Source organism: Phoxinus phoxinus (genome assembly GCF_949152265.1).
Source record: "Phoxinus phoxinus genome assembly, chromosome: 15".
NCBI classification, from domain to species: Eukaryota; Metazoa; Chordata; class Actinopteri; order Cypriniformes; family Leuciscidae; genus Phoxinus; species Phoxinus phoxinus.
The window spans coordinates 26,665,322-26,809,500 of NC_136890.1; the positions used below are offsets into that span (position 1 = coordinate 26,665,322).

Below are 144,179 nucleotides of genomic sequence, written 5' to 3' on the forward strand. Positions count from 1 at the left end.
AAAGGGACATAAAATACCTCAGAGAATGTAATTTACTGCTATTTTCCAAAACATTTTAACTCAAGTAATTGTTTCACTTAAAGGTATTGCTTTCAGTTTTACAGTTTGTTTCTCTCAAGAAACATGTAGAAAAAAATTAACATTTATGATGTTGCCGTATGATCCCATGTCCTGAAATGTGTGTTTGCCCAGAATACAGATTTTTAGATGAATTATAGAATGAAACCTTTATTATGATATCTGTAACCCTAATACACATACAGACACACAACATCAGAATATAACCGCGCTCTACTGCCAGCCACAACTAATTCAGACTCATATCAGCTGTGCTGCACAGCTTGAAGCAACAAACCATCCGGGTCTGAGAATCCCTGGTCCAGAAAGCCTCTGTTTAGCAATGGAGCGTCGACACGTGTTCCAGTATGGTTTCCGATCACGTGGTTTGGAAGGACTCTTTCACTGCTCGCGACAGAGACTTTAGCATTCTGGGGGTAGTAGGGTGTGTCTGTCCCCCCCGACAGGGGCCTGGTGATGGAGAGTGGCTGGCCAGATGCTGTTTCATGCTAGATTAGCCCTCCTGTGGTCAATTTGCTTTCCTAATGTCAGCTCCCCTCCGCTGTCGCCTAGCAACCGCTGCTGCAGCCAAGAGGCCCAGCCATGCATGCAGAATTCCACCTGCCATTTGTAAAGGAGCGCGTGTGTGTATGTGTGCATGCATGTAAAACGGGCCGCTGTGCATGCTTGAACTGGATCTAAATGCTTCCCAGACTCGGGTATACTGAAGTAACCATACAAAAGAGTAAAGAAAAATCTCTTATGAGGAATTTTTAATGCTTGCTCCTTATTCCAACTCTCCTCCCGACATAAAAAAGCAACAGGAAGTCACATGCCCCTTGTTTTAACACACTTCTTCCTGCACTTCTTCTTAGGCGTGTGCTGCTCCCTCTATCTCCATTTGTCTTACGAAGACGAGTGAGGTGTGATGATATATTGGCTGCTGGAATTTGCACGTATGTGTCTGTATATACGCAGGAAATAGCGAGCGAGCGAATGGATCTTGATTACATTTGCAAGGCATGAGCTGAAGTGAAGGTCTGAATGAGATGCTCGGCGCTCAGCGTTAACGGCACAGGAGCCTGATGCTTCTCTGAATGCAAGAGAAGCGTTTTCTTTTGTGAGTAACAGCAGCCACGTCAATACCAGCTCAGCCCTCCAGCTGTACAGAGCTCTGAATGATTCGACATCGGGACGATGTCGATCCAAAGGAAATTATTTCTGTGTTACGCCTCAGTCTCAGAAATGTGTTCGTGAATACTCCAGATGTTTTCAGCACCACGCTTGTGTAGTTGACTGCTGATGAAACTTTGTACCCTGCAATATTAAGAGAATGTGTTTTTGTGCTGATACTCTGTCAGTGATTCTCAGTTGCTATTTGGTGGTGTGTTGGCGACCCAAACTGACATAAAATAGTTTCACTTAATAAAGGGGTGGTTGATTATGATTTCACTTTTTTAACTTTAGTTAGTGTGTAATGTTGCTGTTCGAGCAAATAATATCTGCAAAGTTACGACGCTCAAAGTTCAAAGCGAAGGGAGATATTTTCTTTTAAATAAATTGCTTTTTAAGCACTACAACAAACGGCTGGTAGGGACGACATTCCTCCAAGGTTAGTGACATTACCAACCCTAAAATTTACACATACCCCGCTCCCGGAACACGATTTATAGATTATCATGACAGAAAATATGATCATATAACACCAATTTTATCATCTCTACACTGGTTACCTATTAAGTTCCGTATCAATTACAAAGTATTGCTACTGACCTATAAAGCCCTAAATGGTTTAGCTCCTGTGTATTTAAGAGATCTTCTATCGCCATATATTCCATCGCGCTCTTTAAGATCGCTAAATTCGAGGCTTCTGGTCGTACCTAGGATATCTAAGTCCACTAAAGGAGGGAGGGCGTTTTCACATCTAGCTCCTAAACTCTGGAATAGCCTTCCTGATACTGTCCGAGGCTCAGACTCGCTCTCCCAGTTTAAAACTAGATTAAAGACGCATCTCTTTAGCCAAGCATTCACATGATGCATCTCATACCTTTTATACTACAGTTAAATCAGATCAAATGCATTCATATTAAGAACAGCAGCTACGCTAATTATTTCCCATCTGCCTTTTTTGTTGTTATCTCGGGACGCCTGTCCCGAGATAACTCAAATAGAGTTTGTCAGCTCCAGTTATGTATCCAGCCTCTCATGGAGACTTCAGATGCCCCAACGCCTGTGATGAGACGACTCGACGCCTGTAAAGAGACGACCCAACGCCGGCGATATGTTATGCCCTAAATTTCATGATTAACTAACTGTATTTTTGTATGTATATTTTTGAAATGCATTTTCTGTAAAGCTGCTTTGAAACAATGTGTATTGTGAAAAGCGCTATACAAATAAACTTGAATTGAATTGAATTGAATATGCTATTCAATGACTAGGAGATAACTACACATACATACATTTATCAACTAACCATTCAGAAATGTTGTCTACATGTTGTTACTTCTTTTTGAGTCCCTCCATATTTGCTAAAAGTTATTAAAATTTTAAGTGCATGTCTGTGTGAGGAGGTAATCGAAGCTCCGCCCTCCTTGCTGGGAGCAGCAGCTCATTTGCATTTAAAGGGACAGACACAAAAACGGTGCGTTTTTGCTTACCCTCAAAAAGTGACAATTTTAACATGCTATATAAAAATATCTGTGGGGTATTTTGAGCTAAAAATTCACATACACACTCTGGGGACTTCAGAGATTTATTTTACATCTTGTGAAAAGGGCATTATACCACCCCTTTAAAGTAACAAAAATGTATTTTTAAATCAATTAATTAACATTGTTATAAACTGCAGAGGCCCATGATATAGGTTGTGTAGGACATTTTGGTTTCTAAATATGTTTAGATGGGCTCGTCAGTCAGTATTTTATGGCACAAAACACGTATTTAGTGTAGTTTGGGTCATAGTTCATGATTTGAAGATGAAGGCAGTTCAAGTTTATTTTAAGTATACTTTATGTAGTATTATGTAGTAAGTATTCTAATAGCAATGTACTAGTAGTATAATTGTAAGTGTACAATTCTACTACTTTTTGTATATAAAAGTATACTTTTAAGTATTCTTCAAGTCTAACAGTAGTAAACTGAGTAAAAAACAGAAATGGTGAAATGTTACTACATTTTAAAATAACTGTTTTATATTTTAATATATTTTAAAATGTAATTTATTCCTTAGATGGTAAAGCTGAATTTTCAGCAGCCATTAATTCAGTCTTTAGTGTTACATGATCCTTTTAAATTTATCTAGTTTGATATTGGAATTTTAATTGTACATGCTTGTTTCTTTTTCCTTTTTTTTACATTTAGATGATCTTTGCTGTCATCAACAGTAACATTCCCTTTAAGTTGTTAAATGTAAACTTTAGCAAATCTCAGAATTAATAGAACTTTATTAGAAGTGTAAAGACATGGGATATACTAAAAAAATAGCTAGACCTGTTTATTTTGTATGAATAATTGTATTTATTATTTGCATCTACCATTGTTTTCCCCCCTTGCTGACCCTATCAGAACAGACGTGTGACCCATTTGTAGGTCACGACCCTCTAGTTGAGAACCACTGCTCTATGCCGGCGTCCTATGAACTATCCTCTTGTTCAGCAATGCATGTAGTGTTCTTAATCCAGCACCCATATCAAGATTCCGGGCAGTGCTACAGGAGGGGGTCAAGATTTGAACTCTCTCCTCAGCCGCTCGTTCAATTTGATTATAATTGACCGGCAGGCTGAGAGGCAGTGAGATAGAGAGAGAGCTGGTGTGCAAAGCTAACGAGAGCTGATTGTAAATACAGCAGCCGGATAGCCACGTGTGTGCCCGGCCCTCTTCAGCCCGACTCGGGTAGAGTGTTTTAAAAGCACTGGAGCATGGGCCCACTCGCCTATGTAGCGGGAGCCGAGAGCTTATGATGGGGCTGACCGGAGGTTTCCATCTGCTCTCATTCTCTTTTTTTCAGAAGCACGAGTGGCTTGTTCACACCAATGTTCTGGCCTGATCTCTTAAAAATGGCCACCACTTCATCAACCGCCCACCTCTGCTATTAAATACATCCGAATATATCCTGACACCACTTCGGTGCTCACAGGGCACTGAATGCAGAGAAATCTGTACAAGGTGTTTATAGAAGTCTCAGAGCCTTTACTAGTGACTATATTCTGAAGCTTCTTACACTATTTGAAGGATCTCATATGATTGTATCATGGTTTTAATATTTAATTAACGTTTTCTTCAAGCAGAAGGAAGCTGGATGAAATATTTTTTTCACAATCGGACTTGTGATGCATCCTGAAATCATAATCACATCATGTTTGTTCATTTAGTCAGGGGAGAACTGGTCCCCTGATTGAGCCTGGTTTCTTTTATAGATTTTGTCTCCTGATGGAAGTTTGGGTTTATTGCTAAGGTCACCTCTGGCTTGTTTAGTTGGGGACACTTAATATTCATACCGAACCGAATTAACACTGAACTGACTGCAGCTGAACAATTACACTGTTGTCTTTTTAGAGCTTGTTTTCATAATTGTCCTGTTTATCACCCTAAAGGGACCAGACGATATCCCAGCCGAAGTTTGGAAACTAATGGGACAGCAGGGTGCTGACTGAGAGTCTGGCATCACTCTTCAATTGGATGATTGTAGAAAACAAACCACCCCGAGCCTGGACGACCAGTGTCACTGTGCCAATCTGAAAGGGAAAGCGCAATGTGATCGAATGTACCAACTACAGACCCATCAGTCTCCTGTGCCATACAATGAAGAACTTTGAAAGGATTCTCGACGGGCACCTCCAAAGCATCGCCAACACCACCGCAAATCAATGCGGTTTTGCCAAGGGATGCGGAACGATCAATGCTATCCATGGCTGCCGGCTACTCGTGGAGAAACATCGAGATAAAAGCAAGAAAAACCACATGGCATTCCTGGACTTGGAGAAGGCGTTTGACAGAGTCCCGCATGAAATGATCTGGCGTCCCCTTCGATCGCACCAGATCCCTGAGGCCTACGTCCGATGAACCCAACTCCTCCACCTGGATACTACCAGCGTAGTCTGCTGCCCTGCGGGAATCTCGCCAGCTTTCAGCATTAGCATTGGAGTTACCAAAGATCGGCCCTCTTGCCCCTTCTATTCATCCTTTGCATGGATACGGCAATGGCAGACATCCAATCGCCACACCCGTGGACGCTCCTGTACACTAACAACGTTCTACTCACCAACGAAGAGCACCAGACCCTCAATGACCAAGTGCAACAGTGGAAAGATCGGCTGAACGAGAACGGACTGCAGCTCAATCTCACGAAGGCCGAGTATATGGAATGCGGCCCACAAACCATAGGCACCACCATCGTAGACGATCAAGACCTGAAAAAAGTGGACTGCTTCAAATACCTAGTGTCCACTCTCTTCGGCAGATGGTGACCGCTTCCCAGACTCGCATGCGCATGTCAACGACCCCTGGTTAAAATGGCGCCAAGTCACGAGGGTCCTATGCGATCGGAGATTGCCCATCCATCTCAAGGTGAAGATCTACAAGTGTTAGTGTCTTGTTCGGTTTGTATGTATGGTGTTATCGTCTATATGTTTGAGAAATAGCCTAAACTTGTTCTCTGGAACTTAATTTACCTACGGGTACAAATAAAAGCAACCAACCAACAAAACCGCTGTGTGACCAGTCGCACTCTGTGGACCGAGTGTTGGCCTGCATCCACCAAACACCAGCATGCCCCCCACAGTATGGAGATGCGTATCCTCCGATGGACGCTTGGGCTGACCCGACTGGACCAGGTCATGAATGAGGACGTGCAGAAGGTACTGGGAGAAGATGAGGGGAGCACGTCTCTGTTGGTATGGACATGTCGTTCGCAGCGTAGAAGAATCAGTTGCCAGACAGGCATTGCTGCGTAACCCCGATAGACAGTGGCCACGTGGTCCACTGAAGAAGAGATGGATGGACCGGATCAAAGAAGATATGAAACAAGTCAACGCTGTACAAATCAAAAAGTGCTATGCAAATAAAAATCAACTAATAACTAATTCAGAACCTTATTGCAAAAGGCTACGAATACGGTGGTCGGGATTGTATATTTTTGTAAAGGCTGATGCTACTTTACACCAAAAACACTAACACTAAAAACATTCACTACCAATTGCACTGAAACTATTCAGAGTCTGAATATGTCCAGGAAAATATATGGATGATTGTAGTACAATATTTCATACTCGCATCAAGAAGATTGTTTTGTTTTTAAATCTGTCCTGCGCCTGACCAGCTTTAATAAAGCACACCTGAAGAACAACTTAACTGTAATGGTGCTAGATGTGTGTATGCATGTTTGCATGTGTCTGATTGGAGGTGAGCGGGAGGTGTGCTGATGTTGACCCAGAAGTGAAGTGATGCGTAGAGGACAGACAGCAGTGACAGCAGGAGAGAACAGGTTCTTCAAAAGGTGAGACAAGCTGCTGGTCCCAGCTGACCCATCCCTTCTTTGCATATGTGTGTATTTTAATAACTATGTATTATTGTGCTATGTATATGTGTTATATGTATTATTATTATTATTAAAATATTTTTCTTAAAAAAGATACATAGGCACAATAATCTAAAAAATGATTTCAAACATTTAAGCAAAAAACACGTTTTTTTTTTTAGGTAATGAGAAACATAAATGCATCTACTCACTATTTTTATTCTAAAATGTTGTAAAGTAGTCATAATACATTTTAAATGTAAAATGTATTGTTACTATTAAAATATACTTTTTTGTAAATAAATAAATGTAAAGGCACAATTTATTTGTCAGCAAAACTTATTTCAAACATTTAGGCAAAAGGCTTTATAACAAAATGTTAAGATCATGAGAAACAAAACAGTCAAGTGTGTTTAAACCTTCACAAATGTGGTATATGTGTGTATATATGCATACTATGTGTCTTTATTCATTGTCATTGGCAAATTAAAGTTATTTATGTGACTGACACCCGACTGATTTAGAACTCTGCAAGCTTGGCTGCTGATTAGTTCCCCTCAGGCCTGCCACAGCAGTGTCAGGATACAGGAGTGTGTGTGTGTGTGTGTACCTGTAGGCTCCTCTGATATTTACAGCAGGGTCCGTTCTTTATTTAATCATTGCCTCTGGGTTTCTCTTGGATGTTTTGCCTGGAGCAACTAGACAGCTGATGCCATATTTGGTCCTTACCAACAGGTCTCCACTTCCTGGTACTCTCCACTGAGACAGAGGATTCAGGGCCGGACTAGCAGTGTTGACAGGTGTGAAACCCAGGTACAAGAGGAGCAGGGCTGTGTGTGTGCATGTGTGCGTGCAAATGTGTATGTTCCTGCTTGCTCACAAACACATATCTCATCTTACCTTCAATCCTGCACATTTGCGGACATAAAGGAATAAATATCCTTGTTTGGATGAAAAAAAAACCTGATATCACGATAGAGTACGGAAGATATATTTTCTCTTTCATCCGTCTATAAAATCCCAAGGCTTTTAGAGAAATAAGTGGGTATTACTCTGGAGATAGTTTGGATATTGCACAGAGTAGGACAAAAGATCAGGATATGAGAGTTCTGTATCTCCAGCTTTACACTACAGGCCACATTTACAGCCTAAGCCGAATACAAGCACATTCAAATTTCAAGCTTTGTTAAGCTTTATCTTCAGGACAATCTTTATAAATGAATGTGCTCTTAAGCACCGGCTTCATCAACAATTTGGAGACTTTCACCAACATCTCTTGTTCACTTTGACCTGTAAAGATTCAGCCCGTTTAAACACAAATGTGAAAAGAGTTTAGGACAATCTACAGTATGTCTGGGTTTTAAAATTCCCGATTAATTTTAAATGAGTGGTTTTCTATTTTGATATATTTTAAAATGCAATTTATTCCTGTGATGGTAAAGCTACATTTTCAGAATCATTACTCCAGTCTTCAGCGTCACATGATCCTTCAGAAATCATTCTAATATACTGATTTGGTGACCAAAAACATTTCTTACAATCATGATACTTTTTCCCCCAGAGAAGTTTGAAATATTACAGACATTTATAATGCTACAAAAGATTTGTGTCACTTTTGATCAATTTAATGCATCCTTGGTGAATAAAAATATTAATTTCTTTGAAAAAACAACAAAAACTTACTAACCCCAAACTTTTGAATGGTAGTGTAATTTTGAAATGTAGTAGCCTATATAGTTTTGTTTAAAAAAAAACAATATTATTATCATTATTACTACTTTATTATTATTTAAATTTTTTATACATTAACATTAAGCCTCTGATGGTTACTGCAAAGATGAACTTGTGCCTCGATTAGACTTGTTTATTAAATAATATTGTCACTTTTTATTTGATTTTTACACAATATTTTCATTTTTTTCACATTAATCACAAATATTGCTGTATAAAAGTGCCTAAACTTCAGATATTCATTTACTCCTGTGGGCACTGGGCAGTACTATAAACAGGACGGCTTAAGAGTCGCACCTATTAGTAGTTGTCAGTCCCAAACTCTGTCTGCGTGAACATTGCCACAGAACCTCCATTACGTGGAGGAAAGTTTGATGTTGAACGACTCAGAACTAGCAGGTGTGTGCCATTGGCTGAGAACCAGCTGGGTCCATGAACTCTGCTGACTGGCTGTGTGTGAATGATTTAGGAACAGGCTATCTGTCTTGCCCCAGTATGCGGTGCATGCATACGTGTGTGTGTGTGTTTGGAATACAGAGTGAGAATTCATGGGCCTCTGAATGGAGGTTTGGCTCAGAGACTTCACTGTTGTATGTGACAGATGGTGGAAAACAGCAAGTGCTGAGGAGAGATATTCAAATCTGATCTTGGAGAATGTGAAGAGGGTTTCTGGCCAGAGCAAAGCCTCTTGCAGAGAGAGAGATTAAGAGCGGAAGGGGAAAAACTGAGGTGAGATCAGACAGAGGGTGAAGGCTTGATCAGATTTGACGAGAAACCAAAATTGCTTTTTTTTTGCAAAGAAAGTGTTTGTTTCTTTGTATCCATTCAGGATGTTCTGAAAGTAGGAATTCATTCTTTTGTCTTCTATTTTCACCATAATAATTTGTCAAGCTGTTTTCATGGTTAGTGGTATCTTTACATTAAAACACTACCAAAAAACAAATGTAAATGTGGTAAAATAAGTGGCGTAACTGTTTTAAAAAGTGTGTGTGGTGTTGGGGGAGTTGCTAATAGAATGCTACGTCAGATTTGTACAATAACAATTGCAGAAAAAAATAACATTACGATGATAGTTTCATTCTACATCTACTATATATTGTTAGTCACTAGATTCTTCACGTCAGTAAATCTAATACATAGATCTGCTATACATATTTGTGTGCGCTAATGGTCTGGTGGAAGAAGTTTTGTTGAAGGGTTAGTTCACCCAAAATTTTTAATTCTGTCATTAATTACTTACATTAATACCCTCATGTCGTTCCAAGACCATAAGACTTCCGTTCATCTTCAGAACACAAATGAAGATCTTTTGGATGAAATCTGAGGACTTTCTGTCCCTCCATTGACAGCTACGCAACTGACACTTTGACACTTCAAAAAGTTCATATAGAGATCGTAAACCGAATCCATGTGAATTTGGTGGGTTTAGTGCAAATTTTCTGAAGAGACATGATCGCTTTATATGATGAACAGATTGAATTTAGGCTTTTATATTCACATATATTCATCATATTCATATTCATTATATTCATCAACTCACACATCAGTTGTGGTAAACGGAAGCTCAAGCACGTTCGCTTGACGTGCGAGAACCAATGAGGTTCATTCTCATGTTACGCAGCGCGTTTGAGCTTCCGCAAGAAACAATGCGGTTTGCTGTGAATAAAAGACAAAAGTGATCAGGTCTTTTCAGAAAATTTGGACTAAACCGCTCAATTCATATGTAATAGTAGTTGCCTTTCGCCACTTATAACAGCGGCAACAAACACTCAGCGTGATTTCAAAAGCAACACATTCCAGCGCCAGAACATGTCCTATTTAACAAACGAATGAAATTAATACACTGCTTGTAAACTGGAGATACCAGTACATTTCATTTGTATTAGGTACATCAGTACCGTAAAATATTTCAAAAAGTGGTGGGAACAATATCGACCCTGGCAAAAAGTGGTGGGAACATGTCCCTCCCGCAAATTACACCTATGCGTAAAACTATTATTTTAAACCTTCATTCTGACCCTCTATCTGAAATGATAATTTTTGAAGGGGCGCCTCCTTTAAGGCTTGTCACTAAACATCCACTGTTATGATTGGCTAACGTCATTGCATAGGAAACAGTATCAACGCCACTCACTAATGCACGTGTGTTAATAAAGTGTTTTGATAACATTATCCATATTAAACTTTCATTTACAGACAAAGCATTATGAAATCGTTTACTTACGATTTGCGATGTAGCTGCTGTTAGATCAAATACTGCTGACTGCTTCATCCGTCAACAAATGTTTCTTTGCAAACTCTCCATTGTTTACAAAACAATCTGCTGTCAAATTCTCTGAACAAACATATAATCCTCCGACAGCATCCAGGACGCCATTAAAAATAAACCATCCACTTGTTCCTGATGCTGCTGAAATCTGTACAGAGACTCAAACAAGCTGCTTATACAGGACGCTTCAAAGCAAACGTTCCTTTATGCTTCTATTTACTATTCCACTTGTCCTCCTGTCAGCAGACTCAAGCTCGTGGAGTAAAGTGAACGGGCATCTAGATACTGTATCTAGTGTAGTCAGGGTCAGTGATTCTTCAAATAGAACTGTTCTATTTGCTTTTGACGGGACACTTGCTTCCAGTGGGCGGGGCCTGTGGTGCGATGATATAAAACTATTCGTCTACTATTAAAATTACGTTTTTTTTAGTTTTTTTTTTAGAGAAAGAGTCATAATGGAGAGTGAAAGAGTACAAAGTTTATAAAACCGAGAACAAATGTTTTGTGTGTGTGTTTGAGAGAGAAAGATAGATAAGTATAGGCTAAGTTTGGTGATGGTGGGCCACCTGGTCGGAGGCTGAAGAATGGAGCGAGTGGAGCAGACCTATGCCGTCTGTCTCCTAATAAACAGGCAGCAGATCCTGGGCCCCGGCCAGAGGGGAGTCCTGCCACCCAAACTGCCATCTCTCCCTCACCCCAGAGCCTAGCAGGGAGGCCAACGGCCACACGCCGGCTGACAGAAAGACAGAGAGAGCAAAGCCAGCGGGCCATATGTGTCTGGTTGTGAGAGGAACTCAAACCACAGACTGTCCAACACAGAAATGCAGCAGCTGCCCAGCTCTTCCTCATGGCAGAATTAATGGAGTGCTCAGCACTTGAGAGGGGTGAGAAAGTCACAACTAAACGGTAAGTTGCCTTTGTGATGGATATGTGTAAAAGGTATTTTTCTTTCATTGAATGTACTGTACATTGTAGTTCAATTAACTTTTTTATTATAGTAAATTAATCGGACTATTTAATCACATAATATTTGTCTCTTTTGATATATTCAGCTGTGCAATGGCAGCTCTCTTTTCTGCTAATTCCAAAGTCTATAATGATTGTTGCACATTTTATGCCTTGTTTTTTTTACACAGATATATTATATGGTGTATTTTGTATTTTGTCTCATGCTGGAGAAAATAAATAAATAAATAAAACTAAGAAAAGTTTATATAAAAATATATAAAGTTTAAAAAAAAAACTACAAAGTATGAGCAATAAAGTCGCAGCTGTGGTATTTTAAGATGTTAAGTTGCAATTTACTTTTTAATTTATTTTATTCTGAGGAAATGGCAAATAAATATTGTGTGAAATGTTTATTTAATTTGTGCCCACTCTGTGCTATATTATATTATACATTTGTAATAAAAAATATATGAAGCAAATACATTTATACACCAAAATATCCAAGCAAGTGGCATTTATTTAAAATATATATACATCGCACAAGCACGCTTTTTCCGAAGGAATAGTGGGAACTGCATCATTTGTTTGCAAATGCCACTTAATTTGATATTTTTTGTTAAAAAAAAGTGTCCAAAATATATTAGTATTATATTAGTACCTTTCTACAATCTTTATATATTTGGCACTGACTGATGTATGAAGGACACCTGCTCTACAAGTGTGTTCAATTTAAGAGAGATCTGTGTAGCTGTTGAATGCATTCATGTTCTGTTTCATGGTGAATGACGCGACTCCTCGTCTTTAAGCAAATGTATGTCAGATTGTGAGAGAGTTTGCATTGCATAACATGCAAATTTGTCACATATGGCATCAAGCCAGATGTTTGTGGAAAATGTCACTCAAACGCGGATGTGTGCATTACTCGTCTGCCATAGCAGATACCTCACAAGGTAAGGAAGTTATCGGCCCCATCAGTTACATTCAGTATCAGGTGCCTCAGATCTCCAGCCTTTGTTTGGAGACTGTGGGTAGTAGAGGAATTTTTAAAGAGGAGGCCGGATGACTCATGATGCCGATTCTCTTCTTTCATGGGGCTTTTGCCTCATTAAATCCTTAACGGTGTGAAGAGAATTGGAACGACCGGATGGCTTTATCACACCCTCGCCTCGTCCCTTTCGCCCTTCAGCTCAGCATCAAGCCCTGCCCACCCCAAGGACATAGACCACCATTAAGCCCTGCCCACCCCAACGCCACAAGCCACAAACCGAGCCCAACCATCCATATGGTGAGTAAGAGCACCCACATCCATACTAATGGACTTTAATGAATCCTGCGCCACATTTTAACATAATAAATGCCCCAGCAGGCAAGCTACTTAAAAAGTGTTGTTTGTTGAATCTGGCTGTACTTTTTGTTTCAAGGGTGATGATTGATATAAATATGTTTGCATACTTTTAGTTAAGCCGTGTGTCCACCAAAGCGTTTTTTCACGCGGCTGGCTTTATTTTTCTATTGTTGTCAATGGGAACGCCGCGTTTTTAGAACGCCAGGAGCGTAACGAGGCGCTGAGCGAGTATTTAACGCTCAAGTGCTGAGCGCTCGGCGTTTTTTACAGGTCGCCGAGAGTTGAAGAATGTTCAACTTTAGGTAAAACGCAGCGCTCATCACTGTCACTTTTTAGCCAACCGTCCAATCACAGTGGAGGAGGGGCGGGACTAATACCACACGGACCAACGGATATTCTGTATCATAGCAACGATGCGTCTCAACTGAAAAAAAAACTGCGCTGCCAAAACGCTCTCAAGCGCCCGCAGCTCGGCGTTTTCAGCAGAGCGCCTAGCGTTTTCAGGTGGCTAAAAACGCTTTGGTGGACACACGGCCTTAGTAAACAAACGTCAAGCCTCCACGCCATTAGGCGTCAGTACAAAGTCCAAAATCGATAGGACGAAGAACCACATGAAGAAAACTTGAGTGCATCTTTAAGTGTTCTTCCACGTTGGTTCAAACATCTGTTTGCTTATCTGTCGATAAGGACTTTAAAACCTTTATACTTGACATCTTTAACTTTCCAACTTTGTGAAGCCATCATCCAAAGTTTTCTAGTTAAAAATGACATTTGCATTGCAATCAATTTCTTTGGTTTTCAGTTCATTTTAATGCGGAGTTCGAATTGTAATACTGCATATTTTCTGCTACCTGAATTCAAATTAAATTCCTTGGTTTCTGTTATTTTCTGCTTTTTTGGACATTTTATTTTGTCCTTATAGAGTTATACTGTGTTGTTAGTTTGTATTGAGTTTGTCATTATATTATTTTGCTTGTTCTGTTTAGATATACTTTCAGATGTACTTTGAAATCATGTCTTGAGCATGAGCTGAAAGAATTATATAACACTATTTATTATTATCTTCTTAATACCAGGACACAGGAGAAAACAGCTTTTTCGAGAAGACTAATGGCTGGAGTCTTCCTCTCACGTGAGTGCACATCTTTTTAATAAATCGTTCTTATAATTATATAATAAAATGTCATATCATCATGTGCATGGTTTTTGAAGCAGAGATGCTTGTAGTATTTGAAAGAGAGAAAGCTAATTCTCCAGGAAGGACATAGGGGGCGCTGTGCTCTCATGTCTCACTACATCACATCTGTCTGTTTTGTTTTACTGCCTGCGAGAGGATATGCTTAATGTAATAACCTACTGGAAGTTTCCGTGCCTCTTTCTGAATTTCAACTTTTGTGCGAGTAATAACGCTGGCATTCACGCTCATTGCGATAACTGATCAAGCTCTTATCAAAAAGCTGCAGCTCAAGTGACATTTGGTGCCTTCAGGTTCTTGAGAAAATGAAACTTCCTGCGTTCATTTCAAATATTACGGCAGCAAGTCGGTATTTGTTAAATCACCTTGTGTTACGTGAGGAGCTAACCTCTTTTCTTTTCTTTTTTTAACATGACATGGCAGCACACAGCTTTCAACACCTTATTTTATTGTCCCAACATTCAAAAGTACAAATAATTCAAACACAACAGTTTTATGAAAAAGAAAAAAACATTTACAGCAAGTATTTTTTTCCATATTTTGTTTCCAGTTTCAGAAATGACCTAAACTAGCAAGGATAACATGAAGTCATTCATCGCAGTAATTTGATTCATAATAAGAATAAGGATAATGAGAATAATATTAATCATAGTAACAATAATCAATAATCGATAGATAAGTAATAACATAAGTAGGAGAGACCAGCTTGGTCCGGTGAACTTTTTTTTTTCTTTTTTTTCATCTTTTTTTGTCTTTAAAGATTTATAGATTTTTCAGATAGTAAACAAACACATTTCAGGAGAAAATGAATTATGACAAGAGCCTTGTTCCTCACTTTGCCTTCCCTCCTACACTACTGGCTGATGGGTTCCTATTGGCAGGCTGCCACTATAAGGCGCTACAGGGGGAGAGACACTGCGATATGTGCACGCACTATAGAGGCACGGCCCCGCGTTTCCAACACCCCCGCAAACTCTCACGCGTCCTAGACGCTCTCCCGTGCAGTCATCCACGCTCAGACACGCGGAGGGTGGTGGCATTAACCAAAAGAGGAGGACGTAATGCAGGAAATTTGTTCGTACATCAGAACAACATTCTACTGGGGTCGTTGCATAATTCAAACTCCCAGCCGTAGCGGGGTTTGAGAAGGGCCGTGCCGCCGCCCCCTTAGAGACGGAGCAGAGGAGGATGGATGGCATTAAAGGTGGAGGAATGTAAGACTGCTCATGAACGTGACTTTGTTTTTTTGTTCTCCAGCATTCACACCGGTCTTAACAAGAGCCGAGCTCTCCATTCAGGAAGTTTACCTCTCAAAATAGACTATATCTTAGAAAATATATAACAGGTGTCATCTATCAAATATTATCTGCTATAGCTATTTTTGTTCAACCAGTACAATCAGAGTCAATGCTTTTTTTGTTTTTTTGTTTTTTGTTTTTTTGGAGTATCAATGTGGTTTAAATGAAGGTTACAGTTCAGATGAGTCGATGAATCATACTAAAACAATGGACACATATCACTCAATCAAATTAGGGCAGCAAAGCCTGACATGAACATTGTCGAGATCCATGAGAAACTACATTTCAGACCCACATTTTGCATAAAGTTTAATCACAAAGCAACGGTAGTGTGTGGAGGGAGGGCGGGAAGTGGCTTTTAAAACTACACAAACTTATCACAGGTTATATTGAACCAGAACAACTGTTATAACATTCTATTAAGACTAAACTTTATTGAAAAAGATTTAAAGATTTATGTTTAACAAGACAAGAAAAAAGCAATAGCAAATTGAACTATCGGCTAGGTTATGCATAGCGAGTAACTGTTTCTATTAATAAGGGAAGAGCCTCACCAACCCTCTTGAAATTTTTTTCGTTTTTGACTTTTAAATTTTTTATATTGTAATTTTGATATATTGGTACAAAGCACAAACGTACTAAAATTTCTCAGTGCACAGGACTAATGGAAGAGCGTCTCCCCTAGTCGTTTGTTCCCTTTAGCTCAGAAAGACCCCCCCCCCCCTCCCTGTACCAGAATCACGCAAAAACACAGACAACATAAGAAAGGAACAAGTAAATAAATAAATAATCGAGATAAATAAATAATTTAATCAATGAGACAATCAATCAATCGATCAATAAATAAATACAGATTTTTCTCAAGAAGCTTTTTGTTCGATTTCTTTTGCTGCGGCGGTAAATCAAATAAATCGATCCAATTTTTCAGTACTTTTTTTGCGTTTTTTTCTTTATCTTCACAAGCGACATGACAACATATTAAACAGGATTCCTCACAAGTTTTTCTAAGTAACTGAACCATCACTTCATAAAGTTTTCATATGAAAAAAGACAATCCCAAACGAAAAACAGTGACAACTCAGATAGATATAGATATTGGAACAGAAAATGTTGACTATATATCATCTATTTGTACACAACAAAGAAAGACACAGTCGTAATAGATCCTTTGAGGAAACGAATACTAGACTAACAGAACTAGCTAATTATCGCTGAATTTCGACAAACGCTGTACACTCAGCAAATAACCTAGAAGGAAGCAAGCCAAAGGAACGACGTCGTCAAGGCCCGAATTTGTTTATCTGGGGTTTCTCCAGACCATACGCCGGCCAACAACGACAAATTCGAAAGAATAAACGCCAACGAAAGAAGAAAAACAGCAGCTTAATATAATGCCAACATCGAAGTTTTCTTTTTTTTCTCTCTAAACAACACGAAGAACAACAAAGTTGGATATTTAAGATATGTGAACCATGTAATATAGCACCTACTGTTGATCGCTAAAGGAAGTACATCTCGAATGCGATATCACGAAATCATAGCGAATTAAACATAACCATGTATATGTCGTCCGAATGGAGAAAGAAGTGTGTGTATCTTTATTACTTATATCCCAAAGACGGATGGTCTAAAGTAAATGAGTGGACGATGGGTGGCCTTGCTTTGGGCTCTTGACTGTGAAGATGTGGTCGGCCTGGGAAGACCCCTCTCCCTCTCCTATTGGGTATCGCTGTTGAATAATTACTGCTATGAAAAATTACCTGCCTGAATTTGCATCCCTTGATAAATTCTTCCATCTACAAAATTCTTCCATCGCCAATCCGGTTCTCCCCGAAAAACAAACAACCTTGGATCCTAAAAAGTACCACGGCAGAACGAACAAGACAAGGTGGCACCTGACCCCTCCCCCCGTCCCTAATTAGCCAGTCAAAATATTTTTCTCTTTTTTCAAATCCAGATTCTTGTAAAAATTCTTCAATAATTATTTTAATCATTATTTATAAAAATAGATCTTCTTTCTCTTTATTTTTTCATTTTTTCTAAACGCATTTTCAAGCAAAGAGACTTTCTCTTTGGCAACAGTGTGTGTGTAGTTTTTTTTTTTGACGCAACGTGTCATCAGGAGCGCTAGCCCATCCCTTCCCTCGCCCCTTCCCCCTGAATCCCCTGTGAGGACAGACGTGTGTTTTGTTTGCAGTACAAAACCAAAACTATGCTAGAAACATCTTCTGCATTAGAGAAAAGGGATGGCCTCATCCCTGTCAATTCATTGGGGTTCTCTAACAATTTACACCAAAACAAATGAATGAATGATCACCGATTTTTTTTCTTCTTCTTTTTTTAAAAAGAGCCCCCTCCCGTTCTCTTACCAGGGAGGTGTTTTTCTAACGACAGTGGATCCGGATTTAAAAAAGAAAGAAAAAATCCTGAATCGACACCAAGAGAGTTCGATCTAAAGAAGGACATTTTCTTCTTCAAAATAAGGGCGGTCTGGTTTTGCTACTGTTTACAGAGAAAAAAAAAAGAAAAAAGTAAAGACAACCACGAGAACTCAAAAAGATATACAACAGAATCCCTGTACCACTTCCAGGGTCTCCAAATAATGAATATTCTCAATTTGTCATTTTGTAATACTTAGGCAACATTGGCTTATAGGTCCAAAGTTATATTATAAGCCATATCCAGTTCTTTTTTTGTGGGTTTGTTGGTTGGGTGTGTTCCTGTTTTGAGTAGCTGAGTGGGCAGAGGTGGGTTTTTAGTATTAGAGGAGCTGTAAGGAGCTACACAAGTGATGAGAGGGGAGTTCAGGACTTGTGGGTCTTGTTGGTCTTGAAAGACACTTGCAAGACACGGTCACCCAACCGATACCCATTCAGACTGGCGATGGCCATGGCCGCTTCGTCGTAGTTTGTCATGGTGACGAAACCGAACCCCTTGCACTTGTTGGTGTTGAAGTCGCGGATCACCTTGACGTTGTTGACGGCACCGAACGGTCCGAAGAGCTGCCACAGGACGCTCTCGTCCGAGTCCGGGGACAGGTTGTAGACGAAGATGCACCAGCCCGTTCCTGTGTGACCGGGGATATTCATCCCTACTAGACTGGTCATGCTATCGATGGTGATGGGGGAGAACCTGCAGGACAAGAGATAGAGAGTGAGGAAGATGCGTAAGTCACGCTGCCACTAGCCAAACTTCAAACTGATTCTTCAAGGGTTACGCTAGCAATTTTAGTGCCACATATTTTCAATCTATCACTTTGGAGTCTAAATATCGGCTCCTCTTTTTTTTTTTTTAGGCGGAAGGCAACCAGAGAGGTTTTTGAATGCAGACTGAATAGGCTGCGCTCCGGTGCCGGCTGCGGGGGGGGGGCACGCAAAAGTGTCACGCGCACGGGCTCCAGGATGCAGAGCTATTCCTGCGCGGATCTATTGGGGAACTAAATTACAGGAACTCTGCACATTAATACCTTCGAAATTCATCAGAGATTTCACATGCAACCGAGTAAATCTGCTCTCATTCTCCTTGTAATCTTTCCATTCTTCCTTTTTTTTCCCCTCCCGCATGATACAGAGATTTGAATGCTCAGTTGATTTCACTTAATTGCCTTTCCGCTTTAAGGAAATTTCCACTTTAAATAAAAGGTAAATTGGATAAAAGGTTCATTTTGTGTGCCACCTCTCAAGGAATGACTATAGGCATTATTGGGTGTGCTTTAATTGAGATTTCCGCTTTGCTGCCGCCGCTGCCGTCGTCTTCGAATCCGAAAGGTTTGGGGAGGGGGATAGGAAGCTGCCAGCGAGCAGAAAATGGAAGCGGTGCTTTTCAGCCAGCTAGCACGGGGGAACAGAGTGTATTCCACCCACACCCTCTGCCGCTCCGCAGTGTGTGACTGTGATCGATAGCACTGCACGGACTACAGGGCCGGCCAATTCCCTGCTTCTTGTTCTGCCAAGAATTACTCAGACGTTTCATCTGCGTTTTAGCCTGTTCGTCCTGGCAGAGTCAATACATCTGTCTCCCTCTTTCGCTTTTGTGTCCTGTCGCTTGCGTCTCATTATGTTAATGAAGAGTATAATGGTAAGTCGGCTCACTTTGCACCGTGTGACAAGCAACCATCTCATGACTTCAATTACGCTGGTATTTCTGTGTAAATAATGAATCCGGTGCCATTATTCATCGAATGTAGCTTCATGGTAATTTGGATGCCAGTCATCTGCGGGCAAGCGGGTGAGGGTCGGACTAGCGTATTGCTGACACAAAGGTGTCTGGTGACTACTAGGGCAGGGCCGAGCGCTGTCTGTTGGTCGAACTAAGGCGAACAGTTGGATGAGGAGTTGCATAGCAACAAGCGACTGACCTAGAGCCATCCCACCCTTCCAAGCTGCCCACCTTCACCTAGTGATGCTCACTTCTTCAGACTGGGCTTTGTTCGTTAATTACCTTCTACAGCAAGCTATGTGAGCACGACGCCTCCCCTAAATTTTCCCTCTCTCTCTCGAGGCAGACGGGCTTATTTGACAGCTGATCGCACCGAGTGTAAATAAAAAGGAATCTTTCGTCTCGACATTTGTTTTGAAAGATGCGGTTGCCTCTTTTGCATATCCTGTTTTATTGTTGTACTTCCTGTTACTTGTCAGATTATTTTTTTTAAAGCATGTTTTCTTTTTTAAAACAATCGTTAGAATGATTCATTCTGATCAGCCAGCGCTGAAACACAACAGTCTTTTCTAGAAAGAGAAGAAATCTAGTAAATACGGAGCCTTTAGTCTTTACAGAGAGCTATCTTTTTAAAAGAAAGAAAGAAAGAAACTTGCACAATGCACAACCTTTCATGCTACTCCCTCCATCTTAGCCTTAAGTCTTTGGTGTTCGAGGGACATCAAAGTGTTTCAATAGATACTAAAATATGCAACAAAATGTCATAAGCACTAAAACATGTTCAAAAGAAGCCTTTTCACTACATCCACAGCAGCACAAAGCAAAAAGAACATGAGCAAACCCAACTGATCAGAGGCTCCTAAACCTGCAGTGAAACACTACATTTCCTGCAGGGATCCAGGTGAGCTGTCACCCCCTCCGTCTCGCTCTGGACCAGCTCAATCCAACAATTAAAACAAAGAAGTAAGACGAGAAATATAAGAGCCTTCTATCTCTCATTAGACTTAATGCATTGGGAATATACATAATTTTGTCCAATTGTTGGCAGTGTGTAACCCTGAGCTGGACGGAGGTACGGCTTCAGCCCCTGAATCCTGTGGGAGCCACGCCTCAAAACAGGAGCTACACACAATAAAACACAAAATACCAAAACGGAACTCATAAAAAATTCATGATCAAACACTACAAATTATAAAAGATACTTACACTTACTTTTAAGGGCTACTGACTGGTAGATTGAAATCAAAAATAAAAAAGGAGGTAAAGCAAAAGAACTAAAGGGAAAGGAAAAACCTTGAACTGAACTGAATGCATGTGATTTTCAAAAAGAAGGGAAAAAACAGGATAGAAATCATACTGTCAACATGGACATCTGGCATTCGGTGAAGTTTTAATTACCTCTTAACGCCATAGGCCATATTAAGCAAATTGTCCAGCCTGTAAAGAGAAGGAGGGTTCTGGGGTTAATGCCAGGCAGATGGTTGACTCACTCAGTGGAACTAATGCTACATCCCTGCCTCACTGAAGGAAGACGCCCATCTAGCGATGGGCCATTACACTGTGCTGCCCCATCAGGCATCTCACAGAGTCAATCATACATCCAAAGAGCAGCAGACTTGCAGCAGCACTAATGCTAACAGGAGGCCACTTGAATGCCCACCCATTTAGGAGTGCTGTTTAGTTTAACAGTGCTGCAGTCACTATATTAGTACTGAAATATTAGTCACTACATCATTTATTTGTATTGTATACTGCATCATAACGTATACAAAATGTCATAGGTTGACTTGCATGCACTACTTAAGAACAATGAAGATTTTTTTTTTTAACAATGTGGGGAGGGGGGCTGAATTATAATAAATGATTTTTAATGTACTGCCACTTATTTGTGTGTGTGTATATTTTGTAATATAATATAGGAATGATATGAACTTAATGCTTTGGGTATATATTAAATGTTTTGTTTTTCTTGGCAGCAAATAATCCGGAGCTGGACTGAGGTACAGCTTCAGCCCCTGAATCTGGTGGAAGCTACACCTCAAAAACAGGAGCGTAAATTTATTCAGGTAAAGTGGGCCATATATTATTGTTTTTCATTTCACTCTCACTTACTCACTCACACTCACTCACTCACTCACTCACTCACTCACTCACTCACTCACTCACTCACTCACTCACTCACTCATTCACTCACTCTCGTTGGGTTTTCATGTTTTATGGGGACACACATTTTCCAAAAAACATCACTTTGTATGATTTATAAGCTGTTTTCCTCATTAGGACTAAAACAATGTGGGATGGGGGTTGAATTATAATGATAATATTTGTTCTAATTATATATTATATTTAGTTATATATTACAACTAAACATAATTGTAATATAGAAATTTGTACTTTTCTAAATATGTTTAAATGACTTTTATCATTGGAAAAAATTTCTATATTTTGATTCTATATTGCAATGCTGTAATATATTTTTATAGTGACATTTAAAGAATGATTTAGAGGAATATGAGCAAATTGAAAGCAAAACTCAAAAGAGAAATTAATCAATCATACAAACATATATTAAAAATGATATATTAAAAATGAATCTTAGTGTCAAAACACGTGCAGATAATATGCTAGTGTTATGGATGAAATTGGTCTGGGGCCATCTTTCAGCGATCTGAATACTTTAATATAAAATGACATTTCAATGAAGTTGGAGGCAGGATGTAATGCCGCATTAACTGGGAGTGCCCTTTTTTTCCTCTTGCTGTCACTTTCTTTTGCGGTCTCTCTATTAGCCCCAGTGACCCACCGGGCCGGTATATTACGTTTTCCTTCCCCGTCAGTCATTCTCATTTTGGGCTCCTGTCTGTTTGGCTACTCTGCGACCTCCGTCCCTCACTCGGCTCGGCCCCGTCTCATTTCCTATTAAAGCTGTAGCAAGATGGCTGGCAAGGCTAATTACTGCTTTCTCACATTTCAAACTGAAGTTCTCCAGACAAACACACACGTACACATGCTCCCCCTCCTTTCCCCGTGGTGGGTCAACAGTTGGTGACTCTGCCTTCTGTGAACTTGGAGAAAAAAAACGCAGCCAAACTAAAGGGAGGACATTCAGTGTATCGAGTCATTAAGATGCCAATTAGCCAATTAGGGAGGCAGGTTGCTTTGTGGGTAAATGAGTTAATTGGAGAGAGAGGGCTCTGAGGTGCAAGAGCAGGCGATGTGTTAGATATATGCAGGAGTGTCTCAACCCTGCTCGGTCCGTCCTACAGCTTTTCACACTTCCTCTCCAAACACACACACAACACAATGAAGCCTTTGTAAGGCCGACTAATACATGCAAATGGGACTCATCCTTTTCAGATCTCTTCAATAATAAGTGCTTGTGATGTATAAAGAATTCATTTCTGATTTCTGTCATCAGTATTGCTGTGTAGTGCTAATTGCTTGATGAGTGCTGTTTGTCTAAACAAAGGATCTCTTGCTTTATAGCAAACATCACACTGACAGTTCATGCCTCTAGAGGAGATAGATTGTAACTCATACAAAGTATTTTATATTTGTGATAAAATTGAATTTTTTGAATATTTCTCATGAGCTTTGCAGCTTAACTTCATCTTCCATTCATATCATTGTGAACATGCGTGAACGTAAAAGTTTGGTATTTAACTTTTTGGTGAACTCTGACCTGCAAATTTGTATAGTGAAAATGTGTTTGACCAAAATAAGCTATAAACGTCTCAAATTAAAAACGTACTATAAATAACACCACAGGCACAGTTTAACTGTAAAAACGGAGTTGTGAAAAATATGATACACCAGTGTTTTGCCAGATGAGAAGTTTATCATTTTACTTTTTTAATTAATTGTATAACTGTATCATATATCTCTTTTAATTTCTTTTATAACCGTTATAATTTTCCTTGCTTTTATTATGTGATTATTTTAATTCCTTTCTGTAAAGCACTTTGAATTGCCATAGTGTATGAAATGTGCTATATAAATAAACTTGCCTTGCCTTACTATAAAAAATACTAATGTATGCCAAGCTGGTTTGAATTTTTTGTAAAAAAATTGTTTAGATAATTTTACATTTCAAATGTATTATGTATTCTATTATTTTATTGATTTACTCTAGTTTGGGGTCAGTACAATTTTATGTTTAGAAAGAAGTCTCTTATGCTCACCATGGTTCAGTTTGTTTGATCACAAACACATACAAACAGTAATATGGTAAAATAGTATTACAATTAAAATAACTAAGTTTGGATGTTAAGTCTAGTGTGATGCACCTATAAACAGTGGTTGCAAAACACATGTTGTAGATTGCATTGAAAAAACTAGTTTATGTAACCATACTATAGCTTACTACCTAGATATGTGTCAATCTGCATCTATTTTTGGAAAAAAAATATATTTTTGTCCCAAAAACACAAGTAGTGTTTTGCATATGCAAACTTTTAAGTTTCAGTAAGCTAAATGGCTAAAGCTAACACTATTGATACTACATTCAATGTCAGCTTGATTGTGAGTTAATATGCGCTGCTTTTAAGCAGTAAACTTTCACTGCAAGATGGCCTCATCTGTTTTGGCAGGCTTCACCAGCTCGAAGCTCATAAGACGTGACTCATAGTTAATGTGAATTAGCCTCTGAGGAAAGGAGATCTTAAGCAAAGACCTAGCAAGTCAACGGCTGGATCAAAAGGTGTTGTTATTGTTGCCTGTGACTAACTATATGTGTAGTGAGGAGGTACGGCAGAGAAAATTTACTTCACATCGCCTTTAAAAAGGTTGAGAAGCGCTGCCCAAAGCTGTAAAGGTGTTAGCTGCCAGAGTGAAGTTATTGCTGGCCTGCTGAACTGAAATGAAAGGAACAGATGTGAAATGAAAGAAGGGGAGGGATGGCATGGCAGATGAGAAAAAGAAATCAGAGGGACATTGTGAACGACAGAACCCCACTGTCTCTTATCAGTCCTTTGCTTCTGTTTCTTTTCTGAATTTCATTTTGTTTCTGCAGATTTTTTGGAGCAGCTATTCCTCGGTGGTGACGTGACACATACAACTTCAGCTCTACAGGTAACAGTTTTATAATCCAGACACCTATTTTGCTTTTCTGTTCCACCAATTTTGAAAGAAAGTTACGAAAGATACAGATTGTTATTGCAGGCTGACTGTATTTACCTGAACCTCTGCGCTTGGTGGTGGAGGGGTCCTGGGTAGCGCCGGTTGGGGGATTGGTACAGCTGCGACAGTAACGCCTGGCTGGTCTTCTGGCTGGGGTTGTTGGCAAACTTCACCGTAATGGGCTCGGCGGCACCTGAAGGCTTCTGTCCATTCAGACCCTTGATGGCTTCCTCCGCTTCTATCCTCTTATCAAAGCGAATAAAGCCCACACCCCGCGAGCCACCTGTGGGGCCAGCACACCAGAAACAACACACCATACGTTTACTGGCTTTATCCGGCCTGCAACAGCAACATAAATCTAGATTTTGTTTCATAAAAAAAAAAGGATGTACATTTATAACACTATCTTGTTACAGTACATTATAAACTACAGAAAACTAGTTAATGCTGCTGTGACAGTGTTTATAATACAATGGCAGAAGGTGTGATGGCAAATCTGACTCTCTCTCTCTCTCTCTCTCTCTCTCTCTCTCTCTCTCTCTCTCTCTTCTCTTTTGGAAAGTTCTAAAAAAGTCATCGTTTTCTTTTGCTTCTGGAACAAATAGCAATGCAAAAAGAAAAAAAAAATAGTTAGTTCCGTTAATCACAATAGAAGTCGTCAATTCCGCTTCTGAGAACCCCGGAAATGTGACGTACACAAATGCACACACTTTCTGACTCGCACACCTTAGTTCAGAATGATTCGTTTCTATATTTAGAGACTGTCATTTGTCGACGGCGAATCATTTTCAGAGATACGCAGCCTGTGTGACGGATCCCATTGCTGGTGTCACATTATGCAAATGAGGCGAGATGGAACAGGGTGATTCTATTGGCCGGCCAGCATTCCAGTGCTGTCAGGCAGACGTGTAATTTGTTTTCTTTTCTTCATGAGAGGATGACGATATTGTGTGGAGAGGCTGTCGCCCGCTGGTGTGGAAATTGAGCGTGTGTGTGCGACGGCCTCACGCTGTGTGGTTTGCGCCAGCTGACGGCCACACGCCGCCTCATGGTATGCGGCTTGTCCGCGACATTTCCATGGTTTCCAAGGCGATGGTTTTGACCGCTACCTGAAAGTAACATTTAAAAGAGCCTGGCTTACTGGGAGGTCTTTTGTTGGGTTGGTTTTTAATGAGACGATCCTTCTGCTCTGGGGAGGTGCGTGTGGAGACGACTTGCCAAGAGGGCAATTTGCATAATACAATGAACACGTATTTGTGTGTGTCTGCGCTCTGCTTTCTATATTGTCAGTTCGTTCTCCTCTCACTCTCTCAGCTGTCACCCGCTAGTATTGATGTTTTCTGTTGGGCTGCCTGATTGTCTATTCAAATCAGTGTCTTTTGATACGTTCCATTCTGCAAACAAATATTTGCACACAATCTTTTCAATGCAGTGAGCTTTCATTCAGACTGCGGCTGCATTACTCTCTTTCCCTCGCAGCATGAGTCATTCCTGACAGCTTTTCACTTTTCCCTCTCCCTTCCAAAAACCTACTCTCTTTAATTAGACCGTCAGAAGTAAAGGCTTGAGGAAGGAAAAGCATGCATTATTCCAGAGAGTTTAGGATGCACGGTTAGCTTCGTGCTCACCGTGGAGTGATGTTGAGGTCAAAGCAGAATCCTTCGAAAGTGGAGCAGACAGAGGAAACTGGGAATGACACCTCCTCTCTCTGTTCCTCTCACTGTCTAGAAGATATTTGACATGCAACAGCTCAAGTATCTAAAAATACAAGAGATTACACATTCCGTTTCATGAAATTTTGATCCAAAACTAGACGACTTTTTGTTTCTGTCTGTCAGTTTAATTGTGCAGGAATGAACGGATGGATCTGACATAAACTATATGCTATCCGTGCTTTTGCTTGTTTAGATTGTACACAAACACCGTCTGAGACCGAAAGTGGGAAGAGGCAGGCATCAACACATCCTGTCTATACTATAATGCCTTAAATGCTTTTGAAGGCAGCAGAGATTTATCTTTCACATATCTCACAACGCGCGGTTTGACGGTTGGTGGAATAAATAAAAACGACAGTGATTTTTATTTTATTTTATAAATGCAATTTAGTTTTTTCAGCATATGCCTACTTTTCTTCCTAGAAATAAGTATTGTGGTCACTAGCTTTAAAGCTTTAAAAATTTGTTTTAGCTTATTAGATGTGATGTTATGGTGACTTGGTGAAATCGTCATGCACGAATCACTGCCTGTCATTGCCATACACAAAACCAGAGGTTAAAGGTCAAGCCCTTCCAGACCTATTATATGGCTATATTTGAAAAATAATTCAAGCATACTACTTTATTTCTGGAGTATATACAATGCACAGTATGTCAATTTTCTGTATGCTTGGAATACCCTAATGATTTATCAAAATATGCAGTACAGTGCATGGAGTACTGTATCCCACAATGCAATGGTGTCTTGACTTCCATTGCATCACGATGAATTATCCAGAAGTAATTAAAGAAAATATAATTTCTATACAAAATTTGAATAAGACATTTAAAGTAACTATATCATTTCCATGCTGGACACCAATCACACACAATGTAATGAGGTTATGCAACCACAAAGTAGCATGTTGGAATGTTTATCATTAAATGACAAACACCTGCTATCTTGGCCAGGTCTCTCTTGAAAAAGAGATTCTATATCTCAATGAGACTAATCTGGTTAAATAAAAGTTAAAAAAATAAAATAAAACCATGCCTACTATTTCATTATAGTAATTCATTATATTTAATAAATTAACTTTTATGGGCAAGCACCCTATTCATCCACCACGAATACTTATTTTCCAAGAAGACAGTACATTACACATTTTGAATTTATTTCAGTTGCAATTCATGCAATTCTTCCTGTTACTCCAATTAAAATTTCTGTCTGATGTGGCACATTCAATTTAAATTCCAACTCATTCATTGAAAGGGAGCCAATTCTTAAATTCAGTATTTTGCACAACTCTGCGCAACATTATGAATGATGGGACTGATGGCTATTAAACGGCAAATTAATGTTGTAAATGTAATGTTGTCCCTTTGTCCTCTGTAAGTCTGTTTTGTATCATACCTTAAAAAACAGTGCAGGGCCGTAGGGCAGGTAATCTGCAGTATGATTCAATCCAGAGGGTTTCAGCACTGTGCTCTAACACAACTATAATGAAATCGTGATGGGATCTCGGTTTCCTCGGGTAGAAATAGTGCTGACCAATGTCATTCAGGCTGCAAACAGCTGACGATCTATCAGATGCCTGCAGAATCGCTAAAATTGCGGGTCGAGAAAATAAAATAGCAATTTAACAGTTAAAAAATGCAAATGGGAGCCTTAATGTTGTCTGTGCTTAACTTTTTTTCTCTTTTTCTTTCGCTTCTCTGACATTACCATAATGAGCCTGCAGCCGTTTCTATAACAGGCTGCCTAAACAAAGCGAGCGGCCGGGCTAAAACCGGAGACACTGGCACTGCTAGCTCCTTTTTAGCGCTTATCATGAACCGAACAGAGTTACAGCTACAATGTGCCGGTTAACAGCACTATTCTACCCAGTAATCAGTCCTACCTTACGTAACTTTCTACCTGTACTTATCTCAGCTCAGCACACATGAAGCCGGCTGAGTTTAATAATAACCGTGACACACAGAGCGAGCGCACAAGAAACAGTGGCAGGAGACCGCTATAGCCGGCCTGACAAAGCGCTTTCCACTGCACGCCCACTGTTCTGGTCCTCGACACTTACTGCGATACAGGAGAGAGAGAGAGAGAGAGAGAGAGAGAGAGAGAGAGTCCTCTGGGGAAAAAGAGAAAGCTCAGAAAAGCTTGGCTGTTAATGAAAGCCTTCTCTCCTCTGTCTGAACATAAGCACCTCTCCGTTGTCTCTCATTCTTTCACTTTTAAGTGGTTGTGCCAACTATATGGAACATTTATTAAACTAGTGCGCTAAATATATTATGAGGGAAAAAAAGCGTACACCTCTTGCCGTAGCCTCTGCCTAATCAGAGAAAGGAGAGCAGCATCCTCGTTTTATGTAACTTTTAGTTGCTGCCGCTACAGATGGTGTTTGAAAAGGCTCAGTAAAGGAAGTCTTTGAAGACTCTCTCAGCACTTTGCCTGTTTCTGCCGGCTCACGGCTATAAATCCATCTGTTTGTCCTTGTGTAATTAGAGGCCAAGGCAGCGGTGTCATGGCATGCTTTGCGATGTCTGGTGGAGCATCTCAATTCATTGTATACATCACAGATCCTTTGTGTTCTACAGGCCTTGATTTGGAAAGTGGTCGTGCAACGCCGGCTCAAATGCACATGGACGTCGTGCTTCTAACCGTTCCTTACATCATGCTATTGCTAATGGTATTCAAGTCATGGGAAAATATCAATGAGCGTGAAAAGAAAAGGAGACGGAAGAGGAGAAAGCGTAGCATTTTAAAAGTGGGATTTCCACAAGTAGCTCAGTCAAGGCAGTCGTTTTTCACTTAAGAGGCGCAGCTTGTAGGAGCCGCCGTTTTGGATCAATTGTATTTGCTCACATTGATGGGACATGTATTGACTGCTAGGCAAGGCTCTGCGGAGCCCCTCTGAATATTTGACTATTGATCAAAAATCCAAACCTATCATACTTCACTTAGGTTACATGCTACTCATGGCATGGATTCAGTCAAATGCTCAGAAGCTTTTTCAAATCCTTGTAATTTAGTCACGTTTTACCAATAAACTGAAAACAAACAGACACACCCTAGGGAACAAGTTATATAAACAAGACATGCGGGTAGAGGACTTCCACAGCAATACATTATCCTCTCTGTGAGGGCGAACAGAGAAAATGCTTCCCTAATTGTTACCAATAAACTTTTGACAAGGATGTATGATGTATTATTATTTCAGAAAGGCAAAGCCACTGTTAGTTTACCATGCCATATGTGTTTGTTTTTATTAATGACTTTCAGTGTTATTTCACGATATTGTATTTTTCTTGATACTGAGAGGAATATGACAGAATTAGATTTGCCTTAAAAAGCATGTGGCAGATGTTGACTTGCTTTTTGAAAATGTGTGTGCATGAACAATGTTTATTATATATATATATATAAAGCGCAAGTAGGCATAACAGTAACAACTCTTGGTTTATTTCAAGTCGGACAAGACAAAAAGTAAAGCGTTTGTCATAATTGAGCCATTAATTCAATAACTGGCATGACTTAATTTAGTTTTAGAGTAGTTTTAGCCTACGCTGTGATTCATTTTTGATGCATTTAAAATAATTGTCTCATAAGATTTATTCATTCGCCATGCTGTAAATGCGTGGTTTGACAAGAAACGTGTTTAGAGAACCATTTTTTTATATTTCACTAGTATGAAATCAATATTTTGCAATTCTGTGTGGTGATGCTAATGTGGGGCAGTGCTGCTGTTGTATGCACCACTAATGGCTTGCATTGATGTTTCAATGATTGTACTTTTAGATTCTGTCCGAAAAACGGTGGCCCAAGTAACCGGTGAGTTAATCTGAATTGTCAACATTCATGTGAGATTTAATGAAACTATTAACTGCTTTTGAGTAACAATCCCTTTTTGACTTCAACACTTATTGACAAATGCAGAATCCCTATTTGGCTTTCAAGGCTTTTCAGAAGGATTTTAATATTTGCTAATGTCTCTTTATGGCAGCCCTCCGATCAGTAGCTTCAAAAAAAAAAAAAAAAAAATCCTTGTTTCTTAATCACTAGCAACTCCAGTTTAATTAATCATTAAGCTCCCTCATGCGGACCCTTTTCTCCCGGGGAGCCTTCATAGGGCACGAGGAAGGATCTGTGTCAAGGGAGGAAGGCCTCTGTGTGTGTGTGTGTGCGCGCATGTGGCCATGCAGCATTCCTCAGCAGTTCTTCCGAAAGGGTTCTGCACCACTAGAACGTGGAGTACATTTTCCTGTGGCTTATGCGATATTGTTTGCATGGAAAGTGCCGATATGAATTATGCAGTTGGAAAAATATTGAATGTGTAAGAAATTCAGCTCCATGACCATTTATATCCAAGTTGATTTATTCATGATGCTGGAGGAAGGATAGGCCAAGGAGATGGCTGGATGCTTTAAAATACACTCATCAGTCATTCCATGTCATTCGATCATTCTTAAGATTAGGATGCTTGGTCATGATCAAATGCAAACAACCAACCAACCAACCTGCACATAAATGTACACAGAAGACGGCTACATAATTGAGTTTTTTGGTGTAGTTTCAGTAAGTACATGTTAAGTGCATTTACATGCACTTTAGAAGTTCTATTTCAGTCGGACTGAAGCAAAAAGTCTGATTTTTAAATGTCATGTTAATGCTAAAATTGCACTAGTCTATTTTTTGTGTGAATTCAGACTAGATAATGGCACCTTAGTCTGGTTTATTCTAGCATGGCCTTATATAATATAGAGCCAACAAATTACTCAAAGTAATGCAGAATTCCTTATATTTTGGCTTTATTTGTACTGAATGCATTCAAGAGGCTTCAAAAATAAAATCTTATAGTAGATTGTGGGATTGTTTTATGTGATTTCAAGAGGTTTTTTGTTTGTTTGTTTGTTTGCATGCTACAGGGTGAGAGAAAAGCGGTCCCACTGATACCTGTGACCTGGTCGACGAGAATGCGGGAGGTGATTATCCGTCCATACTGAGAGAAAAGCTGTTCCAGCTCCTTCTGGGTCATGGTTTTGGGCAGCCCACTCACGTACAGATTGGCGTCACGGATAGAAGCCGAGCTGGGCCGTGCATACGACACCTGTAAGACAAAAAACACTTTAAGAATTCATGGCAGTTATGGAACTATATTGGTTTATGCGGTCATTTGAACTCCACTTCCATATATGCTTGTTGAACATTTAATTTCACTTTTACTTTTGGAGGATATCTGTTTAGCCAACAATTTATAGCCAACATCTTGCATTGGCAATATGCAGCATTCAGATGCCAGAGGTCATCTGTGCACCTGCTCTGTCTCACACTGTGTTGGTGGTCTGGATTCTTCCATTGACCTGGAGCAGCTAGAGACTTCAGAAAGATAATGCCCCAAAATCCTCCACTTAAGAACAAAGGAGAATCCTTTCGACTTATAATATTTTGAAAAGGAACAACTTGCTGCAAGGGATTCTCTAGGATCCATACTAATTCACAGATAAGGGATATACACATAACATCCAAGGAGCTTTGCAAATGTCTCAAAGGAGGAATGAAAATGAAAATTCAATATTAATGTGCACCACCTCTAACCACGCCGTTTCTGAAGAGAAACAATGTACCCAAGAAATACACTCAAAGTGCAATGGTTGAAGTTCATGAACCCTTTAAACTACAGGCATAATTGTGGTCTATTTTGAAAGAAGTTTTGATGGAGTTTGCTGTCCAAAACTCAGTCATAAATAAGAACTAAAAGAAATATAGAATATTTTTTACAGCCTAAAAATATTCATATCTCTCTCTCTCTCTCTCTCTCTCTCTCTCTCTCTCTCTCACAAATTAATTCATGTTTATACAACTTGAAAAAAAAGTGAATATATATAGAAACACTTGCATTAATAAATGCAGTTGGTATCATGAAAAAAACATTTACAGCATTACCTATGTTAATGTATACTGTAGGACCTTATTGTAAAGTGTTACCAAATCTAGAAACACAATGGTGTCATAACCACATGTGACCATGTTATATTTCTGAGGATAGCTCTTAACCTTTCAAAAAGACTGAAATAACAAGTTACCAATATCAACAGTAAATCAAAAATATTCAAGCATAGATTTAATTAAACATAATTGGACAGTTTCAGTTTCTTCTCTACAGTTGTAGATTGTTTTAGAATAAGGTTCATAACCTCACTTAGAGCATACAGCAGTGAATGATAAAGGCTAATTTGTTTTCAGAAAACACACATGATGGAAGAGCTTGTGTGTGTGTGTGTGTGTGTGTGGGAGAGAGAGAGAGAGAGAGAGAGAGAGAGAAGGCTGGCTGTCATCTGTGCTGAATAACACTTTGGAACCTTCTGTTTGTGCCTGGAGTGAGAGCCAATCCATCTATAGCTCTCTCTCACCCTCGCATTCCTCACACGCTCTAATATCAGCGCGCTGCGCTTACTAGCACCTTGGACAGCGCTCTTTCCTCCATACTCTCTCCATCTATCGCTCACACACTCACACGGCACATTCTCACCTCTCTCGACTTGTCAAACTCGGCAGCACCTTGGACAGAGTCTGTCACACTCTAAAACACACAGTGCTTGTTTTCAACTTCACATCTCAGTCTCTCTTTATTCTGACTCACATAATACAGTTTTCACCCATTGCACTCTCTCAATCAAATCAAGGCGTTGGCAAATGTAATATACCATAACGCCACTGAGCTTTGCACAAATGTACAGGGATAGTTAGATTTTTTTTAAAGCAATCCTTGTGGAAAAAAACTTCAGTGTTGTGGCTCATCCTGGATTATCTTGAATGATAATTATTTCTAAAAGGATAGTTCTCCCTAAAATTATTTACTCACAGAATATCATAGTAAAACTTTCATAGTTTCATATTTGCTTTCATACAAATATAATTTATTATTATTGAAGTGATTCAATGAAAAGATCCAAGAATTTGTACCTCAAGATTTTCAGCACATAATTATTTAAATGTCAGTTTGTTCATGACACAAAGCTGTCATATGTCTTTAGAAGACTTTAAATATCGTGTGATTTATTCTGTTGCTAAATTGCTTAGTTTTCAAATACATGTATTTCATGCATGGATATCTTCCTAAATTTGAAATGAGAATCATTTATAATAATAAAAAAAATAACAAAAGAGATGCTTCAAGGTCTCTCAGCAGTTTTCCTCCACAATATAACTCTTATAAATTAACGTTTGAAAGCAACAAAATCCATAAAGCCATAAATATTAGTATTTTAATTTGACTAGTATTTTATAATTTTATTAAATACTCTTTTTTTATTTTGCAGTACAACAGTAGTGTTGCAATTGTAATTTATTTATTTATTGATTCAATTTGTATAATATAAATAATAATAAAATTATTATTATAAAATATTATTTTGAATAACAACTATTCTTATGGAGAAAAAAAGCTTTTCTTTTCCCCTTCCTCCTTAGCTGATTGCATGTCTAAGTCAATACATATGTCATATGGATTATTTTATGATACTTTTTTAAAGCGTCATTTAAACTGTATTGGAACAAGTAGTTCTTTCTTCAAAATGTCTCCTTTTGTGTTCCACTGAAGAAAGTCATAAGGGTTGAATCGACATGCGGGTGAGAAAATGATGACAAAATGTTCATGTTTAGATGAACAAATCTATTAACAGACTGAATTTTCTTGTTGATTTTTTGTCTGTCTTCGCTCTTTCCCGCTACAGTTCAGTTTTAATCCAAGATAGGGAGATGTTTCTATCTCCCTGCCCTTTTAATGCTCACGTCAATTTAATCTGTTCCCATTAATGGTTGAAGCAGCCTTTCCATCTCATATTTTCATTAGTTCTGACATTTGGGCAGCAGAGCCATCACAGGCTGTTACACTGCTACAAATGCTGAGCTAAACATGCTAAACACTCCGCTGTAATCTCCTCAAATCCACTTAAAAGGAGAAGGCAAAAGCCATGGAACCCTGGCAGGCTCTTCCCTCTCCTCCCTTCCCTTCTTTTTTTTTCCTCTCCTCTTTTCTTTTTGTTTTTTTTCTTGCCCTGTCAAGCAGCTCCAGATGTCAGATCTATCAACGCCCTGTCTGCTGTGAGAAGTGTGTGTGTGTGTGTGTGTATATACACGTATCTCACAGCACAAGGCTACGCTCTTCTCGCCCTCAGTGGGATTTCTCCCATCACACCTCGACAGGAAGGCAAAGCCGGAGTTTTGCTGAGAAACGGAGAAGTGTCATGGAGAAGTGTGTGTGTGCAACAAAATGATGAGGGTGTGGAAGTTGTGACTGGATTGAAACTCTCATTCTTTTTTTCTTTTTTAGCCAGTAAAACGCAGCTCGGTTGATCTGTTTTCATGGACTTTCTGCATTAGCTGATGTGCTCGAGCGACAGCATGTCCCTGAACCTGACACCGGCATCTTGCCAAAGAATATATACTCATCGTAAACCACCACAGACATCTTTTCTCACTTCCTTTTTCTCGTCTAAAAAGCCTCTTGTAAACATATACATCATCAGCTTATTTCAGCAGGAGGGCCCTCATAAACTGCGTTTTTTTTGCTCCACTGAAAAGAGCAAAGAACTGCACTTCAGATAATTACCCTCTCCTTCTTTTTCCCCCTTTTTCTCGCTCATCCACTCTTAGACACAGCTGTCTTTTGCTATTAGATGGTCTGTCTTCATCCCGGCTCGATGGGGGGTGGGGTTACGATGGAGGCTTTATGAGAAGGATGACCTTGGAACACACTTATTAGAAGTTATGAGATAGAGGATTTCACCTCTCTCTCTCTCGTCGTATTACAGCAGGAGAGCATCATTTTGAGAGGGCTGGTGCTGGTCTGAATAAAAGGTTTCATGGAGTGCAGAGAGAAAGGAGACCAAGCGGGGAGTGCCGAGAGCGTGAGAGGTGTGTAAAAGAGAGATCACAAGGAAGAGATAAAGACATCGGCTTCTCTGACCCACGCTGAGATGGACGGATGGATGAAGAGATAGTAAATATGGAGATAAAAAGATCTCGATGATTAACAAAGAACACAGATTGGAGTGATGAAGTGATAAGCAATCTTCCATGTAAATCACAGTTTTGTCTTTACCAGCTGTGACCACAAGAAACAACAGCATATTTTGACGGTTGCTTGGTTTCTATTTCTGTAGCATTACTCAGGGCGCAAAGACTTTTAGCCCAGTCAACCGAACATAGTCAGCTGATATAAAAAGATGTATGTGTTGCGTTAAAAGCACATAATTTCTGATAATTTGCAATAGTTTCTGTTTTATAGAGGTAAAAAAAAGGCAGATCTATCCATTGACATAGTAAATTACCAGAGCGGATAGTCAGAATGTGCTTATTCAGAGGCGAACATTGACAGTAATAAGTAGGTGGAGAAATCAGAGAATGTGCGCTGCTAAATATTCATGCATCAAACCTACTGAAGTAAATTTATATTTGACTTTGTGTATTCTGCTCGGTTTGAGAATTAAGTTGTTGCATAAAATTTGACACGTTCATTTGTGCTCATGAACTGAGCGGAAAAAACTCTGAATGTCACACAAATTACAGTGATTTTAGGAGAGCACTTTTTTGTGGAGGAACATGTAATCAACAACTATTGACAGTTTTACATTTTCAAATGAATATGTGGTTTATATTCACTATCTTGATCTTTGTATCTTGATGTAAAATTGGTGACATTTCAGTTTTGACATTTCAAAGATGAAACTTTAAACTGGCTTGATATTGTGTCTCATATCAAGTCAGTGTGGATCATCAGTATTAGCTAATTAATATTCATGAGCTCAGCCTTCTTGTGAAGCTCCCTCTCCCTAAACTCACTTTGGTAGCACTTGGTTGCGCCGTCTAGTGCGAAATTGGTCCAAAATTCTTCTCCACATAGGCTTTCATTGTGGACAGACAAATTGTTTGTCACTTTGCACATCTTTGGTTGTGTCAATTCCAGTATTCAAGTTTGTGTGTGAGCGCAGGCAAAAAAAAAATCAATCATGCATGAGATGCACGTGTGAACAGCACAGTGCACAGTAGCCTGCCTTTTGTTTGTGTATGTAGGCAGGGATAGTCACGGAAGACAACTCTTGCTTCATTACCCATAAAGTCTGCTTTTGTTAGAGTGTGTATGTGGCTGGAGGTGGAAATCCATCATGTTTAGAAGAAGTATTCTCAGCAACATCATTCCTGCAGGTTATGAGCCTGGTTTCTTCTCTCTCCCTTCTGTCACCTGATAGAGATTTTGTTCCTTGCCACTGTCGCCTTTGGATTTTGGCTTGCTTAGTTGGGGACACTTAATATTCAACAATATTATTGATCTGCCTGCATTGACACCAATATATGAGAACTGAACTGAGCTGGACGATGACATTACTGTTTTCTCGATAGCGGCTATATATATAAATGGACTAAATTAATAACTTTTTTACAACAAAAATTAACCATTACTGAACTTACTTAAACTGGATTATGACGCTATTTTCTTCTAGATCGGTTGTACAGCAGAACTTTACCATTTATCAGTTATATATATCATATTATATTCATATATATATAAAATATATAATATATATATATATAGTTTAAATTTATTTAATATTTAAAAAGCTACATTTGAATACTAATGCTTTTATAAAATGGTGGCTACATCAATTTCACAAGTTGTGAAACTTCAACAGCAATTATACTGAAGTCTCACAATCCTCATTTCCTAATGTAGGATTTAACATATAGGGTTAAGTTCACATAAAATGTTGGTTTAGTTTGAGTCATCGATGAATGACAGCTATTATGCCCTGCAATTCAGTGAGTCAGATGTTAATTCAGTAACTGCTGTGGTGGATTGAGTAAATTATTCTTTTGAATGATTCAAACTGATAACTTGGGAGGTTTTGACTGATTCACAGTACAAAGAAGCCATGAACTGAAGCAATTTAATTTCGTTGTTGTTGTGTTTTTCTCTTAAAGGGGTGTGGGAGTTGAAAGGACCAGCTCAAGAGAGTCACTCTGTCATAGCCCTAGGATGGCAGTGAAAAAGGCCAGTAAGTGCAGTGTTTTAACTGTGTTTATGTATGTGTGTAGCGCTGCCTCCTTGGAAGTGTGTTTTGTCACTGAGAGAAGTGCCGCGTGGCAGGAAGCTGTGATGATCAGCAAATACACACAGAGTGAGTCATTCTGTCTCTGATGGATTCTTAGCTGATGCTGAAACCAGTACTAGAAACACTGCCGGCCAACACATACACATGCTGCCACTCTGGAAAACGCCCATGTTTGTGAGCAGTGTGCTGTGCTCTTTCAAAAACAGCCCTGACAAGTCTTTTCTTTCTCCTCTCTCTTTTACTTTCTTTCTCTCGCTCCCACACGCAAATGCACAAACACACACACACGTTATTTTGCTGTTATGTTAAGAGGTACTGAGCCTCGCAGACTGAGCCGTGTTTTCATAAGCAGGCGAAATCCAATCTGATTAGATTAGGGCGGATGTAAGTGAGAGGTCTGGGATTATAGGCCAGATGAAAACACACACACACACAGCCAGATTATGCCGTAAGCAGCCGTCAGGAATTGACTGTTAAAACCAGCTGCTGCTTCTAAATTAAGCACTGTTGAGGAAAATGGAAACCATCAGATTGTGGTGAATCTATTTCGTTCCATAATTTAATTTAATGATAGAACAGAAATGAGTAGAATAGAAAAGAATAGATCAAATCAGTCCAGGGCAGAATAGAACATGACAAATCATAAGAGAATAAAATAAAATTGAATAGAATAGAATATCAGAACAGAACAGAAACCATAGTAAAAATCTGACAACATCATAGAATTTGACAAAAAGGAATGGAATACAACAGAACACTGATATAACATAACAAAAAATCAAACGAATACAAAAAGACAGATCAGATCTAAATTGAATTAAATTTGACAAATCAGAAGACAATAAAACAGAATTTGAATGGAACATATCAGAACAACAAAGAACAAAACATAAAATAAAATAATAAAATATTGAGATAGAACAGAATTGAATGATGTGTTTTTCTACGGTGGAAACCAGACATATTTTAGATGTCTATTTAGCATGTCCACATTATTCTATTATACATGCTATTTCCCTCTTTTTGTGAGACTTCATGATTTGACATTTGGAGATTCATTTACATATCAATTACACTATTTTCCCCTTTTCTTCCTTCAGTTGCTTTCCTGTTTCCTTCTGCATCTTAATGAGTCAGATTTGCCCTCCTCTCTCTTTGTGCTGCCGTGCCTCAGCCCAGCACGAGGCAGTGTACGCCACATGTTCTAATCACTGCAGCTCCACTGGCACAAACGGTGACAGGAAACATTCAACGCATTGACTGGCGCAGACGTGAGAAATGGTGACTGGGAGAGCGCTTCCACCTAAATGAGATGTAGCTCTGTTACCGTCTCAGTTATCTGTTACGTTTAAATAGGTTCAATCCCAGGTGCGGGTGACCTGTTAACTGGAGAGGTACTGAGAGAAGCTTGTCAACGCTGTGCCCTTGAGCGAGTGGCACTGGTCACCGCTCCTGCAATTAGCGTAATGTGGGTTGCTTTGGCAAAAAAGTGTTCGGTAAACAACAGGCAGGCAGTAGCCTCACAACATGAACCCGTTCGCTGACCCCATCACTGAGATCTACACATTCATGTATGTATACAGAAATGCCGCAATACAGCTGTTTATATTTTTTACATTAATTATACCAAAATAATGTGGTGATAAATCATGATAATTCATTAATTTTAGCCTATAGTTTCATTAATTAATAGTATGCTCTATATAAGCAATTCGTTCACTCATAAAATATTCAAATTAAATAATAATTAAAAAATATATGTTTTTGAAGTCATTAAGGCTGCATTTATTTGATCAAAAAGCTATAATATTTTGAAATATTATCACAATTAAAACTTTTTTTTCTATTTTAATATATTTAAAAATGTAATTTATTTCTGTGATAGCAAAGCTGATTTATGCTTTTTTTTAAATTAAATAATCATCATCATAGTGTTACTTGATTTTAAACAGGCACCTTTTTTTAAAAATCCCTGACATGTGTGAGACTGGACTTTATGGTAGTGTAGTCACGTACCTTAATCGTTTTGGTCTGAAGTCTGAGTCCATTTAACGTGTTGATGGCTTTCTCTGCATCTTTTGGGTCAATGTAGTTGACGAAACCATAGCCAAGACTCTGCCCTGTAGTGAAGGAAAGAGAAGGAAAAGAAAATACTTACTTTAGCTTAAAACATGTCATTACGTTTAAAAAGACATTAAATTGTGAAAGCATTTCTTTGAACAACCCTTCCTTTGAAAGCCAATCACTTGTCCTTAGTTACAAACCCTAAAAAATTATTTAAAACCACTTAAAAGCATTCATCACAAAAGCTATGCATACATTATGCATAGACGACATTAACAGTTAATGATATATGTAGCATTAGCCTGACTAGCAGTAACTAGCTTGAGCTTGTTTAGAAAGTGCACATTAAGTGAAAGCTTCCGCTGGAAACCTCTGACAGAGTCTTTGGTGGAATTATTTTGATTTAACCTCTTCTAACCGTCGTCTGCTCCTCTGAAGGCGAGGCACACATCAGCTGCTATTTGACTTAAATAGAAACCCTGCAGCTAAAGGCCTGTGTGGTACTGCTTTTTTCCTCCCTTTTCCTTTCCGTTCTTCAAAGATCTCGCCACACAAGTGCAGTGGAACTCGAGAACAGCGCTGCACTTATCCTCATTAATGGAAACAGACAGCGCTAAGTCCACAGTGTACACACAAAGTGAATCATAAATGCGTAAGAGTGTTACACCCTGCGCCAAACAAACATAAGCTAAAGCGCGCCAGATACCGTGGGGGGTGAGCGGAGAACTTCTTGCTGCCCTCGCTTCAAACAGCATGCCTCTATCTCTTTCTCTCTGGATTATGGAGGATTACCAATCCCTCTGTCATTCATTTAGACTGAGAAGAGGCACTATTCAAAGCCTGACACTGATGTTTCAAAGTTCCTTTAAATATAAATACCATGATCCTAGACAATATTTTATTGCTCAGGTGATCAAAAGTGACAGTAAAGCCATTAAAAGATAGTTTTTTTTGTCTTTTTTTACTTTTTAAGAAGGGGAAAATATCCACACAAAAAAGTTAAGCAGCTCATTATTTACAACATTGATAGTAATAAGAAATGCAAGCCCCAAATCATTAAAATTATTTTTGAAGGACCCTGTGACGCTGAAGACCGGAGTAACGATGAATAATTTATTCTTTGCCAAGAATAAATTACATTTTACATATTGCAATTGTAATAATACTTCCCAATTTTGCTGTTTTTACTGTATTATTGGTCAAATAAATGCAGTCTTGGTGAGCATAAGAGACTCCTTTCAAAAACATAAAAAATATTGCTGACCCCTAACTTTTGAACAGTAGTGTATTTGTTAATGTAATGTATAATTTTTTGGAAACACTTTAGTTTAGGGTCCAGTTTTCACTATGAACTTGCTTATTAGCATGCAAATTACTAGGATGTTGGCTGTTTATTAGTACTTATAAAGCAAATATTAATTCCTTATTCTGCTTGACTTTGTTCTACATCCCTTAATCCTGCCCAATACCTAAACATAATTACCTTACTAACTATTAATAATCAGTAATTAGGTGTTTATTATGGCAAAAGTCTTAGTGAATAGTGAAAATTTTACCCTCAACTAAAGTGTTGTGCCAAGCTCAAAAAGCGAAAAAGTGTGTGTGTGTGGTTCAGGTAAACCCTACGTTTTTTTTGGTCCCCGTGAGGACAACAGTTAGGGAACAGAATATACAGTTTGTACAGTATAAAATAATTTTGTCTATGGAAAGTCCCCATAAAACTTAGAAACCCAACATGTGTGTGTGAGAGAGAAAATGGAAAAGGAAAGGTTAGTGTAAATGAAGTGTGTTTCCAAGTGCTGTCATGCAGAACTTCAGCTCTGGATAATGATACATTCGGAGAACGCACCAGAGAGAAGAAAGACACTGACTCTGCCTAACCTCTCCATTTGTCTTTCTGTCTTCACCATCTCAGCTCTGTTCCTCGCTCCTTCCTTTGTGGCCCAGAGCATTTGGCCCCACGTTGGCATGCCCCGTAATGCCATTTTCATTGTGTGTATATGTGCGCGTGGGTGGATGCGTGTGTTTGCATGATTGTGTGTTTGAGCGTACAATAATGGGTTCATAAAACAATCTGTTTTGTAATGCCCCTTTGCCTGATGGCATTTCCATAACGTCGCTAGCAGTTGTTCTTGCCTCCTTTGGAGTTCTTGCCTGAGGATAAGGTGAGGCCGACCAAGGCCGCTTCAGTCAAAGGGATTTCTCCCACCAGTGTAACACACACACACACACACACATCCCTTCTCTATCACACAGCGGTGCGACCGTGGAGATCTCAGTGGGGGACTAGAACCAGGCTGTTTGCTAAGAAAAAAGCACTAGCGCACACACGTACACTTGGGTTACGAGGATTGTTGTGGAACTGAATCATATTCTTAATATTTTAAGAAAATTAAAAGAAGAAACCCTTAGTGAGTTCATTCATTATTAATTTAAGTGCATAATTTCATTATTAGACTTTGTAGTCCATGGCAATACAAATAATAAAATCACCCTGCTTTAAAGAAGGGAGGCTGCGAGTTGTTTTGACAATCTCTAAGGCCCTTTTTTTGGCAAGGCAATTATTTAGCTAATTTAATTTCCCCGCGAACAGACACATTAACAGAACCTTAAACTGATCTCTATTAAATATCTCATATCTCATCTGTGCTCTCTAACAAACTGCAGAGGCACAATCGCAAAGAAAACGTAATATTACAGACATGCACACAAGCACATAGCCGTGTCATTAAACAAACTCCCTCTTTATCAACACAACTCACTGCTGCATGCTGCACCTGCTTATGGACATGCAGACATACTAAGGATATCTAGTGGTCTAGATGGTCGGCTAGTTGTCCACTAACAGACTACTGATTAGTGAGGTTGACTAGTTTATCTACTGTTTTTAATATTTTAGTAGTGAAGCTTTAAAGGGGTTGAATAATGAGATGCAACTCAGCAGGGAGAGTATTAACATGCTAAAATCTCACAATAATTGTCAGCACACTAAAACCGGCACTGAAGTTGAATCATTACTGCGATACTTTAAAAGAACCTTTGTTTACACTTTCATGTGAATTTTTACTTGAAATGTTTTGATTTAGACATTTGTAGATGCATTCAGAGAGTTTCTATACTCTAATGGGTTTGTAACTGAAACTATTTTTACACATTGTTTTAATAACAGTTTCAGAAAAGAAATGCAATTTAAAGTTTACTTTAGTTAATACCTTCGGAGCAGTTTCTGGTTGTGTTGTTTAGTGTTGAAACCATATTAGAAGGTTTCCTCTGTAGTTAGCAGAATTGGCCAAGAGAGAATTTCTTTAATATGTAAGCAAAAATAACATTATAACTGAAACAACCCCATTATAAATCAGAATTGAATAAAAAAACAACAACATTTGAATAGAGAGCTAGTGAATCAGAATTTAATCAAATCAGGGAATCTGACCTAATATTTAGCTTGTTTATTAGTTCAATATCTGTTGAAGGACTATATGTTCCAACATTTAGTCTGCAATTTTTTTAAATGCCAGTCTATGAACAGACTGGGCATCTATGGACATTGTGTTGAGGCTTTTGCTGTGTTTTTCAGCATTCTGTCTCAAGACAGTGTGTCAAGTTAAAAATCGTTCAACTTAAAAATGTGTCTTTTTTGCAGCTGTGTTTTTGAACACACAAAGAGCGCTGGGCGGAGTCTGGTGGACCCAATTATATGGGGCTTCAGTAAAGCCAAATAGTTGTTCTGACAACCCATGTATTTTTTGCACTTCCTTAAAACACACAGACACATAAAAAATAAACATCAAACACGATACCTATACATGAGTATATATATACTCAGTACTGTATACTGTATTTGGGCATGCATATATGGTAGACACACCTACACACAGAATATAAAATTCTGTTCACACAACCAGATCATATACCCACGCAGAGACAGCACATGAATGCAAAGCGCACACAAACACAATCTCTTCAGCACAGCCAGGGTTACCTACAATGGACAACAGCGTAGGTACCGGAGAGGGTTACAGTCAGGTCTGCCTCATGAATTTATTATTGAGGGAAGTAGGAATCACAAAGAATGTTTCATGGCAAAGTCAGCACTCTGCATCATACCTATTCTGTGAACGTTTCATGTCATGTTTGATCTAGAGAAGTGTGATTTATATTTTGTGTTGTTCTGTCATAAGCATTCAGGGCAGAGTGTGCCGTTTACTTGAATTTTAAAAAGAATATTCTCTTTTCTCTGGTGTAAAGCAAGATGATCGATACGCATAAACTGTATAAAATGTGAAACTGCAAAAAGATGATTGAGGATTTTGACAGAGCCCATTAGATATATGCATTAAACATCAAATGCCACAGTAAAAGAGAATTACCTCAATGCTGTTTAATTAGTATAATGGTTACGTTAACTTATATATTTTAATTGTCAATTAAAATTGAAACTGAAATGATGCATTGCGCTTTTAATGAGCTTTTAATGAGTGCTGATCTCCGTTTTTCCAGCACTTTCTGTTCCCCAGCAGGATAGACGTGCAGTCAAATTTGGAAACATTGGAAAGGCTTTTTCAAAGACAATGCTTAACACCAATTAAAAGGATATTTTTCACAAATAAACAGCTTATGACTATTAGTGTGTAGGCTCCTGATGGGTTTTTCATTGCGATGGGACACGGCTAAAGCTGGAGCGTAATAGTAATGTGCGAGAGCTTGACGGAGACAGTGTGTTCTGTGAGTGTGTGGGTAAAACAAAGAGTATAGGTTTGGCTGGATCCAAAAGCATCTTTCTCCTTTGACAACAATTCAACTGTAGCCATGTATATTTATTTATTTAAAATCGTATGCAAGCAACATGCATAACCTTTCAAAAGTTTGGGGGTGATTAAGATTTTTTTAATGCTTTTGAAAGAAGTCTCTTATTCTCACCAAGGCTTTTGTTTGATCACAAACACGTACAAACAGTAATATGTTTAAATATTATTATAATTTAAAACGACTTTTGTAATATTTTCTTTTGTAATATATTTTCAGGATAAATACTTAGTGCAGGTTCTTGTTGAGGCGAAAATCGTTCAGGATTTTCATGATGTCATTTCCTGCAGATCCAGAGCCTCACAGTTTAGGTGATTGGCTCAAAAATGATGTGCTCCCATGAGGAGCAAAGATGGCCGATTACAAGCCATGTACTTACAGGGGGTCCATTGCCAGACTAGCATCTGACATTGAGAGAAACAGGAATGGATAACAGGTATTATAGACCCCCTGCTGTTTGATTTTATAATCTGGGGTATATGTTTTTGATACAAAAAATATGATCCATAATATGCACAGCTGTATATTGCTCCAGAGAGACATAGCGTGTGTTGTCATGTTTGTGAACCCACGGTATGTGTACATGAAAAAGATTATTACTGTCTCTGTGATCGAGAGGATGAGGAAGATGAGGAAGGGCGGGCGTAAGATACAACCCCCTACCCCCCCACCCCAGTATGGGTCTCCTTTAGCCCTTGAGGAACATGCTGAGTTAAATGGGAGGAATGAGATGTTTCTCTCTTGTTAAATTGAGGCTGTTTGGAGTGAGAGGCTCCATTTGGAGGAGTCGTATTTGAACCATTACGCCTCTTACCTCAGCAGCAGGAGTCGGAGTGTGTGAGAAGATAAAATGAGTGTGTCCAGTGGGTGTCCTTCCTCTCTTTCTCACACACGCACACATACAGTACACTTTTACTTCATGGTACATATCATTTACAATAACACACACACACACACACACACACACTTCCCTGTGCTGAACATCATTTATCATCAAAGCTTTGCACATGAAAGATATAGTTGCCTGATTTTCGCAGTTCTGCTGCTTGGCAGTGAGCTAAAAGTCTTCAGACTGGATTCTCGCTAATTTCACCCTCTCTCTACATCAATTGTTGATACATAATTTAAAGGCCCAGTGCTTCCATTGATTGAAAATGAGATGAACATTGTAGCAAACACAAAACTGCCTCCAGCAACACCCCCCCCCCCACTCTCCACAAACCCTCCGGCAGCCATGTTGAGTCGACAGTTGCAGTTCCCTTAAGCTTGAATCAGCTGGGAAAGCTAAAACTAGCATTCGTTTGGGAGAGAACAGCAGCACAGACACAAGATGACAGTTCAACGAGCATCTGACGTTAACGCACCTTGATATCACGAAGCTTTCTGGCTACGAACAGGAAAATCTGTTTGGTCAGACTTAAATTTAGTCACATTTAAGATGTGGAAGGGGGGGAAAAAGCAAAGACGAAAATCCATTTCAATTTGTCAAAACAAATGTATCGCTGCTGCCTGCTTGCTTGACATTTTGCCCTTGTCGCTATAGCATCTTGGGACAGAAACATGTCTCTGCAGTAAAATACATTTTTGTTGCATTTTATATGATATAGAAATACACGGCTGCATCACTGAGGTCATCATGACTTGTGTAATGCCAATAGATGGCAACGTACAACTTTATGGCTTCATTTTAATTAGCTTAGTGATCTTCCATCCAAAGAGACAAAAGCTGACTGAAGTGTAATTAGATAATGTAAGGTGCAATGAGATAATCTCTATTCTTAATGCTGTTTATCGTTGCATCTAATAGCCTTAATTCGACCCATTTGTACATAAAACACTTAAGGGATGCCTAAGTGCTCTCTCCCAGACAAAAGCATCATTCTGATTGGATTTGCATTAGAGATTCATATTTCGCCTAAGAGGTTGTGTAAAACCATTAGCTTACCTTACCCTGCACAAATGTAAGGCCTGTTTCCTTATGTACCTACATACTGTGTATTTTACTGCATGTTATACAAGGAAAAGTAAATATAGCTTTTTTTCCCCTTCTATTTATAAAGAACTTAGATTGATATGGAAAAAAAAGGTAATTGCGAGATTTAAAAAAAAATTAGATATAAAGTTCCATTTTGGGACACAAAATCACATGGTATTTAAAGTTGAAATTAAATTAATCTTGTGACATACCCTGGCGTTCAAATGTTTGGATTCGGTACGATTTTATCAAAAAGCCTGATGATAATTACATTGCACAAGCCATGCACTACATGGCACAAGCTGATGTCGTATCTGCAGCCAATGAGCTTGAGGCTCAACATTTAACTAGCTGGTAAGCAGCAGTTTGCAACACTCTTTCAGAGTTCCTCTGAAACCTTCCACCTTCCCTAGCTCCAGCTGTATAGATTTGCACCAGGTAATTCTATGCTATTTGTGCTTACATGCTCACAGCAGAGTATCGGTGTATGTATTGGCAGTAGCAAGTCCCGTACTTGCTCTGCAGCAGCAATAACCAACAACAGCAATAATCAACAGTATGGCAGGAGAAGCAGTGTAACAGATCTTTTCAGCCAAGACCAAATACATTAACATTGTTATATCCATTACCATTCTAACAATCTTTTTAGAGTTGTCATGATTATAATTTTTGTAATTAAAATATATTTATTGAATTTTCAATAAACAACAAACAACCATAGCAATACAAAAATACCACACGCAGTCCCTCACCCAACTATGGATGAGTACAGAATACAATACATTACAACAGAACCATATGCAATAATACAGACATAGGCCAAAACAAAAGTAAGCCTTAATTAGGTCCAATAAGTTAAGGAAAGTAATAAAAAAATCTGGAAAATCAAGGGGGATATAGGAAAATCAAGTCATGCGCATAGTAAATAATGTGTGCTACTAACTTGACGATACAAGAGCTCAACTGGGAAAAACAAAAATAATTGTGCAGTGTAGACGGTCAATCAGTCAATGGAGACTGTATCCAGTCACAAAGATTTAACATGCTCTAAAAAGGGTAAACAAATTTCTTGAAAATTTAACCATGAACCATGAAGGCAGTGTTTAATTATTTCAACTTTCACAAAAAATAGGGCATCTTTTATCCACCGAGTATGAAAATATATAAAATATATTTTTTAATATATTTTAAAATGTCATTTTTGTTATGACCGCTATATTTTTAGCAGCCATTACTCCAGTTTTCAGTGTCACATGATCCTTCAGAAATCATTCTAATATGCCGATTTTGTTCTCAAGAAAATGTATTGTTATCAATGTTGAAAATAGTTTTGTTGCTTAATATTTTTGTGGAAATCATTATAAAATGTTTCTCAAGATTCTTTGTTGAATAGAAAGTTCAAAAGAACAGCATTCATTTTAAATAGAAATGTTCTGTAACAATGTAAAAGTATTTATCACTTCATTTGAATGAACTGCTAAAAAAAGTAGTCTCAATTGTGAGATGAAGTTGCGATTAAGAAAGTTGCACATGTGAAATTTAAAATCTCATTGTGTATTAAGTTAATTATATAAAATTGAAGATAATGGGACATAGATTGATTAACTATTTGTTTGTTGCGTTTTCTGGAGTTCCGTGTGGGCCGGCACATTGCTAATGTCAGTCGAGAAACCAATCATTTACCCAATGTCATTACCAACTCCTTCCATAGTAAACCCTACACTGTAAATCCATCTGAAACTGTGCGTCTGTATTTTGCTGTGCCAGGCTGGCGACAGCTGGAAGACACAGGAATCTCCCGCCCCCGTTCCCCCACTCTGCTGTGCTGGAGCCTGCGGCGTGTTGGCGTGTAGCCTGCAGTGTGTGGGCTGTCTGGGAGGAGTGTGCATGAGGAAACGAAAGGAGCCCCTGTAAATCTGGGACACCCCAACGAAGCGACGTCAGACCCCGTATATTAGATGACAACATTGGCAGCCACCCCAGGGAATGCTGAGATCCCACGCTCTCTTGGAACTGCTGGAGCTGCATGGAGCCAGTGGCTAATGCCAAGCTAACCGTAAGGTAATGTTTGTAACTAACCTAAAAAACACCTTGTGGGCTAGTAAAAATGCTAGGTGAAAAAAATAAAGTTTGCAATATGTGCCAGATCATTAATGGAAACATTGTCCGGATTTCAGAAAATTTGTTGCCGTTTAAGCTTGGTTCTGGATCCTATAGATCAGTGGTTCAACTCAATAAATTCCTCTTCCTGTCATTCCAATTCAACTTCCTGTAAGATGTGGCCAATTCATATTTATACTAAATAACTAAAAGGGGGGCCAATTCTTCAATCCTGAATTTTGCCCAACTTATTGTTGCCGCACAACAGCTAACCACAAGGCCACGGCTCCAACTCAGGTATATGATTGCTTAAAGAATGTCAGCAGCAAAAAAAAGAGAAAAGAGAGAAAATCAAATAAATTTTTCCCCATGCACATTTTTATATAACCCCATAGAGGATAAATAGCCTTTAAAAAAACAAACAAAACAGAAGGTGATTAGTTTATTCCTGTGCTCATGTTTGTCAGCAGCTTTGAGATGGTGACAGAAAGTTCATTGTCAAACGATGTAAATGAGGTCTGAATAACAACCTATCATTTACTTTGTTTACTCCAGGCTGAGCGCGGAACACATCACGGCACTGAATTATGTGAGGAAGTCAGTGTTCCCTGCAATCACTATGGTAGCTAATTCCTGCTATTCTATCAGACTTTTTCCCACTACCAATTTCAGCTGTACGGTTGCGCCATTTAGATGCTGTGTTGCATGTGTTGGCTCGTTTAATTCGGCCTAATGCTGTTTTTAACAGGAAATGACAAAACATGGGAAACGGTTCATGTTTTATTTCTACAGCATCAGATAAACACGGCACATGTTTGACATCGTGGTTGTTCACACGTTCGCGGCGGTCTAACACTTACTGAGGTGTTTCAAACCTCAACGTGCTTTTGCAAACATCAAGCACAATGAATTTTTCATGCCACTACATCTGCTTTTCCCTGCAGTTTTTCATCAGTGTGATTGTGTGAGTTTCAGCACATCTGCGAAGGACTGCTAAGATGTATTTCTGGTTTTAAATCACATGCCGTTCTTAATTTACTGGCGGCCGTGCAGGCTGCACTCTGGTCAGTGTAGAGACAGAAGCCATATACATATTGATGTCGGCTCAGCTTGGCGCTAAGGTTAGCACGCGCTAAGCTTGGCAGCAGACAGCGGACACCGCGTTTGGGTCAGCAGCGTGACAGATGGTTGGGTGCTCGGCGTGCGAGTGGGTTGTGTACCTGAACAAGCAGTCGCACAAAGCAGCTTTGATGTAAGCTACATAAGTGTTAAACACAGAGCGAACTGATAGCAGCACCGCCGCCTGCGCCAAGCCATTAAATACCAACAATGGCATCTGTGGATTGGACAAGAAAGGGAAAATAATGAAGCAAAATGGCAGGCGACAAAATAGGCTGGGAGCGATAGCATGTGCCGGTTGCTTTTCTGCTACACAGGGAGAGGCCTAAACCGCAGGGGGGGGGGTGCGAGGGGGGTTGGCGCTGTTTCTCAGAAGCCATTTTTAATCGTGCTGTAATTATTTACTGCTTGAAGAATATGAACAGAAGATTATCTGCAGTCGCTCTTTTCCCCCCTCTCTCCTCATCAGATGGAAAATCACAGATGCAATCAATTCACGTCCTTGCCTGAGTGTGTCCTTTTTCTGCCGTATCATTATAAACACAATTGTGTTCATTTTCACGCAGAAAAAGGATCCGCCGTGTCGAAAGCCCGACAAGTATCCAATTCTTTTCCCCTTTCAAACCGCCGCTCAATCAGTCTTTTCCATTTTGCTTTGTGCTGATAGCCAGAAGCGTTAACACTTTCTTAATGTATTCCATTAAAAGTTTTCATTCAATATGATTCCTGGCTCACAAGAAAATCACCATTACTCCCTATGGGCTATGTGTTTATCCTCATTATTAGCACAGAACGGGGTGTTGCTGAGGTAGCAACACTGTGCTGGGGATGTGTGCATTTAGAGTAGGGGATTTTCAGCTTGATATGAACCTTTAAAAACAAAAGCTTTCCGCTAAGTTAGCAGCATCGCCATCTGCTTTATTCGGCATCTCGACACAATCCTAGCGGTAATGACTTCTGAAATGCTTTCCCCACTGAGAGGGATGTGATAAAGCCGTTTCTGCTGACAGTTTACATAATCGCTGATAAATATTTGGTCCACTGGTTTTTTTTTTTACTCAGTGTAAATTATTCTTAGAATTATTTTTGTGCAATGAATCAACAATAAAAAAAATCTGAGATGAGTTTTGTTTGTGGTTTGTAAGTACATTTGTGCATTCTTAGCATACACAGTTGTTTCTTCAACTATAGGGAATTATAATTATATGAATATTAACACTGTTTTGAAAACTTTACAGTGCCTTCATAATTGTAATTTTTTCAAGTGCCCCCTTTTTTGTACAGCTTTTATTATTTTAATCGTTCAATCTTAAACATTGAAAATTCACTATAAAAATATATTTTTAATTAGTTTTTTTTTTTTTAAATTGTACATTTCCTTTTTGAATAGACTATTTTTATTTTTTTGTCATTTACTCTCCTATTAATATGAAATATTTGAGTAATGAAATATATTTAATAATGTGTATTTAGGATAAATCGCGTTAACTATGAAATTAACCTTAGCAAGACAAAGGAGTTGGCCATTTTAATCCTAAAATGTTTAAAAGTGTCATTTCCATCGTTCAATGAATGATTGATGCATGGAAATAAAATGTTGGACATTGTTAGTACACTAGGTTGTAAAGTATGTTTTAAGGTATTTCACTTTCTAAATGGCTGCAGGGCCAAAAGTGCCCATAGTTGAAGAAACATCCGTGCGTGTATGACTACATTAAATAAAAGATTGAGCCTCAGGTCTCCGGTGTATTCAAGTACACCTAGAGGTCAGAAAGAAGATGATGAGAGAGCATGTGTGCATGTGAAAGTGCAAGGAGAGGAAAGAGAAGGACGGATAAACAATCTGGGGTGGCACTTTGGCAAGCGGCAATCACCCGGGTTTGACAGGGCAAGAGAACAGTAGCCGTGGCAAACGGTACATCACTGCATTGCGTCTCATCAAAGCTGACAGGAGCGGGGGAAGGGGAAAAAAGGAAAAGAAGAAGCCTGTCTATTACGTGCAAAGGCCCAAAGCTTCTCACCTTGTCGAGGGAGCCGTCTCTCTCTAGCTTTTCAAGTGCTGTGTAAAAGGCTCTCTCGTACGTCAAAATTCTTTGAAAAGCTGAGAAGTGACTTCTCGTCGACGTCCATACCCTATAGATGAAAGCCGAGCGGAGAGCTCAGGAAGGTTGATCTGGTCAAATATTATGACATCGAGGTTCAGATACAATCTCTGATGCCCCTCAATCTATTTTGAACCCCAGACAGCAGCTAATGACGGCAACAGAGAGAACTCGCAGTCTCCTAGCTCGCTCTGCTTTTACAATGATCAAGAAGCGATTTGTTAGCTTAAAATTCTGAACTGGGAAATTGCACCCCTGGGATCCCAGAGCAAAGAGTGCAGTACAGGGAGGAAGAGCCATATTTATGATGCACTGTGTGTTACCGAGCCTGAACAAGGACAGAGCAGTAAGACAGTGAGTGATCCTGGTTAACGTTATCTTTTCACTTACACAACCGTCAATTTAATAAAACGCGTTCCATTTGGTGTGTGTGAGGATTTCCTGAGACTTTAGTGAATTTCCCACATGTAAAGGCTGAAAAAGGAGCATGTGTCAACTCTCATGACGATGGTTCTAATGACAATTCTCTTGCCCGACCATCTGACTGCCTGGCAATGAAATCCTACAAAACCTGTGGTCAAGAGCCAAGAGTTTCTCTGTCTCTCTATCTCTCTCTCTTCCCTTTTGTCTAAAAACCAGTGGCTTTAGGCCCGGCCCTGTTTTAATGAGATTATCCAGAGCGAAGTGTCACTAAGTAGGATATAAAATGGAGGCCATTATCTGGCATTATTTCTGAGCAGCTTCGCCATCCATCTGCTTACCACCCACATAGTCACTACGGTGGGATTAGAACTCTTATTAGCAGGGGAGTGCTGCTTAAACACCTCTATGTCCTCTTTCTCTCTCCTCCTTTCTTTCTGGGCACTGTAAACAAAGAATAGTTTCCAACTCTGGAATTTCCCTGAAATTGCGGTTTGACCTGACACAACTGCGTCGAACAGACCCATTGAAGCAATGATTTTAATGTAAGAGTTCATTATTCATTTCATTTGTCCTATTAAATATTCAACAGTGGAGTAAAAAAAAAGAAAAAAGCAATTTTTGTGATACAAGGTTGCTGGTTTTGGATGGACCTTCAAAATGCTGAATATTCTAAAATGACTTTGTTAATTAAATTTTTTTATTAAAAAAATAAAAATATATATTTTATTTGTGTTATTATTTACAGGTGAAACTAAAAAAAAATTGAATATCGTGTAAAAGTTAATTTATTTCAGTAATTCAACTTAAAAGGTGAAACTAATATATTATATATATCATTACATGCAAAGTGAGATATTCCAAGCATTTATTTGTAATAATTTTGATGATTAAGGCTTACAGCTTATGAAACAACCAAATTCAAAATTAGAATATTGTGAAAAGGTTTTCATAGCTGTAAGCCATAATCATCAAAGTTATAACAAATAAAGGCTTGACATATCTCACTTTGCATGTAATGAGTCTATATAATATATTAGTTTCACCTTTGCGCGATATTCTAATTTTTCGAGTTTCACCTGTAGTTGACATTTTCAAAATCACATGGTGCTTGCCTCATTTAAAAAAAAAACAATTCTAAACATATTTCCATATATGCTATAAGCATATCAATATTTTAGTCAATCTTGTAATTAATTAAACTTTTTTCAGCTGTCTATTAATGTTAATCAATGACACTTCCGATCCAACCAAAGTGGCTCCCATCCCTTTTTAACCTATAGTACCCAAGACATCGTGCCTCTCCTGCCTCTACTCCACACAGTTCATTATGCAAATCAAATGCATTTTTAGTTTTGTTTCCCCCCTCCTTATTATTACCTGTGATTTTGTCTCGAACCAGCTTGCAGGACTCAATCTCGCCAATGCTGCCAAAGAGGCTGCGGAACTCTTCCTGGGTCATGTTCTGGGGCAGGTAGTTGACGATGAGGTTGGTCTTGCTGTCGTCATTGGGGCCGCCGGTCTGCATGGGCGAGGGGCAGCTGCGGCTGTTGCTGGAGGGCCCGTTGGCCGTGCCAGAGTTTGGCCCATTCGTCACCTGAGGCTCCATGTTGCTGATTATCTGCAGACAAAAGAAGGGTTTGAAGGATGTGGCATCTGAAAAGTATGCGGTTTACTAATTCCTCAAAGATTATTAGCATATTTTAGCATTTACAAATCAGATTTACTATATATATTGATTGCTTTAAGACATCTGTGGAGTTACTGACATCCCAGATAAAGGGGTTTGGAATAATCTGGTGTATGTAGCTGCAACTATTAACTGCAAAACCTCACAGACTGACTCTAAATAATACAATGCATGACACACTTACTGAAAAACTGTTTATGCATCTCTAGACTTTCGCTAGCTTTCTTCCACTCTCCCTCCCCCTCGCTGTATTACTGATATTTTTGAGTTTGGCTGTGCGTTTTGATGGTTGGCTCAACCTGACAGGGTAACAATGTGAGCCCTTCAGTGTGGAACGACTGTCATGGCGAACAGCGTTTGCCACTGGTTTAGCTGTGCGCTTTTAAGAGCAGGTGTTTGAAGAGAAGCTTGCTGGCCCTGGGGAAGAAGGAACAGAGGAGGCCCCAGTCTCTGCTGCTTTTTAGCCTCAAACTTTTTATTTCAAGATTGTTCCACACCGCAGTTAAATGTATTCACCCATTTGCATAAAGCATGTTTGTGTGTGAGCGCATGTGTGTTTAATTTTGTCACCCGACTCTATTTGAGGGGGCTGGGTGACATCTGGAATCGTGTCATATTTTAACTGTCACGAAGGTTGAAGATATGCGTGCGAGTGAGCGTGTGTAAGCGAGAGCAGATTAGGGGGTAAGTCTTCATGGTTGCAAAAGCAAAACTCCATCAGATTTTCTCAGGGGAATAAACAACAGCTACATCAGTCAGAGGAGCACGTTGATGACAGATTTTGCTTTAGCTTTTACACCTTTTATAACACTAGACTGACCTTCTCCGACTGTCTGGACAGCCATGGCAAAGCCTAAAACCGTGTCCTAACCAGACGTGATGTGACAAAGTGACACTACATTTTGTCTGCCGCTTGGTTTTTATTTCTGCGCTGTCATTTTGAGTAGCCCAGAATGCGCTGAAATATTACTGGACCAAAGTTCTGCTCCTCATGTATATTAAACAGAGGAGGAGAGACTAAAAGTCATAAGAGCAATTTTAGAAAATACAGATTCTTGTCACATCTGGTTAGGATATGGTGTAATGCTGTCCCATTGTATGCTGTGTGCTTTAGTGTCAGTCTTTTAGGAACATTCCATGAATGTTTTCATTGGTAGACAAAAAGTCTTAGACCAAAAAGAGGATAGAAGAAGGAAAAAACTAAACAAACAAATAAGATTTAAAACAGCTAGCATGACCTGATTATAGCTTATTCTAAGCTGATTCTGTAAGTCAACCATGTTTAATATTCATTTTCTTTTCCTCTCTGACTGGATGAGGCATAATTCAGATCAAGATCTGCACTGAGAGAGTAAAGGAAAAGCGCTAATGTTTCCTGCTGATAGATTCAAGAGAGGAAAATAATAGAGATGAGGAGGAGAAAAAAATGGATCTAAGCTGAAATTCAGCTGCACTTATTTATAGCTCTTCAAAAAATACACTGCATCTGCACTCTGAAGTTTGACTCTCCTTTATCAAAGTGGGAATATTTAGAAAGGTTAACAATTTTTCCCCATCTGACACCACGCTTGTGTTTGCACTTGGAGTATTTTTGAGAAACACGCAGGCACAGTAAAGAGGATGCTAAAACCAAAGCTATTTAGTTGTGTATGATGAGAAACCATCAGAAATAGCTGCAGCGTTTCTCAGTCTCCCTAAGTGATCTTTAAAGTCAATGTAATATCAAAATTGACCCTATTTACTTCCCTAATGCCTGTTTTGGATCTTAATGAATGATTCATCTGGCATGTTATTCCAAATAAAAATAAAAAGTCTTAAAATTTAATAACTGTCCTTTCCTCTGAAATGATTTTCCAATAGCCAATAGCAACTATATAAAAGAAAAAAAAGTGTGCATATATATATATATATATATATATATATATATATATATATATATATATATATATATATATATTACACAACACTGTGAAATAATTGATTCTGATTGGTCAATCGTGGCATCCAGAGGTATGTTATTCCCCGATAACAACTGGTAAGAAGTCAGTGCTTTACGCTTGCTAGGAACGTTTTTTCCTTGTGGAAGTTTTGAGTTTGGTGAGCTAATAAAATATTAAAACTCAAATCAATATTTTGTGTACAGTTATTTAATTGTCATCCAGAATCGCAGTTCTCTCTTGTTTCATACAAACGCATGTGAAATACCGTGTAATAAGCGGTATGACTGTCCCGTATCCCTAATGTACATCTAGTTTGAACTTGCCGCTTGCTAGCAACTGCTTTCTCCGTGTATAAAGAGCTAATAAAATATTTGGAATATTTTTTAATGTAATTATTTACTATTATAATTATTTACTATGAGGCAAGTAGCCGTGTAATAAGCGGAATAATGCTTGTCGATGTTTACTCTGCGATAACTACCGGCTGGATGTACATATATACATGTATGTGTATATATATATATATGTATATATATTACACCTTTTTGGATCAATTGCTGTGCCTCTGTTTTTAGTCTTTGTAGACATTCACAATTTTCCGACGTGACAAATAGAAAAAAAAGCTGCCCATAGGAGGCTCATCTGCAAAGCTCTCAGGATATGCATGTAAATGGATCCTGTTCCGCACTTCTCTGCAGAAAAGGGGGATGGAGCGACACAAAGGGACAAAATAGCCATCGCCACAGCAGGTTTTGATTGATGTGTGTGTACATGTTTATTTCTGTGTGTTTTCATCTGTGTGCATGTGTGAGGGAAAACGTATTAAGTCTCTTTGCAGCTCCTGCGGTGCACTGTTCTTTCAGGGGAAAAAGAAATGCTCAAACCTCATGGGATAAGAGCTTTGAATATTCCAAAGAAGGAACTGATGGAAGTGGACACCTTTCATTCTGGTTCCAGGGACCTGTTGTGTCTCGATGGCCAATTAAAAACCTTTCTTTCCTTTGTGATCCTTTCACTAGCACTCATATGCTGCCTTATTATTTTCCTGTAGTTGTCAACTACCTCGTTGTCATATTGAGAAGGGTAATTGTTCTTTTACATACTCACTATTGCTGGACATTTGCCCCAGCAGCTGACAGGGGTCAGTGTGGTGACTTTCCTTTAACTCCTTTAACTAAGTAGTTAAGATTAGATTGAAAGGCAAAATGGCAATCACAATAAATAGATTTTACTGTAGGATTTTTATTTTAGTGATTCTTTCTGCAGGTTGTGGTCAGTATGTGGTAACAACTGTCTTCATGAGTGAATCACTGAGTTATTTAGCCAACTGATTAATTCAAAAATGCTGAATCATTCAGAAATGAAACATTGATTGGCCTGTATGAGTAAGTCATTGAATCGTTCACTGAAGTAATTTGTTCAAAACACTAATAAGGCTAGGAAATATATTGAAATATATTACATTCAGTATATTGAAATTGGCTATATATTTATAATACAAACTTTTTAATATAAAATAATATATATGTATAGTATTTATGTAGAGCCAAATTAACCAAATTCATTAAGATTATTTCTTTCTGTAGAAGATATAGTCTGTGAAACCCTTGCTATATTGTGCATTTTATCTCAGATGCTAAATTTTATTGAACAATCAGCATGACTTGAACTATCCGTTTTATAAAATCTATTTGGATACTTTTTGTGTGATGTAGAATAGCTTTTGGGCCTGTCAGCAAACTTGAACATGAAAAAGGGCTGAAAGCAGCTGTGGTTATTCTGCTTCCCCCAACTCACTCTTTTTTGTTGCTGTGTATAGCAAGGTTTGGATAGTTATATTGGGCCATTTATTAGTATGGGGATCATGTGCTAACTGAGCAACTGCCATTGATAATTGGTGATATTGATGGGAATGCTTACGAATAGCTTTGTCCAGATTTTGCAGAGTCTAGGGCTGTCACAGAGAAATATATGATTTCTCAGGATATATTTCAGTGATATCTGTCAAGAAGTAGGGAAATTTAATGAGTGGCATACATAAATTGTGCTTACAGCACCTTTAACTGAACAGTACAGTATAAACTATTGTGGTTTGGATGCTAGCTAAGGCAGAGCCTATAGCTGGCTCTATCTGTTTGTGCTTTAGCTGTAGAAGGCAGGGAGACAGTTAGACAGACAGACAGGCAAGGCAAGCAGACAGGCAGACATGCTAAGCCATCACAAAGGCCTTGGTGTCAGCCGGGGGACAGACATCATCTTCCCTTTGATCCAACTTAACAGTAGCCCCAGATTACATTCCTTTATTTTTTCAAACGCAATGGCAGATATGCCGACTGTTTCTGAACGCTGCTCGGCCCGGCTCAGGCTACGAGCGCGCGCGTCTGTGTGTGTGTGTGTGTATGCAGGAAGGAAGAGGCTCTGCCACTCTGTCTTACATAAGTGCCTTAGAGGATGTCAGGACAGGGATAAAAATACAGGTTCAACCAGTCCAATGTCCCTGAGTCACGCAGAGCCAGAGGTGTGTGTGTGTGTGTATGTTCACAGCACTGCAGATAGATGCATTTCGGTGTGTGTCCTGATACCTGCCATTTCAACATGGCACTTTAATGGCCTTATTAGCTAAGATGATAAAATGTCAGGCTTCTATTCTGATGTGTGTTTTTACTGGTAATGCTCTCCAGTTATTACCAGAGCCTTCTGATGCTAGTGCTCCCTCCTATAGATGTCGGTTCTTATTTATGTGGACCTGTGACAGCTAAATCTAGGAGAAAACAACACTGGGAATCATCTTCAGGTGAAAAAAAAGGGAAGAAGTTGGATTTTATTTTTTGCGAATGCAATACAAACCAACTGCAAAATCAATCTTTTTTTTTTTTACATTCTAAAGTGATTCCTTATGCATTTATGTAATTTCTGTACTTGCACAAGACACTGAAATGTTGCACAGACATTATACATATTGACAATACAACATCCATCCAAAATACATTATCAAGTAACACTCCTAATAACAATTACAGTAATAATACTAATAATAAGTTTTATTTAAAACTTATCGTTAGGCCTGTTTTGCTCTTCCCATGCACACACCCTCCCTCTCATAGCACAATTTCATAGAAGCAATATGTCTATTAATGGGGTAAAAATGGCAGTTAGTGGGCAGCAGTCTCCTTACCATCTTTGGCTGTGTCAGCAGTCCCTTCTCAGCCCAGCCCTGGAGCTGCGGCAGGTCTGCCTGACGCCACTGAGTCTCTGTCGATCCCTACGGGAGGGGGGCAGGGTCAATATTCAAACATGCCCATTTTCTCCATACCAAACAAACACTCCTGACGGTCTCCAGGCACACTAAAACACACAGGTGGCTTTGATTTGGACTCGAAAGACACAATCGTTTGAATTTAGTTGGGTTTTATATATAGTATAATGGAAACGGGTGATATATAGAATAGCATATTTGCTGATGAAACGGAAGTATTTTTTCACACTCCAGGCCATAGACAAATTTGTGTAGGATATAGAAACTGCAAGTTGTGAAAAACAGCAAGCCTCCTACTGTAGATTTAATATCATGGGCTTTCCGACAAATCCAGCCTCGTAAACAAGACCTTAGAGGACCAATACCGAGGCTGCCGCAATCACAGCTTGAGCCTGTGATTTCCCTGGCACTAACAGGGAAAACAGCCAATTTAGGAAAAGAGGGAGACACTGAGCGTGACCTTTCTGTTGGATGGATGGAATAGAGGAGGAGTGTAATAGGAGGCATCCAGCACTACATGATGGAGGAGACACTTCTGCATCGGAAGGGATGGAGGGGGCTGGGGGGAGGGGCTTGGCGTCCTCTGCAGATCTTTAAAACGTTCGTGTAAGCGTCCAGGTGTCGGGATCTAGAGAAAAATGAACTGTCAGCGGAGGAGGGAGAGGAGAGAGGGATAGGGTGGGCAGGTGGATTGCTGACAGCTCTCGGTGTAGTGTTATCTGGGGCATGGGTCTGTAATTTAAAAAAGAGCCTCATGGGAATCTTTTTTAATCTCATGTGCCACCTTGGTTTTAGTTTTAGTGAGGACCGCAGGGTGTAACAAAACACTTTTATTGGTCTAGTGATGAAACATACGTGTACATTCTGCTTTAAATGTCATGTGTATATATATATTTGTTCTCTGATGAAACAACATATCTGCATGAGCCAATCCAGAGCATTAGATCCACATGCTGAATCGTTCAAAAACAATAAGAAGCGGGATGACACAGCCAAATGATGCATCAGAATTTTGGTGCATCATTCACAGTAAGGTTTAAAAAGCTCTCGCTGTTACTCTGGTTACAGAGGACAGATCAATGTCCACGGGCGACAGAAGGGAGAGGACAGACTATAAATGAATTCATCTTCTGTTTTCACTGACCTTTTCTCAAAGCTCACAGGAATCAAATATGGAATACGTAACAATGGAGAAATAGCTTTTTGTTCTCTTTCTCTCAGTCTTATTATCTCTCTCTACATTCTTTTTGTTGAAAAAATAAAACTAAACTGCTGTTGTTCATATCAATTAAACAAACATGTCTTTGAATGAATCACTGATAATCTGTATTTTTTTAATTATTATTATTAAATATATTAAATACCCCATGAAATCCAAGAGTTTTGTGGCTTTAGTCCATGTAATGTTAGCTTTGAGGCCATATACTGTATATATGCTAATGTTCACCTAAACATTGACAAAATGACTTTAAGCATATATATGCCTTTAGAAATGTATTTCTCTTCATGGAAAAAGGACAGAGAATGTTGATGATATAAAATATTTTAAAACATCCTGTTGTTAAAACAATCTGTTTATGTTAACACCTGACAGAAAACTGTGGTTGTCTAGCGACTTTAAGACTAGTTTTTGTTTTTTAAACTGAAGAAAATTGCATCTCATATTAGCTTAGCATAACTTCACCATTACCTTAACCACAATAGCCACAGCACAAAAAACCAATAACACAGAGATGTCACCTCACCCTCTGCGATAAAAAAAAAATCTCCCACGCTTTTCTTTTCTGCTCGCATGATGGTCAATAAATTAGCCACTTCATCCATCTATGGCAGAACATTCTCGGTCAAACAACCAATACTTAACCCCAAACATGAACCTCACTGGACTTATCTCACTGAAGCATCTCACACAATCATTTCCATGCACCTACAGCCCATATCACACAACCTTGTGCCGGATAATTGACAAAAAGGCTCTGTTAAAACAGAGAGCCTGCCACAAAATGGAAGTCACCCTCAGTGGCTATATATATGTGAATGTTTGATCTTGCTGTTTTTGCCACACAAACTTATAGGGTTCAAAGCTATCTAAGGGATTTCATCTTGAAATGTACTTTCTTGCACTATAATTTCTGTTTACTCATACCACTCAGGAACATGTAGCCGGGGGAACAACCTTTTCCTTCATTCATTTTTTGAGCTCCTTTAAAAAATAGCAGGAGTGTGGCAAGTAGTCCTAGACTAAATCCCTTAAAATAATTCTCAGTTTGAGAAATAAACAAATTTGTATTTAACAGAGTCTCCAGACGGAGGGTACAATCTCCTTAATGTTCACAGAGGTTGCTGCACTTGCCCGAGACTCCAACCCTCCTGTGCACTGAACTGCTGGAGGGGATGTGAGCTGTCAGAACCCATTCAGGTACGCAGCTTCATACATTTCTTGTATCTTAACGTCAGGTCAGTAAAGTTCTCTGTGTGTATTGATTTTTATTTTTCTCTCCCTGTGTTTTGCGTGGGCTCCCCTCCTCAGTGGGACACCTCCTCCAGAGCCCTCAGGTCAGACTGCCACTCCGGCAGATCAATCAGGGCAGTAATGTGGGACGGCATGCGCCAAGACTGCTCCGCTCTGTCACCATCGATCCGCATCTACTTTACCAAATGGATTTTTTCTTCTCCGCCCTCCCTCCCTCCCTCCTCTCATTGAGTACCTCTCTCTCCCTATTATTCTTCCTCTGAGGGACTTCGAATAATAAATGCCTCAGTATAAAAGCAATTTTTCATTTAACTTTTGCTTGACACATTTTCTTCTTCCCTCTCTAGATGAAGTCCGGTTTTATGTTACGCCGGATCAATAGAAGCTTCCAAGTTCTCCCATAATTTATCTGGCTCTCTCCCTTGGGTGATGGTGATGGGCCTGGTTGAGCCAGGACGTTAGTGGAAAGCTGAGGACCACACCCTGATCACATTACCCCATCATTAGAGCGAGCCTCATTTGATCAGTAATGAAGGCTGCTGTTCATTTGGCCCATGCCTTGTGTTTTTTCTTAGCGTCTGTTTCTGAGAGATGGGTTCCTTGCTCCTATCTAAGAGTCCAATGAATATCTCAGCGGAATTACTCTGACCTTTTGATTTGCTTCCTGGGGTGATTCAGGGTGACTATATAATGACAGGTCTGTAGAGTAGTAGGTGAGGTTGAATACAGGCCACTGCAGAAACATAAACACCTGAATACTGAAAGCCGGGATTGCATCTTTATTTTCCCCCCAATTAAAAAAGAAAAACTACCTAGCTTTTTTTGTTGTAAAAATTGAAATCATTTAAGCTGAAAAAAACAAAAATTTTCTCATTTAAATGCCTGGATGATGGAGAGATGATTGATTGTCTGAGGGTTTAATTGCTTGAAACCATTATCAGAGATTTGAAATAATGAAAAATACATGAATACAGATTGACACATCAAAAACTTGAAATAAGGTACAAAATCTTGGTTCTAGATTCTTCTAGAAATCGAACTGTTCACGTGAAAATCTTGTAAGAAAAGAAAGGAAGGAAAAGTAGAAGATGAAAGGACTGGAAGGATGATAGGAGGAAAACATGTGAGGGTGCGTGTGGGGGACGGCAGCATCAGTGACACGTGTTTTTCCTTTGGGCTACGGGTCTGGTGAAACACCTGCGTCTCTCCCAACCCACTCTCTCCAAATCTCACAATGTTGACCTCATCAGCTGACCCCACTCTCTTTATCTCTCACTCTCTCTATCCACCGTCGCTCCTTTGCAGTTTCTCTCTCTCTCTCTCTCTGGATGAATGGCTGTATTTTCTCTCAGTGCGTGGGATCTCCTTGGCCTTAAATTAACCTCTCTTGCAGATCTTCTGTGGAGACGAATTAGCGCCCAACGTGACAGTGCGGCTAATGTGTTGGTGAGGGTTCAGCAGAGTTTTCAAATAAAAAAGGCAAAAAAATCTTCAATGCTGTGCTGATGAACTGCAATGCAAAAATGAATGTTTTTGTTAAGTTACACAACTGCGGTGCATGCTGATGAAGATTAAAAACAAACAAACGCAGCCATGATCATGCAAAAAAAAAAATCATACAGAGCTGGATTTCTCTACTGCATGTGCGCTTTTTGCACAATCCACTATCTAGTCCATGCTGCCATGGGGCCACTGGCTCTGTTAGCCGCTGGTAGCGGCCCAGCTCGCTGCTAAGGCGAGCAGAAAATTGGTGAGCATCTTGATTCAGGGATGACACTTAAATTTGTGTGGCTCCAGTGACCAGTGCTATCCTCAGGCTCCGGATGGAAATATGAGAGAGTTTGGCCCTCTGCCTGCTCCGGCAGGACTCGCGTCCTTCAGGCAGTATGGGGCAAGCAGCCTGCTGGGCCTGGCTTTGCACACACACACATACACACCCAGTGGCACGCCACTGACATGGTCCAGCCCCTGGCCATCTCTGTGATATCTCCCATGGACACGAGCACTGCTTGTGACGCGGAGAGGCCTTCGCTATCAGACACGAGGCTCTTGTGTCATATCAAAGCAGATTTAATGGGTGAGTATTTGGTGGTTGTGTCTTTAAAATCACTCAAATCTGTATTATGAAACTCACTTCATGTGCAGGGTAATGATCAAAGCGAGACAGGGGACTTCTTTGGGTGTGTGCACGTGTCCTTGACTGTCAACTAGCCTCGGACCACGAGTTGATTGTCAGTGACAGGCGCAGAGATACACTGCCCACCCCCACAAGCTCTTTCTCTTTCACATACCCTTCCGCTTGCTCTATCTAACCCTTCACATATTGCCTCCCATTCTAATGACTTCTACTTTAGAATATAGGTGGTCTTACTATGTCTGGTAAGTGGGCGCTATGATTAAAGTATTATATCAAGGTATAAATGTTTGTTAATTTTAATGGTATAAAGCATGTAATGGTATAACAATGTATCACACTGAATATTTATCGTCAAATATGTATACACAAATGTATATAAAATTACATGAATGACTTTAATCATATATTATTCCATTTGATATAATAAAAGATAGTTTTAATATGCTATATGTAATAAAAAATGCTATTTGAATAAAATCACGCATGGCATCAGTTCTGACAGGTCACGTCAGTCAAGCTCACATCAGCTGTCTCAGCTGATCCATGTCATGTCTACCTATAGGAATACGGCGCCTATCACAGGATCTCTGTATAAGGCACCATTCAGTATTATATGTAACGTTTTCACGTTGTTCAGGAGCTAATTACCCTCCTTCATCCCCAGCTTCTCCACAGTCAGGACTTGACCTTCTGATATTCCTCTTCAAATCAGACTGTCACTTATCTTGATTTATGTTGTTACTTTAATTTATTATCATTAAGAACGTTAATGACATCTGTAAAACATTTATGTTGGTATTGTTCTGTTTATAATAAGGGGGTTCCTGCTCTTATCCATGCTATAGGCTGGATGTATGGGAGGGGAGTTCTTGCCCAGAACAGAACCATACCCCCAATTATATAATATTTTATAATATTTATAATTTGTTGCAAAACTTTGTTGTGATATATACTGGTCAACAACAACATACCTTCAATGGATGAGATGCGCCAAAACTAAATTGCTCCTATTACACTAAACAACGACATCCACACAAGAAACAATCACCCGCAAGACACTTTGCAGAGTAGACTATAGAATTCTTCTTTTTAAATCAAACTCTAGATATAGTATAATATCTACCGGCTGAAACATTTGTACTATCACACACACTAATACCACCCAGCCCTACACTATACTATGCACATGCAGTCTTTTCTCAGATGTCTCCTCTGTCAAGGTTGTGTGTGCATATGTGTCCTGTCTCTCTAGTTGTGCAAGTGTGTCTATGTGGTTTCCTTTTACTCTGTGCATGCAGTATGCGGGCTGTGTCAGCTCCAGGTGGGGTGTTGACATGGCTGTAGGTAGCTGGCAGGTGGCAGAACAGTGCCGCACCTGCGCCGTGCACAGCCTCATTCCTCCATGCCCTGAAAACTATGCATACTGTGCACTCCTGAACCTCTCCGGCTAACAAGCTGCTTTACCAACTACAAATCACATTGAGACTATATAGATGAGTTTTAAAGCTGCGCTTGGGAGCCCTTGGTGAGTATTGCAGCGAGTGTGGAGAGCTGGTAAAATGAGGATGAATGTGTTTTGTTATGCAGAGTGTGAAACCCAGCTAAAGACCTTGCACCATATATTTGTCTTTTAATTATTTCCTCTGTTTAAGCTTGTCATGCAATGTTTGCTCATTATAGAGAAACATTAAAAGCTTTACAAATAGCCTGAAAGTAGATGTGTGTGTGTTTGTGTGTGAGGGGAGCGAAAGGAAAGGAAGACAGTGTTCGCAAGGCAGCTAACTGCATCTCAAGTTCCTGAGAGGATGAGGTGGGCTTCTGAACACACATCAACTGAGCTTTCCCTTTCTCTCTCTTTTTTTTTACTCTAACAAACCACACACATGAGCTCTGGTTAATCCAATCTCAGCCTCCTCATCTTCCTGCAGCCTCTTTCTCAAAGTCCCTTTCTCCACACTCTCTCTTTTCCAAAACATCATCTCTTATTTGCACATTTCCTTTCCAACACACAATTCCTCCATTATTCTCTCTTCTCATTCTCCTGTGGTCTTTTGTTTCCCCTTAGCTTCTACATGTTTTTAACCATTCTTCTTCACCAGTATTGGACTTCTCTTTGCACCAACAAACACCTGATTTCTGACTCTTTTTGTTTCTACAGGGAAGAACTACAGTCTGGAAGAACTACAGGTATACAAAATCCAATCCTATAAATGGGAAGCGCGATGACTGTTTCAGAATATTAACCAATATTTTAAAATACACCAATCTGGCTGATACAACAAGCTGATAAGTATTTTATGTTATAGCTGATAACCGAAAAATGTCCAGAATAAAACTGTATACTATTTTGTCACAAAAAAAAACAATAAAAACGAATTAACTTAACCATTAAATGCGACAAGTGAAATAGGCATCACAGCATTATAATGTACAGTATGAAAAATGGCTATTCATTTAGAGTTTTACTAAGATTTACATTTAGGATTGTAATTTAAATTTGTTTTTATTAAATGATGAGTGTAAAAATAGGGCAAATGCGCATGCACAAATAAATATGCAATATTGACTGATACATATATTAATATCACCTAAACAGATAACCGATATACTGAATTGTAAATCCCTATTTAAAAAACATATATATATTTTTTTTTTACTGTATATTATGACGTTTTGATGAATTTTAAGCATTTAAAATGTTACATGAAGCTTTATTGTAAGTGCTGCTGTTCTAAGAAAACAGGCCGTATAAATTTATATTCATGGGCATTACTTTTTTTCCTGGCCAAATAAATTATATTTATACTGGCCAAAATATCTGTACCAACACATTTATATCTTTAACCCTACAAAACTCACACCTGGTGGAAAAACATCTCTATGCATGAAGTCAGTTTGGTTATTGATTAAGTTTGATCTCATAAAAGAAAGTAGCTGCAAGACAGAGCAGTATCCCCACAGCATCTGCTTTAATAAGAGAACGCCGAGGTAATTGATGGAAGATTGACTGAATTACTAACTAACACAGGCAGCTAATAAATAGCACCAATCTCAATATGAGAGACAACGAGGTGAATGAAATTCAATCTGTTAACCTCTTCATACATGTCAGGGCTATAATGTAGTCATATATAGGCTCCAAAATGCAGATTAATGAGTGTCATTTACAAGAGGGCATTTCTTCCCCCTGCAACTATAGCGAAGTGATAGACTTTACTGTCGTCTTTACAAAACAGCAATGACCTAAACACTGTGTCAACATATCTCCAGGATGTCCTTTTTTCTTTGGAGGTGGGGATATAAAGAATGGCATTATGAGGGAGAGGGCAACCTAATGTGTTCCATTGCAGCTGGTTAGATAAAACGTCTGCAGAATATCAACGAAAGCAGCAAATGTGGCATGCATTCAAAAGAGCAGATTAATCTTCGCATGCCGGGGTACACTGTAATTGAGAATGCCTACAGGGGACCATCTATGCTCATATATAATGTGCTAGAAAATATAGGGTTATCCTCATAGAATCCATCAGAATCATAGTTCAGAGATGATTGTGTGAATACTGTTTCTTTCTTTTTTGCATTCTGGTTTGTGCTTGGAATATTAACCAGTGTTTGTCTGATGTGCTTTTACTAACCATGGTTTCCTGATTGCAGGTTGATGGAGACCTAATGGAATAAATGCCTGGCTTCTGGGAAGAAAAAAAAAAGGCAGGGTGTGTTTAAGGAAAGACATTTGCTCCCGGACAAGACAGCAACTTCTGCTAAAGGTCTGCTCTCCCCTCTAATCAGCCTAACTCCTCTTGACAGCGAGATAACAATATCCACAACCCGAGCGGATCTACAGGGGCAAGATTTCACGCGAAGCAATTCCTTCGTGAAATGCCAATGGCTGTATCTATGGTTACTGTTGTGGGGAAGATGCGGGCCACCCTATTTGCCCTTTCTCAGCCGGGGTTTGTTGCGGGAGCTACTGTACCTCATACACTCCGTAACCCCTTACTGCTGTGACCTTTGACCTCCGGGCACTGATATTCGGAGAGCGGAACTATCTTTGACATTTATATCCATGTTCCCTTTCTCGTCTCATTTGTTCTCCTCATTTTATCCCCCTTTTCACCCATGGGAAACATGCACAAATAAAATCTCTCCCCGAGTGTGCTCTTTTGAATGCCATACCAGACATCATTATGCATTTTTTTAATATGCATCAGTCGTTTGTGTCATATGCATTGTAAAGGTTTTAGAGGTTTCAAATTCCATGCGATTGTGTGAGGCGAGCCGTTGCAATGTGAATGACCTTGAGGTGTCCTTTAGCGTCACGGGAGGGAGGTCAGTTAATTGGCTAATGGGGAGGAGAGAAAAAGCGACTACGTTTGCAATAGTGGGAGCAAAGACTCGTCTGCTGCTGCTGTCTTTTCCTGGGGTGCAAAATGTAGATCAGAGAAATGTGCAGTTTGTGCACAGTCTCGAGAGAGCCTGCCACTCAAATCCGAACGTCTGTATGAATACCAAAACACACAGGCAGAGAGAGAGAGAGAGAGAGATAGAGATAGGAAGAGAGAGGGAGGGGGAGAGAGGACAAGGAATGAAACAAAGAAAGTGGGATGGAGAAAGAGGGAGGTCGGAAGCTAGAATGATAGGGGATGAGAGCCAGCTTGAAAGAAATGGGTGGTAATGCGCTTCTTTTACCTTTCTCTGTTTTATGTTGTGATCAATTCTAACCAACAATCAACATTTGTGATGGAGCCTTTGCTGAGCATATTATTTTTTATTTATATATAGCCTATATAATATCTATCTATCTATCTATCTATCTATATATATATCTATATATATATATATATATATATATATATATATATATATATATATATATATATATATATGCAATGTGTATCTGGAGAGGCAACTGTCAGTTTGCCAGAACGAGCGGTGTGTTGTGTTGGTAAGCAGGTTGTGTGTGGTGTGTATATTCGGCTGATTATCGTCTGTCTGTGCGTGGCACTTTGAATTTGCGCCAGAGGAATTATTACGCTTGCGGTTGTGAAGCCTGCTCACTCCCTCTCTCCTTCTTGCTCTCTGCTCAGCTTTTCCTTCGCAAGGAAAATGAGGATGAATCAAACTGAGAAATCACTATGGATGCCTATTAAAATTTAAACCTGAACGTTTTGTTGTTTATCATGTATATTTAGCTTTGACATAATAAAAGGCCTCTTTGCGAAAGCATATTATTAAGATTATATTAGATTATTATTCATAGCACACTGTTTAATCAAACCTGAACCTTATCAATGCATTAGGTGAAATCTTTTTTACATAAAGGGCATATAATTCTTACCCTAATTTTATTTAAGGTGTTGCTCTATCAAATGTCAAAACGTATCAACTTTTTCTCAGATGTTTCTCCTGAATATTGTTTAGAAAAATAAATAGACACAAAATATTGATATCCAGTAAGCGTGTATAGAGCAATAAAGTTAATGTTAATAATATAGCACAAATAATTTAATCTTGGAATAATTTGATCAGAAATGTTTAAGCGTTCTGACTTTTGATTGCACACTTTGATATCTTTTCATTTCAAAAGACAGAATGTCCCACATAGTGCCAAGTTTTCTCAGAAGCCAAACTTAAGAGGCAAGAGACTTAAAGTCTCGTTGCCGTCAAGGGGAAACAACTGAGATGTTAAAGAGATCTCATTTGCGATATCTCTTTCATATGGGCAGATTTTATAAGAGCATTTCATCGAACGGGTCAATATTAATTCGAGCTCGAATTTACTTGCAGTATCCAAGGTTTTCTTCATAGGTTTGCTCAATTCTCATTTAAACACTAAGGGTAAAACCCTCCCAGAAGTGATCACAAATATGCAATGTGATGAAAGCTCACATTAGCTGCTGAAATCTTCACTGAGTTATTTAAGTCTGAATGCGAGACTTGTCTAATAAGCGCATTCTGACTTCACCTGTCAGTGTGCTCTATCCTCCCTAGAGCTGGATGTTCAGTTACCTCAGTAACTCTCAAGGCATTTTCTCTAATCAGTTGGCAGAGTGAGACTCATTCAGTAATTACATTCAGAGGTTACATTTGTGTTCTAAATCTGTCAGAGCTGTTGAAAACGATTAAGTATTAGGATACTTTTTCAAATCGGAATGAAGAGCATAGCAAATAGATTACAGAGGGTTGTTTGCTCTTTTAACGATGCCATGTCGGAATAGCAGTGAGAACATAAAGACTTAAAAATGGCATCTGGCATGGATTCTAATTATAAAACTGTGCAGCAAAGGCTACACTTAATGTTATTTAGAAGATATATAAAAGACTGGGCTATTCTGTTGTCCTTTAATCTTACATGTAGTGTGCTAAATCCAGTGGATGAGAAATTAATTATATTTTGTGTGGTCGTTCTTTCTATGACTGAGAAAGGATTTTCTAGTATCCCATCTTGTATCTAAGGTTATCTAATCTAATGTCAGTCAATTGTTGTGTCTTTATGAGCAGAGGAGTCAATTTACTGGTAATAATTTAATAATTTGAAACACCCTCTGATTCATGTAAAAACATATTAAATATTAAAGAAACAATATTTCTTGGGCCAAATAGTCTTTTTTTGTGTGTGTGGAGAATTTCTTGCATTAAAAAACTGAGAAGCTTTCCAATCCATTTTGATTCAAGATAAATATCTTCTAACCTAGACAAAAAGTTCCAATAAAAGAATTAATGTCTTTTTCTACAGAAAAGCAATACTGAAAGTGCTATGTGCCTGAAATTTTGAAACTGAAACTTGCTCAATGAACCATGTTTTAAACTCACTCAGGTGGAAGCTCTACGGCGCCACCATCTGAGGGCTTGTTGCAAAAGCACGCCAAGGCAGTCAGTTAGATGGATGCTGCTGTTCTCCTTCAGCGAGAACCGTGAGGGATGGATGCAGTGGTGTCACATGCATCCCCGGGTCTTTGCGGCCAGAGGGGGGCAACCTGAGCCTCTCTAACTCTCCGAAAAAATCAAGTGGCCCACTTTGACACTCAGCTGTCATCTGTAGTCACTCTGTGTGCAGAGGGGTGCAAACTCTTCCACCCAGCCATCACACATCCTGGGGCACTTTTCCCACCCCTGCTGCCTAGATTTCAGCATCTCGGCAGCTTGTCTCCTATTTTGCTCTCTCTCTCTCTTTCTCTCTCTCAGTTGTCCACCTGCGCCCTCATCCACCCCTTTTTAATATTCAGTCCAGCTTTAGCCTTATTAGCATTGATATGCAACCTTGGAGTCGGACAACAAAGGAGAAAAAGCCCTAAAGCAGAGTAGTAAGGAAGGATAGAGATGAAGAGGAGGTATGGGGGGATAGGGTGCGAGGTGAAAGAGGAGGAGAGTCTGTTTCTACGTGGCCATAGTTCTGTGTAATGGCCGATAGTAGCGCATCTAGCAGGGACGTCAGCACTGCGGAGGAGGAGGAGAAACGTATAGGCCTATGTGGAAGCTCTTTCCCCTTAACTTCCTCCCTCCCACACCTTATTTCCTCTCTCACTATAAGCATCGTGGACAAGCCCCCTCACTGCCCTAATGTTTTTCTGCCTTACACAAACTGTGTTTCGCACAAAAGAAAGGGAGGCAGACAGGGATTCACTGTTGGGAATCACTCTCTTTTCAATTAGCATTTTGATTGCATGTTAAAGCCCACACACAAACAGTCAAACATTTGCCTGAAAAATGAATAATGCTGCCCACATTTGAATCTGAATGCCGCGCCGCTCAGATGAGGAATTTGACAGTCACTGCAAGTTAGTAAATACATATATCTGTGCTGTCTTGGCTGTTCGAAACGGTGCAATTATGATGTCTTCCACGTTTAAATGATGTGCTGCTAACGCAGGCCTAGGTTTTCTCTTACCCTGTTCTGTCTGTAAGCTTCGCTACTTCCCTCTATCTCTCTCTCTCTTCCGTTTCTCTCTCGGGGAGAGTTGGTTCCTGGCAGGCACAGTCTCCCACTAGCCTGGTGACAGCCGGGGGAGGCAGTCTCTGAGCCCTTAGTCAACAATGGACACATACACTCACACAACACACACACAGTGCAGCATGTTTAGTGCAGCCTGCCCTACCTCTATCAGATAAGATGGGCAGTGATCTCCAGACGTGCTTGAACACTAACTACACTATGCACGGAAACACACCTTCGCACACTGCCTAATAGATTCTCATGCACACTACACACACGAGGTCACTCCCACTCATTCTCATTTACAAACTTACACACTCTAGCATGTACGCTAGTACACAGTTACACAACCTTCCAGGTTTGCATTGTAAATGTGATTTTTATACGAATTTTAAAGCATTTGTTTAGAAAAATTTAATGATCACCACATTACTCATATGAATAATATGGCTGTGTTATTTTGACAGATCAAACCGGAACGGCAAGTGTTAAAATGAGGGTGAAAATGGAAGATGAGAGCAAAAAAAGGTGAGCATTAAGATTCAACACTGCCTCTGTATCGTAGAAGGGTTTTAAGCCGCACCATCTAAGAACCTGCTACACCTGTCCTTTCTCTCCTCTCTTCTCTTCTCCTCTCTGCTCTTCTCTTTTCCTCAGCCTTGTTCTCAAATAAAGCTGCTCTCATCCTAAGAGAAAGGGGAGGAGTAGCATGCAGAATTGAAAAAGAGGAGAAAGGAGAGAGAGAGAGAGATAGACAGACAGAGAGAGACTCCAATGCTGCCACTGCAGCTGCAGGCAGTGAGACACAGCAAGGGCAAACACACACTCGTGCACACACACACAATTGTCTGCACAAACCACCGCAGCATCCTTACCATCTTAAACCCGTTCCACTCCATTTGTAAGTCGGCGGGCAGAGTTCTCGCCTATAGCCGTGCTAATGTCTCCTCACTTGGAGATCTCTCTCGGTCTCTCCTCTCCCTCTCTCTCTCTCTCTCTCTCTCTCTCTCTCTGTATGTGTCTCAGCGGTGGCGAGGCAGCGTGCGGCCAGCAGGAGAGAGAGTGGGCATTCCTCCTCCGAGTGAGGCTGCTTGTGAATGCACGGGCTTCAGCATGAGCTGAACGCTGCAGCCCCACTCCCTGCCCCCTCCTCATTGGTGAGGTCAGAGTAGCCCCCTCCTCCTTACTTCTCTCACTGGCTGCCTCAGCTCTCCATCATCTGCTCTACTCTGGAAAATTAACACTTTCGCTCTGGCAGCCTTGCAGACGAAGGCACAGGCGCTTCGGCTAGCAGAAGCCCTTTCAGAACCAGCAAAGGCAATCAATCGCAACCGATGTCTCTGCTTGAGTTAGAGCAGACTGATTGCACATACAGCCATTATGGTAATAGGGGTGCCTGCGAGGCACTGCTAATTAATGCAAGTAAAGCATGCAATGATTACGGAGTATGTTCAAGCTTTTATATATATATACAGTAGTATATATATATGCATAATATATACACACATACAGTACACACACAGGATGTATATACAGGGATAGTTTACAGTCAGATGGTCATTATCGCAGGTTTTATTCTGCAATAATGACCAAAAATGATGTTTAATTTAGTTCACTGCTCATTTGTTTCCTGGCGTGTTAATGTTCTGTCAATTATACAATGTTGCCCTGGAAAATGGTCATTATTCTGTAATATATTCGTTTTTATATACTTTTTCATACATTTTACATTTATCTCTGCACATTTACAGTCAGTGCATTAATATCATAAACTGCTAAAATAAGTGGTCAACACACCAGTTTGATTCAAATAATTTAGGCAATTAAAAAAATAAGACGCCATATTTTATTCATTTGCAAATGTGGGACACATGTTTTACTCAATAAAACACAATTGTTATCTACGGAGTATCAGGTTGAAGAACGCACATGTTACTGAGCACACACCTGCTCTTTGTACAAAACCATAACTGCACACGCATTCACACACACACCTTTACACAAAATGCGCACTCAAAAAACATCTCTAAATAACAATATTCTGTCTTCATCCCTATTGTCGCCGTTTATGTGCTTAAGAGAAAGGAAAAGAGCAAAGTTGGCGAAGGAGTATTACGAAGGATGAAGGGATTATTCTAAGGCTGCGCGAGACAACGTGTTTCAGTGATTTTCAGTACAGTGTAATTCTCTTTCAAATGCGAGCACATTACTCACCATGACCATTCTCGTGTCCGGAGGTGAAGAGAAAAAAGAAAAAAGCTCGTTATTTTATACCCGGTTAAAAAAAAAAACGTTGCGCTTTTGAGCGGTTTTTTGGGGGGAGTCGCTCCAGAAAGTCTTGAGGTGTCGCGTGGACCCAAGGACAGTCGGATGCAGACAGGTCGGCTGAGAGATATGGCGAGATGGAGTCGAAAACTTACAGCTGCGGTCGGCGAGCGTCTATTGTTTCGTAAATTAATGTAGCCGAGAGGGGAGTATCCAAAATAAAACAATAAAAACAAAAAATATCGGTTCCCTTGACTCTGTGGAGCTAGCAGTGCGAGCGTCCCTTTTTCCTCCACACCATTTATGGAACACAGTGTCAGGCTGGTGTGAGATCTGATTGGTTGAGCGGGGACAGACAGGGGGTGGCGCGCGGCACGCTGCTCTTGAGGAGACTGTTGGAGAGGGTGAGGCGCGCGCGAGTCATTGGGGAGCGTCGCGCCTTTGGGAAAATAGCGGGCTCTGATTGACAGCTAATTTGACCTTCGGTTGCATGTGGAAGACAGGTACATGTGAAACGTTTTGGGTTTAAGTGTAGTGTCTGAAGCAAACAGTACCTGTGATGACTAAATATGAATACACTTACAATTTGGAACCTGAGGGAAGACGCACGCGCACATAGGCTACAGTGTTTTTTGTTTTAGTTTTGTTTTGTTTTTGTGTTTTTTTTGATATCTTGGTCGATATCAGGTGTGTGAATTATGCAATGACTTCTAAAAGCAATTTTCGAGACCAATCTGTTGAAGTTTGTCTCGTGCAATACATGTTGTAATTTTGGCGCCACTAGAACAGTTACGAACCTAAGACTTTTTAAACAATTAACAAACGTTTTTATGATATATTTGTGAATTATACGTTTATAATGAAGTGGTAAATAAGAGTTATTGGTCACAGGGTATTGTTGCTATGGTTACCTCCTCAGGCGAACTTGGCATCTGTTTGTGTGAGTCTACTTGGCGAGAGATAAAACTAACTTTATCTTTTAACGTTTGAAGACCTTGTTGAAAAGTGTGTGAACACACACACACACACACACACACACACACACAGGACAGGTTCATGTATTCACATTTAATGTGTGTAGTTTGGATTTTTTTTTTGCTGTGGGTTCAAGGTCTCTCCCCCTCCTCCTGCCATAATTGGTTTAAACCCTTCTCGTTTAATCTTTAAAATAGTTTAATATTGTGCCGTAGATCTTATTAATGCAAACAACGTATTTCTACGATTATCTCAGGTGTAAGTTCGAGTCTCACAAATCATGGTTACGCAAAAATATGCGTAATTTATTTAGTTTCAATAATATTGTGAATGTGATCTTTATATGTAGTATCTTGATGTTAAATTAAAAATCCAAATTACTTTAAAAAAAGGCTTTTTATTGTATCTCAATGTTATATTAGCATAGAACATCAGCAATAGCAGGACAAGCTAATTCATATTCATGACCATAGCCTTCTCATGTAGTGATGTCACAAGCTCATCTTGCTCCCCCTACTCATTCACGCACACACTACATTCAATTGCATCTACTCAGGTAAAATGGACAGTCTTGTAAAATACTGTCATCCAATGCATTATTTTTATCTTTCATTTTCTCTTTTCTAAATATTATTGCAAACTCTTCCCACATTCTCTGTTGTTCGCAGCTGCACACGCACTGAATCAATAATTAACCGCGAGACCAGCCGCTCCCACCCCTGACAAAACCCATTTCACATCTCCACCGGTGAGGGCTGCCCGAGAGCGACTGCTCGCCGAATGAAGGGATTTCAGATCTTGTTTTATTTACCAAGATATGGAATTCATCACGGGCAAAAACACATTTCCTGCTTGCACCCATTTACTCCGCATATACAATCCTAATGTTTCACATTCAATGGGTCTTCGGGGAGTTTTGTGTGAATGCATTTTGCTCTCAGGTTTGTTGTGGGGGAATAATGTGGGTGTCATTTTAATATGGTGTGGGTCTTTGTGTTGCTGTACTGGTACAATAGAACAAATCACAGGGCTGGAATGGGCTGGGAAACGGCTGTGGTCTTATCGTCTCTGCACCTGCAATTCTAAAAACCACAGCGGCGGTCCCTTACGGTGAGCAACTGACTTGACAAGAACTACTTTTGGCATGAGAGTCCAGCAGAGCCATAAAAAATGAAAGACATTTCTCACTAGATGGCCAGGCCTCGCTCTTAGGGACACAGTACTTGAGAGCTCGACCCGAGAAAACCCAAACTTCATGTAGACTATTTATATTTCTCTGTTCTTAAATGTGTTTGGCCCAATAGCAGGATGTTATGCTTCACACACACACACACACACACACATATATATATATATATATATATATATATATATATATATATATATATATATATATATATATATATAATTAGTGCTATCAATCAATTAAAAAAATATTAATCGCAATTAAAAACGTTTTTATATGTTTTTTATATATTTTATAATGTAATAATTTCATAGTTAATCTCCAAATCAATGTAGAGACAACATAAAGAAAGTATATCTTTTTAAATATATTTTTATAGCCATTCAACATTACAGTGTAATTGAAAGCTATAATTTTTTTTTAACATTTATTGGGCTTCAAAAAATGTAACAACTTTGAATTTAAGTAAACTTCAAACAGTCCTCACATAAACCCATAAATAAATGTCATATTTTACCTGTGCCCTTCCTACCTATCTAACATTTACAGAAATCCTTATTAAAGCTACACAAGTTCTTTAGTCACTGTTTAACTGTTTAACTGTTAACTTTGTTTTTTGAATAACTTTACTGACAGACAGCATTAGTGGCTGCTTTCACTTTAAGACTAGCCGCTGCTGCACATGACGCGGATCTCACACTGTCTCATTCTCTCACAACTCTTTACGTTCATTTAAGACTTTATTTAACTAATTTAAGACTGCTCCTATGAGGATACTTGACAAAAAACTGACATTTTGTCATAATTGTGTGTGTTATTGTTCATATTGTGCGTGAAAGAGAACTCGATTTTGTGTACGGTGGCCCAGTAGTGCACAACACAACGAAATTTAAAGCCAAAAACATAAGTTCACAACACAACGAAATTAAGCCACAACACAACGGAAATAAGCCACACAACACAACGGAAAATGTTCAACACAACGAAATAAAGCCGCAACACAACGGAAATGCACCCAACCATTAGAGGGCTCTCGAAGCACGATTAAGTTAGTTTTCCATGCCACTGTTCTATAGAGTCACCAGCAGTCTAAAAAATATATCAACACCACGATTAGTTTTAACAGTATGTAGCTAACCATTGTATATCGACATTTATTAATTCAAAATCACCTACATGCATTACATATTTATACTCTAGAATGCTTTGACGCGCTACCACCTGCATGATCCCTAAAGGGAATGTCTGGCAATTACATTTTTTTAAATATACAAGTTTTTAAAATGTTTAAATTGTATTAATTTAAATGACTTTTAACATTAAAAAACAGACATGTTCAAAATCCAAAGCTTGATTGTATTGGTAGTTGGCTGACTTTTTTTCCAATACCTCCCTTAAGCCCGTAAACAATAATTTTTTTTTGGAAATTTCTGTAATAAAAGTTTTTTTCTTTTATCATGTTTGTAGTTCCTATCAACCAGACCGACTTACAACAGGTGAAATTGTGCCAATAGCTCCCTGTATGTACAGTAAACAATTTGTTTTTTTATAAAAACATTAGGCCTACTGTAATTCACCTAAAGGTTTTTTTTCATGTCCCAAAGCTTGTGGTAAGTTCCTAGTGACCAGACTGACTTATACTTTCCTGTAATTCTGCAATTCACCAAATGGGTTTTATTTTTATTTACCATATTATATTATAATAAATTAAATGTTTTAACCACTTGGTGGAATTGCCAGACGTTCCCTTAGGGATCATGCGCTGTGGTAGCGTGTCAAAGCAATCTCGAGTATAAATACGCAGCTATTTCATGGTGATTTTGAAGTATATACAATGACTACACTGTTAAAACTAATCGTGGTATTGATAGACTGCCGACTATATATAACAGTGGCCAGGAAAACTAACTTTATTGCCCTCTAGTGGTCCGGAGTATTTCCATTGTGTTGGGGCTTTATTTCGTTGTGTTGTACATTTTCCGTTGTGTTGTGGCTCATTTCCGTTGTGTTGTGGATTCATTTCGCTGTGTTGTGGATTAATTTCGTTGAGTTGTGAACTTATGTTTGCTTTTTAAATTGCGTTGTGTTGTGCACTACTGGGCCACCGTATCCCTGTGTGTGTCAGGACATTCATATAATGTAGGCCTATACACTATAGCCAAAGGATGAAAGACAAAACGGATGCTGCGTCGCCAGCACTAATATATAATTAATACATGTGTTATATACATTATATTTAAATGCATAAATATTTACATAATGGTTAAAATAGCATTATTCAAAACAGCAATGCACAGCCCATATAGCAAAATACACCATAATCTAGTTATTGTGTTTGCTTCCCATTTTGCTCACTGAACCATGTGGCACCATATGAGTTATAGAAGGCATTACCTTTCATCTTCCTCACAACAAGACATTAATTTAGGTCCCTCCCACCAACAGAGAGAGAAAAACCTGTCTGTCGTTTCATTCATCTGCAGGCATGATTCAATTATACAGGATCTCACATCGTAGCACAGGCAAACTTGAGTCAGTTCTTTAACCTGTGTGAGTTTACCAATCTGAAGTCTAGCAACCACATCACTGAACTGTTCACAACCTCCAAACTGAACGAGAACAAGCAGAAACCTCTCCACCCTTCTGATACCAGTCCCACCAAACATTTTTCATCATCGCATGGTTGGCAGGTGGAAATGTGTACTTTGACTTTGACTTTCATACTGTGTGTTTATGCAGAGCAAGAGAGAAAAAGGTTGGGTAGTGGGAGAGTGCTACACTCACTTTCTCTACGTCTGACCATTAGGCATTTCAGAGATGTGCATGTGAGAGAGACATATTCATGTGGGTAGTCAATGCCAAGGTCTCTGCACTCTCATTTGGATGTAAACAAAGTACTGAGTGCCTTTATGCAGATGTATTTTTCATATTGTATTTCAGTGGAGTGCATTTATTGCATACAGATTGAATGTTTTGCTTTTGATTGTTTTTTGTGTGTGTCTTTTTCAGACAATAATAGCAGAACAGATCAGCTCCTGGCAATAGTAAGTTACAAACAACAATAAATAACAGTAAATAGATTTGAATGCTGTGACATTACTGTAATTGTCATCACTACCAGGTATTCTACACTATGGTTGCTTTTGTCAAGAGTCAAAGAAACATCAATAAATCATAAATAACAATGATTCTTACAATGGCAGTTATCTTTCTCTCTCTTCTCTTTCTTGGAAATCTTTATAAAGGACTAAATGTCAGCTGCTGGTCTTTGGAACAGCTGATGCGGCAGATAGAAGAGGAGACAATTCCCATCTGGAAGGTTCGATTTGAATTTCCCTGTATTCAAAGTTCCATAGATTACTAAAAACATATAAGCATTGAGACAAATCAGAAATATCTGCACTGTATAGTAATATACCAGCTACACTGTAAAAAAAAAATTCATGATTTATCACAACTTTTTATCTTTTGTCAAATCAACTTCGATAACTAATGTGTGAAGATAACATACTATTTTGAGTTTCTGTTTATTAAACCATTCTTCTTCATTGTATTAACTCAAATTTTTAATTATAACAAACTCAAAATTTTAAGGCAGCAAGGTAACTTGCTTTTTTAAGTTAAACCAACATTTTTTTTACAGTGTATCATGCTATTTTCAAAATAGCTTATGGTTTGAAAATATCAGTATTTTGTTTTTAATCACTATCATTAGGCTATACAGTATTTGGGTAGTTTACCTGCATTTTAACATTTGCCGAATCTCAACTAAAATGGTTTTCAAATTGTTTTACAATTACACATGCATTTTTTTGTGGCCCCATATGAATTGAGAAACTACATGGAATATTTGTATTATTTGATACAAATATTTTGAATATTTGATAGAAATCACACCACAAGACACACCACAAGTTTAAGAATCTAAAAGTGGTGAAAAATGATGAGCGGTCATAGCATCTAAAATGCACACGTTATATAAATATGAAATCCTGTTAATGGAAAAAATATATATATATTTGTCAACTACTACCCATTTGCTGCATCCAGTATGAGAGAGTGTTTTGAATTGAGGCCGTGTACACCAGCAGTAGACGTGCAGGCTGAGGGAACGTGTCCAGTATGACTCAGAGGCTGCGTGTGACCCTCTGTCTCTCTGTTCACTCCTGGGCTGGGTGGGGACAGATGGAGGGAGGGGTCTTAGGGATTAGACTGGCATGAGGTCTGCGGTGGGAGGTTTGGCCAAGAATGCAAGGAGGTTTTGAGTGGGAGGATGTGACCTCGGGGATCTATACTATTGCAGAAAAGTGTATGTGTGTGTCTGTACACATAAACGACTTTCATTTAGTCATCACACGTTGGATAAGCTTCTCTGAAAAACGAACAGCAGGTAATAGCAGTCAAACTAAGATAGCATCAATTTATATAAGATGCCGTTATTTTGTCCTCCAACCCACATGCATTTTATGTCAGCCATTTTGCCAAATGGGCTTTTTATGCAGGTATTGCCGAGCTAAAGGATGGCTGTTCTGACCACCGGCGGAGGGGTTTTATAACAGGCCAGCTGATGTAAATCACATAATTTATCGGCTGTCAAAAAGCCATTAAAAGTGAAACAGCATGCGAATTGAGTAACGAGCTAAAAGCAACGAGGCTAATTGATTTATTTTCATTCGGTAAAAATTGTGTTTTTATATGCTCAGCTAACTAATTGACACTGAAATTGTATTATTTATTTTTTAAATCTTGGATATGTCCGTTATACAGTAGTTAAATTGGATTGTAAATTGGAATTTGATTTGTGCAATTGTGGATTGAAATACAGGTATTTTCTTGGAAAGGAAAATAATCATGTATATACGGTACTTCAAAACTCCCCTTTTTAAATTCATGTAGAATGTCTATTCTCTTTTTCAAAACGGAGTTTGGCTATGTGTGTGATTTTGATGCAGTCAGAGGTTTGGTCAAAGCCTTTGCTAGCTGAGCATGTAAAATGTCACTTTAGTTATTGTTCACTCAAACACTAAGAGACACATGCACACTCCCAGAACTGCAACCTCTCTCTTTCTCCCTCTCTCTTTCTCTGCCTGTGCTTCTTTGTTTCTGGAGTACCCCTGATCCTCTGCGGCCGCTTAGCTCCAATTAGAGCATCCCACCAACCTGGCCTCTAACACAAATACACACACACAAATGCTTAGCCCCAGCCTCCTCTCACACTGCCTCATTTCAGACCTCAATCTGACTAATTACTCTGAACCGTGCATGCCCCATCTCTCCCTGCTTCCAAACACACACACACACGCACCACCTGACTTCTTCCATTGGCCATGACCACAAATCCAAGTGCTCTTGTTTGTCAAATATTTCAGATCTACAGTCCACTCGGATGAGTGTGTTACGCATGCTCAATCAGTGTCCCGTCAATGTTATCGATTTCCACCATATGCATCTTACTCATTCCCTTCACATTCACTCCTGCTTCCACCATGAGCACCAGGCATCTATTCTGAGAGTTTAACATGTTAAAACATGCAACCGACATGGTGATAATTGTTTTAACTGCGCAAAATCTTCCAGTGAGATTATTTTGTCTCAATTTTCACCCTGAATAATAACAGGTTTATTTAAAGACACTGAAGTGTAGATCCCCTGCAAGCTGTCAGCTGAAGTGTGTTAAAAATTGCACATCTCATTTGGAGCCTTGATTAAAAAAATAAAAAAATCCACTTTGTCCTGTTATTTGGGAATTCACTAGTAGATTAGAAAAACTGAAATTCATTCAAAACAATGCATGTTTACAGTTTAGTTAGTATTTTCCCTCATATTACTTTGTTAAAAAAAATCCAGTCAATATGCAAATAAAAATGCTCAAATTTTGTTTTAGAAAAACTTAAACATTAAGGAGAAAAAGAAAAACGGATAATCCCAGACCTGCTGTTTCTATTCAATTTTGATTTGTTGAAGGACAAATATTTTTTTTCTCCTCACATCAAATTCTCTCTCTTATTTGACATATCCCGATTGTCACAATTCTCATTCGTCTTGGGAGTAAGGGGTGAAGTTTTCTCCCTCTGAAGCAAATATCTCTTTCTGTCAGAGGACATGAGTATCACCCAGTCCAATTCCTGTTCCTGTCACCTTCTCAAAGGAGAACCCCGACACCACATCAACTCTTTTTGGCGGCTTCACCGCCAGGCAGCACTGCAAGTGTCAGGCTGCTGAGCTCAGGCTCGGCTCACCCAGATGGAGCTCGCCACGTTCAAATACGAAAAACCTGTCTGAAAACGACGGTTGTGCTTCGTATCTGAGATATTTTAGAGGATAAGGATTCAGGTAATGTTCGAGTTAAGATTTAACTGGTTAAAAACAAATATATCATCCATGTCGGTTCACTTTTTGCTCAAAGACTCTGAGAGTTTAGTAGATTTTCATTCCATATCTAGGTAAAAAAATATGACTACTGATAATTATCATGCTGATTTTGATGATACTTATCATGGTGACTTTTTACATTTTACATTAAGGAAAGCTTCATTGATTGTGTAGAAAATTAGAAAAATGTGGCGCTGGTGAATCCTTGAGCAGATATTTAACCCGGTGGGTGGCTCTCATTGTGGCCTGCTCCAAACCAAGGTGACATTGAGCAAGACGCTTTATCTCTTTTCTGATCATTAACATCACTGACGATTCTCTCCATCTCATTTGCGTGGTGCAGTCACTGATGGTTGGCTGGAGGGAGACTGAGCGATGGTGAAAATCGAGTTGTATGGCGGTTGGCTGTAGGGTGGCCTTTGCTGTGTTTGATCGCAGTCGGAGCTCTCGAGCACGATGAGGAAGACCGCTGTGGTCCATCTGGCCTGGTCTTTAATCAGTGCTTCCCTTCAGAGAGGGGGCCACGCTTTCACTGAGCTGACCAGGCCAGCTTTTGCTAAGAGCCACCACAAGATGAATGTAGCTTATTCATTATATTATTCATTCCTCTGTAGTGAATTTTAATAATGGTGTGTTTTGGTGCCTAAATATGTATGTTTTAAGTTTTTAAGGAAATAAAAAAGTTGTCATAGCTCTGATATTAAGTGTCTTAACCAATGTAAAAATAGTTTCTTATATCTTATACTATTTAAATTCTGCCGCTCAGAACATGTATGACTGCCAAATATATACATAATTGTATACATAATAGGTCAATACTGTAACTAGTCCCCTTGCAGCTAAACTAAAACAGTCCTACTAGACAAATCTACAAATCTCTGATATTCATATGACAAATGGCAATCATGTAGTAGTTTTTTAAATCTGCACTGACAGAATTTGATTCCGAGCATTCAAAATATGTAATTTTTAGCTCATTGATATTATATGTACAACTCATATCTCTGGGGTAAAATCGAACAGAAATGTACCATCGATCTCGCTTTTTTTCCTTTTCTCGTTCCCCTGTTCCCCCACATACTGTATCTTTCCTTGTTTGTAGATACTCCATCACCTTGTCTTTCTGAGCCCTGGGAAAAGCATCGTCAGTATTTCTGCACCACTCCCCTCCATCCATGCTGTCTTTCTCCCAGAACTCATGGTGCCTTACTTATTCAGAGCAGACGAGAGCAAGAGAAAGGAAAAGATTCTGAAAGAGAAAAGATACAAGAGCCGCTAGCTGTAGACAGAAGGAATGCCTTAAGAAGCAATTAGCATATGTAACTTCTTTTTCCCCCCTCTGCCTGAAACAGGGTTATTTCAGTGAGTTTGTATTGATGTTTTTGAACAGGCTCCATGGCAGAGCATTTAATGCTGAACACTGCTGTTAGAGAGAATGCATTATTAATGTGAGGGGAAACTAACGGGGACCAGCATCTCCTCGGGGCTGTGAAGAGGACGGTTGGCGTCTCTGAGGAAGCAACACCACGCCTCAAAGGTCTTCCTCGGTAATGCACACATGCCAGGCATCTATCATTTATTCATGACAGTCAGGCGCCTCCAACTCCCTTGAACAATTAACGAATCAATGAAATGTATGGGCTCAGAACCTATCAATACGGGGAAACAGCGCCGTTCGTCAACGTGTCAGCTCTCGGGCACAGGCTATCATTCAGGCAGAGAGCACATTTATCACTTCAAAAACAGCCTGCTTTGTCATAGCGGATAATCCTACTACAAAATGGCCGCCGATTCTGATGGATGATTGGAATTCCTTAATAACAACCGGTCAGGGTTGACTGCTTTTCTTAATGTATTTAACATGCTATCCAACACATTAGAGTGTTTCAAGGAGTCTTTGGAATCTGTTTTCCTGAACTTTGAGTAAACAGATCTTGTCCAAGTGGTCAGTATAATTTTTAATCGAGTTTAGATTTCTTAAAATATGGTAGCTTGTATAGCTCCTTGTAGCCAGTGCTCAAGCTGTAAAAGTAACGTGTGCAAAGTGAAAAAGGGAAGGAGAAAAAGAGCGAAATTGATGAATTACTGGTGCTGCTTTCTACACTACAGCGCCTTTGCAATTCCTGTTCAATTAACAAAACCATTAATTATAGTACTTAAGCAAGCCGGGGTAAACCAGACAAGCAAGCATTCATGCACTTAACACACATTCATGTGTAAGCATTTAACGTTTCTCTTTTAAAAATCACTCCATCCTCATTCCTGAAATACTGAATCATTAAAATGTCTATTTCTTTTTCTGGAAGAATAAAACAGCACTGCTGCTAAAAAAAACTATTTTCTGTATTTGGAAATACTGTGAATTTTAGTATGCATTCTCAGTAACAGTCTTGAGTGCTGGCTCAGCCATAGAAATTACTCTTCCTTTGTATTTTTCCCCCTTTTCTGCTCTTTCTTTTATTTTGTATTTGTACTTTTTATGGCTCTGCTTGAATAGTCTCACTTAAAACACAAAGCTCTTGCTGTTCACTGAATCCTGTTTTGATGTTCTTTTTCCCTGCAGAAATCACAGCCCTGAAACTCCAGATGAAGACTAGACCTTTATTCTGTACGCAGAGAGAGGTAAGTGAACGTGTTTTCTTTGGGGACCATCATCGCCAGCACTCGCCCCCTGCTGCTGAAATCACAGGCTTTTTACTTCCAGGTCATGGTGCCTGTATAACTCACGCTGACCCCTTTCTTCGCTGACTTTTTTTTTTCAAAGAGAAAAAGGGGAGAGCTTTCAAGACCTCAAATCTTCATCAACACCAAGTCCCTGTGAAATCATCAAAAAGTAAAGGCAGTGAAAAAAATCAAATAATCTTTTTCATATACTGACTCGGGGCTCAGAGATTCAGTGACTGTCGTCCCTGGAGGGTCTTCCACTACATAGGCACAGGGGCCAGATGTCACCTGTCCTCCCAGGCGAGGGGAGCTCTGGTGGAGCTAAGACTCAACCGAGGCAGGCTGCCCTGGGTCTCTCTCTGCCTGGCTGGAGACACCTGCTCTTCGCCTCAATGGTGACGGCCCCCAATGCAGATTTTTTCCATCTACTTTCACATGCAAGAGCATCCTGAAGCACCACGGGTGTGCGGGTGCGTTTATGTAAGTGATGTGTAAGTGACACATGCACCCTTGTGATGACGATACGAACTTAATTTCATTACATTTGTTTCCTAATGAGCACTCTCATCCTGTTTCTCTGCTTAAACTGAGAACACAAAACTGCGAGCGTTGATGGCTCTGTAGCCAGATTGCTTGAGCTAATGCTTCCTTAGACACGTTTCAGGGGATGTCTAGGGTCCCATGTGTATTGTAACTTGGGTTTGCCTCTTTAGTTAGACCCAAACTCAGTTGTCAACTGAGCCATTATTGCAGTCAATTCACGAGAATACGTTTGTGCCACTGATTATGTGGTACTACAACACAAAAAAAATTATATGATTGCAGGTCCATTTGCTTTCAGTTTTTTTCGTATTTAATTTTTTTTTTATACAGACAATCATTTTTATTGTCACCCATCAGACTACTTAAAAACAACAACAATCATATTTACTTTGGTATTCCAAAAATGTGGAATACGTTGTTAATTTCTCTTAACATCACATCTATTTACAATATGAGCCCAGAGCGCCACCATAATGCTCACACAGTATTTGGATGCAGTCCTGTGCAACATTTGGTGTATGCCTATTAAAAACCGGTGGTCCTGCATCACTAGTTTACGAAACAGGAGTTTGTTTCTGCACCCTGTCCTTTACACATGCACACACACACACACTTACGTTTGAGCAGTGAAAGATGGCTAATTCTCTCACTAATGCCTTGTGTGTGTGTGTGCGTGCGCAGTGCCCGTTGAGTGACCCACAGGTTAAATAGCTCATTCTTGCGGCCTTTTTTTCCAAAATGGCAAAGTGCCCTGACAATAGCGTTGGCCTCTGAAGCTGCAGGGCTCAGGGCTCCAGATCTTTCTGGCTCTGCCATTTTCACACTAGCACAGAATAACAGACCGAGGCTTCTTGACAGAGCCATTGGAAATTAAATTTTGACAGAATATTGATGAGAAGTACTTAAAATTCTCAGCAGCGAGAATAAAGTGCCAGTGTCATATTTGGTTTAACACAGTAGCTTTTGTACCCGGCTAAATATACACAGAGGTAAAAATGTATTGATGTCGAAATTCTGAGGTGAACGCTAATAACTCTGCGAGGAGAGACGTCCTACTAGAAGGAGAAAAAGGTGCTTATTTCTGAACAGGAAGTTGATCCACTGCAATCTACTGCTATTGTGTTGCGAGATGCGAATCTTTTCACAGTTGATGAGTCTGCTTTACTTGCTGCTTGGCTGCTCTTTTAGAGGATTCACACTCGCGCACACGCTCGCTACGGCTTTGTGCGGGGGTAGAATGCTGCACCTGTTCTCAGTACAGTTAGGCTGGGGTTGAGCAGCACAAATGAACTAATTTCCAGGGCTACATTGAACAGAGAACACTGCAATCACAGCAGGAGGAGCCTGTCGAGCCGGCAGATGGGCAGAGCTAATCATTGTTGTGAAATAGAGATGACCCTGCCTATCTCTCACACTGCCAACAGACATTTGCCAATCGCTCTTCAATTCCCTCTCCTCTCCCCCTCATCTCTGTTTGTTTCTCAGCTCCCTCCAACGAATTTAGGAGTGAACGTAACCTTCAAAAATGGCTGAAAATGAAGTTAGTAAGCGAGCACAAAAGCATTTGATAGAGTAGCTGTAACCCGTGGACTGCTGGAGTGTGTGTGTGTGCATGAACAGCATCTCCAATCAGCATCAGAAATGTTTAATCCAGCAAATCTGCATGTGTTTGGATTAATGTACGTTACCCTACCAAAGTATATGTATTTTCTTCGGAACATGCCGCTTTTCTCATGATTGTACTTTTCTGCTATTTCAGAGGTTTTCATCATTTGTGCTGAATGCTGAAAAATTTTCAGTAATTGGAAATCACACCGTATCCTGCTTAGCGAATTATCTCTAGTGGCAATGTGTCATGCTTGATTTAAAAAAAAACACTGTGGTTATTAACCGTGATTAGAAATAATTTCAATGTCTTCTGGATGTTCGAGAACCCATGAGAGTGCTTGAGAGTGATACCAAAATCAAACATAACTACTGTTATGTGATGCAACTGTTTTTCTCCTTCCGCAAATAAAATGTTTTACTTTTATTAAATTATTCCAGATTGTTTATAGGTAGACGTTAAAATTAGTGATCCATTGCTTCTCTTGATTGCGCTTGGCTTTTAATGTCAGTTCATGTTTGCAAAAGCATCTTCAGATCTAGCTCTGAGTGTTTTCATCGCTTGATTGATTTACTTAATCATAAAATACAATCATTACTTTGATATATGAATTCTACACATGCTGCGCATATAGAAATATAATTGAAAAAGCTGCATCCAAATGGAACGTTCTAGTCGTTTTCCTCAGCAAGATGTCTGACAGCAATCTAATGCATGTATAAAAAAAAATACTGACAGAACTAGAAGGGAGAATAAAATCTCCCTCTCACAAAAAAATGCCTAGACAGACCTCTACTTCTTCCCTGTACAATGATTTAATGTATGCAAATGATCTGGCTTCAGTTAATGAAGGCACAATTAATCTTTGTAACGATGGTCTGATTCAACCTGGTTAATTACAATCTGAAATGTGAGTTGTGTGTTTGCAGATACATGTGAGTCACAAATGCAGATTTTTACGAGAAGCAACAGTCCAGCTGCTTTCCCTCCCCTCATATGAATAAACAGCAAAATTCATTATCCAAATGTAATTAGAAAAAAAATTGGCGAGAGTATATGTTTTATCCAAAAAAATATATATATTTTTATATAATGTACAATGACTGTTTTTGTATAACAGTAAAACATGTGAAATTAAATTACGGCAGACATAGTGACTGAAAATTATATTTCAGTCATTTTATTGTTTAATTCTATTCATTTCTATCTTTAACATGAAAAGTGCAAAAGTAGAACTTTAAAACAGTTTGTTGACAGTCTCTCGAGGTGGAAAGAGAAACCGAGAGAAGCTTCACTTCTCCTCAAACCATCTTTATCTTCAAAAAAAGATTTTACTGTAAACTGTGTTCTGCTAATGTGAAAAATCCAGAATAACACTTCACGCAGTCACACAGTTCATAACCACTAGTGGCGCATACATATCGCTTTCACTAATTTTCATTATATATAAAATGTTGCCTAGATTTTCTGCCTTCCCATGACAAATAGTGACTAATTGCTGGATTACAATGATTTTTCGGATTTACTAGTTAACGTTTTGTAGTTCAAATGAGAATATTTGTGGTTGTGACTTTACATGCCTTATCTCTTTTTTTTCTGTCTTAGAGCTGAAGAATCACCAGGATGAATATGCAGTACGTTTCAAATCCCTGAGCTGTGGAGGATTTTAAGGCAAGTGTGTACACACACCTCAGAAAGGTCGCAAAGAAGGCTTTAAAAATCTCCTCTCTCTGCCTATGAACACCCAGCTGCATGCGATCGCAGTGTGTGTATGTATACTTGTGTGTGTGTGTTTGTGCACTGGCAGATGAGCTCCAGTGCTGTCAGTATGAGTCTGATTTGTGTGAGAATGTGGTGCGGCTCCAGGCAGGCAGGCTGATCCTGTTTTGTGGAGACGAGGAACGAGAGCCCATCACAGATTAGACACCCACAGTTTCGTGTCGATTTAATGCACCAAGTCAGGGATTTATTCTTAACCGACCGGCGCTTACAGCACCAGCCAGCCAGGGCTTTCCCATACAGCCATCTCTCTCTCCCCCCACCCCCCCAAGACTGTAGTAGAATATCAGAAATGACTGAATGAGATTGTAAGGATGGATATCCACTATCATAGCTCCAGACTTGAGTGAAATCACATTCATTATAATCAGGAAAACCTTAGCCAGCTATTTGTCTAGTATGCTCTGTTATGGCCACCTATCAGTGGAGAAATAAAACGGCTGAATTTTGATGTGCTACGAATTAAAGAAATACAACAGAGCCACTCACATATTGTTGAACTTGAGGTAGTTTTGTAACTGTCTGTGCAGTATAAGACACATGCTTTCTATTTCACACATTTCCAAGCACGTTTCTGCTGAAAGGCTGCAGGGAGCACCACAACAACACATTCGGAAAGTTGTTTGAAATTCAAAATGATGCTCGAAACAAACCGTACATACAAAAATCTGTCCTTTAGCCATCTAACCTTACTATGCTCAAATGACTTTAAGCATACACACACACACACACACGTGGCGCACTTTCAATTTTAGGCATCAGTACACTGCCGCACAAACATATTCCGAGCAGGAATACACAAACGATACACTTACACAAGCTGCTTTTTCTCACTCTTTCTCTTTCTCTCTGGCTAACTGATAGAAAGATCTAGTCGAGTGGGCGGCCGTATCATCACACAATGAGGCATGAAAACATTGGCTAATTCAAGCCTTAGGGCTGCACACATTTACCTAAATTAAGTTAGTATTCTTATTCTACTGTGCCATCTATTTTCTCGTTCATGTCTAACAGATCCATCTATCCTCTTACCCCCAGCTCCCTGGCCCCCAGTTGGCTGGATGGATCTCGGGGGAAAAGCGGCGAGCCCATGCCTGGGAAGGAGCCCTCCGCCTGGGCTACTGCCGAGTTCTGTGAACACCTTACCATCATCTTCAGACACTGCTCGCGAGGTGCGCATTTACAGGGAAGAGGAGAAAAGAAGAGAAGAGGAAGAGAACAGAATACTAGCCAAGGTGGTAACGAAATATACAGGCTAGAAAAAGCAAGAGGCGAAAGGAAAGAGAAAACTGGACTGCCACAGTGATGGAGAGCCGTGTGCTTACGTTCACATTGGCGCTACACTCACACAAACACGCACGCACACACTCAGTGCAAGCCCCAGATGGGCAAGTCATCAAGCAAGCTCAGCAGTTACAGCTATCTTGCTTTGAGTAAATGAGAAAATGAAATGATTGTGCGTGGGAGAGAGAGAGAGAGCGAGTCTAGTCTCTCATCCATTACAGTACGCCCGGAGAGCAAAGAGGTTCTGCCTTCAGCTAGCAGACGTTTAACTGGACCTAAATGCTCAATCCCTGCACATTCATTTGGACCTGTCAGCTGCCACATTTAGAAGCATGGACACACTGATAAAACAGAGAAACGTTACGCACAACAGAATAATGAACACACACTTAGAGAAGTGAGGTGACAGAAGAAGAAAATCCAATTCCTTTACCTCATTGCTCAACAAAGCAGCATTCAGTGTTCGGCTGATTTCAAACATCTTGTTGGCGGTGTTTCGTTTCTTGTCGCTTTTTGTGATGGTTTTTTTTGCTTCTCGTGGCTCTACGGCTCCTTCTTCTCTTCTGGAAATGGGAATCAGTCCCGAGAAAAAAAAAGAAAGAAAAATGAACAGATTAAAAAAAAAGAAGAAAAGGAAGGAGAAATCCTCTATATGTGCTGTCTGGCTGGATGTATTTTCTCCTCTCTCGCGCCCGTGTTTTCTGGTGCACCTCTGTTAAATGTGGCGCTTGTGCCCTGGCTCACGGCACACGACTGAAGAGTCAATATTTTTTTTTTTTTTAGCTCCCCAGAGTCAGCACATTAAAACAAGCAGTCGGTCTGCCGGGCTTCTTCCCTTATCTGTCCTCCACACACTCGCTCGCACAATGCGTTACGATCCTCACACTGCTCTCTAGCAGATTAGTTCGTCCCAAAACATAGCTCTTAGTTTAAACTCCTCTCTCTCTCTCTCCCTCACCCTTTCTCTTTCTCTTTCTCTCCTTCCTTGCTCCCTCCCTTCCTCACACTTCCTCTCTCTCTCTATCTCTCTTTACCCCCACCCCACCCTCCACTCGCTCCCTCTGTCTATTTCTCGATCACGCTCTCCTGCAGTTACAGTTCACAGTGTTACCACAAGGTGGGAAGACTGTTCATAACAGACATGACACAGGCACATCTGCCTTTCCTGGCTCATCTTTTCCTCTCCGTTTGGCTTCACGGCTCTCCTCCTGCTGCTTGTGGGGAACACATGATCGCTTTGGCACCCGCTCACCTCCATTCTCCTCTCTCTCGCCTCCCTCCGCGCCTTCGTCGCTGCGCGACAGCCTCGTTTGATGTATGGGAGAGAACGGGGCTGATTTATAGACCAATAGCATTAAGAAAACTTTGACCAGTGGCACCTAGCCGGAGAAAACCCCTGCTGAGATGTCGACATAACGTTCCCGGAGCATATTTGTGAAACGGACACGTCTCTTCCTCTGAAATGGCATCAGAGCAAGACATTGGCGTAATTGTACACTGTTCAGTGCTTCGATTCACTGCTTCACATAGCTACACTGACCCCGAAATGCATTTGGATACTTACGTATGAATGTAAATATGTAAATATATATAAATGCCACTGCATTAGATAACAACATATCAAACCAAGTTGTATTTATTTTACAGAAAGGTTGCACAAGCATAGTTTCTGGTTGTCAAATGTTAGGGGGGCATGTGCATATTTAATGTGATGAAGAAACCTGTGGTTACTATTCTAGAGACAACTGTGTGAACTTACTTCATGCTAATATGACTCGACCTTGGTTAATTCTGAAAGGTCTAGCATGACTAATGTCCAAATTTGGCTTAAGTGTTCATATATGTTTTGGGGCCATTGTACTATTTGTATAATGCCTGATTATTACATTGCTTAGACAATTTTTGTCTTTCAATTGTGTTGTGTTGGAATTTGCTGAAATATAATCATTAATTCATTAGAAGTAGTTTCAAAAGATAAAAAAAATACAATAATCTTTAGATGAAAACGTAAACGCTGATTCCACTTAGCAGGAGAGACCCGAGGAGTAATGACCTGTACTCTGAATAATTAAACATCAACAACCAAACCCTTTAATTTCATTTGAGAATTACATAGAATAATAAACAACCTGATTGTTATCCAACAATTGAGGTTATTTTCTGAGTAGCATTATTTGTAGGAAAACACAGTAATCAAATCAGATTTAAATCATCCGATTTATTTTTTGTTAATGTTTGTTTCTTTGTTGTTGATTTTTACTTTAAATAACTGGTTGACTCATATTCTTGGCTTAAGATTTTAAAACGTTGTTCCTTTTATAATTGTTTTATATGGACAAACTTGTAAAAGTATGAGCAATCATGAGGTCATTGTTATTCATTGATTTAGTCATAGACTCGCAGATGTATTCTCATCAGTCAATGACCGCATAACACTGTAATCTTACCATTTAAAAAATAGTATTCGATATGCATACTAAATTAGACTTTAACAAGATGTTTCATTTAAAATGTTTAGCTATAATTATAAAGAGAGTGGATAAAATTGTCAAGATTCATTATGTTGTTTTGTGTCAAACAATTACTTTTTAATTGTTCAACATTAAATATAATATTGTCTAGCCTAATCATCATCTTTATGCCAACGGACGCAACTAAACTCAAGACAAACCACAAAACCACACGTTTCTCTCTTTTAAAATAACAAAGCATGCAAGAATAAGTCATTTTCAACCTGTTTTGTTTCTAGTGAGTGTGAAAAGCGGAGGTTAGCTAAAAGTGGGTATGACAGCAGGAAAATGAGCTGTTTCTTTCTTTCCTCTTTTTGAAAACTGCGTATGGTACAGTATGATCTGGTCTCCAGGCCCCATGAGAGGCGTGTGTCCAGTTAATAGCAGCCTATTGACACCGACCCATCTGTTAGGGTGGACTGAAGCCAACAGAAAGTAGAGAGATGGAGAGAGCGTTGAGAGAGAACACTACAATTTTTACGTCATAGATGGTGCGCGCATGAGACATTTTTTAAAACTGTATCACATTTGTTTTTTGCTATAACATTTTGTACCTCCACAGCATTCCGTCTTCATTTAATGCTAAATCTATTTAGAATAACATCATTATAGGCAAATCTTATGAAGTTAAGATTCCACCCAGTGGGTTGCATTGCTAAAAAGCACTGTTTTCTCACTCTCGCTGTAATTATGTTATCACTGTGCAGGATTTCATGTTTGTCAAGTACCGTAGCCTATACCGGATTTTAACGTATACACTGAGCAGACCTGGTTAAAAATCGTTCAGGAGACATTGTGTGTACACGCGCACGCACTGGGATGGGCTGTCACTTGAATCATGGAGTCTACTGCTTGATTCCAGAGTCATCTGCCTCTCATTCTCCCTCCTCTGTCCACCAGCGTCCCAGGAGGATTCTGATTGCTGTCTCCATAGTGACTCTATGTGTCTTCATAAAGCCTGTTCAGAGCCTGCCCCTTCTCCTGTGTGCTGTCTGTTCCATGCAGATGACCTGCCATTCACTGCAAGGGACTCATGCGTGGATTCCCAACATGGTCCGTCTAAAAAGGGTTTCCCTGTACACCACCAAAAACATGTTGGGCACGTTGGAAAATGCACACCCACACTTACAAACACTCAAGTTGACTCTATAGAGTGTTTGCTTCAAATACCTCTAGCCCAAAGAGAAAATCTCATCTCTAATGTTTAACTCAATCCAGTTTTGCCATAGCCGTTGGCGTCACACTCGTCTCACATCATTGTTAGCAGCATAGTCGGTTATAATGGTGGGGTAAAACTTATTTTGATGTGGAAAAACATTGCGTCTCGTGGGAACCAATTAAAAAATCAGAGGATCAAGAAGTGGACTGTACTTCGCTTTTGTATTCTATGATTGATGGGTTCATTAAATCATGTGTTCACTTGGCAGACCACATGACAGGACCAGCGCGCGAAGAAGAAGAAATTCTGCTTTTGCAGGCACGTCATAATTGTCATAGGAATATCTGCTGTGATTCTGTTTCCCCTACAATTATATTTCCTGGTTTTTGTTCACAGATCTATGTGGTTGGTGTATGCATGTACATCGCATGCACCCTGGAGCATGCGCAGACGTCTGCAGACACAAAAGAATGAGGAGGAGATCGCTTTGAGCGATCTATATTTTTGTTGCCCGATTCATAATACGAATTGACAGTCTCAATAAATAAACAGGGAGGCATGGAGCCAGATAATTGGAGATGTTAGGGAATGACATACCATGAAGGACAGCTTTTCAATTTTCAGTTTGAAGGGTGTACTGTGCAGCACAATTCCTCATTATTTAAAAACAATCAAACTACCCCGGCTGCCCTGCTGGTTGTAGTTTGCCGTCAAATATGATCGCAAGGGAAAAAATCATTGCCAATTTTGTCTTATTAAAGATGACCCCCGTTCTCTTCATCTGCTTCTGACACTCGCCGCTCCGCTCATAACCTGAAAATTAGTGGCTGAGGGTCTCTATGTCTGTGTCCTCCTGAAACGCAAGTCATATGGTTGTTCATTTGCAGGCTAATCAGAAAGCTGCACTATTAATGGAAAATGAATGAGGTCGGATTTGATTGTGGTTGATGGCAGAGGCTATGCTCCAATTGTCCTGGAATCCATACACTTTAATCAATCTATATTGAGAGACAGCCAGTGTCGGTGTGAGGAACATTGCAATTTAAAAAAAAATTAGACACTTGAAGAGGGATGGTTGATGACCTCAATCTCTGTCCTCACAATATAAGAAAAAGAAATATCAGCTTCAAGGTAGCTATAGATAATACTATGCTTTTTTTACATTCATATAAGGCATACATGTTGAGTGCTAACCTGCTTTATTTCTTATCTGGGAGTGAGTTCCATCCAAAAGTGAGCATCCTACTTTGAATGGAATTGAATGGAATCACTCAAATGTGTCCGTTTGAAAAATCCTACACAAAACCATACATCACATCTACTTTATTATGATTCTGGGTGTTGCTGAGAACATATAGTAAACACAAAATTCATGTTTATAGAGTAACATTGTCGTGATAACTAACATTTGTATAATAGTCTGTGTGTCATTGGTTACAGACAGTGATGATAAAAGTCAGGATCTAGGTCCAGTAATTCTTTTACATTTACATGTATGCATTTGGCAGACGCTTTTTATCCAAAGCGACTTGCATTGCATTTCAAGGTACACATTTACATTCTTATCAGTACTTTTAATAAAACAAAACTCAAAATAACAAGATAATCCGGTGACTAGAACTGGCAAAATAAACAGAACGACGCAATCTAATTCCTGGTACACATTGTGCGATTTTGGGCTGTCCCAGAGGAAAACTTACCAATTGTGTCGATTTCTGTGGTTGTGGCTCCTAAACAGTGGTAAGAGAGGTTCAAAAATGGCCGTTGTCAAGGTCTTGTGACCAAAGACAGTCTACGATAGTTTTCTGACAGTATCATCTTACAATGTGTTTGCTACTACGGCCCAGGTCCGCTGACAATAAAAACACAACATGAAATGGCATATTGATAAACTTAAAACACTAAAACTTAAAACTACTTACCTCAAGCTCCATTTGCAAAATAGACATGCCAAGTTGGCCTCTTTTCCCTAGCCATAACCCATTCCATATTCTCCACTTTCGCTTACCATGCTCTTCTTTTCTTCAACGCATATAAAAACCACAATTGCCAAAGTGCGATTTATCTTGCTCTATTTGTTTACCACTAGCGTATATAGCGCATGCAGGTGACGTTTTATTATTCTACTACCTTGCGTTGTAGCCATGTTTCAATAGGGCTTTTCACACTGTGCTTAACCCTGGCTTGTCGTCATTCTAAACACCGCTTTAAACCCTGGGTAAAGGAACGTTTCACCTAGGGTTATGAAACCCTGCAGTAGGGTTAGCACCGCTTTTGCAGTGTTAACCCCCCATTGCAGTGCCAAACTTGTACAGTGTGAAACGATGCAGTGTTAGAATGTTAAAGCTAGACGCTTAGCAACAGGCAACCAATCGAGTACATATTTGCGTACTTCGTACAGTCACGGAAACACTGCACATTGTATATAAACAGTAAATTCAGCGTTTGAGGGAATTTTTTTTCAAATTCTGACAGAAAACGCGACAATTTGAGTGAAGAGACCGTTTCATTCTTACCTTTGTAGTCTGAAGTATCCATTCAGTATAAACTCGATAGTACAGTCGGCGATACGAGGATGCGCAATGCTAGAGCAGGTCATTTAAACAGGTCGTGTACTGCGTTCATCCAATCAATGACACTGACCCCGCAAATATGCAGGGTTTAGGAATGTACTGTGTGAAACATCAGCTTATGAATACCTAGTTAACAGATTAATTGTTAACCCTGGGTAAATTATGAGCAGTGTGAAACGTGAAGCAAGATAACCCAGGATACAGTTTACGCAGGGTTTAGAATGACCAGGGTCAACTATTACAAGTGTGAAAAGCCCTTAGGTGTCATCATCATACAGTCTACATCCATGTCATACAGTGTGATTTGTACAAAATTCAAACACAGGAACAACACAAGACATAGTAACTCTGACACTTGTGTTTAAAAAAAAAATGCAGCTTGTGTACTGGCTGTTTGTGTGGTGCCTGGTAAAAAAAACAAAAACATTATTGTTTAATAAAAATGTTTCAGAAATGAAATTGTGAGAACATGGCACCCAATATCTTGTGATCATTAACGATAAAATTACCTATACTGACCACTCAATGAACCCATTGTCAATGGGTTCCTTGTGATGGAATTCAGTTGCTCAATTTAGTCTGGAATGACCCTGCAAATAGCATCCACACCAGTGTTGTATAGTCAACACCAGACAGAGACCTGAATAAATTGAGTCTGAGTCAAGACCAAGTCCAAATGCTCCCAATTCCATGACAAGTTCAAGATCATATGGTTTCGGGCTGAGACTCGAGATGGACTTGTTCTCGGACTGTGGTCACAGTACAATGCTGATCCACATCCCTAAATTTTAGGATACATGCATAGCTCTCTGTCCTGTTTTTCCATTTTCCATTGAGTCAGGACGTTTGGGTGGAACGTAGCCTATTTGAAAGCTTTTTTTTTGCCATTAGTCTAGTTATTTCAGCCATTAATTAGCTATACAGTAAAAAATGTCGTTGTATGTTAACTTGTATATTTTGAATTTATATACACAATTATGTAGGCCTATATTTACATTAAATTCTAGTATTTAGTTTGTAATTAAAAAATATATTTGTTTAGACATATTTATTGTTAAATACAAATGAACAATGCATTGGGTTAAAATAACCCACAGTTGGGTTAGTCATTGGGTTCATTTTAACCCAACATTATTAAGTGAGAATAATTTACTGAATTTGCTACTGCCTAGTGTGACAATATGTTTGGGCTATTTTCCTAGAAAAGAAAGTGTGTATATTTTAAGTCCAACTTTTTAGGAGTAGCCTAGCTACACACATAGGCCTAGGTGGGTTCAAATCAAATAGACACGAGAAAAAAAAAACATGAACGCATAATATAGTGGAGGATGTTATAGTGCATGTTTTATCAGCAGCTAATAAAGGTCTTGTAGTCTGTAAACACTGCTGACATTTTCTCTCCATTTGGACGCTTTGCTTGGCGCGTTGTGGGGAGACATCCGTGTGGCTGGGGGAGCTGTGCGCTTTTCCCGCGCTCCACGCACCTTGCTGGTTACGTCAAATCCTTCCTCTCGCGCCGCAGCACGGCGTCGTCTTGGAAACGCTTCTTCAGCGTCGCAAGCCTGTGTGAGGCTGAATGATCGGATGATGGAAGAAAACAGCAGAGAACGCCTCGATACTGGTGTGTAAAATTAAAACACATTCATACAGAGTCATCATATGCCATTTGTTCTATCGACAGACACGCGTTGGATGCTGTCTGTGAATGTAGAGCGTGCAAATGTAGGCGTTAGGAGCATGATATGAGCGCTTCGTCCATGTAAACACAGTGACTGTTTGCTAACGTTAGCCGAATAAACCTTATTATTGTGATACTCTCCAGCACTCAAGACTCAAGAGAGTCAATACATTACAAAGCGCCTATGTATTGCGATATATATATTAACTTACAGCTAGATAAGTCATGAAATGCAACACCACGTGTGCTTGTAGTCCAGCCTTGGTGGCCAAGGTGGACGTTTTCATATCTGTGACTGGTATGGTAACGTAACGTTAAATATTCACAATTTAATGGCTTTACTACATCTTTACGAGACTACTAGGTTTCCTATGCATTTCATTGGTACAATTTTCAAGACAGTACTCGTTTATGCTAGCTTTTCAAGTCCTGACTAGCTAGACTAGATTTTCACTACTTTGCTAGTATTTACCGTGGTATTTACACAAGCATGTTAGTAGTAATCTGATCAGACAGCCTTCTCTGTGAAAATGTTCTGAAATTCAACGTCCTATAACGTCAACGTCTCTCTCTCTCTCTCTCTCTCTCTCTCTCTCTCTCTCTCTCTCTCTCTCTCTCTCTCTCTCTCTCTCTCTCTCTCTCTCTCTCTCTACATGTACACACATTCATGTTGAGTTTTCATATTTTATGGGGTCATTACATAGACACAATTATTTTTATACTGACAAATTGTATATTATATCCCCTTACACTAACTCTATTGCTAATCTTACCCATCAGAAAACTTTCTGCATTTTTACATAAAAAAAAAACCTAACTTAGTATGATTTATAAGCAGTTTTCCTCATGTGGACACACACACACACACACACACACACACACACACACACACACACACACACACACACACACACACACACACACACACACACACACACACACACACACACACACACACACACTCTTCATTTATTTACCCTCATCCCGAACTTTCACTTAAGTGGAATGAAAGGTTAATTTCTCCATTCTCTTTAAATAAATTTTTTTCTTTTCTTTTTTCTCTCCATACAACGGAAGTGAATTGTGACTGAGTGCTGTCATTCTGCCTATCATCTCCTTTTGGCTTGAGTGGAAGAAAGAAAGTGATACAGATTTGGAGTAAATTAAGACTCCATTTTTGGAGAACAATTTATTTTATAATGTCTGCTTTTTTTAAATGTTTCATTTCTAATGTCATTTTTCATGTTATATTTTTTAATTTCATGTTATATATGTTAATGTAAAAATAATTCAATGACTCAATAGAATCTGTGTTGACACTGTGTTTTTGTCATACACAGTGCACACTCAACAACCCTGTTTGGATGGCCGATTTCAATTGCTATGTTACATAAATATGGTATAACTGTTGCTTAATCATTTTGAAGTCAGCAACAGATAGAGAAGTCATTGCTAATTTATTTTTTGTTTTTGGTGTATTAAAATGGAATGTGTTTTTTGATATTTGAAACTGTGGGCCAATCACAACGTTTTTTACTTTACTTTATGTACTTCTGAATTTTGTGTGACAGATAATGAAGCAGGGGGGGAGGATGCTCTGGTTGGGAATGTGAACAAACTGATGATCACCCCTCCAGGATACACCGGACCACCCAAGAAAGGTCATGTCATCTTTGACGCCTGCTTTGAGAGTGGTGAGAGATCTGAGTATTTGTATTTTTTACTCCCTTTTTCATCCCTATACTGAGTGCTGTCATGTCTACACTACCATTCAAGAATAGCATTTATTTGAAATAGAAATCCTTTGTAACATTATAAATGTCAGTATATATTTACTGTCATGTTTGATCAGTTAAGTGGATCTTTGTTGAATAAAGGAAAAAAATAAATAAATTCTTTCTGCCCTCAAACTTTTGAACACTAGTGTAAATTCTGCACCTTTAGCTCAGGATAAAATTGTAAAAATGGACTATGCTGGAATAGTAAACAGCATTTTAACATTTTAAAATGTACAGTGAGTAAATTTCAGATAAAATATTTGTTTAAAATATGTACATTATTCTAAAGTCATATTAAATATTCATTGTTTATCAGACATTTACAAGGTAAAGGAATAGTACGAATATTTTATCAGCAGTTTACTAACGCTAAATTGCCATTATAGGCTAAGCTTGTGGCGAGTTTCATGAGTGCAAGCGGAATGTAACATGTTAACGTAAGCGTGTGACGACGTTGACATGTTCATGATCTAATTTATAAATTAGACAGAATATTAATTGAACAGCACCTTAGTTGAACAATATGTTAACATGGCAGTTAATTACAGATTCAGAAGGATGAATACGGTGAACAGCTAGAATAACCCACTGCTACCACTACAAATGCGATACACCCTTGAATTCCCAGGAGAGCAGTAGACCTCTATCGTCAAACATGTTTGTGCAAAAATCATTGTCAGTGTCTTTTGTTTAACCATACTATTTTAGCATATGGCAGCACAGCCCGAGAGAGACTATTGTCCATGTGAGCGGGGCTTTTAATGGATAATTATCTCCCTTTTAAATGGAGGGGTAAAAATTGAAGTGTTTCATTTGAAAGTGACTGCTCTTGTCGATCTACCTCGCTGAAAACTGTAATTAAAGCAAGTTATGATATTTTGAAGAATGCTTTTGAGTAAATGGCCTTTGTTTGGCACTTTTTGCCAGTCTGAATGAACAGTGATGTAATGAAAATAAAGTGCTTTTGCAGTGACAAGGTCAAGTGGGCAGCTGAGAGCAGCTTTGGGCCAGATTGACAGTGAATCAGTATGGCTGGAACAGGCACAATATCATTCTTTGCTGGGAGATTAGGTTCAGGGTCTCCAGCAGATGAGACTCAGCTTTCATATTCTTGACAGCCAACCAATTCACCCCTCTGCGGGGAAAGAGCTCGCCTGTGGCTAGGCTCCCTGTGGGGAGTTTTTTTATTTATTATATAGATTTTTTGGTCTTGGAAATATTCTGTAATGGTACAATTTTTAGGTGGAGCGAGTCTTTCTGGTCATATCTGGTAGTTTGGGTTGAATGTTAAACTGAAAGAAAGCAGTTGGTTATGGATCCAGTAAGACTGACCACTTCAAATCAATTCTAAAGTAACTTGATAAATCAATATTCTGACTGAGCAACTCTACCAGAACTAATAATGTTCACATCGTGCTTTAGGAGTTAAACCATCCGTCATCATAGAGATGTTTATTACTGTTATCAACGTTCATCGTAAGCTTGCTTGGATGTTGGCGGTAGCCATGTGAAAGCGATAGCCGAGAGTGGATGATGTCTTGGGCGTATTGGCGTAGGGCGGCAATAAAAGGACATAGAATATTAACATAAGTTACAGAGCCAAAGTCAATATAAATAAATAATCAGGATGTTTTATAAGTTTCTCTGTTTTCCCCTCTGACTGGCCCCGAGGACCCCGAGGCACTGATTAATGAACATCCAGCCGCAAGACCAGGATCAGCTAACATATATGACATTACCCCCATGTCTCTGGCTCGGCAAATTCTCTGAATGATTTATGGAATAGATATTAATCTGCTTCCAGTAAATGCATTATCCAAGTTGGAAAATGGAGAGGAATTGATGTTACAGCGCTAATGTCAAATTAATGTCCTGTTGCTGTTTCAGCAAAGCAACACTGCAGTGAAATGATGTTAACCACTTACACTCTGATAAAAGGGAAGCGGCACTTTCTTGGCAACAATCTGGGGTTTTGACATAAGTGACTTTGAGAGCTGAAGCCCCCGTGTCAATTGAAGGACTTAAGGCGCAATAGTTCAGCAAAGTTTTCAGAGCTAGGCACACCCGGTCATTAATCAAACGCTCTTCCCTTTATGTTGAAGAAGATGTGGAAATGTAAAGGTTTGTTGCGATGTGGGCTCATTTGTCAGAAAGCCACCTGTCAGCGAGTGATAACTTTTCACCGTTCGTAGCCTCTCCTTTGTTACAGTGAAAGTCAGCACCTTCAAAATGGAAATGATATTTAATACGCAGTCAAAGGATAAACTATCCCCTCGGATAGCCTGTAAAAAATGAAAATAATAGTATAGATGCATTAGATATCACACGCTCAGATCTTGAGAAAAAAGTTATACCCTTTTCCAAAATATATGTCTGTGCACTGTGCAGTCAGTTTTAGCAAATTCTAGTAACTAACTAGAAGCAGTGATGCCACCAATTTAACAGCATTTTTCAGGAGCGTGACATTTAGTTCAGCTGTTTTCAAAGTATTGATACTTTTAGCCATTCTGGTGAATCTATTCTGTGAATATTTCATTCAGGCAGTTCATGTAAATGATTTGAGTCACTGTACAATGTTTCATGTTTAACTTTGATACTCTCACCCAAGATTGTTCATGCCACTGCCTTTATGCAACCCCTGATTAAATGATAAACTATATATATATATATATATATATATATATATATATATATATATATATATATATATATATATATATATATATATATATATACAGTATATATATATACGCACACATACATATAGCCCACATATACAATATATATATATAACTTGGATATTTTTATATATTTATAAAGGAAAAAAAATCTTCTGTAGTTAGCTACTTCTATTTGTCTTGCAGTAAAGCTAATTGCTTTTACAAAGCAGTAGCATGAGTATAGTTTAACTACTTCAAATTATGATTAGGTTGTAGCTTAGTAAACAATATTTTCAGAGTTGCTTCCCCAACATTTATACAGTATTTGCACTGTGACTGCTACACACAAGATTTCAATCCTTGATCGCACCATCCAATGGAACTTCAAGCAAATGCATCTGACTTAAAAGCCAAGATATCACTCAAGTTCCTTCCCTCTGCCAGAAAAATTGTTTCTTGTTTCTGTCTCCCTTTAGACAGCTGTCATGAGAGAGGAAAAAAAAGTCCGAAAAATGTCTCTTATCTTTAGTATCCGGGTAATAAATTCTAATTGGTTAATTAAAACAGACCATGGATACGTAAACTGTTTACTGAAGGCATAAAACACTTAATTTACATTTAGATGAGATGTAACTCATTTTCTTGTCAGCCATATGCAGATTAGGTCAGTGGTATATCTTTTTTTTAGGCATTTGGGCCTACAGGTTTCTAATTCTCTCACTTCTGTGTCTCTGTCTTTTTTAGCATAACTTATTAAAATAACCCCCATTATGCACAGTTTGATAGTAAAAAACATAATGAATATTTCCCGAAGGCGTCATTAAAACGTTATTGATGGCTCTATAGATATAGTTACGTTTGCCGCATTATGTAAATTCCATAGATTCTTGAATTTAAAAGAGCTTTAATGGTTATAATTAGCACTTTAATCGTGTGATATTATCTGAGGTTTTTAATAATGTGGTTTTATTCTAATTTAGAAACATTTGTTTGTCAATGTTTTTTTGGAGTAGCTGACTTTAAAAAATATATTTTTTTTATACATTGACAGGATTGATAGTCTTGCATTAATCTATGGCCTCTGGATAAAAGCATCCAAATTTAGCATGCCAGAATCAAGTACATTTAATGTCAACCTTTTAGCATTTTGAGGAGATCTTGAAGGTTTTGAAGTGCATGTCATTCATTACCTCACACCTTCCCTTTCATTCGTCTAGATGTTCTCACATTAGTTTCATAATTCATTCTGGTTGTAAATTATGTCAAAAATATTTCTCCACATGCTGATGCTTATCAGAGGCTCTGAGTGATAAAACTTATTGACTGTAGCTTCTGATTAAATCTGGTGCCTGCTAGAGGCAGAGGAAGAAGGTGTGTGTGTGTGTACACAAGTGCATATATGCGTATGTGTGTCTACATAATGATTCGATTCCTACCAAGGGCAGGATATAACGTATCCACCAATGACAAACCGAGATGTGCGGTACCCCCTAAGCATTTAACGGATTTGCACTGGGGATTTTAAATTATCCATTGTAATCATAATAGATGAAAAAAACTCCTTCGATTCAGCGAACAAAAGAAATGTGTTCGGAGAGGGGACAAGGCCTCAGCCGCACGCTTGCTAATGAGGATAAACAGTAGGGAAAAATCTCTCCGCTGATGGGGCTTTAATTGTTTTGAGTTTTTTCTTCTTCTTTTTTTACATTCAGTAGAGTTTTTCTGTCTGTTTTTATCTTCCCTCAAAGTCCTCATGCTTCATGTCACTCTTGCAGAGTGCATCTAGTGGATGAATGATTACATTTAACACCCCAGAAAGACAAGAGGGGGATGAAGGAAAGAAAAAAAAAGTAAGAAGGCCAAGGGGACAAAAAGCAGCCAGGCTTGCCAGCAGATATTTATATACTTCAGATGTACCCTGAATCAAGACACTCAGATCCCCATTGATTAAAGAAGTGGAAACATTCTAACAATCAGGCTTTATGCTCAGCACAAGTGGCTGCTGGAAACAGCAGGGTTTACAGGGAGGATGAAGAGTACTTAAACAGATATTAGGCTACTCTAGATGTATTCCTGCCCTCAACCAAACATAACAACTACATGGACAAGCATAAAAAGACAAGTGGAAGAGATATTAGTTGCAGATTTTGTGCTTAGTGCTTAGAAGATGAATATTATGCTGTTAAATGCTTTGGTGTTTAGAAGAAAAGTCATGCTCCTATTAAGCTACATCACTGTCTGGTGTCTTACGGTTTTCTCTCTTTTTTCTCTGTCAAGGTTTTAAGAAGGATTGAATTGAATTGATTTGGGCTGTTTTCTGAGAAGAACCAGCTCAGTTTTCTGATTTATTGTTTTTATCAAGTGTTTTTTTGTCCCCCATTTAGCTAGTTGAAGCTAGCCTGCTTGTCCTTTGTCAATTTTGTAGCTTTATCTCTTTCATTCCTCTAACTGATCCTCAGGCCTGTGGTGTTATACAGCTTCGACCCTGAAGAAAATATCTATGCACTCAGAGACCATGTGTGGAAGAGGTTTTGCGCTCTTCCCCCTCCTAAACCACAAGGTTAACAGCCTCGGTTCTTGAGTTTTACTGTAACAGATCCTTACTCATTGTGGCCCTTTAATCATATATCACTCAAGTCAATGCACAAAGCCAAACGGCTGTAACATTTACAGGTATTTCACAAAGTGGTCTGAGCAGTGTTTTCTGTGACAAAATACTGTCTTTTTTCTGTTTCTAATTGATCCACTAGGTTAATGTCAAGACGACATGAAGCAACTGTTCCAAATCATTAAGCTTCTGTAATTTACAATGTTCATGAGTAAAACAGAATGTGGAGTGTAGGACTGTACTACACCCCCAAACACGAAATCAAATCCCACATTGGACTATGCTAAACCCATACTCAAAAAGATATCATAGCGCTGCACAGAACTGCTAAACAACTCAACTAGAGCAGCACAGCAGTACATAAAAGTTGTTCCAGAGGTGGTAAATGTTATTGAATTTTGATAAACTCTTTATGTCCTTTAAAATAGCTAACAAATGATGCACAGTAAGGGGATTTTTGTATTCCACTCCATTCTTTTTCTCTGCAAACATGTGTTAGACTAACCTCTTTGACAAGTGCACTTGCATCTTTTGCGGCATCTTATGCATGACACGGATTCTAAAAATGTGGCGATCTAGGTAAAAGATGCATAGCTAGACCTTGCGTTATGTTTTTCATTCCACTGCCCTGCACTTTGCTTTTTTAAATAAAAATGTCAATAAACAAATAAATTTTAAATAAAATTTAAATAAACAAAAAATTGTTCCCTAAGTCATAGTAATTTAACGTGAAAGAACAAGAATTTGTGCTTTGAACTTTGCATGTTTGTACCACATCCTTACAGTCTCATGCACAAAGATGAACCGCATAGCTGAACTATAATTTAAATTGGTCCTCCTCACTCTTCCTGCCGGTATAGCAACTGCTTCTCAGAGCAGAAGCGCACAGTGGTCTGCGCACAGTCATGCTGTAATATTTACTCACCCCTAGAGTGCTCGGCTATAGAGTGTCCGCCCTGTGGAACGAGCCGAGCAGATATTTCAAATGTGCACAAGCAAATGAAACAGGTGATAATCCTGCCTTACATTCCCACCATCAGCCTTGGTTATGTTTGATCAGAGCCCTGCAGCCTGGAGAGATCTTGAATGAAACATCAGCTCTTAGGCTATTGATGGCTGTTGAGAGATTCCTGCATGGGAATATCATGGAGTGAACATGTGTGGTTGTGCATATTTTATTGACTTGTTCTTTGAGGTATTTCCTCTGGTATCATGCTCTGCTAATGTCAATGTAACACAGTATGTTGTTATGGGAAGAAGGAGGCAGGAACCGGCAAACGTTCAACATACTTCAATCATGTAAAATAAACAAACAAAACAAAAAACTAAAGTAAAAGCGGCAGCCCGTCACAGACGACTGCCGCTTACACATAATCAAAACATATAATAACTTAAAATAGTCCAGGCCTGGTCCTCTCTCGTCCTTCACTGTCGTCACTCCTCTTTTTACGCTCCTGAAGCTCTTTTTTCTATGCTCTGGGGTATATACTGTACAGTATAGGCTTATTTTTTTTAATTGTTCGATTTGGTTGGTCCACAAGTTCAATTTCACTCACATTTGTGCTGTTGCTGAACGATCTTTTGGTTCAGTGCTATCAAATTAGACACAGTGAGGAACCAGTTTTCAAACCGTACAACACGTTCCCACTTTCAGCCACTCAGTTTAGAAACTAATTCCTGCCATGCGTTTTACTTGTGAACGTGACACATACTTCAATTAGCACCCTTCACTTGCTCTCACCAGCACATTATAATGGGCGGTATGAAGACTAGCATAACACTCACAGGCTCAGCGTTTTCTATTTTACAGTTATTAGCAGGAGGTTAACTCAGAGCACAACTGCCTCTTCTTTAAAGCAAATGGAATCTGTGCGGTTTTAGCCGGACGCTGACCCCTATTAGGAGAGACTTCAACGAATTGCGGCTTTCCTGAATATCTGCGCAGGGTCATGCCGTATGCGTGTGTTTTTCTCAATGAGCTCTTTAACCCACTCTTGTGCTAGAGCTGTCAGAGCTAAGCCGCCACTCTTGTGTAGAGAGTGTTTAATATACTAGGTCAAGTGATCGAGTCAGCATCACCATTGGCTCCATTCCATTTTATGTAGTAAAGTCATTTCAACTTGTTTCCACAGTTCGGGTCTTGTTTAAATACTTCTTTCGTATTTAACGCTTCAAGGACCCGTGGCTGCCTGTCGGCCGTTGTTTGCTGCTAAAGCTCTTGATCAAAAACATGCAGTTTTTGTGCATTCAGAAGCAAAGTTCGGAAACGGCGCCGCGAGCGGGGAATTGAGAGCGTCTCACAGGTGAAAATGACTACACACAGAGCCGTGTTGTGATGCGTTGCCGCATGAACACGCTGCTCCACGATGATGGAGTAATCCATTTCCCCAGCAGCTCTCCTGATGCCGTAAACACAGGCGCCAGGCGGACGTGTCATTCCTCATTCTAGGCAAGGACATGCAGTTTGGGAAAACGCTGGAGATTTGTAACGCTTTAGCGCTCTGTTTTTCCTTTTTCTTATTTTACGCCACCTCTGTTTATATTGCTGATTTATTTAAAACATTTTCTTTGAGATAAAGTTCATTGATGTGTCAGGTTCACACATTTGTATGCTCTGGGTATGTTTGTAAACCGATGCATAAGAAGAACATGGAGAAATTTTAATAGAAATACCATCTGTTTGGATTCGAATAGCTTCTTGAGACTGAACCAAAACCTGTTTGTCAGATTTTGCCACTGCTGAAATTTTCTGCGTTTCACATTCACATACAGTGCTACTCAAGGATATATAACAAATGTTTTGCAAGCAGATAACTGCTTCCTGTGTACCGTCCTCAAACTTGTTGACTGTTATTCTACATCATTTGATGAGCACATTCCCCCCTACAAAGATAAAAGCTCTAATTGTTGCTCTCCGCTGAGATTGTATTCAAACACTTCTGTGTTACGTAAAATCACAAAGTGCCGTAGTGAATCTAGATGTACTGTTTTGCTAACAGCACCTCTTGTTTGCATTCTCCACTCTGATATCTCTGTAAGCACAGCATAGCATTTTTATTTCAGAATAATCAGTATTGATCTGTAAAAAGATGTGATATTCATCATGTAAGAATATTATTCAGTCTAAATTTGGTGTGGTAGATGGTAACATTAATAGCAAAATCTATAGCCTTTCATCTGCCACTGTAGGCTGTGAGGAGTGTGTCGGAGAAGATTTTTGTCAAAAAAATTCTTTGAGAGAGTCTAAAAAGGCCAATGTCTAGCAGAAAACCAATTCTAGACCGCCCACCGTCTTTGAATCGGGAACATTTTAAGTGTGCAAATACTTCGCCCTTAATTAGAGTAAAAACTTTGCATCTGTCCTTTGAAGAAGGCTCAAGAAGCTTCGTTGCTCTTGGCAGCCACCACTGATTTCAGTGCCTCCTACCATGCAGCCAAAAATGACCATCCCTGATTTATTTTCCCCTTGTAATAAGAGATATTAAAAATGAATATCAAATGTAAGTTGAATCCTTCATAGTCTGCTTTAACACAGCAGCAGAATACACTTGTCAGTCCCAATTTATAGTGCAACATGCGGTTACATTCACACACTATCCAGTTAAACCAGAGTGACAAGTATGTTACTGATACAGTATATATATATGTATCAATAATATATATTATTGATACTGATATATATATATATATATGTATCAATAATATATATTATTGATGTCTTTCGGCAGTTGAAACACCGATTTAGCAATTACATGTGACACGATTCGGATTTAGGTAAGTTGTTCTGTATCTTTCAACATACATTCTGATGTTCATTCAGGTTTATTTTGTGCTGTAACAAGTAGTAAAGTGGAGAAGATGATCAGTTCATGAAGAAGATGATCACTTCGCTTAAACTGAGGCGCTATACGATCTGTCACGTCACAATAAATGGGGCCAAAATGGTATTTATTTGAATTTCGTTATAAAATTGACAGAATTTGAAAGCTGAGACTTTGTTTCATATGAGAAGTAACAAAGCACAACACTTATTGTGATTTATTGGATGGGAGGTATGTTACAAAGCTTTCATCTTCATTCATCAACTGAAAACAGCATAGACTGAAAGATCGATTTTTGGGATTTAAGAATCGATATTGGTTCTTCAAAATGAGAATCGATTTAAAATTTAAAAAAGTTCAGATATTTGTACATACAGTAATGGCTGAAATACAATATGTAAGCTGGTGTGTGAACGGCTTGAGAAATAAAATTGTCAGTCTCAAACATTGACTGTGAATGGAGCTAAAGTTGATGTATAGACAGAGTATTAGCAGCCTTGCAGAAATCTGATAAGTGTGCCTTTACCCCCCTAGTGAGCTTCTCTTTGTATTCATTTATTTTTTTCCTTTTAATATATATTTAGAGCACTGTTGCTTAATTCTCTTAAGTAATTACACCATGGTGGGTGTAGTTTGCTAGAGTGCTTGTGCAAAGGGAGGTGAGAAGGAGCACTGATTTTCTGCCAAGATTTCGGAACAGCTTGCAGTTGAACCCCTCCGTTCCTTTTCTTTCCATTCGAGTCTATCAGGCCATTGACAGTAGCATCACTTTATGTAATTCCCTGCTTTGAAAAGCTTTTGCACGTTGTGAGATTTCTGTCTTTCTTGCTTGGGATGACCAAGAAGCCTTGCTGGCATTTTGTAGCCATCTTGGTCCACAATGGCTGTGCGCCATTGATTCATCTGTGGTTTTATCACACTGCTGCACAACACGATAGCGCACACCAGATGTGCAGTAGTTACTGCATGCTACTGCTATGGGACTCAACTATGAGTTTATCACTGCATACCAACCCCTTAGAGTGCTGACTGCTGCTTGGTAGAGGAGTCATGTGTTAGTATTCACTCCAAACAGATTCCCTGGCATAGTCCAGATGAAACAATCGTTAGGTTTAGCTCGGATGTAAACCTACTGGAAATAGATGTGCTTTGTTGAACCAGTGCTGGCTCTACCTGTGTTGTTCTCCGGGTTTAAATGAAACATGCAGGGAAAAAAATTTGAGATTCCTGAAAACATCTGATTGTCAAGGTTTGAGCAATTAAAGATTTGTCTCTTTCAATTAATAAATGTGAATTTGACTTGAATTGGCCACACCCCAAAGAGGTGGAAGAATTGGAGTTTAAATTTGGATTGGAATTACATTTTTCTAACTATACTACTGTTCAAAAGTTTGGGGTCAGTAAGACTTTTAATGTTATTGAAATAATTCTCTCATGCTCACTAAGGCGGCATTTTATTTGATCATACACGCAGTAAAAACAGTAATATTGTGAAATATTATTACAAATTGAATGAATTCATTAATGAGGCATTTATATAGCGCTTTTATGTATTACTGTACACCCAAAGCGCTTTACAGTCATGTTAGGGTCTCTCCTCAACCACCACCAATTTGAAATAACTGTTCTCTATTTTATGTATTTTAAAATGTAATTTATTCCTGTGATGGCAAAGTGGAATTTTCTGCAGTGACTACTCCAGTCTATAATGTCAAATTATCCAACAGAAATCATTCTGATATTCTGATTTGGTGCTCAGGAAACATTTCAAAACAGTTGTGTTGCTTAATATTTTTGGCAAAACAGCAGAGCCTTGCAACTTTACATTACATTTACATTTAATCATTTAGCAGATGCTTTTATCCAAAGCCACTTACAAATGACGAGAGAAATAGAAGCAATCAAACCAACAATATGGCAACAATATGCAAGTGCTGTTACTAGTCCCAGTTAGTCTAGCACAGTACACATAGCCTAGCGTTTTAAATAAAGAAAAAAATAGAGATATAGAAAGTGTTAGTATTAATGGGTCAAGTGTTGACGAAGAAGATGCGTCTTCAGCCATTTTCTTGAAAAGCTGTTCGAGTTGAGTTAGGCAGGTCATTTCATTAGCTTGAAACAGTCAAGGTAAGGGTCAGTGAAAGTGATTTTTTGCCTCTTTGGGATGGCACCACAAGGCGCCGTTCACTTGCAGAACGCAAGCTTCTGGAGGGCACATAGCTAGGTCTGAAGTAGTGAGTTTAGGTGAAGGGGTGCAGAACCAATTTTTGTTCTGTAGGCAAACATCAGTGCCATGAAGTTGTAATTTCCTATATTTTTTCTTCTTCATGGGTACTTTGGTGTGCATACATTTATGAATTATATTGACTCCTTATCAATTGGTTATTTGGTTTTTGGAAAGACACCTACATTTACCTTGTAAAAAAACCTGCAGAAAATACAGTTTTGTGTGAATAATCCTTCAATCTGATTGTTTACTTTGCTGGATATAGAAAATAATGACAAAACGAAATGTTAAACAAAATAAGCGGTGTATGCTCAATTTCACGATAAGTGTGCAATCACAATTGAAAATTGTAATCTATTAAAAGACCTATAAAACAGTGATCCATTTTTGTGTAGAATTATTGTGAAACCGGTGATCCATTTTTGTGTAGGATTATTGATCTATCAATCCATTTGTCTATCTATGGATTCTATAAATGCTATAAACCTTCCCACTTAATTTTTTTTTTATTAAAAATACTTTCAAACTAGGAAAGTTACAATTCGAGTTAACACGTTTATTTTAATAGACATATATCTTGAATGGATTATATTTAAATTCACATCTTCATTCTGTTTGCAACTTTCTATTAAATTTTTTTTCAATTCAGGAATTGATTTGGAAAAGGCATTTTAAAAGGCAACCAGAATGGTGCACAATCCTGCTGATGTCTTCTTTAACTGAGTTTGTGCCAGGCATTTGTTGCACTTTAATAGAAATGATCAAGATTTCATCTTTATTCAGTTTTTGTTTTGACATTTCATGCCTCTCATAATGAAAGCCCCTTCTCTTATTGGTGACCTATTTGAGTTGCTGTTAATTTCAGGGTTTCCTTGTTCCTGTCTCCTTTTGTGCCCACCTCCCATTACAGACAAGTCAGCCCCAGGCATTAGAGCGCAGACCAACAGGGAGCATTAACTGTAAATAAACAGGGCAGCCGCTCCCCAATAGGACGCTACCACCCTGATAACAGACCCCTCTTAGCAGCATTCTGACCTTCTCTTCGCCACAGGCTCACCAAGGACCCTTCAGCTTCTTCTGTCTTTATCTCCCAACTCTCCGCAGGAAAGATTATTCTTATTGCCAGGCCAGGGATATCGAGCAGGAACTAGAGGAAGAGATAACAAAAAGAGAGCAAGGGAGTGTGTTAGGGAGAGATGAAAACAAAAAGACAAAGCCTGAAAAAACAGCCGACAGAAACAGAAAAGGACCTAGACTGTTGTCCCGCTGGCAAAGCGTCTTTTGTCCTTTGTAGGACTTCATATAATTAACTCGTAAAGAGATAGCATGAAATTTGAAGTGACTTCTGTTTACCCACTAAGGACTCAAACCATACAGCTAACAAAATGATAAGGCAAGGAATGAAAGGGAAGGAGAACAAAGCGGTACATAATCTAAATCTGGATATAAAGGGGTAACAACGTTAACCCTGCATTTTCACGAAATAAGATGAAGAGGGAAGACCACAGTTGACGGGGATGAGTGGCTCTTTTAAGAGAGTGCCTCCAGGAGTCTGGGGCTTCAGAAAAGCCGGCATGTTTCATGGCTGAGATCGATGATACAATTTAGTACATTTCACAGTGAATGCCTCCCTGTGACCTGCCGACTGTTATGAAATGAACACACTTGCTTTGGGCCCTTTTTTTATTCGAGCAATACCGATACAAGGGCAGCAAGAAAATTTGAACCTTTTCAGATTCATTGGCCCCTTTATCACTGCTGCCAAGCGTGTGGGCTGCAAAACACAGATGCAGACACTCTGTATTTTTTTGTGCCACTGAGGGTTCTGCATATCCATGCTAAAAGATAGATGTCAAGCAATTACTACTCTTGAATTTATTTCCTGCCCCATTTTTGATAAAATGCTAATGCATGTGATTATTTTACTATTTAGTACCATTTTAATGACAGTCTAGTGATTTGGGTGACATTGTGTAATTGATGTCATTAATTAGCATCTAGAAGCCGCTTGGCTAAAAACCCACATTCATGCGCAGCACGGCCTTCCTCATGGGACTCCCGGAATGGCGATGGAAATAGCGCTAGCGTTGTGAAGAATGCTAGTTCGAAGGCTTTTACAGTTTTGACACCTGTTAAAGACGTTCTGAGAGTTAGAGGTCATGGCTCTATTCTTGTCTTGATTTAACATTTAATAAAAATGTGAAAAAGTTTAGCAGAGATGGAGAGAGAGAAAAAGAGGGACAGAGAGAGAGAGAGATTGATGTTGTCTCTGTGACACCTTGCCTTTAGACCGAGAGCAGGAAAAACTGCATGAAGAGAGTTTGTCTGGAGGTCTTGAGCCAGATACCTTTCCTGGGGTTTGAATCAATTCCAGCTTTATCAGTTGTCCGTGTCCAGGTATTCTCACCCGTGGGAGAGTCTGATGTGTTTTCCAATAATGAAAAGGAGCACATGGCAAAAACACATTTAAGAGGTGGCCAGTCTCCAGAGTCACTTCTAATTTCCAATGCAGTTTGTAACAAAAGGAAAAAAAAACTTGAAAGGTTGAAAGATATCTGTGTCCAATGCCGTTATCAGTACCTGGGATGCTCTAGACTCACTACATTACCACATTTCTCACCAGTAATTAAAGTACAGCTAGTCAATAGATACCAGATAGTGCTTGTCCTTGTTGCTCAAATAGATGTGTTTATCCCTATTATTTATTGCTTTATAATCAGCTACTTAGCATAACATGGTGACTTAATCTAAACAACATCATATGGGTTCCATACTATGTTTTATCATGCATATTTTAATCAAATAATCTGTCACTGAAATGTACAATGCATAAACTACACTCTGTAGTGTGGTTTATTCTCTCTGCCTCTGCTTTTTTTTTAGTCTCTCGGGTTCTCCCTGTATAGTCCTGTTCTCTGGTTGTGGGTTGTTAGGAAGCTGTAGACTGCAGTGTCCCATTGTTTTGGATAAGCAGGAGGACTGCTCTAACTGACCAGGCTTGTAGCTCTGTAATGGGATTAGCCAAGCCATGTTCCTATTGTATGCCAATGTCTGACAGGCCTGCCCCCCATTCTGTTTCTCTCCTTTCTCTTTTTCTCTTTTCCCTTCTCTTTTCTGTATCGCATAGCATTTGTCTGTTTCTTCTATTTCACATGCAGAAACAAAACAAATTGAACATTTCATAGATTAATTTGCATGAGCTCATTCTGAACAACTCTAAAAAATCTCTTAAGAAAACATAGAATTATAGATTTTCTGTTGCACATGGTTTGTAGATTCTAGGTGTTGAACGCTAATATAGAATCAGAAACCGTAGAATTTAAGTTAGGCAAATCAGATGAGAAGCAATGGAGGCCAAGTGTATGTTTTAGAACTAAGTGTCTGAATTGAACAGCTGGAAGGAAGGAACAGTGTGAGGTAGCTGAGTGGAGACCACCCACATGCTTCTCCAGACAGCAAACACATTACATTAATACGGATTCTCCATTTGCTTTTCTCTTCTACATCTATAACAAGGTTAACCACATGAGAACACACACACACACACACACACACACACACACACACACACACACACACACACACACACACACACACACACACACACACACACACACACACACACACACACACACACACACACACACACACACACACACACACACACACACACACAAAGACACCAGATAAGATGATTCAACCTCCCACTCTTTTCTCTATATGGAATGTTTATTTCAGTTCGCTGATAACAGTGGGAATTAACTCCCTATAAATGAGAAAGTGTCTCTCCTCCCAGCAGCTCGGCGGTGTCGTTCTGCTGAGAGCAAACAGGCTATAAAACAACACTGCCTCTATTCCCATTGAACTACATAGAGTTCTCCTCTGAGCTTTTTGCATTATTTGCAAAAAAACCAATTTGTTAAATCCTAAGCACTGTGTTGTAGAAGTCTCTTATGACAGAGTATGTAGATGAAATTCTCCAAACAGTTGAAACATTGGAAAATTTGCTTGCAATCTCTGTTTCTTGCTCTTTCTCCCTCTGTTTTCCACTCTACACACACACACACACACACACACACACACACACACACACACACACACACACACACACACACACACACACACACACACACACACACACACACACACACACACACACACACACACACACACACACACACACACACACACACACACACACACACACACAACCACACACACACACAACCACAAGTTAAAATACAGTCATTGATTTTTCCTCCCCTGGTTATACATTGAATTATCTGTGTTGTCAGTGAACTGCCATCCAAAATGGCGTTCGTCCTCCACGCTGTGATAGCTGGACCTCTCCTCCGCTGTAGTATTTATGCTTGTTTAGGCCTGGCCGAAGTGTTGTAGATTACAGCTCATCATGCTCTGACTCTGGAGTCAGGCACCATAAAATTAAAACTCAAATCAATGGTGTATCATATCCTCTCCCATCAAGCTGAGCAGAGACTTGTTGCCCTGGAGCCTGAAGTGTATTTTGTTCTTCTCACAAATGTTAGGCTGTAAGACATTACACACCTGAACATTGAAGGAAAATGTATCAGATGCTTGCTGCTTAATCAGCATTTTTGTGTGTGCTTGTATTCATATTAAAATGAAAGCAGGGGTTTAAATTTTTTTTGCAGGGGAGATTGAGAGTTTGTAAGTTACCCAGCAATGCATTTCTAAGAGGGAAACTGCAGTAGGTCTGTCAGGACCATGGACAGCGACTCCACTCCGCTGTCTTTGGAGCTGTCTTTGGTGCTGAAAAGTCAAGAGTTCTGAAAGAAAGGTAGTATGATCTGCTATTTAGATTAGAAGGGTTTGTGTGTGTGCCCCCATTTTTTGTGCTTTGCAATAAACAAAATTCAGTTGCAGATAATAATATTTATTTTTTTATTGTTGTATTAAAATTCAGCCACTGAACATTATAGGATTAGATTTGAACTGGATATACTACATTTTTTTGTAGAGATTATTATATTTGCTCAAAACAATCAAGGCAACTTTTTAACTTATTGTGATAGTAGATTGCAAATTACTTGCAAAAAGTATTTTCTCCCCTCAACATAAACTTGCCTTTTTTCAATATTTTTCTTTCACAGCTCATTCTGCTGATTTCATTATCTATGACATGAGATGCAGCCAAGGTCCAAAATTTACTTTTTTGTATACCTGCCAATAGCAAGTAAATTAAGAACATTTAATGACTAGTTTCTTACTGGCAATGGAACTGTATTTTGCATCATTTTATAAAAAATAAATTTGTGTTCCAATGAAAATGCTATTATTGATCTGTTTTTTTCGTTCTTTCCATATTTGTGGAAGCTTAGGGATTGTCAGTTTTTTGTAAAACACTATTTCTTGTAAAATTATTATATTATATTGTATTATATTATATTATATTATATATCCCGCTCGTGGAAGTCCAAAGCACGACGATAAAGATAAAGATACTAAATAGTCTTTAATAGTAAATATTCACATAACATACTCAGATAAAGGCAGGCAGGCAAATTAGTACAACCATGTAAAACAGACGATACCGGACAAATGAGGGTTCAAACACAGGAACTTAAATACACAGATTAACGAGGTGAACACAGCAGAACAGGAAACATAGCAACCCATCAGACACACAGACAGGAAATGAAAACCAAACTAAACTGAATAATTGTGTTTTTTCACTGCATAGTCTTCACTGTAAATTAAACATCCTTATTAATTAATCTGTATTAAAGTTACAAAAGTTATTCAGTCAAGAGAAGTGAGCATTTTTTCTTTATCCTTTGTTTTTTGATTAACATTAAAACACAAACAGCAGCTGCTGTTATTTTACGATCGAATTCACTGATATAGGCTAATATACTGACACTGTACACATGCGTTTACTGTCTGAACTGTTTACATTCACTTAAGACATAACCAACTATTTTTACTCGAATTTGGTGCATGGTGAGTGTTCATTTTAGGCCCCATATATATACTATTTTGGTATTTATTTTTGATGTACTAATTGTAGCTTGTCTTACAATGACATGAAAACTATGAGAAATCTCATCTCAACTATTAATACAATCACAATTAAGACCAAATCACTGGATCACTGTTACTGCATTTTCGATGGCCAAAATGTGATGCTAAAAGTGGTGTAAATGGTTAATGTGCTGGAATGGATGAATGATGAATTAGAGTGCACATCTGTCTGGAACAGGTGCAGCCACCAATCTCCCATTCTCTCCTTCTCTCTTTTTCTCCTCCAGTGACTGGCTCAGCTACTGATCCTTTCTCTCATTCTCTGTATGGTTGGCTGATGTATAAAAAATACATGTTAGAGCTGTGAAACAGATGTTTTTTTTGGTGTAAAGTGTGTTTGACTTGACTCTTCTCAGTTGCTGAGAGCTGTGGTGTGGAGCCCTATCACTGCTGCTGGGAGTTCATGTCTGTCATTCAGGTTAAGATATGAAGGGGAATGTGAAATGGCAATACATCTTGTTCTTAGCTGCTCTGACGGTTTTGGACTATACAACTGATTACACTCATCTAGATGTCTCGGTTTAAATTGGGTGTTCACCACAGTTGTACTGTATGTTATACTGGTACTAAAATATTATCATAGTACTAAAAACTGACAGTGCTACAATATCACCACCAGCAAATGTTTTAGTAGTTGGTCCAGGTGACAATGTTTTGCTATTCAGTGCAGTTCGGGCAGTGTAAAGGTAATTTATTCATTAAATGATTAATTTGACAGTATAACTGGTTCATATTACAATTTTAAAATTATATATATTAATCAGATTAAAATTTTATGATGAATCAAATGTAATTTGGACCCTTTGTATATTAGAATTAAATTTTCATCAAATTTAAGAAATAGAAATATACAGAAAGCTTTCTGGTGTCCAGAAAGAACTTTTGTTAAGTTCTTTCCTCAGAAAGAACTTAACAAAATGTCTATTTATGAGATTAAACTCAAATTATTCTCATTCAGTTATTAAATTTATTGAAAGCCCTAGTTTATTTGCATTTGTCGCCCCAGACTTTTTGATTTAGTATCAATGGCTTAGTATCAAACTCTAATGCAAACACACTTTCATAAAATATTGCAAACTGCATCTATTGATCCACACATGAAATTGAATTCAATTTCTCTCCCTCACGCATCATGTTTGAGTTACACATGGACCTTTCCATTTAATTCGGATATGTTTATAAAGGTCTCTCATTGACCTTTGCAATAGTTGTCTGATAATCTATAAAAACGCCTTTCCATCAGGAGTGTGCTACTGCTGTCATACTTGGATTCTTGCTGCAAGAGATTTGTGTTTAAAAGAAAGTGACTTTAATCAGCTAAAGTGCCAATATCCATTTCATCTGGAGAGCACTATCAATCTGTATCCAATACACTGGAAGAAAAACGCAGTGACCATTAGAACCATTGGGCAGCTGTTCAGAAAATGAACAGAAAGGCATAAATTAGTTTATGAAGTTATACATTTAGGGGAAGAAAGGTGACAAGTTTTCATGTTTTATTTATAATCTGCTTTTTTCTGGAAAGTGAATCGGGGAAGTTTATAGAGTGAGAACTGACTACTGTATATCAGGAAGTTGAAACTCGAAAAGGCTGAACTTCGCACTTTACGGTTTCGTCCTGAGAGGATCCGTTCCTGCTGGTTTTGTGGACAGGCGAGTAAGTTTGCAATGAGTTAGGAATGTTTCTGTTCTGGCAGAAGGATGACGTTCCGCTGGGCTCCGGTGTGACGGAATGCTGGTCACTCCATCTGTCAGTAATTAGCTCTGAGCTATCTTCCACCAGGCGGTGACTTCCACACTTCTTTCCCTGAACCCAGACTGCATGAGCAGGGCAACCAGATGCATCTCCCCCTCCCTCCCTCCCTCTTTCTGTTCATCCAGCCTTATGAGTTAACTCTTTACTCGCATTACCATAGAACAGGGCTGCTGGACTAGTACATGGCAATCCAGTATTTCACTTGTTAGTAAATAAGGAAGTTAGTTGTGGTTTTAGTAGATACTTTTATCAGTGTATTACATCAACAATCCCCCCTGGAACAAACTGGCTGCAACCATGAGATTAAAGACCTTATTAAAGCTACATTTGAGTGTTGTGCTTTATAAAATACCCATTGACTTCCATAGTATTTTTTTTTCCTACTATGGAAGTCAATGGGTACAGACTACTGTTTGGTTACTGACATTCTTCAAAATATCTTTCTTTGTGTTCAGCAGAAGAAATAAATTAATACAGGTTTGAAACAACTTGAGGGTGAGTAAATGATGACAGAATTTAAATTTTAAAGTGAACTATCCCTTTAATGTCTGGTAGCTTAAAAAAAAAAGAAAATCTAAATTTTAAATTTAGATTTAACAAGCTTTAAATGTAATAATAAAAACTCTAGAAATGTGTTCTGTATGTGTATTTCTCAGGTGCACGATGGGGATTGCTAATGGATTTAAACCAACAAACTTTCAGTTATCAGCCTAGATCTTTAACTACCATACCATACCACCATATTAACTTTATTGGAAAAGCAATTAGCTTTATCTTTTCTTTCTTTCATATTCCAAAATCAGTCATTAAAGACGGTTGTAAAGGCCTCAGATTGCAGCCTGTACTTGCATGTTGCAGTGTGGCAATGTTTTGTTGCAGTTTATCAAACTTTCTCTATTACTCTGCATGGAAGAATGCCTGTGTTTCCATCAGCACGCTTATTTAAGGCTGATCTTTATTACCTGCCATTTGACATTTGTGTGGGGCCTGCAGAATAATATGTTACCAACAAAGCACTTTTGTGGTTTGTTAATATTTATTTGTTTGCGGCAGCCATGTTGAGGCTTGTTATTGTGCGATCTGCTACCAAAGCTGTCTAGTCGTCACCTGAGCGACTGCCAAGCGTCTCGGCTCGGCTTCCTCATCCCACCCAGTAAGTGTGTGTATGTATGTGTGTGTCAAAATCTGTGGGGAAAGAAAAGGTTTCGACGGCAGCGCAGCATTTTATTTCTCTTTACATAAATGAAATACTGTGAACACACAGATATATCAGTAGGATCCCAACTGATTTATTATTAGTCTACAGGGAAATCTCTCCCAGTCACTGTTGTCTGTGTGGAAATATTTGTCTGCAAGGTAAAGCTTTTGAAACGTATATATTAATGTATCATAGAGCTATGGAATAGATTCAAGGCCTGAAAGTAACTCTGGACAACTTATTTGTTATTCTCTATATCTCTCCATAGGTAACCTGGGCCGTGTTGACTACATCAGTGAATTTGAGTTTGATCTGTTCATCAGGCCTGACACGTGTAACCCGCGGTTCAGAGTGTGGTTTAACTTCACGGTGGAAAACGTTCGAGAGACTCAGGTGAGCCCAGACCAGCACAGGGACTCCTTACAAAAGCTTACCCATCAGAGATGTTCCTATCATTTTTCAGGCTTGGATATAAATGTATGCCGGTTTCAAAATTAAAATTTGCTGAACACCATGTACAAAAAAAAGAAGAAGAAGAAGAAAAAAAAGGAAAAGGCTTAGGGGCCTAAATTAACTAGTTAAATTAACAGTTTCATCATGTTAACCCCAAATCTTTCCTTTGAGCCATTTAAATGATGGTAGACATTACAAGAGACATACATTTTATGTTCACTAAGACTGCATTTATTTGATCAAAAACAGGTCTATGATGACATAGCTGAATGTTTCGCATCATTACCCCAATGTTCAGTCACATGATACAACAGAATTCATTCTAATATGCTAATGTGGCACTTTTTTGCAGGATTTTTAACGGTTTTTGTATGATGGAAAAAAAGTGCACACTTTGGTGCTTAGATATTTATACATTTCATGGATGTTACAAGTTTTTTTTATTTGTTATTTATTTAACCTTTTCTTTCTTTTCTTTCTTTCTTTCTTTCTTTCTTTCTTTCTTTCTTTCTTTCTTTCTTTCTTTCTTTCTTTCTTTCTTTCTTTCTTTCTTTCTTTCTTTCTTTCTTTCTTTCTTTCTTTCTTTCTTTCTTTCTTTCTTTCTTTCTTTCTTTCTTTGTTGTAATATTGTAATGTGAAACACATGCAAGTTATTTTTGATGAAACTGTCCAGAAGTTTTGAATGTCATGAATGATTGAAAGATATTTAAGCCAGTGAGGTCAGCTTGTCATTATCACATTGATGATATGCCAAAAAAAATTCAAGTGTCACCCACACGCTCCCAAAGGTAGACAATTATCAGCCAAATAAATTCATCCCTTATGTTGACGCGAATCCTCAGCAGATTGGATGACTGATGCTTTAAATGACGTCTCCGGCTCCTGGAAGAATCAATATCGCAAATGAATCTTAAATCATGCAGGCTTACATAAATTTAAATCAGTTTTTCTGCAGAAGCGTAATGCTCAAGTGCCAGTTCATGCCTGTAATCAATTTACAGAGACCTTGTGGTACACACGTCAGGCACACATGACTGAGTCAAGTTATCTCTAAGATTAATAAACTTCTCCATTATAATTTTTTTATTATGGTTTGAAATATCATGTGACAAATCAACAAGTGGAAATGTCCTTCCCAAGAAACAGTCAAATTGACATACTTCACCTTGTTGTTGAGATTCAAGTCTGTATAGCTCTTTTCCCCCCTCCTGTCCTCTTAGCTTTTTACTGCGCAGACAGACAGCATCCACTCATGAGCTCAGGACTTTGTCATTGGTGGAGAGGAGTGGTCACATGCCACAGTGATATGTGGGAACAGAGGGCGTGTCCGCCGGACAGGCCAGCTGGCTGGGCCGGGCTGCAGTTGTTTAGTTTTGTTTAAGCCGGTCGAAGTCTCATCACGCCTGTCATTTTTGTTTAATAGCTAGAGGACGGTTTACACCAAGAAAGGAGGGGCGGAAGGAGGGCACGCACGCTATCTCACTGATCTTAGATACCTACACGCAAGGATTGTACATACTGAGGACGATATAAGGAGGGATGGAGAGAGAGACGGGCTGTTATTAATCGGAAGTGCTTTACAAAGAAATATGAAGAGAGACAAAATATAACATGCGAGAGAGAGAAAGACTAGATGAAAATGCGGGATGCTGTTGCCATCTTCTGTAGCCTGGCTCTATCAGCCCATCTCCCTGCAGTGCTGTAGTCAGCGCTAATCAAATTTTATGGGCAAGAGATGAATGGAAGCCCTAGTCCGGGAGTCTGATCGATTTTAGGGCCAGATACCACTCTGCATCCTGCGCCAACAGGATATTTGCTGCTATGGCAAAAAAGAGAAAGATCAGGAGGGGAAAGAAAACACACACACGCACGCACACACACACACGCACACACATCGTAGACACTACAGGTGGCAAAAGAGAAACATTTACACTATTAGCTTCGGAGGTGCTTTGTTGATGCCGGCTCCACCCTCCCCACTCTCTCCCGCTGTCACCACCTTGCCCTCTGTCTCCGTAATCTTTTCTCCATCAATCCAATTTCCGTTTAAAATGAGGACTAGTGTGAATTTAATCTACTTCAGTGGGAGGAGGTGGGGCGGTCGGTTGGTTTAGCAGAATAGAGTTTGTTTGGGGGTTGTCTGTGAGGGTGAACCGCAACACACATTGCATGTTTTGTTAATTTATTTATTTTATTTATTTATTCATTCATTTCATTTAGTTTTTTAAGAGAATAAGAACACAAATAAGCTGAATAACAGAATAGTTAAATCAAAGTTTACTGATCTGGGCAGCCCTGCGCTAGAGAGATATCAGGCCAGGCACAGAGAAGTTGACGAGTGTTTTATTCCTGCACACCCGACTCTCCCTTTACTAAAGAACAGGGGAATGGGAAGCTGTGAAAGTGTGTGATACTGAAGCTGAGATGACCATTTTGAAGTAAATGTAAGCTGGTGAAACAGATTTGGTCGTCTCAATCAGCTTAGCGGCTTTGTGGAAATTGGCTGCGGCGTTTTTTTATGATGGATGGATGTCTTTTTCCTTTTCTTCTTCACCCCAAAAAACTGGTTACCTTAGAACCTGGGCTCCCTCCCTCTCGTTGAGCTGGGGTTAATTATTTTGCAATGCAATGGAGTTTGTGGTTTCTATTTAAGCGATGACTGTAATTTTGTGTGTGTGTGTGTGTGTGTGTGTGTGTGGTGGCGGCGTCATGAAGCTGTTGCTTTAATGCAAATCCAAAATGAGCATTATCTTATAGGGTGCAATTACACAAACTATAAACAATGTAGGTAGCTTGAAAGATGGGAGTGTATGGTTTGATTTTGTATGATGCTTCAAAATGTATACATTTCTTTGTGGCCTTTTCAGCGCTTTTATTGAAAGGTAATCTAGAGAGAGGACAGTAAAATACTTGGGTATAAAAAGGAAACTTTTTCCTTTCCTTTCCTTTCCTTTCCTTTCCTTTCCTTTCCTTTCCTTTCCTTTCCTTTCCTTTCCTTTCCTTTCCTTTCCTTTCCTTTCCTTTCCTTTCCTTTCCTTTCCCTATTATAGGCAAAGGTTCCTGATCACACCTGCTCATAGATGAAAGGACCTTCTGAGTCGTGCGTATTATGATCTTAATTAATGTCATTAAGTGAGTGTTTTTTTCCATCCACTTTGTATGAGAATCAAAGACTGCTATTAGCTCATCAGAGTGACGGCAGCGCAGTGTAAACATTTTGACGTTTTGTATCTGCACAAAGAAAGGAAAAGACAGAGCAGAGAAAGGAGAGAGGGAGATGGGAGTAGAGATCCTGACCCATCCGTGAGTGCTGTAATGGATGAGATGCATATTGATTTTTTTTTTTTTTTCTGGAGTGGAGGGAGACTGGGTGGAGCAGGTGTGTGCCTGTATTAACAGTAGCATTAGTGTGTGTTTGTGCATCAGCATCAATGTGTGTCTATGTGAGTGTGTGAATGTGATGGTCTCGGTGTGTGTGAGTGAGAGAGATTTGCGGGAATGGGCGTGTGCTGAGTGATCTTGGCTGTGTGTTCTGGGAAGGCTGCTGGAGGTTGTGCTGTGTAATATCAGCTCTTTGGCACAGCCCGGCCTCTGCATCTGACTCTGTAAACCTGCATAATGGACTCTTATCACACACACACACACACACACACACACACACACACACACACACACACACACACACACACACACACACACACACACACTCTCTGTGTTTGTACAGGGACATTTAACCCTTCAGGTGTCCTTCAGACTGGACTGAGGGACATGGTGAGAGGGGTAATGAATGTCTGCAGCTCTGTCTCTAGAGGACCAGAGCTAGATCTGTATGTCCAAGGGTGTTGCCATTCGTGTATCCTTGTGTATGTGGAGTGGACATGTGTATCTGATATTGAGATGTAGGATTAGAGGGCAACCAATGCAGTCTCCAAACAGGAGACCATAAAACAGATTGCGTCTAGGGGTAGGTGGAATGACCAAAATGTAAATATGCTTATTTTGGATCACGGTAACTGTATATACCTGAATTATTTCAGCTTGAATAATCCAAATATATTTAGATGTCCTTTTATATCGAATATTGTCATTATATTTTGTATATGTATGTTGTAATGATACATCTTCTGATGCTGTATCATTACAACATACATATACATGTATATATATATATATATATATATATAAACAGGTATGTGCTATATTTACTTTATGCAACATGTTGGATGCTAAGATTATATATATATATATATATATATATATATATATATATATGTATATATATATATATATATATATATATATATATTTTTTTTTTTTTTACATTTAGCCATTTCCATTTGAACATTACTGGATATGATATACTACTGTAGCTAGATTTATAATTACAAAATTGGTACAATGACAGGAAAATAGAAAATAAAGATACATATTCTAACATGACTCTAATTTTAATTTTAATAGAGAATTATTTAATAGATCATTTTAACATCTTCCAAATGATAAAACCCACTCACTAGGAAAGATGTTGCATTACTCATAAATATGTAGCATGCTGTCTTCAACACGTCATACCACTATGAAGACAGCAAAAGAACAAACCGAAAAATAACATTATTTCAACTCGCGTTGGTTCTGTTCACTTTCCTCTAGAGTCTTTGTGTGTATTGTCTGGCATTTTCTTCCAGTCTGTGTGTAAAACTGCTTTTAAGTCATTTCCCTGTCATCCCTCTGCCCACCGATTTTGAGGTGTCTCCAGGGGGCTGGAAGGAGAGAACAGATGTCTGGCATGTGGCAGGGGTCCTGTTCAAACCTTGGTGAATTGTTTGAGGATTACACTTGTAATTTAGGTAAAGTAGTCCAACCAGCAAGACATTGACCTCCTATATTCTCATGCAGGTTAAAAATCTCCTGCTGGAGTCTTCATAAACATCATCTTAAAATGTCATCTGTCATATTAGAAATAAACAGCCTTTCTTAATCCATCAGCTCTGATTTTACTTGCAGATGTTGTTTGTTTTTATTTTTATGTTATTAATTAGGGTTGTCAACTTAACATGTTGATTTAGTGGGATTAATTGTTTAATATAACTTGTTAAAAATTAGCACAATTAATCATGCCCCTGACCCCTTTGCAAATGCCATCATAAGAATTGTTTTCTACCATTGCAGCAATTCAAGCTTTAAGTACTACTAATGCAGCCAGCTGCTATACATGTTGGATATAGAGTGCAACAGATTGGAACAGAACACAATGATTATGAGGCTTTTTTGAGAGTTTGAAAGGTTGAGCTCCTTTCCTTTACACAGGATACATTTTTTCTTTAATAACTGCTATAGTGGACTACACACTATAGTGTGTGGGAATGAAGTAGAACACGAAGATCTCTTCTTATACGTAACAAAACATTTTAAAAATTCTAAAACTCAATGGCCAAAAATGTAAAACAACAACAAAAACATCACATAAGATCCATTTGACCAGTTACAAACTGTTGGAGTTTGCTGTTTTATAATTATGTAAAATTAAAATAAATATTTTGATTTCAAATTCCACTTTTTTAAATGTCTATTCATTGCTTCATTGCCACAATATTTTAATGCCTTAGAATGATCTTAATTTGTGTCTTTTCTCAGCAAATATTGATCTAGGCCATTAATTGCGATTTAAATTGGTTTCAGTTACAATTTGTAATGGATTGACATCCCTATATAATATTTTGATTGATAACAGCAGAAAGTAGAACAGCAGTTATATTCTTTGTTCATTTAGAAAAACATTGTGATTAAGCCACAGCTTTGTTTTTGCGATCATTCCAAGCCATTGCTAATGTGGTCACACAAGCTGAGTGTTTCCTCCCAATATGGCGTGTCTATTTACAGTCTTGCTATACAAGCGGCTAATGTGGCTAATGTACTGTGATTTGGCCAGGCTGCAAGGGGATCTGCACAGGAAGCTCATTTCACAGATATATAAGCACGCTGCACAGAGCGGCTCCAGCAGCACCTCGGCACCGCGGCGATCATCCGGATGGCGGGTGCATCTGCGCTCCATACGGAGCCCAATACACTCCCTCTGCGGGAAAGACGGAGACCGTGCCATGCGCGGACCCCCTGCCAACATGAAAGCTTCAGATTACATCTGCAGCGTCCCTCATCCTCCTCCCCCGAAACACCAAGCAGCCAGGCAGGTGGCCCATTTATATACATTAAAAGAGCCAAACATCTCTCGCCTCGACTTCAGGGCTTTTTGATAAAGGCCGCTGCTAGGAAGGGGAGGGAGCCCGCGGGGCCCTTTTGAGTGGCTAAAAGGCTGAATTTGGCGGCTGGGTGCTGCTGTGTTTGGCGCGGCTAGCGGGGCGTGTTGTAAGGGAATGGCAGGGGCCATGCAGAGCGTCGCGCATCTGCACAAACGTGCGCAGCAGCGGGTCGAGGATCATCCTTTTACAGGCCATAATGAATACAGATTGCGCAGCCGGATCGAGATGCTTGGCAATCTGCTGTGCCGAAAATGAAACAACTGCTGCTCTAATCAAATAGTCTTTTCATGCCAGCATACTCTTTAAGTTGGGGCTAAATTCAATTCCAGAATTCTGGGGTTATAAATGTTGTAATTAGACCATTGTTTTTAAACAGGAGGGTTCTGCACAGGCTGGCTCTCTATCTTCATCTTGCTTTGTACCTCCTGATCGCTATCTGTGTTGTAACCCATTGTGGCCCTGATGTGCTGAATGCGAAAGCTGAGGCTATAGACTCTTTGGGGCCCTTCAGAACCCCTCTGCCCAAGTCAGATTCATTATGCTGACTAGCATTCAGGGAGTCTGCAGTTTATTAAACAAAGAGGAGCTGGTGAGCTGTGGCGTGCTGATGCTTTGTTGCAGCTTTTGTTTCTGTTTGTGCGCTTAATTCAATCAGCTCCATGCCCCCCTCTAACCATTCTGTTTCTTCTTCGCCGTTAATTACTGCCTAAATTGTTCTCTTGATGTTATATCTGTGTTTATTTACAATGGGGTGCTGCAGAGATGCCTTATATAGGAAGGTGTGCAGCTGCTATCTCTTTGCTTTAGGCCTCCATTCTCTGCCTACCAAGAAGAAACCCAGTAAACAAATCAAATGATCACTACATTGGAGCCTTTTAAAGGGGTGATGAACTGAGAAATCTAATTTTCCATGAGCTTTTGACATATAAGAGATCATCATACTATAAGAATATCCTGTAAGTTTCAGAACTGAAAACTTCCTTGTTTGTCCAATAAAAGCTTTTATTGACACCAGGCACAGCGAACGAGTGGGGTTTTTCAAGGTGGGGATCTATGACGTCAAAGGGTATCAAACACCGCCTCCGCAGAAGAAGATCAACGTCTACTTCAAGACTGCCTGTTAAGCCCCGCCCACTGATTCGCGCATTACATGAAACTCATTATAATATGCAAAACTGTTATCCAATCATAGCAGTGGCCGTTTACTTCCAAGTCTTCAATGCATGCGGCATGCCCATTAAAAACAGAGCTTTTCAGGAGCTAGGCTCAAAACCAGGGTAGAAAATAGCCTATTACTTATTCATTTTGATGTTTTTGAATGTAAAAACCAAGCGAACGTCATAAGTTGACCACAGACAACAATAAAGAAAAATAAAAGAAGCCAGTTCATGACCCCTTTAAAGTTTTCCAGAAATGTTTAGATCCCCATTTTTATATAACTTTTGGTCATACTTGATGATTTACATCAGTGTTTCTCAACTTGTGGGTCGCAAGTGTGCTCTGGTTGTTGATTTATCAACTTTTAAAACCGCTTAAAAGTTTAACACCATAAGCAGCGAAGAAGCTGTGCGTATACAGAGCGGGAGCAGCACGTGCCCATTGTGCTTTCACACTAGCAGCGTTTGACACGCGCAGCTGAACCGAAGCTTGTGTACTGCAAATTTACAGTATCGGCCATTGTGTCACCTTTTTCAGGTGTTATCCGAGCATACTCTACTGTGATGCGAGTCATGTGACCATGTTCCCCCACCCAAACATAGCTTACTATATGTATGTGTGTATGTGTATGTGTGTGTAGTTATGATAAAAGTAATTTCAAAGTTATATATACCTCTAGTTTTAGTCTGTTTAAATAGGCTATTTTAGGTTTGGGAAAAAAACTCCTGCCAATAATATGTTTTTGTGGATTTTTGTTATTTTGTAAATTTGTTAATGTACTTGTTAACCAAACACAATGCACTGTGTCTTTAATTCAGCGTGAGCAGCGCAGCAAAAATAGACTTTCTGCCAAAACTTTCACGGCACTGCCACTTCTGCTCTTCTCCTGTTACGCGCTGCCACACTGCCTCGGCCCAGTTAACATGGGCACCAAAAAAATATGTGCTTACACTCTGCTAGTGTCTTCCAGTGTGAAATGGGCGTAAGTGTCCAAGAGACATTTAGACTCCAAATGCACAAACTGTGATGTATATACACGTGTTGCATTGGCTTTTTTAAAAAGCTTGATGCTGGTCTATGTTCAATGCCAATTATATGGACAAGGATTGGGAAATTCTTTGTAAAAATTATTATTTTGTGGTCTGAAAAAGAAAGAATGGCATACTGAATAAGAACAACACCAGGGTGAGTAAATTATGACTTAATTTTAATTTTAGGATGAACTATCCCTTTAACAATTTTGAAATAGTTTTTTTCTGGATGCAGAAGCATATCCAGTTGACAAACACAGATTTATCACACAGTTAATCACAAATTTTTACCACCAAAGTGTTAGTTTAATGACCTCTGTGTCTATCCTCAGTTAACCTGGTTGTATTTGCAATAGATGAATGTTATCTCTGACTAGATGAGCTCATAGAAATTGCTTGTCAGAATTAGTGGCATGTGCAGACACCAGCGTCCTCGCCGCTCCAAGCGAGCAGGATCTTCACGAGTGCTGCTGTCGCTCATGGGCACTGCCATCCATTAGACGTCTCTCTAAACTGCTCCACGTTTATTGGTGGTTATGAAAAGGCACAAATTACAAAATGCAAACATGCTCTGCCTTTGTATGACACTCTTAATGCATTGAATGTGGATATTATGAAAGACAGACCGAGGCCTAGAACGAGACATGCCGGAGAGCTGTCCACATTTGCATTTTCATCCCATTCAGTGGCTTCCACTTATTGCTCTAAAATTGTTTTTGAATCTCCAATTCTGTGGTTATGAGGCTGTATTGAATGCCATTTGCTCTGTATTATTTGATGTGGAGGCAGCGCAGAGAGGTGCTGTCAATCTGTGTTCATGGCTAATGTGGTTAAGTAAAGCCAATATGGTTGTTTTCAATGCGTGGTGTGGTGAACAGGGGGCTGGCTGGTGACTTGGCGAAGTGAGATAGAGAGAAATGAGGAAGATGTCGTGTTCTCCATTTAGCTTACTTTTTGCCTGGCAAGGTATTAATTCATTGATGCTGTGTGTAATTTGGCAGATAAATAAGTTGCATGTTATTTTGGGTTGAAGCTGAATTTAGGAGCTTGATTTTGTGTTTCTGGGGTGGATTAAAGTAATGTAATATTTCATTCTTATTAGCTGCAAGTAATGTAATGTTTAATGCTAAATTACTACTCATACATGTCACTTTATTTGTTGAATTAATTGATAAGGTAACGCAGCACAGTTTTACATGTTCAAAACAATCATACTAAAGGTACATTTGAACATAACGACAGCATTTGCAAAAAGGTGACTTACTATTATGTCTAACACATACTGTAGTTAATTAGTAGTTAATACTCCATCTAGATAAATGCCACACCGATACTGATCCTCGTTTTTTTCTCCTCTTGTCTAAAACTCTGTTATCTTTGGCGACAGAACATGCTGCAAACAATAACGAATAATCATTGTCCATAACGACTGTGCGAAACAACAACAGACTCTACAACTACCACTTCCGCATTTTTTTTTATGAGACTCACTGCTTTCCCATGGTTTCTACGGCAGAAAAAGCAGAAACCAACGATAACGCGGACATTATATCATTGACAGACGACACAAATGGACAAAGCCACAAGAAGACAAGCCAGCAACCTTTAGCCAAAAAAACGTAACGGCTAATGCTAACGCTGCGGTGGTACACGGGGAAAGGAGACCAGAGGCTGTTTTTTGTGAATGGATGTCAATGGAGAAGAGGCTTAACTACACTGAATAAACCGCTTTTGTGAGGAAATAGCTAATCATTTAATGAATCGACTGCCTGTCCACTAATCTTCAACATGTTTTACACAAAACAAAACTTTTGTTGGGAATGATATGTAGATTTTACTATGATAAAAAGGTTATTCTATAAGAGAAGGCAGAGAAGGGAATGTTGCCACAGGTAGGACTCATTTACAGTGTTACCATAGTATTTAATAGTAATATTGAATGATTTTGTATAATGTCTTAAAAAAAAAAAGTAAAAAAAAATACAGATGTTTTCTTTCTTTGGCTTTCAGGTTTCACCAGTTATGATAAGACTTGAACTGTAATGACTATTATAACTGCATATATGCATATGATGCTGATATTATGTTAATGAATAAAGAGAACATTTTTTATTTAATTATAAATATTGTGTTATATTGTATGTTTAATGAAAAAAATAAAAAAAATGTATCGGTGCCAGGTTAGTCTTGTAGGGATTTATGACTGCTGTGTGCCTAATGATGATGATGTAATACTTTTTAATGAATGATGGTAAAAAAGTTAAACGCATATAAATTTAATGAATTAAGTATCTATTTAATTACAATTTAAGTTTTTGTGTAATCTTAAATGTAGTTTTATGCACTCTGCAATGATAGTACTTTGCAGCTAATAGAGATATTCACGCTCTTTTTTTTCCCCACAGTAAAGCACATTTCACAAACAATATAGTCCCACTGTATGTTTGCTAGCGATATAACACAAAATATAGAATATTTATTATTCACAAGACCAACACGCTAATAAACTGATAAACATAAACTGTAACTGACTGTCATAATGCAATAATATTACATATTGTGCCTTTAATAGTCAATAATAAGTTAGCCTATTTTGAAGCAGGGCTTTTACAAAGCCATTGACTCTTTAAATTAAACATTTAGGATCCAAACAACCTTTTTTTTCAAATTCCAAAATCACCTTCTCTCTATGTAGATTTGTGGCCTATGGTCACATTTTATCACAATCGATTGCAGTGGTTGAAGATTCACACAGAGATGCATGAAATTCTAATTTTGCGCTTCACTATTGTTAGAAGATAAGCCAGCATGTGGACTGATTATAGAAGACAGTGTTGTATATTGTGGGAGTACTACTCATTATATATAGATATAGTTTGTTTATTTTTTTGCTCTTTTTTTAATGGATTTTTGTTATTATTCTAAAATATATAAAACAAGAAGAATGAGCAGGTGTGTTGAATCTTTTTGACAGGTATAATGAATTAAAATGTAGCAGTCAATATAAAAATACCTCAGTCCTTTTTTGTATATTGTATGTTATTGCAGTTTTTTCTCTCCAAATTTTAACATCCAGATATACTTATATATATAGATAGCCCTTCAGACAGAACATCCTTTGATTTCAAGTTTTACTTTGATGTAAGTTTTCCTTACATCATGACTTGTCATATGTTATCCATTTTGCAGGGCACTATTATGTGGTTGTATCATAACCACATAGAACTATGAGGTAAGATGGCTGCTCTTCATTGTTGTTGGTCCATGTCCACAGAACTCTGACTAGAACAAATTCATGAAGCAGGAAATAGGCCTGACAGTGTGTGTTCTGTCTGCCATGACTGCAGCTAGAGTGAATATGGCAGGGTAGAAGTGAAACAAAGTAGCTCTTACCCACAGTGTACTACCCACAGGGCTCAGCGCTGCCCATGTTCCCTGGGGGAGATATGGCTCTCTCTGCCTCCAACAGCTTTTTAGGGCCTCATGCGTCACGCCCCACCTCAAACTCCATGAATCTTTCATTGCGCTGCTTTATCTGGGAAACCGAATGACCACTGATTTAAACACACTATCCAAACAACTGACATATACAGGAACACATAACACATGAAGACATTTGTCACTGTTTGTGTGGGGTCTTGCATTCCACATGGACCAACAACAATCAAGTGTTTGCTGAATACTGATCCTGTAAAGCACGCGATTAGGGAAAGTTGTCAGTAAAGCAGGCATTTGTCAGTATTTAAAAATATGGCATTTACTCTAAGATTCAACTTGCTGTTTTTACCTGACTGAAATAAAAAAGCCAGTTGAATGCAACAAGTAAACATCAATTTTTTTTTTCATTACTTTGAAACAAGCATGTTTCATGCTGCAGGAAAGAAAATTATCGTTAGATCATGGATATGTCACTTTTCTTTAAGATTCTGACCTAAAGTTCTGTTAAAGTAGAGATGAGAAGGAAATGTAGTTTTCATTCACAGCAGTTCCCTCGCCAATGGTTTCTCAGATAGAGATTGTGTCTAGTCTCGGGCTAAATTACACTGTCAGTGGTGATTTTCTATTGAACAGTTTAAAAAAAAAGAAAGTCTGATACTAGATTTAGCGTTTTTTTCCTAGGAAACCAACCCTTTAATCTGTGAGGGAACCTGTAGCAACCTGCATTTTATTATCCATCTCCTCACAGTTGTTGAACAGTAAAATAAAGTTCCACTTTGAGATAGATGCTGTATTCTCTCTCATACGCTTGGTTGTGGTCTGTAGGTATATCAAATACTGTTTGCATAGAGTAAACAGCTGGTGTTTGTCTTTAGGATGTACTGTAGAAGGTCTAGTCTCTCCAGAGAAGAGATAAACACAAATATCCTCTTAAATTTGTCAACCGAATCATGGTAATATTACCAAATAATTCACAGCTTGAATGAAAGAGTCATTTTAATGTATGTTACTGCAGATTTTATGATAATAAAGAGACTGGATAATAATCTCACCCAGGAAGTGCACCAAGGCCACGTTTACATTGAAAGCAGGTTGAGTTCACATGTCATTAATAGCTGAAACATATGCAGTGTCTTTAGTTGTGCAGATTGTATTATCGTGGTTTAAATGCACACACGATTGCCTGGCCCCTGCATTCCATAATTGCTTATGCCGCTGTTCAGTGGCTGTCATTTTCATTCAGTGTAAATTGCAGTATGCTGAGCCCACAAAGAGAGTCTCAGCCAGCCCTGTTTTTCAGCGCCGGGATGCAAAACAAATGATGTTTTCATCAGGAGACTAGCGGGGAATTTGATCAGCGGCGCTAGCTGCAGCTCCAGGCGGCTCATCGGCCAGATGTAACACGGTTAAGTTGTACCTGAAGGACCCTGATTAACAGCCTATAACACTTCCAGGCCCCAAATTAAAACCCAGATATCAGTAAACATGTACTCGAATATTCTGAAATACCAGAACAATCCTGGGCGGTCCATGACTTAGAGAGTCATAGAAAACTGTGTTCTGTGAATGTTCCCGTCTGTTGTTTACATTTCTTGTTGTGATGTGAGATAGCAGGTATCAGGTAGGCTATATATTTCATCCTCCTTATCAATTTTGGGCTGTGCTTTTTGCAGTTGACTTTCAACTAAATCTAATTTCATGTGATTTTAGGAACAATGGATTTAGGTAATCTGGAGAATCTGCAGAAGGTTTGCATTTAAATATCAATGAGTTATTAATTTATCCCTCACAGTCAGACTGAGTAATTGAGAGAACATCCCCTGATTTAATAAAAGATTAACATTACATTAATTAAACCACTAAATGACATCAATTATGCTGCAGGTTTTTTTTACAGACTACTGAGTAGTTTGCGTAAGGCATCACTCCAGTTAACAGATGAATTTTAATGTACACCCTTAACGAGAAAACACCCATGTATGATATGGAACGGAATGTAAATATCAGTAATTGAAATCCTGTGGCTTAACTCAGCCTGATTAGTTATCCCATGTTAACATGTGGTAGGCTTTCCATGTTGTCAAACCGTTAGTCCCTAGAGATCGCCAGCATTTGAAACCATTGAATTGAACATTGAATAAACATTTAGAGTTTGGGAGAGGAGTGCAGGAAAGAGAGAGAGAGAGCGAGAGAAAAAATGGATGTGCACATGAAAGACGCAGGGAAAGTTTTCTAATGTAATGAGGCATCAGGACGAGGCTTTTGCAGAATTAATCAGCGAGCAGAGAAGGTGCCATTAAAACACACAGAGAGGAGACTGAATGCTTCTCTTGTGACAAATGTGTAATTAAGAATGATTTCATACTCTCTGTATTCACACATTCATCGAGAGGAAGACAAAGAACGTTCATCTGCTCCGCAGTTTGATGAGAGCCAGTTTTTAATTACACCCCCATTACAATGACACCATTTTGCCATTTTTGGGTGAAGTTTTAGAACCAAGCTTCTTTTTACAATGTTTTAAAAAGACTGGCTTTTTTAGCAGTAGGGATCTTTTCTGTTGGCCCACCGTATATATATATATATATATATATATATATATATATATATATATGCAATCAGTGTTTAATTTTTAAGTTGACACTTGGAGAGGGGGTTAGCATTAAATTAGACAAAATGGGTGAATCACAAATGAAAAAAAATGGCAAAGAAATGAGATCTGGCACTGTTTGGCCTCTATTTCAGGTCTGGTTATTGTAATAACAGGCTACCTGAAAACCCATATCAAGCTGTGCTCATTCATAAGAATATGAGTTACCTTTTGTTTTGTTTTTTTGTTTATTTATATGTTCATTTTCAAGAGACTGTTATTACATTGAATGCATACAGGCGAATGTAGGAAATCACTTCAGATGCAGGCTGATAGTGTCCTCACATAATAAAAGAGAATAGAGTTCATGTAACAGAATTTGAAATGAAATTGCAAGACAGTCAGCTAGCAATACTATTTGTACAGATGAGGGAAACAAGTTAGATTTCTGTCTCTAGGATGTAATGCAGAGATTTAGGATATAATGGAAGTGGTCAAATCATCATAACTTAGTGCTATTAATTCAAACGGTGCCACAGACAGCACCCCTAAGTGAATTTCATGGCTTAGTAACTGCAGGTCACCTTGTTATAAGGAAATGGCTGTAATTTCGCTCACACACGATACACACACAGATTGTGAGAATGTGATGGAGCGTGCATGTGTAGGCGTATGTTTATTTGTGTGTGTGTGCGAATATGGCTGTTATAGGTGATATAAACTATATTAACCTGTGCCTGTGTGTTTAAGACTCAGAAATATAGGGTGTATGTGAGGGCAGCTTCTTTCTTTACTCTTCAAATGGCTTTTTTTAATGTTAAGGACCTTATACTGGACCAAAGCTCTAAATCATGTTCATAAAAGCAGCTTAAAAGCATGGATGTATGATCATTCGCTAACCTCTACTTTTTCATGATAAGCAGAAGAATAAATTGAATTGACACACATTAAATTCTGTTGGACGTTTTAACAGTTTTTAAGAGATAAAGCGATGATATCAGTTAAATGGGTTCTAATTTCACCAACATGGCTGCTACTGTAGAATATGGTAGGAAAAAAATATTGTTCGTTTTTATTGTCATCATAACGAACGAACATCATAACGAACGAATAAAGAAAAAATTACTTAATTACTAAATAACTTCTTATAATCATATTTTTATGCCATCTACCTTCTGCCTTCTTTGATGTTTGCACACCCAATCCAACTTGGCAACATCAAGTATCATGGAGTTCACTGGTAAATATGACTTTGCTTCGTCATTCATTTGCACATAATTTGAAATTAAAGTATTTCCTACTTCATTTGTAGGCCACATTACTGTAGCATGGATCTAACATTGTCTAGTATTGACTTAGACAAAACAAAATATCAGGGCATTAGGATGTGAGAAACATCAGGGGACTCTGGAGGTGGAGCCTGAAACCTCTTTGTGTCCATTGGCCAGTCAGGATGAATATGTTTACTCTTTCTGATTACTTATATGATGGGATACTTTCTTCCAGTCATAGTTTTGAAATCCAAACGCAGCATGTAATCTCTCTTCAGAAGGATCATCTCTCCGTCTCTCCCCATTTTCTCTCTCACTCTCTCTCTGTCCTCATGAATACCATCGCTCAGGCAGCGAGCTGTTGCAGGCACTTTGTTGCTGACCATGGTGCTGAAAGTCCTGCTGCCTTCTATTGCCTGATTGTTCATTTCATGGTTCATATAGCCCACTCGCCATTTGTCAGCAGGCCGTTAGTGCACCTGCTTTTTCTCTTTAACCCATTCCTTTACAAACCATAACAAATCAAACGCACATTTGTTTCAGCTCATGGCTGACAGCTCACTGCCAGCATTACTGTTTCAATTAGAGCGGCGTGTGCGAGTGTGCGTTTCACGAGTGAGACTTGAGTGCAGTGGGAATAGGTTTTAGTTTGTGTTTGATCTCCTATAATGGGACGGCTTGTTTGGCGAAGGGGGAATTCTGTTCAAACACGACTGGAAGACTCGTATATATGTGGCGGCGTATATATGAACTGGTCACAGCAGTAACTGTTATGTAAGAACCGAGAGGATCTGTGGGGTCATGTTTAGAGTTTGAGAACTTTCGATTGAGGTGGAATTATCTCATTAGGGCTCTCCCAGCACACACACACACACACACACACACACTAACATTCCCTTTCTTTCTCATGCCAGTGTCCTTCATATGGAGTGTTGCCTTTGTCAGCTCCAAATTGTCCTTCATGCTGCGCTGAATTTGTGAGCAGTGTGCCAAACGCTAAGTAAATGTGTTTTTCAATCTACCCCCTCCTCCTTTTCATCTCATTCCTTCTCGTCCAGCTATTCCCCCATTTAAGGATCCTATACCTGTCTGTGTCTATGTAATATCGTCTCTCTCTCCTGTCATCATCTCTTTTACACTTTGTTGTTTTTGGCTGGCCTGGATAGATTCCATTCATATCATACACACATACAAACACAAACTGTTTGTCCAATCACATTTGTTTAAGCATGACCTGCACTGAGAAAATTATGTTTTTGTTCCTTGCAGCAGGAAGAGAGAGAGAGAGAACACAGTGAGGTGATGTGAGTTTAGCATCCTCTGTATATTTAAATAGAAATACCGTGGCGTAATCATGTTTTTTGGATATGTACCATAGTGATACTATGGTAATCTCTCACACAATAATACAATAATATAACAACATAATATGTTGGGTTTAGCGAAGACTGACACAGCCATTTATCTATTTTTAAGTGAAATAAGCAACTTAATGAAAAATACCGTGTGCCAAATATCCAGAAATCAAATCAAAACATTCAAAAAACTTCAGATGAGTGGACTCAAAATGTAAACTAATTTAAAATACAAACATCACACTCAAGTCAAAAAATCCCCCAAAAGTTGCACGTTTTCACTCTGTTTAAGCCTCTTTTTTCCTTTTATAAATACTATTTAATAACATGAGTATTTGGCCCTATAAAGTATTTGGACATGCTTAAAATTGTTTGAATTTTGTTGCATTTGATACAAAATATAAAAACAAGTGGCACATGCAAACAAATGATAATACAGAATTTTACAGAACTAACTTTAGACTTTTTTTCTTTGTTTTTAGCAATATGTTTAGTGTAATATGTTGATTGTACCTTTGTACTTTGTACTTAATTGTGGTAACTAATTGCTTTTTGGAGCCAATGTATGTCAATGTACCATAATATTACCATAACTGTGGTACTTGTAAAAAAAAACGTATAAGCTTTTATTGTTTTGTGAAGGTGCTGCAATAATTAATAGTTATGACACAGGCGTTTCCCTCCCGGCACATTTGAACCACAGCTTATGACAAAAAAGGACGGAGAGAAAATAATATTTGAAAAGACACTGCTCTGGAGAACATTTGTTATAAGCCATTAGATAGAATGCGGCATTTAATTTGTTGACTGCCCCCAGTTGCTTTCACATCGAAATGAAGATTGAGAAACACTTTGTTGCAAACGAAGAACACACACACAAATATGCACTATATCGTGCACAACGAGCACTGTTAAAAGGGAACTTCATTAGGTATGAAAAACAGTTTCTCTTTTGGTTTTCCTCCATTGCTTTTGGAGGCCGTTGGAATGGAAAATCCCTGATGACCAGGTAAGGAGTCTTCTCCCCGAAAAGTGCCATTATCCAGATGGTGCCATTAACAATTAGGCTGCAACATTTTCTCTTTTATAATTGACTCCATAGGCTATTAGGCAGGTTGGCATCAGGTTCGGTCTGCCTGAAACTTGTCCAGATGTTGTGGCGCAGACAGGGGTGACTGGATAGGAGATTTTAAAAGAGGGAGAGAGAGAGCGCAGGAGAGCTCATAGCTGGGGTGTTGTACAGATGGACAGTGGCGGTGGGTGGTGGTGGGAAGTCAGACTCGATTAGATCAATGTCTCTATCACTCCATCTGCACCACGCACGCTCCTCTTCCTTACCGGAACAGATGAGAAAGTACTCATTCGTTCAGTATGCAGATGCTTAAGGTCGACCCTTTGACTTATAAAACTTGAAAGGTAGAATTACACTTAGCTTTATATATATATATAGATATGTACAGTATATATATATATATATATATATGCGCGTGTGTATATATTTTATTTATTTATTCTTATTTATTAATTAATTTATATCAGTGTTTTTAAATAATTTTACACTGTTTACAATTTGTTACACCCCCTATTTGGCTTATAGTTGTCTTTGCGTATTAAGTTGGCATAGGAGAAAGTATTACCCAAAAGTGAAAATTCTGAAATTTGTTTATGAATCAGACAATACTGATCACACTGATGGAGACCAATAACCTCTTAGTTTGTAAATCTTTTTACATGCAGGCAGTGAAGACAATGCAATAGAAAGACATGTTGTCAATGTATTGCCTTTGTTTCACATTCTCATCAAATGCAGGCTCACAACTTGGGTTTAAAAAACATTTCTTTTTGGCTTTGCTTTTGGTGCAGGAAGCATTTTTCTACTTTTTTTCCCTGAGTGACCCAGCATTGCGTACTTGCAGTGTAGACGACTTTGTTGATCATTATGGGAGCTATCTAGTTTTGTTGCTCGCTTACGGTGTACACAGGGTGTAATAGGCTGCGATCAAATAGAAACGTGAGTGGTAATACGAAGTCTTGCTCTTTCCATCTGTATTCCATTTGTATGCTTGGGATTTCCTGCAAAACAAGTTTCTTGTTTTTTATTCCGTTTTATATGCGATTCTCATAACATTCCGACAATTGTTCTCTCAGAGGCAACAAAGTTTCATTTGAAGGGCATTAAATCTTATCCAATACTTCACCTTGTAAACAACACCAGAATCTTTTGTGGCTGTCATTTTGAGTCTCTCTGCCTTCCCAGAAGCTGGGGATTTTGCTAAAAGGTTCAGCTTTCTCCTATCTTATGTGTCCCGCAGATCAGAATCAGCAGTGTCTTTATAGCCCAAAAAGAACAAAAATGATATTGATTATTCAATAGGCCGGCCAGCCAGAGCCAGTCTGCTGCATCCATAGACTATTAGTAAACAAATCAATGGGCCACGCTAAGTCTTCGCTCTGGCTATGCCGAGCATTCTTCACTCTCATAGAAGAAAAACTTCTCACAGCAGATTCTCAGAGCAAAAACTGCCTCAACAGAATTATATTAGCACAATATGAGCAAGCTGTGAAACATATGTTGAAACGAAAGGGCTAATATTTTAGATATCAGTATCTCCTCATGAAAGTATAAGTACAAGTACTCATTCATTAATAATACATTTAAAAAGAGTGCATCAAACAATTCCATTTCACAGTCTGCAGTTTAGATGACAAAAGTCAGGTGATGGTTTGACTGATCCATTTATACTCCCTTGTAGTGAAGGCACCTCCACGAGACTGTGATAGTGCTCGTGCCGTCCATCCTCCGAGTCTGTGCGGCGATGAAGGCTCTGGCCTGAGGATGTAGCAGACAGGCCTTTTAATCTGGGACAGAGGAGCACTCGAGGTGATTGATGATTTGGGTGAAGCGTTGGCTGGAGTTCTACCTGAGATGGATCAGTGACTCCAGGCACAGGGCTCAATCCATTTCCATCTCCTCATCGTCGCCACTCTTACTGTCCGTCACTTAATCAGGTCAGAATTATGCGGCAGTCGAGGTGGAGCCATGGAGGATGGTAGCCCCATTTATTACACTTCTCTGTGCAATAAGCATATGGTATGTTTTATGCACTTGTGGGGGATGTTTTTCATTAGACCAGCTGTGGTGAGCATGACTGAGCTGTCATTCACCCATGACCTTGACTTTAAAAGTTAAAATTACTGCACAGGGCACTGTGGACCTCGAATGTGTCTTAAGAGCATTACACTATCAAATGCCCTTTTGGACGTCTGTCTGTCTGTATGTATATTTTCCTTTTACCCAGTATTTACTCGCAAGAGTTCTCTAGATGGGTCTGGATTAGGTTTTTCCTCCAGGTTTACGGATGCGTAGGTGTTCCTGCTAGAGTAACTCCGGGTCTGTCATTATGCTATCAGTGGATGAGCTGGAATGAAACGGCACTGTGTTCGCTCTAATCAACAGGCTAATCAGTCCGGGACTCAAGTGTGCTATTGTCACTCAGAAATTGGCCAAAGTCAAGAGGGATTTTCCTGTTGAAGCTTTTCTCTATTCATGAGGCATCCAATCGAAATAATAATAAAAAAAACTCTTTTAATCTGTGTGCATTATTTGACAGCCCGTTTGGAAGTACTCTGATTTTTTACTAATTTCTCCATCATTCGTTAAAAACTCTCCAGTTTAAACAAGGCTTCTTGCCACTACAGGGAATACGAGACATTTCATCAGCACTCCAGGCTCCGCCACAACAAACTCCCTGTGAAGAGGCCAGTCATTGCTGGAGGTCAAATTGGTAATTGACGAAGAATTGCAGTTGTCTTTCTTTCCTGTAGTGTTCCTAGTCTTGCTCCAGATTTCAAACATTTATGAATAGACCACAGGATTGTGTTGAGTATAGAGCGGAATTAGAGCATGTAGCAGCATGGGCTCCCTGAGCTGGGTAACCTGATAGTTTTCCCACTTATAATTAACAGTGTTGTGGTGTGGTTCTGCCCCCACCATGCTGACAGCTGCATACGACTTTGCCTTCACACAAATTACCGTGAGATCAACACGTTGTCAGGTCTTCTATGCTCACCGTACTTTCCACTTAACAGAGTTCTCTCATTTAAAATTTTCATTTCTCACATAGCGTTTGCGTCGGATCTGGCTGTGAAGATTCAGAGTGTTGATTTTGAGACCCTAATCATATGCGCAATAGGGGACGAGGAACAGATTTGGGGCCAGCATATTACCTTTACACCTGATGGAATGGTTTGAAGGAGGTTGGTAAAATTCATTGGTGTCCATAGTGAGGCAGAAGCCATTCAATCAGGAAATGTTAGCAAAGCCATTTCCCATAATGTTTTTTTTCTTTCTTTCTTTTTTGGCTACAACAATTGTACTTAAACCCAGTGGCTTCAGTGTGCTGCCATTTCTCATTCCCTTTCCATTCGTCCACACAGTGCCCAGTGGAAATTCCTCTCTGCCCCCACAGTAAGTCTGTTTTGTTAGACATATTGCATCTTCCCTGCTAACCTGTTTTTCTCTGTGTAATTCTATACGTACTGGGTCATCCATAAGTCTGAGTCACTGAGCAATTAACTAATCATTTGAACTATTTTCTACAAAAGGTCAGATTTTCTTCAATTAAAGCACATTATGCTCATTGAGTAATTCTCAAATCATGGTGGAGAATATGGATATCAGGTTTTACACAAACTTGTGGAGTTTGCTGGCTTAAAGTATCATGATAATATAATTTAAAATGAAAAATATTTTTTTAATTAGTAAAAAATGCAAAGAATTTTCACTTGTTATCTCAGACTTTTTTTAATCCGATGTCATTTGTCAGTGCTGCTCTGATAGTATTTCTCATTTAAATATTATATAATTTAATCTGATTATTGTTGTATTAATTATGACTTTTTTACACATACAAATTGTAATTAATTGAAATGATGTATTAATTTACATGCATTAATGAATTACCGGTAGACAGATTTAGTGGTGTGATCAAGAAGCACTCATACCGGTATATTTGAATTTTGCATGATTTACATGTTTTTAAAATCAGTGTTTTGTAAACATCCGTATGGTGAAAACTCCCTCTGTGTCTGCTGCCATACTTCATAAGTTCTCTCTTTTCTCATTTGACCTTCTAACTCCTCGTCCCTGCAGAAACTAGTTCTTTCTATCTTTATCTCCTCTTTGTCTCTTCCTCTCCCTCATGTTCTCATTCTCCTCTTCTCTAATCTTTCTCCCATTCCCCCGTCCGCGCTCAGAGACTGTGTGTGCGCGTGATTTATCAGTGATTTCTCTCTCTCTCTCTCCGACAGGTAGGGCTGCTGCTGGGATATATTTTAATTACAGATTTAGTCAGAAGTAATTAAGCTTTTATATCAGAAGGGACAGCTCAATACTCCCCTCTATTCTATACAACAATAGATCCGTACACACACACACACACACACACACACACACACACACACACACACACACACACACACACACACACACACACACACACACACACACACACACACACACACACACACACACACACACACACACACACACACACAAGTCAACAGATACAGTTCAGACACAAACCTGCAAGGCTGTTTTGGTTTCTTTGGACATTTACCTCAAGTCTGGCAAATGTTTTACCTCATTTAGTTTCTGCATCTCTCTGGAACAAAATGCTTTTTTTGATTCCAATGAACTTTACCATTTCAAGGACAGAGTATAGGGACAGGTGATATTTGATTTGACTGAAAACAGGTGGATTTTATGCATCAACACTTTCATACAGATTCTTTTTTTTGTTCATTAGAGAAGATACTTTATAAGAGAAGAAAATATTTGTAGAAAGAGTTTGGGAATGGAATCAAGAGGCAAATTTCTGTATTTCCTTTACGTGTGCACGTCATTTTTTAATTACATGTACGCTTTTTGTTTGTTTTTACCCCAATACATAAGGTTCTAGTAGTAGTACTAGTAATAATAATAATGATGCAAAACATGATTGTAAGATATAGTGGCGTGGCAGAACTGGTCCATCAGCTGACTTGAAACTTTCTTACACAGTTTGTGGGTCAGAGGACCATTCTCATCATTGAGCCCAGCATTGCATCTGTATGGACCCTCAGTTTCAACATTTCTTGTAGAGGTTGTCCAGTGCATGAGCTGCTTTTCATTTAGTTGGAAAGTTTAAGACAGCAGCAATAACATCTCGCCCCTCACTGAGTGATAGAGCTCTGCCAGTGGATGTGCTCTTGTTAAGCAGCGATTGTGAAGTCTATGTTCTTTTTATGTCGACTATGGCCCATCCGTATGCTCTGGAGTCCATAAGCTTGTTAAGAAAGACAGACACACAGAGGAGAAGGATGCAGGGAAAATGATGGCTGTGTGTCTGTGTGTATATGTGTGACACAGATGGAATGACTTCTCTGGGATTACAGTGTGGCTGGAGGAGCAGAGAGGTGGTAATTGC

The 144,179-nt window shown here is 39.0% G+C and overlaps 2 protein-coding genes and 2 long non-coding RNA genes across 20 annotated transcripts in view; 3 read left to right on the top strand and 1 right to left on the bottom strand.

Moving 5' to 3' along the window:
- Positions 1–10,923: 10,923 nt before the first annotated feature.
- On the top strand, positions 10,924–14,031 carry LOC307012189. Its single transcript, XR_013800583.1, has 3 exons — positions 10,924–11,480; positions 12,709–12,807; positions 13,951–14,031. It is a non-coding gene; the product is annotated as an uncharacterized lncRNA (long non-coding RNA).
- A 471-nt stretch (positions 14,032–14,502) lies between these two features.
- Positions 14,503–92,624, bottom strand: elavl4 (ELAV like neuron-specific RNA binding protein 4). Of its 10 annotated transcripts, none has more exons than XM_079638571.1 (10): positions 90,562–92,624; positions 67,157–67,210; positions 58,831–58,917; positions 53,406–53,646; positions 39,456–39,559; positions 31,282–31,435; positions 26,265–26,360; positions 24,694–24,919; positions 20,917–20,955; positions 14,503–18,492 (listed from the first exon to the last, which is right to left on the bottom strand). In XM_079638571.1, exons 1-10 carry the CDS (start codon positions 90,607–90,609, stop codon positions 18,165–18,167), a joined length of 1,377 nt encoding a protein of 458 aa, XP_079494697.1. In that variant the 5' UTR covers positions 90,610–92,624; the 3' UTR covers positions 14,503–18,164. The 10 variants fall into 10 exon arrangements, with proteins under 10 accessions (XP_079494697.1, XP_079494699.1, XP_079494701.1 ...); XM_079638573.1 differs by lacking the exon at positions 90,562–92,624 and adding an exon at positions 73,669–74,034; XM_079638575.1 differs by lacking the exon at positions 26,265–26,360.
- Positions 74,089–90,567, top strand: LOC307012188. 2 transcript variants are annotated; one of them, XR_013800581.1, is made up of 8 exons: positions 74,089–74,222; positions 75,711–75,804; positions 78,890–78,924; positions 79,126–79,199; positions 83,643–83,799; positions 84,816–84,874; positions 88,671–88,736; positions 89,883–90,567. It is a non-coding gene; the product is annotated as an uncharacterized lncRNA (long non-coding RNA). The 2 variants fall into 2 exon arrangements; XR_013800582.1 differs by lacking the exon at positions 75,711–75,804 and having other exon boundaries at positions 74,117–74,222.
- A 5,139-nt stretch (positions 92,625–97,763) lies between the features above and the next one.
- The window catches only part of LOC307012279 (cytosolic carboxypeptidase 6-like), a 307,878-nt gene continuing 261,462 nt past the window's right edge, over positions 97,764–144,179 (top strand). For 3 of the 7 annotated variants that reach the window (XM_079638762.1, XM_079638763.1, XM_079638761.1), the window contains exons 1-3: positions 99,619–99,742; positions 115,816–115,961; positions 120,428–120,552. Coding sequence is in view for 3 of the 7 variants with exons in the window: in XM_079638759.1 (XP_079494885.1) it covers positions 97,955–97,991; positions 99,620–99,742; positions 120,428–120,552; positions 142,100–142,180 (366 nt within the window). In the remaining 4 variants the exon portion in view is untranslated. Of the gene's footprint in view, positions 97,992–99,618; positions 99,743–115,815; positions 115,962–120,427; positions 120,553–140,465; positions 140,594–142,099; positions 142,181–144,179 lie in introns of those variants that run through there. The other 4 variants (XM_079638759.1, XM_079638764.1, XM_079638766.1 and 1 more) reach the window with 4 other exon arrangements.

Excerpts from the sequence above, each read along its gene's own strand:
- elavl4 (XM_079638571.1), bottom strand. The coding sequence starts at position 90,609 with ATGTTTGAAATCAGCCGAACACTGAATGCTGCTTTGTTGAGCAATGAG. Across the intron at positions 39,560-53,405 it reads GGTTCGAGACAAAATCACAG|GGCAGAGTCTTGGCTATGGT; the intron begins GTAATAATAAGG and ends CCTTCACTACAG. Across the intron at positions 24,920-26,264 it reads GACCTCAACATCACTCCACG|GTGGCTCGCGGGGTGTGGGC; the intron begins GTGAGCACGAAG and ends CTGGCCCCACAG.